Raw genomic sequence first — 144,179 nt, 5'->3', positions numbered from 1 at the left:
ATCCATTCCTTTGGATACTTGTTCCTCTCTCTTTCCCATTCTATTGAGTCTGTGTTCCTGATGTTTCCTTTGCATTTAGGCACATTACAGTTGATGATAATTCTCTCCTATTTGCTTCAATGGAACATTTTGGGCAAAATACATCATCGTCTTTATTTCTAAAGCTGATCAAAGGATTCTTAACAGGAACTTACACAGTGGTATTAGGGAATGTGCAGGCAATAGTTCCACTTATTTCCTTTGGGAAAATCCATTACTTTGGATACTTGTTCCTCTCTCTTTCCCAATCTATTGAGTCTAGTGTTCCTGAAGTTTCCTTTTCAATTGGGAACTATTTAGTTTATGTTAATTCTCTCCTATTTGCTTCAACGGGACTTTCTGTACAAGATGCATTATCTTCTGTATATCTAAAGCTGATCTAAGGATTCTTAACAGCAATCCTATGCAGTGGAATGAATGAATGTGCAGGCAATAGTTCCAGTTATTTCCTTTGGGAAAATCCATTCCTTTGCATACTTGTTCCTTTCTCTTTCCCATTCTATTGAGTCTGTGTTCCTGATGTTTCCTTTGCATTTAGGCACATTACAGTTGATGATAATTCTCTCCTATTTGCTTCAATGGAACATTTTGGGCAAAATCTATCATCTTCTGTATATCTAAAGCTGATCAAAGGATTCTTAACAGGAATCCTATTCAGTGGAATGAGTGAATGTGTAGGCAATAGTTGCAGTTATTTCCTTTGGGAAAATCCATTCCTTTGGATACTTGTTAATGTCTATTTCCCAGTCTATTGAGTCTAGTGTTCCTGATGTTTCCTTTTCAATTGGGAACTTGATAGTTGATGTTAATTCTCTCCTATTTGCTTCAATTGGACTTTCTGTACAAGATGCATTATCTTCTGTATATCTAAAGCTGATCAAAGGATTCTTAACAGCAATCCTATACAGTGGAATGAGTGAATGTGCAGGCAATAGTTCCAGTTATTTCCTTTGGGAAAATCCATTCCTTTGGATACTTGGTCCTCTCTATTTCCCAATCTATTGAGTCTGTGTTCCAGATGTTTCCTTTGCATTTAGGCACATTACAGTTTCTGATAATTCTCTCCTATTTGCATCAATGGAACATTTTGGGCAAAATCCATCATCTTCTTTATATCTAAAGCTGATCAAAGATTCTTAACAGTAATCCTATACAGTGGTATTAGTGAATGTGCAGGCAATAGTTGCAGTTATTTCCTTTGGGAAAATCCATTACTTTGGATACTTGTTAATGTCTATTTCCCAGTCTATTGAGTCTAGTGTTCCTGATGTTTCCTTTTCAATTGGGAACTTGATAGTTGATGTTAATTCTCTCCTATTTGCTTCAATTGGACTTTCTGTACAAGATGCATTATCTTCTGTATATCTAAAGCTGATCAAAGGATTCTTAACAGCAATCCTATACAGTGGAATGAGTGAATGTGCAGGCAATAGTTCCAGTTATTTCCTTTGGGAAAATCCATTCCTTTGGATACTTGTTCCTCTCTATTTCCCAATCTATTGAGTCTGTGTTCCAGATGTTTCCTTTGCATTTAGGCACATTACAGTTTCTGATAATTCTCTCCTATTTGCATCAATGGAACATTTTGGGCAAAATCCATCATCTTCTTTATATCTAAAGCTGATCAAAGATTCTTAACAGGAATCCTATACAGTGGTATTAGTGAATGTGCAGGCAATAGGTGCAGTTATTTCCTTTGGGAAAATCCATTACTTTGGATACTTGTTAATGTCTATTTCCCAGTCTATTGAGTCTAGTGTTCCTGATGTTTCCTTTTCAATTGGGAACTTGATAGTTGATGTTAATTCTCTCCTATTTGCTTCAATTGGACTTTCTGTACAAGATGCATTATCTTCTGTATATCTAAAGCTGATCAAAGGATTCTTAACAGCAATCCTATACAATGGAATGAGTGAATGTGCAGGCAATAGTTCCAGTTATTTCCTTTGTGAAATTCCATTCCTTTGGATACTTGTTCCTCTCTATTTCCCAATCTATTGAGTCTGTGTTCCAGATGTTTCCTTTGCATTTAGGCACATTACAGTTTCTGATAATTCTCTCCTATTTGCATCAATGGAACATTTTGGGCAAAATCCATCATCTTCTTTATATCTAAAGCTGATCAAAGATTCTTAACAGGGTTAGGGTTATGACTGAATGTGCAGCCAATAGGTGCAGTTATTTCCTTTGGGAAAATCCATTACTTTGGATACTTGTTAATGTCTATTTCCCAGTCTATTGAGTCTAGTGTTCCTGATGTTTCCTTTTCAATTGGGAACTTGATAGTTGATGTTAATTCTCTCCTATTTGCTTCAATTGGACTTTCTGTACAAGATGCATTATCTTCTGTATATCTAAAGCTGATCAAAGGATTCTTAACAGCAATCCTATACAGTGGAATGAGTGAATGTGCAGGCAATAGTTGCAGTTCCTTTGAGAAAATCCATTCCTTTGGATATTTATTCCTCTCTATTTCCCAATCTATTGAATCTAGTGTTCCTGATGATTCCTTTTAAAATGGGAACATTATAGTTGATGATAATACTCTCCTATTTGCTTCAAAGGAACATTTTGGGCAAAATCCATCATCTTCTGTATATCTAAAGCTGATCAAAGGATTATTAACAAAAATCCTATTCAGTGGAATGAGTGAATGTGCAGGCAATAATTCCAGTTATTTCCTTTGGGAAAATCCATTCCTTTGGATACTTCTTCCTCTCTATTTCCCAATCTATTGAGCCTGTGTTCCTGATGTTTCCTTTGCATTTGGGCACATTACAGTTGATGATAATTCTCTCCTATTTGCTTCAATGGAACATTTTGGGCAAAATACATCATCGTCTTTATTTCTAAAGCTGATCAAAGGATTCTTAACTGGAACTTACACAGTGATATTAGGGAATGTGCAGGCAATAGTTCCACTTATTTCCTTTGGGAAAATCCATTACTTTGGATACTTGTTCCTCTCGATTTCCCAATCTATTGAGTCTAGTGTTCCTGAAGTTTCCTTTTCAATTGGGAACTATTTAGTTTATGTTAATTCTCTCCTATTTCCTTCAACTGGACTTTCTGTACGAGATGCATTATCTTCTGTATATCTAAAGCTGATCAAAGGATTCTTAACAGGAATCCTATGCAGTTGAATGACTGAATGTGCAGGCAATAGTTCCAGTTATTTCCTTTGGGAAAATCCATTCCTTTGAATACTTGTTAATGTCTATTTCCCAGTCTATTGAGTCGTGTTCCTGAGGTTTCCTTTTCAATTGCGAACTTGATAGTTGATGATAATTCTCTCCTTTTGCTTCAATTGAACATTTGGGGCAAAATACATCATCTTCTGTATATCTAAAGCTGATCAAAGATTCTTGACAGGAATCCTATACAGTGGTATTAGTGAATGTGCAGGCAATAGTTCCAGTTATTTCCTTTGGGAAAATCCATTCCTATGGATATTTATTCCTCTCTATTTCCCAATCTATTGAATCTAGTGTTCCTGATGATTCCTTTTAAAATGGGAACATTATAGTTGATGATAATTCAATCCTATTTGCTTCAATGGAACATTTTGGGCAGAATCCATCATCTTCTGTATATCTAAAGCTGATCAAAGGATTATTAAAAAAATCCTATTCAGTGGAATGAGTGAATGTGCAGGCAATAATTCCAGTTATTTCCTTTGGGAAAATCCATTCCTTTGGATACTTCTTCCTCTCTATTTCCCAATCTATTGAATCTAGTATTCCTGATGATTCCTTTTAAAACGGGAACATTATAGTTGATGATAATTCTCTCCTATTTGCTTCAAAGGAACATTTTGGTCAAAATCCAAGATCTTCTGTATATCTAAAGCTGATCAAAGGATTCTTAACAGGAATCCTATGCAGTGGAATGACTGAATGTGCAGGCAATAGTTCCATTTATTTCCTTTGGGAAAATCCATTCCTTTGGATACTTGTTCCTCTCTCTTTCCCATTCTATTGAGTCTGTGTTCCTGATGTTTCCTTTGCATTTAGGCACATTACAGTTGATGATAATTCTCTCCTATTTGCTTCAATGGAACATTTTGGGCAAAATACATCATCGTCTTTATTTCTAAAGCTGATCAAAGGATTCTTAACAGGAACTTACACAGTGGTATTAGGGAATGTGCAGGCAATAGTTCCACTTATTTCCTTTGGGAAAATCCATTACTTTGGATACTTGTTCCTCTCTCTTTCCCAATCTATTGAGTCTAGTGTTCCTGAAGTTTCCTTTTCAATTGGGAACTATTTAGTTTATGTTAATTCTCTCCTATTTGCTTCAACGGGACTTTCTGTACAAGATGCATTATCTTCTGTATATCTAAAGCTGATCTAAGGATTCTTAACAGCAATCCTATGCAGTGGAATGAATGAATGTGCAGGCAATAGTTCCAGTTATTTCCTTTGGGAAAATCCTTTCCTTTGCATACTTGTTCCTTTCTCTTTCCCATTCTATTGAGTCTGTGTTCCTGGTGTTTCCTTTGCATTTAGGCACATTACAGTTGATGATAATTCTCTCCTATTTGCTTCAATGGAACATTTTGGGCAAAATCTATCATCTTCTGTATATCTAAAGCTGATCAAAGGATTCTTAACAGGAATCCTATTCAGTGGAATGAGTGAATGTGTAGGCAATAGTTGCAGTTATTTCCTTTGGGAAAATCCATTCCTTTGGATACTTGTTAATGTCTATTTCCCAGTCTATTGAGTCTAGTGTTCCTGATGTTTCCTTTTCAATTGGGAACTTGATAGTTGATGTTAATTCTCTCCTATTTGCTTCAATTGGACTTTCTGTACAAGATGCATTATCTTCTGTATATCTAAAGCTGATCAAAGGATTCTTAACAGCAATCCTATACAGTGGAATGAGTGAATGTGCAGGCAATAGTTCCAGTTATTTCCTTTGGGAAAATCCATTCCTTTGGATACTTGGTCCTCTCTATTTCCCAATCTATTGAGTCTGTGTTCCAGATGTTTCCTTTGCATTTAGGCACATTACAGTTTCTGATAATTCTCTCCTATTTGCATCAATGGAACATTTTGGGCAAAATCCATCATCTTCTTTATATCTAAAGCTGATCAAAGATTCTTAACAGTAATCCTATACAGTGGTATTAGTGAATGTGCAGGCAATAGTTGCAGTTATTTCCTTTGGGAAAATCCATTACTTTGGATACTTGTTAATGTCTATTTCCCAGTCTATTGAGTCTAGTGTTCCTGATGTTTCCTTTTCAATTGGGAACTTGATAGTTGATGTTAATTCTCTCCTATTTGCTTCAATTGGACTTTCTGTACAAGATGCATTATCTTCTGTATATCTAAAGCTGATCAAAGGATTCTTAACAGCAATCCTATACAGTGGAATGAGTGAATGTGCAGGCAATAGTTCCAGTTATTTCCTTTGGGAAAATCCATTCCTTTGGATACTTGTTCCTCTCTATTTCCCAATCTATTGAGTCTGTGTTCCAGATGTTTCCTTTGCATTTAGGCACATTACAGTTTCTGATAATTCTCTCCTATTTGCATCAATGGAACATTTTGGGCAAAATCCATCATCTTCTTTATATCTAAAGCTGATCAAAGATTCTTAACAGGAATCCTATACAGTGGTATTAGTGAATGTGCAGGCAATAGGTGCAGTTATTTCCTTTGGGAAAATCCATTACTTTGGATACTTGTTAATGTCTATTTCCCAGTCTATTGAGTCTAGTGTTCCTGATGTTTCCTTTTCAATTGGGAACTTGATAGTTGATGTTAATTCTCTCCTATTTGCTTCAATTGGACTTTCTGTACAAGATGCATTATCTTCTGTATATCTAAAGCTGATCAAAGGATTCTTAACAGCAATCCTATACAGTGGAATGAGTGAATGTGCAGGCAATAGTTCCAGTTATTTCCTTTGTGAAATTCCATTCCTTTGGATACTTGTTCCTCTCTATTTCCCAATCTATTGAGTCTGTGTTCCAGATGTTTCCTTTGCATTTAGGCACATTACAGTTTCTGATAATTCTCTCCTATTTGCATCAATGGAACATTTTGGGCAAAATCCATCATCTTCTTTATATCTAAAGCTGATCAAAGATTCTTAACAGGGTTAGGGTTATGACTGAATGTGCAGCCAATAGGTGCAGTTATTTCCTTTGGGAAAATCCATTACTTTGGATACTTGTTAATGTCTATTTCCCAGTCTATTGAGTCTAGTGTTCCTGATGTTTCCTTTTCAATTGGGAACTTGATAGTTGATGTTAATTCTCTCCTATTTGCTTCAATTGGACTTTCTGTACAAGATGCATTATCTTCTGTATATCTAAAGCTGATCAAAGGATTCTTAACAGCAATCCTATACAGTGGAATGAGTGAATGTGCAGGCAATAGTTGCAGTTCCTTTGAGAAAATCCATTCCTTTGGATATTTATTCCTCTCTATTTCCCAATCTATTGAATCTAGTGTTCCTGATGATTCCTTTTAAAATGGGAACATTATAGTTGATGATAATACTCTCCTATTTGCTTCAAAGGAACATTTTGGGCAAAATCCATCATCTTCTGTATATCTAAAGCTGATCAAAGGATTATTAACAAAAATCCTATTCAGTGGAATGAGTGAATGTGCAGGCAATAATTCCAGTTATTTCCTTTGGGAAAATCCATTCCTTTGGATACTTCTTCCTCTCTATTTCCCAATCTATTGAGCCTGTGTTCCTGATGTTTCCTTTGCATTTGGGCACATTACAGTTGATGATAATTCTCTCCTATTTGCTTCAATGGAACATTTTGGGCAAAATACATCATCGTCTTTATTTCTAAAGCTGATCAAAGGATTCTTAACTGGAACTTACACAGTGATATTAGGGAATGTGCAGGCAATAGTTCCACTTATTTCCTTTGGGAAAATCCATTACTTTGGATACTTGTTCCTCTCGATTTCCCAATCTATTGAGTCTAGTGTTCCTGAAGTTTCCTTTTCAATTGGGAACTATTTAGTTTATGTTAATTCTCTCCTATTTCCTTCAACTGGACTTTCTGTACAAGATGCATTATCTTCTGTATATCTAAAGCTGATCAAAGGATTCTTAACAGGAATCCTATGCAGTTGAATGACTGAATGTGCAGGCAATAGTTCCAGTTATTTCCTTTGGGAAAATCCATTCCTTTGAATACTTGTTAATGTCTATTTCCCAGTCTATTGAGTCGTGTTCCTGAGGTTTCCTTTTCAATTGCGAACTTGATAGTTGATGATAATTCTCTCCTTTTGCTTCAATTGAACATTTGGGGCAAAATACATCATCTTCTGTATATCTAAAGCTGATCAAAGATTCTTGACAGGAATCCTATACAGTGGTATTAGTGAATGTGCAGGCAATAGTTCCAGTTATTTCCTTTGGGAAAATCCATTCCTATGGATATTTATTCCTCTCTATTTCCCAATCTATTGAATCTAGTGTTCCTGATGATTCCTTTTAAAATGGGAACATTATAGTTGATGATAATTCAATCCTATTTGCTTCAATGGAACATTTTGGGCAGAATCCATCATCTTCTGTATATCTAAAGCTGATCAAAGGATTATTAAAAAAATCCTATTCAGTGGAATGAGTGAATGTGCAGGCAATAATTCCAGTTATTTCCTTTGGGAAAATCCATTCCTTTGGATACTTCTTCCTCTCTATTTCCCAATCTATTGAATCTAGTATTCCTGATGATTCCTTTTAAAACGGGAACATTATAGTTGATGATAATTCTCTCCTATTTGCTTCAAAGGAACATTTTGGTCAAAATCCAAGATCTTCTGTATATCTAAAGCTGATCAAAGGATTCTTAACAGGAATCCTATGCAGTGGAATGACTGAATGTGCAGGCAATAGTTCCATTTATTTCCTTTGGGAAAATCCATTCCTTTGGATACTTGTTCCTCTCTCTTTCCCATTCTATTGAGTCTGTGTTCCTGATGTTTCCTTTGCATTTAGGCACATTACAGTTGATGATAATTCTCTCCTATTTGCTTCAATGGAACATTTTGGGCAAAATACATCATCGTCTTTATTTCTAAAGCTGATCAAAGGATTCTTAACAGGAACTTACACAGTGGTATTAGGGAATGTGCAGGCAATAGTTCCACTTATTTCCTTTGGGAAAATCCATTACTTTGGATACTTGTTCCTCTCTCTTTCCCAATCTATTGAGTCTAGTGTTCCTGATGTTTCCTTTTCAATTGGGAACTATTTAGTTTATGTTAATTCTCTCCTATTTGCTTCAACGGGACTTTCTGTACAAGATGCATTATCTTCTGTATATCTAAAGCTGATCTAAGGATTCTTAACAGCAATCCTATGCAGTGGAATGAATGAATGTGCAGGCAATAGTTCCAGTTATTTCCTTTGGGAAAATCCTTTCCTTTGCATACTTGTTCCTTTCTCTTTCCCATTCTATTGAGTCTGTGTTCCTGATGTTTCCTTTGCATTTAGGCACATTACAGTTGATGATAATTCTCTCCTATTTGCTTCAATGGAACATTTTGGGCAAAATCTATCATCTTCTGTATATCTAAAGCTGATCAAAGGATTCTTAACAGGAATCCTATTCAGTGGAATGAGTGAATGTGTAGGCAATAGTTGCAGTTATTTCCTTTGGGAAAATCCATTCCTTTGGATACTTGTTAATGTCTATTTCCCAGTCTATTGAGTCTAGTGTTCCTGATGTTTCCTTTTCAATTGGGAACTTGATAGTTGATGTTAATTCTCTCCTATTTGCTTCAATTGGACTTTCTGTACAAGATGCATTATCTTCTGTATATCTAAAGCTGATCAAAGGATTCTTAACAGGAATCCTATGCAGTGGAATGACTGAATGTGCAGGCAATAGTTCCAGTTATTTCCTTTGGGAAAATCCATTCCTTTGGATACTTGTTCCTCTCTATTTCCCAATCTATTGAGTCTGTGTTCCAGATGTTTCCTTTGCATTTAGGCACATTACAGTTTCTGATAATTCTCTCCTATTTGCATCAATGGAACATTTTGGGCAAAATCCATCATCTTCTTTATATCTAAAGCTGATCAAAGATTCTTAACAGGAATCCTATACAGTGGTATTAGTGAATGTGCAGGCAATAGTTGCACTTATTTCCTTTGGGAAAATCCATTACTTTGGATACTTGTTAATGTCTATTTCCCAGTCTATTGAGTCTAGTGTTCCTGATGTTTCCTTTTCAATTGGGAACTTGATAGTTGATGTTAATTCTCTCCTATTTGCTTCAATTGGACTTTCTGTACAAGATGCATTATCTTCTGTATATCTAAAGCTGATCAAAGGATTCTTAACAGCAATCCTATACAGTGGAATGAGTGAATGTGCAGGCAATAGTTCCAGTTATTTCCTTTGGGAAAATCCATTCCTTTGGATACTTGTTCCTCTCTATTTCCCAATCTATTGAGTCTGTGTTCCAGATGTTTCCTTTGCATTTAGGCACATTACATTTTCTGATAATTCTCTCCTATTTGCATCAATGGAACATTTTGGGCAAAATCCATCATCTTCTTTATATCTAAAGCTGATCAAAGATTCTTAATAGGAATCCTATACAGTGGTATTAGTGAATGTGCAGGCAATAGGTGCAGTTATTTCCTTTGGGAAAATCCATTACTTTGGATACTTGTTAATGTCTATTTCCCAGTCTATTGAGTCTAGTGTTCCTGATGTTTCCTTTTCAATTGGGAACTTGATAGTTGATGTTAATTCTCTCCTATTTGCTTCAATTGGACTTTCTGTACAAGATGCATTATCTTCTGTATATCTAAAGCTGATCAAAGGATTCTTAACAGCAATCATATACAGTGGAATGAGTGAATGTGCAGGCAATAGTTGCAGTTCCTTTGAGAAAATCCATTCCTTTGGATATTTATTCCTCTCTATTTCCCAATCTATTGAATCTAGTGTTCCTGATGATTCCTTTTAAAATGGGAACATTATAGTTGATGATAATACTCTCCTATTTGCTTCAAAGGAACATTTTGGGCAAAATCCATCATCTTCTGTATATCTAAAGCTGATCAAAGGATTATTAACAAAAATCCTATTCAGTGGAATGAGTGAATGTGCAGGCAATAATTCCAGTTATTTCCTTTGGGAAAATCCATTCCTTTGGATACTTGTTCCTCTCTCTTTCCCAATCTATTGAGTCTGTGTTCCTGATGTTTCCTTTGCATTTGGGCACATTACAGTTGATGATAATTCTCTCCTATTTGCTTCAATGGAACATTTTGGGCAAAATACATCATCGTCTTTATTTCTAAAGCTGATCAAAGGATTCTTAACAGGAACTTACACAGTGGTATTAGGGAATGTGCAGGCAATAGTTCCACTTATTTCCTTTGGGAAAATCCATTACTTTGGATACTTGTTCCTCTCTATTTCCCAATCTATTGAGTCTAGTGTTCCTGAAGTTTCCTTTTCAATTGGGAACTATTTAGTTTATGTTAATTCTCTCCTATTTGCTTCAACTGGACTTTCTGTACAAGATGCATTATCTTCTGTATATCTAAAGCTGATCAAAGGATTATTAAAAAAATCCTATTCAGTGGAATGAGTGAATGTGCAGGCAATAATTCCAGTTATTTCCTTTGGGAAAATCCATTCCTTTGGATACTTCTTCCTCTCTATTTCCCAATCTATTGAATCTAGTATTCCTGATGATTCCTTTTAAAACGGGAACATTATAGTTGATGATAATTCTCTCCTATTTGCTTCAAAGGAACATTTTGGTCAAAATCCAAGATCTTCTGTATATCTAAAGCTGATCAAAGGATTCTTAACAGGAATCCTATGCAGTGGAATGACTGAATGTGCAGGCAATAGTTCCATTTATTTCCTTTGGGAAAATCCATTCCTTTGGATACTTGTTCCTCTCTCTTTCCCATTCTATTGAGTCTGTGTTCCTGATGTTTCCTTTGCATTTAGGCACATTACAGTTGATGATAATTCTCTCCTATTTGCTTCAATGGAACATTTTGGGCAAAATACATCATCGTCTTTATTTCTAAAGCTGATCAAAGGATTCTTAACAGGAACTTACACAGTGGTATTAGGGAATGTGCAGGCAATAGTTCCACTTATTTCCTTTGGGAAAATCCATTACTTTGGATACTTGTTCCTCTCTCTTTCCCAATCTATTGAGTCTAGTGTTCCTGAAGTTTCCTTTTCAATTGGGAACTATTTAGTTTATGTTAATTCTCTCCTATTTGCTTCAACGGGACTTTCTGTACAAGATGCATTATCTTCTGTATATCTAAAGCTGATCTAAGGATTCTTAACAGCAATCCTATGCAGTGGAATGAATGAATGTGCAGGCAATAGTTCCAGTTATTTCCTTTGGGAAAATCCATTCCTTTGCATACTTGTTCCTTTCTCTTTCCCATTCTATTGAGTCTGTGTTCCTGATGTTTCCTTTGCATTTAGGCACATTACAGTTGATGATAATTCTCTCCTATTTGCTTCAATGGAACATTTTGGGCAAAATCTATCATCTTCTGTATATCTAAAGCTGATCAAAGGATTCTTAACAGGAATCCTATTCAGTGGAATGAGTGAATGTGTAGGCAATAGTTGCAGTTATTTCCTTTGGGAAAATCCATTCCTTTGGATACTTGTTAATGTCTATTTCCCAGTCTATTGAGTCTAGTGTTCCTGATGTTTCCTTTTCAATTGGGAACTTGATAGTTGATGTTAATTCTCTCCTATTTGCTTCAATTGGACTTTCTGTACAAGATGCATTATCTTCTGTATATCTAAAGCTGATCAAAGGATTCTTAACAGCAATCCTATACAGTGGAATGAGTGAATGTGCAGGCAATAGTTCCAGTTATTTCCTTTGGGAAAATCCATTCCTTTGGATACTTGGTCCTCTCTATTTCCCAATCTATTGAGTCTGTGTTCCAGATGTTTCCTTTGCATTTAGGCACATTACAGTTTCTGATAATTCTCTCCTATTTGCATCAATGGAACATTTTGGGCAAAATCCATCATCTTCTTTATATCTAAAGCTGATCAAAGATTCTTAACAGGAATCCTATACAGTGGTATTAGTGAATGTGCAGGCAATAGTTGCAGTTATTTCCTTTGGGAAAATCCATTACTTTGGATACTTGTTAATGTCTATTTCCCAGTCTATTGAGTCTAGTGTTCCTGATGTTTCCTTTTCAATTGGGAACTTGATAGTTGATGTTAATTCTCTCCTATTTGCTTCAATTGGACTTTCTGTACAAGATGCATTATCTTCTGTATATCTAAAGCTGATCAAAGGATTCTTAACAGCAATCCTATACAGTGGAATGAGTGAATGTGCAGGCAATAGTTCCAGTTATTTCCTTTGGGAAAATCCATTCCTTTGGATACTTGTTCCTCTCTATTTCCCAATCTATTGAGTCTGTGTTCCAGATGTTTCCTTTGCATTTAGGCACATTACAGTTTCTGATAATTCTCTCCTATTTGCATCAATGGAACATTTTGGGCAAAATCCATCATCTTCTTTATATCTAAAGCTGATCAAAGATTCTTAACAGGAATCCTATACAGTGGTATTAGTGAATGTGCAGGCAATAGGTGCAGTTATTTCCTTTGGGAAAATCCATTACTTTGGATACTTGTTAATGTCTATTTCCCAGTCTATTGAGTCTAGTGTTCCTGATGTTTCCTTTTCAATTGGGAACTTGATAGTTGATGTTAATTCTCTCCTATTTGCTTCAATTGGACTTTCTGTACAAGATGCATTATCTTCTGTATATCTAAAGCTGATCAAAGGATTCTTAACAGCAATCCTATACAGTGGAATGAGTGAATGTGCAGGCAATAGTTCCAGTTATTTCCTTTGTGAAATTCCATTCCTTTGGATACTTGTTCCTCTCTATTTCCCAATCTATTGAGTCTGTGTTCCAGATGTTTCCTTTGCATTTAGGCACATTACAGTTTCTGATAATTCTCTCCTATTTGCATCAATGGAACATTTTGGGCAAAATCCATCATCTTCTTTATATCTAAAGCTGATCAAAGATTCTTAACAGGGTTAGGGTTATGACTGAATGTGCAGCCAATAGGTGCAGTTATTTCCTTTGGGAAAATCCATTACTTTGGATACTTGTTAATGTCTATTTCCCAGTCTATTGAGTCTAGTGTTCCTGATGTTTCCTTTTCAATTGGGAACTTGATAGTTGATGTTAATTCTCTCCTATTTGCTTCAATTGGACTTTCTGTACAAGATGCATTATCTTCTGTATATCTAAAGCTGATCAAAGGATTCTTAACAGCAATCCTATACAGTGGAATGAGTGAATGTGCAGGCAATAGTTGCAGTTCCTTTGAGAAAATCCATTCCTTTGGATATTTATTCCTCTCTATTTCCCAATCTATTGAATCTAGTGTTCCTGATGATTCCTTTTAAAATGGGAACATTATAGTTGATGATAATACTCTCCTATTTGCTTCAAAGGAACATTTTGGGCAAAATCCATCATCTTCTGTATATCTAAAGCTGATCAAAGGATTATTAACAAAAATCCTATTCAGTGGAATGAGTGAATGTGCAGGCAATAATTCCAGTTATTTCCTTTGGGAAAATCCATTCCTTTGGATACTTCTTCCTCTCTATTTCCCAATCTATTGAGCCTGTGTTCCTGATGTTTCCTTTGCATTTGGGCACATTACAGTTGATGATAATTCTCTCCTATTTGCTTCAATGGAACATTTTGGGCAAAATACATCATCGTCTTTATTTCTAAAGCTGATCAAAGGATTCTTAACAGGAACTTACACAGTGATATTAGGGAATGTGCAGGCAATAGTTCCACTTATTTCCTTTGGGAAAATCCATTACTTTGGATACTTGTTCCTCTCGATTTCCCAATCTATTGAGTCTAGTGTTCCTGAAGTTTCCTTTTCAATTGGGAACTATTTAGTTTATGTTAATTCTCTCCTATTTCCTTCAACTGGACTTTCTGTACAAGATGCATTATCTTCTGTATATCTAAAGCTGATCAAAGGATTCTTAACAGGAATCCTATGCAGTTGAATGACTGAATGTGCAGGCAATAGTTCCAGTTATTTCCTTTGGGAAAATCCATTCCTTTGAATACTTGTTAATGTCTATTTCCCAGTCTATTGAGTCGTGTTCCTGAGGTTTCCTTTTCAATTGCGAACTTGATAGTTGATGATAATTCTCTCCTTTTGCTTCAATTGAACATTTGGGGCAAAATACATCATCTTCTGTATATCTAAAGCTGATCAAAGATTCTTGACAGGAATCCTATACAGTGGTATTAGTGAATGTGCAGGCAATAGTTCCAGTTATTTCCTTTGGGAAAATCCATTCCTATGGATATTTATTCCTCTCTATTTCCCAATCTATTGAATCTAGTGTTCCTGATGATTCCTTTTAAAATGGGAACATTATAGTTGATGATAATTCAATCCTATTTGCTTCAATGGAACATTTTGGGCAGAATCCATCATCTTCTGTATATCTAAAGCTGATCAAAGGATTATTAAAAAAATCCTATTCAGTGGAATGAGTGAATGTGCAGGCAATAATTCCAGTTATTTCCTTTGGGAAAATCCATTCCTTTGGATACTTCTTCCTCTCTATTTCCCAATCTATTGAATCTAGTATTCCTGATGATTCCTTTTAAAACGGGAACATTATAGTTGATGATAATTCTCTCCTATTTGCTTCAAAGGAACATTTTGGTCAAAATCCAAGATCTTCTGTATATCTAAAGCTGATCAAAGGATTCTTAACAGGAATCCTATGCAGTGGAATGACTGAATGTGCAGGCAATAGTTCCATTTATTTCCTTTGGGAAAATCCATTCCTTTGGATACTTGTTCCTCTCTCTTTCCCATTCTATTGAGTCTGTGTTCCTGATGTTTCCTTTGCATTTAGGCACATTACAGTTGATGATAATTCTCTCCTATTTGCTTCAATGGAACATTTTGGGCAAAATACATCATCGTCTTTATTTCTAAAGCTGATCAAAGGATTCTTAACAGGAACTTACACAGTGGTATTAGGGAATGTGCAGGCAATAGTTCCACATATTTCCTTTGGGAAAATCCATTACTTTGGATACTTGTTCCTCTCTCTTTCCCAATCTATTGAGTCTAGTGTTCCTGATGTTTCCTTTTCAATTGGGAACTATTTAGTTTATGTTAATTCTCTCCTATTTGCTTCAACGGGACTTTCTGTACAAGATGCATTATCTTCTGTATATCTAAAGCTGATCTAAGGATTCTTAACAGCAATCCTATGCAGTGGAATGAATGAATGTGCAGGCAATAGTTCCAGTTATTTCCTTTGGGAAAATCCTTTCCTTTGCATACTTGTTCCTTTCTCTTTCCCATTCTATTGAGTCTGTGTTCCTGATGTTTCCTTTGCATTTAGGCACATTACAGTTGATGATAATTCTCTCCTATTTGCTTCAATGGAACATTTTGGGCAAAATCTATCATCTTCTGTATATCTAAAGCTGATCAAAGGATTCTTAACAGGAATCCTATTCAGTGGAATGAGTGAATGTGTAGGCAATAGTTGCAGTTATTTCCTTTGGGAAAATCCATTCCTTTGGATACTTGTTAATGTCTATTTCCCAGTCTATTGAGTCTAGTGTTCCTGATGTTTCCTTTTCAATTGGGAACTTGATAGTTGATGTTAATTCTCTCCTATTTGCTTCAATTGGACTTTCTGTACAAGATGCATTATCTTCTGTATATCTAAAGCTGATCAAAGGATTCTTAACAGGAATCCTATGCAGTGGAATGACTGAATGTGCAGGCAATAGTTCCAGTTATTTCCTTTGGGAAAATCCATTCCTTTGAATACTTGTTAATGTCTATTTCCCAGTCTATTGAGTCTGTGTTCCAGATGTTTCCTTTGCATTTAGGCACATTACAGTTTCTGATAATTCTCTCCTATTTGCATCAATGGAACATTTTGGGCAAAATCCATCATCTTCTTTATATCTAAAGCTGATCAAAGATTCTTAACAGGAATCCTATACAGTGGTATTAGTGAATGTGCAGGCAATAGTTGCAGTTATTTCCTTTGGGAAAATCCATTACTTTGGATACTTGTTAATGTCTATTTCCCAGTCTATTGAGTCTAGTGTTCCTGATGTTTCCTTTTCAATTGGGAACTTGATAGTTGATGTTAATTCTCTCCTATTTGCTTCAATTGGACTTTCTGTACAAGATGCATTATCTTCTGTATATCTAAAGCTGATCAAAGGATTCTTAACAGCAATCCTATACAGTGGAATGAGTGAATGTGCAGGCAATAGTTCCAGTTATTTCCTTTGGGAAAATCCATTCCTTTGGATACTTGTTCCTCTCTATTTCCCAATCTATTGAGTCTGTGTTCCAGATGTTTCCTTTGCATTTAGGCACATTACAGTTTCTGATAATTCTCTCCTATTTGCATCAATGGAACATTTTGGGCAAAATCCATCATCTTCTTTATATCTAAAGCTGATCAAAGATTCTTAATAGGAATCCTATACAGTGGTATTAGTGAATGTGCAGGCAATAGGTGCAGTTATTTCCTTTGGGAAAATCCATTACTTTGGATACTTGTTAATGTCTATTTCCCAGTCTATTGAGTCTAGTGTTCCTGATGTTTCCTTTTCAATTGGGAACTTGATAGTTGATGTTAATTCTCTCCTATTTGCTTCAATTGGACTTTCTGTACAAGATGCATTATCTTCTGTATATCTAAAGCTGATCAAAGGATTCTTAACAGCAATCCTATACAGTGGAATGAGTGAATGTGCAGGCAATAGTTGCAGTTCCTTTGAGAAAATCCCTTCCTTTGGATATTTATTCCTCTCTATTTCCCAATCTATTGAATCTAGTGTTCCTGATGATTCCTTTTAAAATGGGAACATTATAGTTGATGATAATACTCTCCTATTTGCTTCAAAGGAACATTTTGGGCAAAATCCATCATCTTCTGTATATCTAAAGCTGATCAAAGGATTATTAACAAAAATCCTATTCACTGGAATGAGTGAATGTGCAGGCAATAATTCCAGTTATTTCCTTTGGGAAAATCCATTCCTTTGGATACTTCTTCCTCTCTATTTCCCAATCTATTGAGCCTGTGTTCCTGATGTTTCCTTTGCATTTGGGCACATTACAGTTGATGATAATTCTCTCCTATTTGCTTCAATGGAACATTTTGGGCAAAATACATCATCGTCTTTATTTCTAAAGCTGATCAAAGGATTCTTAACAGGAACTTACACAGTGATATTAGGGAATGTGCAGGCAATAGTTCCACTTATTTCCTTTGGGAAAATCCATTACTTTGGATACTTGTTCCTCTCGATTTCCCAATCTATTGAGTCTAGTGTTCCTGAAGTTTCCTTTTCAATTGGGAACTATTTAGTTTATGTTAATTCTCTCCTATTTCCTTCAACTGGACTTTCTGTACAAGATGCATTATCTTCTGTATATCTAAAGCTGATCAAAGGATTCTTAACAGGAATCCTATGCAGTTGAATGACTGAATGTGCAGGCAATAGTTCCAGTTATTTCCTTTGGGAAAATCCATTACTTTGGATACTTGTTCCTCTCTCTTTCCCAATCTATTGAGTCTAGTGTTCCTGAAGTTTCCTTTTCAATTGGGAACTATTTAGTTTATGTTAATTCTCTCCTATTTGCTTCAACGGGACTTTCTGTACAAGATGCATTATCTTCTGTATATCTAAAGCTGATCTAAGGATTCTTAACAGCAATCCTATGCAGTGGAATGAATGAATGTGCAGGCAATAGTTCCAGTTATTTCCTTTGGGAAAATCCATTCCTTTGCATACTTGTTCCTTTCTCTTTCCCATTCTATTGAGTCTGTGTTCCTGATGTTTCCTTTGCATTTAGGCACATTACAGTTGATGATAATTCTCTCCTATTTGCTTCAATGGAACATTTTGGGCAAAATACATCATCGTCTTTATTTCTAAAGCTGATCAAAGGATTCTTAACAGGAACTTACACAGTGGTATTAGGGAATGTGCAGGCAATAGTTCCACTTATTTCCTTTGGGAAAATCCATTACTTTGGATACTTGTTCCTCTCTCTTTCCCAATCTATTGAGTCTAGTGTTCCTGATGTTTCCTTTTCAATTGGGAACTATTTAGTTTATGTTAATTCTCTCCTATTTGCTTCAACGGGACTTTCTGTACAAGATGCATTATCTTCTGTATATCTAAAGCTGATCTAAGGATTCTTAACAGCAATCCTATGCAGTGGAATGAATGAATGTGCAGGCAATAGTTCCAGTTATTTCCTTTGGGAAAATCCTTTCCTTTGCATACTTGTTCCTTTCTCTTTCCCATTCTATTGAGTCTGTGTTCCTGATGTTTCCTTTGCATTTAGGCACATTACAGTTGATGATAATTCTCTCCTATTTGCTTCAATGGAACATTTTGGGCAAAATCTATCATCTTCTGTATATCTAAAGCTGATCAAAGGATTCTTAACAGGAATCCTATTCAGTGGAATGAGTGAATGTGTAGGCAATAGTTGCAGTTATTTCCTTTGGGAAAATCCATTCCTTTGGATACTTGTTAATGTCTATTTCCCAGTCTATTGAGTCTAGTGTTCCTGATGTTTCCTTTTCAATTGGGAACTTGATAGTTGATGTTAATTCTCTCCTATTTGCTTCAATTGGACTTTCTGTACAAGATGCATTATCTTCTGTATATCTAAAGCTGATCAAAGGATTCTTAACAGGAATCCTATGCAGTGGAATGACTGAATGTGCAGGCAATAGTTCCAGTTATTTCCTTTGGGAAAATCCATTCCTTTGGATACTTGTTCCTCTCTATTTCCCAATCTATTGAGTCTGTGTTCCAGATGTTTCCTTTGCATTTAGGCACATTACAGTTTCTGATAATTCTCTCCTATTTGCATCAATGGAACATTTTGGGCAAAATCCATCATCTTCTTTATATCTAAAGCTGATCAAAGATTCTTAACAGGAATCCTATACAGTGGTATTAGTGAATGTGCAGGCAATAGTTGCACTTATTTCCTTTGGGAAAATCCATTACTTTGGATACTTGTTAATGTCTATTTCCCAGTCTATTGAGTCTAGTGTTCCTGATGTTTCCTTTTCAATTGGGAACTTGATAGTTGATGTTAATTCTCTCCTATTTGCTTCAATTGGACTTTCTGTACAAGATGCATTATCTTCTGTATATCTAAAGCTGATCAAAGGATTCTTAACAGCAATCCTATACAGTGGAATGAGTGAATGTGCAGGCAATAGTTCCAGTTATTTCCTTTGGGAAAATCCATTCCTTTGGATACTTGTTCCTCTCTATTTCCGAATCTATTGAGTCTGTGTTCCAGATGTTTCCTTTGCATTTAGGCACATTACAGTTTCTGATAATTCTCTCCTATTTGCATCAATGGAACATTTTGGGCAAAATCCATCATCTTCTTTATATCTAAAGCTGATCAAAGATTCTTAATAGGAATCCTATACAGTGGTATTAGTGAATGTGCAGGCAATAGGTGCAGTTATTTCCTTTGGGAAAATCCATTACTTTGGATACTTGTTAATGTCTATTTCCCAGTCTATTGAGTCTAGTGTTCCTGATGTTTCCTTTTCAATTGGGAACTTGATAGTTGATGTTAATTCTCTCCTATTTGCTTCAATTGGACTTTCTGTACAAGATGCATTATCTTCTGTATATCTAAAGCTGATCAAAGGATTCTTAACAGCAATCATATACAGTGGAATGAGTGAATGTGCAGGCAATAGTTGCAGTTCCTTTGAGAAAATCCATTCCTTTGGATATTTATTCCTCTCTATTTCCCAATCTATTGAATCTAGTGTTCCTGATGATTCCTTTTAAAATGGGAACATTATATTTGATGATAATACTCTCCTATTTGCTTCAAAGGAACATTTTGGGCAAAATCCATCATCTTCTGTATATCTAAAGCTGATCAAAGGATTATTAACAAAAATCCTATTCAGTGGAATGAGTGAATGTGCAGGCAATAATTCCAGTTATTTCCTTTGGGAAAATCCATTCCTTTGGATACTTGTTCCTCTCTCTTTCCCAATCTATTGAGTCTGTGTTCCTGATGTTTCCTTTGCATTTGGGCACATTACAGTTGATGATAATTCTCTCCTATTTGCTTCAATGGAACATTTTGGGCAAAATACATCATCGTCTTTATTTCTAAAGCTGATCAAAGGATTCTTAACAGGAACTTACACAGTGGTATTAGGGAATGTGCAGGCAATAGTTCCACTTATTTCCTTTGGGAAAATCCATTACTTTGGATACTTGTTCCTCTCTATTTCCCAATCTATTGAGTCTAGTGTTCCTGAAGTTTCCTTTTCAATTGGGAACTATTTAGTTTATGTTAATTCTCTCCTATTTGCTTCAACTGGACTTTCTGTACAAGATGCATTATCTTCTGTATATCTAAAGCTGATCAAAGGATTATTAAAAAAATCCTATTCAGTGGAATGAGTGAATGTGCAGGCAATAATTCCAGTTATTTCCTTTGGGAAAATCCATTCCTTTGGATACTTCTTCCTCTCTATTTCCCAATCTATTGAATCTAGTATTCCTGATGATTCCTTTTAAAACGGGAACATTATAGTTGATGATAATTCTCTCCTATTTGCTTCAAAGGAACATTTTGGTCAAAATCCAAGATCTTCTGTATATCTAAAGCTGATCAAAGGATTCTTAACAGGAATCCTATGCAGTGGAATGACTGAATGTGCAGGCAATAGTTCCATTTATTTCCTTTGGGAAAATCCATTCCTTTGGATACTTGTTCCTCTCTCTTTCCCATTCTATTGAGTCTGTGTTCCTGATGTTTCCTTTGCATTTAGGCACATTACAGTTGATGATAATTCTCTCCTATTTGCTTCAATGGAACATTTTGGGCAAAATACATCATCGTCTTTATTTCTAAAGCTGATCAAAGGATTCTTAACAGGAACTTACACAGTGGTATTAGGGAATGTGCAGGCAATAGTTCCACTTATTTCCTTTGGGAAAATCCATTACTTTGGATACTTGTTCCTCTCTCTTTCCCAATCTATTGAGTCTAGTGTTCCTGAAGTTTCCTTTTCAATTGGGAACTATTTAGTTTATGTTAATTCTCTCCTATTTGCTTCAACGGGACTTTCTGTACAAGATGCATTATCTTCTGTATATCTAAAGCTGATCTAAGGATTCTTAACAGCAATCCTATGCAGTGGAATGAATGAATGTGCAGGCAATAGTTCCAGTTATTTCCTTTGGGAAAATCCATTCCTTTGCATACTTGTTCCTTTCTCTTTCCCATTCTATTGAGTCTGTGTTCCTGATGTTTCCTTTGCATTTAGGCACATTACAGTTGATGATAATTCTCTCCTATTTGCTTCAATGGAACATTTTGGGCAAAATCTATCATCTTCTGTATATCTAAAGCTGATCAAAGGATTCTTAACAGGAATCCTATTCAGTGGAATGAGTGAATGTGTAGGCAATAGTTGCAGTTATTTCCTTTGGGAAAATCCATTCCTTTGGATACTTGTTAATGTCTATTTCCCAGTCTATTGAGTCTAGTGTTCCTGATGTTTCCTTTTCAATTGGGAACTTGATAGTTGATGTTAATTCTCTCCTATTTGCTTCAATTGGACTTTCTGTACAAGATGCATTATCTTCTGTATATCTAAAGCTGATCAAAGGATTCTTAACAGCAATCCTATACAGTGGAATGAGTGAATGTGCAGGCAATAGTTCCAGTTATTTCCTTTGGGAAAATCCATTCCTTTGGATACTTGGTCCTCTCTATTTCCCAATCTATTGAGTCTGTGTTCCAGATGTTTCCTTTGCATTTAGGCACATTACAGTTTCTGATAATTCTCTCCTATTTGCATCAATGGAACATTTTGGGCAAAATCCATCATCTTCTTTATATCTAAAGCTGATCAAAGATTCTTAACAGGAATCCTATACAGTGGTATTAGTGAATGTGCAGGCAATAGTTGCAGTTATTTCCTTTGGGAAAATCCATTACTTTGGATACTTGTTAATGTCTATTTCCCAGTCTATTGAGTCTAGTGTTCCTGATGTTTCCTTTTCAATTGGGAACTTGATAGTTGATGTTAATTCTCTCCTATTTGCTTCAATTGGACTTTCTGTACAAGATGCATTATCTTCTGTATATCTAAAGCTGATCAAAGGATTCTTAACAGCAATCCTATACAGTGGAATGAGTGAATGTGCAGGCAATAGTTCCAGTTATTTCCTTTGGGAAAATCCATTCCTTTGGATACTTGTTCCTCTCTATTTCCCAATCTATTGAGTCTGTGTTCCAGATGTTTCCTTTGCATTTAGGCACATTACAGTTTCTGATAATTCTCTCCTATTTGCATCAATGGAACATTTTGGGCAAAATCCATCATCTTCTTTATATCTAAAGCTGATCAAAGATTCTTAACAGGAATCCTATACAGTGGTATTAGTGAATGTGCAGGCAATAGGTGCAGTTATTTCCTTTGGGAAAATCCATTACTTTGGATACTTGTTAATGTCTATTTCCCAGTCTATTGAGTCTAGTGTTCCTGATGTTTCCTTTTCAATTGGGAACTTGATAGTTGATGTTAATTCTCTCCTATTTGCTTCAATTGGACTTTCTGTACAAGATGCATTATCTTCTGTATATCTAAAGCTGATCAAAGGATTCTTAACAGCAATCCTATACAGTGGAATGAGTGAATGTGCAGGCAATAGTTCCAGTTATTTCCTTTGTGAAATTCCATTCCTTTGGATACTTGTTCCTCTCTATTTCCCAATCTATTGAGTCTGTGTTCCAGATGTTTCCTTTGCATTTAGGCACATTACAGTTTCTGATAATTCTCTCCTATTTGCATCAATGGAACATTTTGGGCAAAATCCATCATCTTCTTTATATCTAAAGCTGATCAAAGATTCTTAACAGGGTTAGGGTTATGACTGAATGTGCAGCCAATAGGTGCAGTTATTTCCTTTGGGAAAATCCATTACTTTGGATACTTGTTAATGTCTATTTCCCAGTCTATTGAGTCTAGTGTTCCTGATGTTTCCTTTTCAATTGGGAACTTGATAGTTGATGTTAATTCTCTCCTATTTGCTTCAATTGGACTTTCTGTACAAGATGCATTATCTTCTGTATATCTAAAGCTGATCAAAGGATTCTTAACAGCAATCCTATACAGTGGAATGAGTGAATGTGCAGGCAATAGTTGCAGTTCCTTTGAGAAAATCCATTCCTTTGGATATTTATTCCTCTCTATTTCCCAATCTATTGAATCTAGTGTTCCTGATGATTCCTTTTAAAATGGGAACATTATAGTTGATGATAATACTCTCCTATTTGCTTCAAAGGAACATTTTGGGCAAAATCCATCATCTTCTGTATATCTAAAGCTGATCAAAGGATTATTAACAAAAATCCTATTCAGTGGAATGAGTGAATGTGCAGGCAATAATTCCAGTTATTTCCTTTGGGAAAATCCATTCCTTTGGATACTTCTTCCTCTCTATTTCCCAATCTATTGAGCCTGTGTTCCTGATGTTTCCTTTGCATTTGGGCACATTACAGTTGATGATAATTCTCTCCTATTTGCTTCAATGGAACATTTTGGGCAAAATACATCATCGTCTTTATTTCTAAAGCTGATCAAAGGATTCTTAACAGGAACTTACACAGTGATATTAGGGAATGTGCAGGCAATAGTTCCACTTATTTCCTTTGGGAAAATCCATTACTTTGGATACTTGTTCCTCTCGATTTCCCAATCTATTGAGTCTAGTGTTCCTGAAGTTTCCTTTTCAATTGGGAACTATTTAGTTTATGTTAATTCTCTCCTATTTCCTTCAACTGGACTTTCTGTACAAGATGCATTATCTTCTGTATATCTAAAGCTGATCAAAGGATTCTTAACAGGAATCCTATGCAGTTGAATGACTGAATGTGCAGGCAATAGTTCCAGTTATTTCCTTTGGGAAAATCCATTCCTTTGAATACTTGTTAATGTCTATTTCCCAGTCTATTGAGTCGTGTTCCTGAGGTTTCCTTTTCAATTGCGAACTTGATAGTTGATGATAATTCTCTCCTTTTGCTTCAATTGAACATTTGGGGCAAAATACATCATCTTCTGTATATCTAAAGCTGATCAAAGATTCTTGACAGGAATCCTATACAGTGGTATTAGTGAATGTGCAGGCAATAGTTCCAGTTATTTCCTTTGGGAAAATCCATTCCTATGGATATTTATTCCTCTCTATTTCCCAATCTATTGAATCTAGTGTTCCTGATGATTCCTTTTAAAATGGGAACATTATAGTTGATGATAATTCAATCCTATTTGCTTCAATGGAACATTTTGGGCAGAATCCATCATCTTCTGTATATCTAAAGCTGATCAAAGGATTATTAAAAAAATCCTATTCAGTGGAATGAGTGAATGTGCAGGCAATAATTCCAGTTATTTCCTTTGGGAAAATCCATTCCTTTGGATACTTCTTCCTCTCTATTTCCCAATCTATTGAATCTAGTATTCCTGATGATTCCTTTTAAAACGGGAACATTATAGTTGATGATAATTCTCTCCTATTTGCTTCAAAGGAACATTTTGGTCAAAATCCAAGATCTTCTGTATATCTAAAGCTGATCAAAGGATTCTTAACAGGAATCCTATGCAGTGGAATGACTGAATGTGCAGGCAATAGTTCCATTTATTTCCTTTGGGAAAATCCATTCCTTTGGATACTTGTTCCTCTCTCTTTCCCATTCTATTGAGTCTGTGTTCCTGATGTTTCCTTTGCATTTAGGCACATTACAGTTGATGATAATTCTCTCCTATTTGCTTCAATGGAACATTTTGGGCAAAATACATCATCGTCTTTATTTCTAAAGCTGATCAAAGGATTCTTAACAGGAACTTACACAGTGGTATTAGGGAATGTGCAGGCAATAGTTCCACATATTTCCTTTGGGAAAATCCATTACTTTGGATACTTGTTCCTCTCTCTTTCCCAATCTATTGAGTCTAGTGTTCCTGATGTTTCCTTTTCAATTGGGAACTATTTAGTTTATGTTAATTCTCTCCTATTTGCTTCAACGGGACTTTCTGTACAAGATGCATTATCTTCTGTATATCTAAAGCTGATCTAAGGATTCTTAACAGCAATCCTATGCAGTGGAATGAATGAATGTGCAGGCAATAGTTCCAGTTATTTCCTTTGGGAAAATCCTTTCCTTTGCATACTTGTTCCTTTCTCTTTCCCATTCTATTGAGTCTGTGTTCCTGATGTTTCCTTTGCATTTAGGCACATTACAGTTGATGATAATTCTCTCCTATTTGCTTCAATGGAACATTTTGGGCAAAATCTATCATCTTCTGTATATCTAAAGCTGATCAAAGGATTCTTAACAGGAATCCTATTCAGTGGAATGAGTGAATGTGTAGGCAATAGTTGCAGTTATTTCCTTTGGGAAAATCCATTCCTTTGGATACTTGTTAATGTCTATTTCCCAGTCTATTGAGTCTAGTGTTCCTGATGTTTCCTTTTCAATTGGGAACTTGATAGTTGATGTTAATTCTCTCCTATTTGCTTCAATTGGACTTTCTGTACAAGATGCATTATCTTCTGTATATCTAAAGCTGATCAAAGGATTCTTAACAGGAATCCTATGCAGTGGAATGACTGAATGTGCAGGCAATAGTTCCAGTTATTTCCTTTGGGAAAATCCATTCCTTTGAATACTTGTTAATGTCTATTTCCCAGTCTATTGAGTCTGTGTTCCAGATGTTTCCTTTGCATTTAGGCACATTACAGTTTCTGATAATTCTCTCCTATTTGCATCAATGGAACATTTTGGGCAAAATCCATCATCTTCTTTATATCTAAAGCTGATCAAAGATTCTTAACAGGAATCCTATACAGTGGTATTAGTGAATGTGCAGGCAATAGTTGCAGTTATTTCCTTTGGGAAAATCCATTCCTTTGGATACTTGTTAATGTCTATTTCCCAGTCTATTGAGTCTAGTGTTCCTGATGTTTCCTTTTCAATTGGGAACTTGATAGTTGATGTTAATTCTCTCCTATTTGCTTCAATTGGACTTTCTGTACAAGATGCATTATCTTCTGTATATCTAAAGCTGATCAAAGGATTCTTAACAGCAATCCTATACAGTGGAATGAGTGAATGTGCAGGCAATAGTTCCAGTTATTTCCTTTGGGAAAATCCATTCCTTTGGATACTTGTTCCTCTCTATTTCCCAATCTATTGAGTCTGTGTTCCAGATGTTTCCTTTGCATTTAGGCACATTACAGTTTCTGATAATTCTCTCCTATTTGCATCAATGGAACATTTTGGGCAAAATCCATCATCTTCTTTATATCTAAAGCTGATCAAAGATTCTTAATAGGAATCCTATACAGTGGTATTAGTGAATGTGCAGGCAATAGGTGCAGTTATTTCCTTTGGGAAAATCCATTACTTTGGATACTTGTTAATGTCTATTTCCCAGTCTATTGAGTCTAGTGTTCCTGATGTTTCCTTTTCAATTGGGAACTTGATAGTTGATGTTAATTCTCTCCTATTTGCTTCAATTGGACTTTCTGTACAAGATGCATTATCTTCTGTATATCTAAAGCTGATCAAAGGATTCTTAACAGCAATCCTATACAGTGGAATGAGTGAATGTGCAGGCAATAGTTGCAGTTCCTTTGAGAAAATCCCTTCCTTTGGATATTTATTCCTCTCTCTTTCCCAATCTATTGAATCTAGTGTTCCTGATGATTCCTTTTAAAATGGGAACATTATAGTTGATGATAATACTCTCCTATTTGCTTCAAAGGAACATTTTGGGCAAAATCCATCATCTTCTGTATATCTAAAGCTGATCAAAGGATTATTAACAAAAATCCTATTCACTGGAATGAGTGAATGTGCAGGCAATAATTCCAGTTATTTCCTTTGGGAAAATCCATTCCTTTGGATACTTCTTCCTCTCTATTTCCCAATCTATTGAGCCTGTGTTCCTGATGTTTCCTTTGCATTTGGGCACATTACAGTTGATGATAATTCTCTCCTATTTGCTTCAATGGAACATTTTGGGCAAAATACATCATCGTCTTTATTTCTAAAGCTGATCAAAGGATTCTTAACAGGAACTTACACAGTGATATTAGGGAATGTGCAGGCAATAGTTCCACTTATTTCCTTTGGGAAAATCCATTACTTTGGATACTTGTTCCTCTCGATTTCCCAATCTATTGAGTCTAGTGTTCCTGAAGTTTCCTTTTCAATTGGGAACTATTTAGTTTATGTTAATTCTCTCCTATTTCCTTCAACTGGACTTTCTGTACAAGATGCATTATCTTCTGTATATCTAAAGCTGATCAAAGGATTCTTAACAGGAATCCTATGCAGTTGAATGACTGAATGTGCAGGCAATAGTTCCAGTTATTTCCTTTGGGAAAATCCATTCCTTTGAATACTTGTTAATGTCTATTTCCCAGTCTATTGAGTCGTGTTCCTGAGGTTTCCTTTTCAATTGCGAACTTGATAGTTGATGATAATTCTCTCCTTTTGCTTCAATTGAACATTTGGGGCAAAATACATCATCTTCTGTATATCTAAAGCTGATCAAAGATTCTTGACAGGAATCCTATACAGTGGTATTAGTGAATGTGCAGGCAATAGTTCCAGTTATTTCCTTTGGGAAAATCCATTCCTATGGATATTTATTCCTCTCTATTTCCCAATCTATTGAATCTAGTGTTCCTGATGATTCCTTTTAAAATGGGAACATTATAGTTGATGATAATTCAATCCTATTTGCTTCAATGGAACATTTTGGGCAGAATCCATCATCTTCTGTATATCTAAAGCTGATCAAAGGATTATTAAAAAAATCCTATTCAGTGGAATGAGTGAATGTGCAGGCAATAATTCCAGTTATTTCCTTTGGGAAAATCCATTCCTTTGGATACTTCTTCCTCTCTATTTCCCAATCTATTGAATCTAGTATTCCTGATGATTCCTTTTAAAACGGGAACATTATAGTTGATGATAATTCTCTCCTATTTGCTTCAAAGGAACATTTTGGTCAAAATCCAAGATCTTCTGTATATCTAAAGCTGATCAAAGGATTCTTAACAGGAATCCTATGCAGTGGAATGACTGAATGTGCAGGCAATAGTTCCATTTATTTCCTTTGGGAAAATCCATTCCTTTGGATACTTGTTCCTCTCTCTTTCCCATTCTATTGAGTCTGTGTTCCTGATGTTTCCTTTGCATTTAGGCACATTACAGTTGATGATAATTCTCTCCTATTTGCTTCAATGGAACATTTTGGGCAAAATACATCATCGTCTTTATTTCTAAAGCTGATCAAAGGATTCTTAACAGGAACTTACACAGTGGTATTAGGGAATGTGCAGGCAATAGTTCCACTTATTTCCTTTGGGAAAATCCATTACTTTGGATACTTGTTCCTCTCTCTTTCCCAATCTATTGAGTCTAGTGTTCCTGATGTTTCCTTTTCAATTGGGAACTATTTAGTTTATGTTAATTCTCTCCTATTTGCTTCAACGGGACTTTCTGTACAAGATGCATTATCTTCTGTATATCTAAAGCTGATCTAAGGATTCTTAACAGCAATCCTATGCAGTGGAATGAATGAATGTGCAGGCAATAGTTCCAGTTATTTCCTTTGGGAAAATCCTTTCCTTTGCATACTTGTTCCTTTCTCTTTCCCATTCTATTGAGTCTGTGTTCCTGATGTTTCCTTTGCATTTAGGCACATTACAGTTGATGATAATTCTCTCCTATTTGCTTCAATGGAACATTTTGGGCAAAATCTATCATCTTCTGTATATCTAAAGCTGATCAAAGGATTCTTAACAGGAATCCTATTCAGTGGAATGAGTGAATGTGTAGGCAATAGTTGCAGTTATTTCCTTTGGGAAAATCCATTCCTTTGGATACTTGTTAATGTCTATTTCCCAGTCTATTGAGTCTAGTGTTCCTGATGTTTCCTTTTCAATTGGGAACTTGATAGTTGATGTTAATTCTCTCCTATTTGCTTCAATTGGACTTTCTGTACAAGATGCATTATCTTCTGTATATCTAAAGCTGATCAAAGGATTCTTAACAGGAATCCTATGCAGTGGAATGACTGAATGTGCAGGCAATAGTTCCAGTTATTTCCTTTGGGAAAATCCATTCCTTTGAATACTTGTTAATGTCTATTTCCCAGTCTATTGAGTCTGTGTTCCAGATGTTTCCTTTGCATTTAGGCACATTACAGTTTCTGATAATTCTCTCCTATTTGCATCAATGGAACATTTTGGGCAAAATCCATCATCTTCTTTATATCTAAAGCTGATCAAAGATTCTTAACAGGAATCCTATACAGTGGTATTAGTGAATGTGCAGGCAATAGTTGCAGTTATTTCCTTTGGGAAAATCCATTACTTTGGATACTTGTTAATGTCTATTTCCCAGTCTATTGAGTCTAGTGTTCCTGATGTTTCCTTTTCAATTGGGAACTTGATAGTTGATGTTAATTCTCTCCTATTTGCTTCAATTGGACTTTCTGTACAAGATGCATTATCTTCTGTATATCTAAAGCTGATCAAAGGATTCTTAACAGCAATCCTATACAGTGGAATGAGTGAATGTGCAGGCAATAGTTCCAGTTATTTCCTTTGGGAAAATCCATTCCTTTGGATACTTGTTCCTCTCTATTTCCCAATCTATTGAGTCTGTGTTCCAGATGTTTCCTTTGCATTTAGGCACATTACAGTTTCTGATAATTCTCTCCTATTTGCATCAATGGAACATTTTGGGCAAAATCCATCATCTTCTTTATATCTAAAGCTGATCAAAGATTCTTAATAGGAATCCTATACAGTGGTATTAGTGAATGTGCAGGCAATAGGTGCAGTTATTTCCTTTGGGAAAATCCATTACTTTGGATACTTGTTAATGTCTATTTCCCAGTCTATTGAGTTCTGATGTTTCCTTTTCAATTGGGAACTTGATAGTTGATGTTAATTCTCTCCTATTTGCTTCAATTGGACTTTCTGTACAAGATGCATTATCTTCTGTATATCTAAAGCTGATCAAAGGATTCTTAACAGCAATCCTATACAGTGGAATGTGTGAATGTGCAGGCAATAGTTCCAGTTATTTCCTTTGGGAAAATCCATTCCTTTGGATACTTGTTCCTCTCTATTTCCCAATCTATTGAGTCTGTGTTCCAGATGTTTCCTTTGCATTTGGGCACATTACAGTTGATGATAATTCTCTCCTATTTGCTTCAATGGAACATTTTGGGCAAAATACATCATCGTCTTTATTTCTAAAGCTGATCAAAGGATTCTTAACAGGAACTTACACAGTGGTATTAGGGAATGTCCAGGCAATAGTTCCACTTATTTCCTTTGGGAAAATCCATTACTTTGGATACTTGTTCCTCTCTATTTCCCAATCTATTGAGTCTAGTGTTCCTGATGTTTCCTTTTCAATTGGGAACTATTTAGTTTATGTTAATTCTCTCCTATTTGCTTCAACTGGACTTTCTGTACAAGATGCATTATCTTCTGTATATCTAAAGCTGATCAAAGGATTCTTAACAGGAATCCTATGCAGTGGAATGAATGAATGTGCAGGCAATAGTTGCAGTTATTTCCTTTGGGAAAATCCATTCCTTTGGATACTTGTTCCTTTCTCTTTCCCATTCTATTGAGTCTGTGTTCCTGATGTTTCCTTTGCATTTAGGCACATTACAGTTGATGATAATTCTCTCCTATTTGCTTCAATGGAACATTTTGGGCAAAATCTATCATCTTCTGTATATCTAAAGCTGATCAAAGGATTCTTAACAGGAATCCTATTCAGTGGAATGAGTGAATGTGCAGGCAATAGTTGCAGTTATTTCCTAGGGGAAAATCCATTACTTTCAATACTTGTTCCTCTCTATTTCCCAGTCTATTGAGTCTAGTGTTCCTGAGGTTTCCTTTTCAATTGCGAACTTGATAGTTGATGATAATTCTCTCCTATTTGCTTCAATGGAACATTTTGGGCAAAATCCATCATCTTCTGTATATCTAAAGCTGATCAAAGGATTATTAACAAAAATCCTATTCAGTGGAATGAGTGAATGTGCAGGCAATAATTCCAGTTATTTCCTTTGGGAAAATCCATTCCTTTGGATACTTGTTCCTCTCTCTTTCCCAATCTATTGAGTCTGTGTTCCTGATGTTTCCTTTGCATTTGGGCACATTACAGTTGATGATAATTCTCTCCTATTTGCTTCAATGGAACATTTTGGGCAAAATACATCATCGTCTTTATTTCTAAAGCTGATCAAAGGATTCTTAACAGGAACTTACACAGTGGTATTAGGGAATGTGCAGGCAATAGTTCCACTTATTTCCTTTGGGAAAATCCATTACTTTGGATACTTGTTCCTCTCTCTTTCCCAATCTATTGAGTCTAGTGTTCCTGAAGTTTCCTTTTCAATTGGGAACTATTTAGTTTATGTTAATTCTCTCCTATTTGCTTCAACTGGACTTTCTGTACAAGATGCATTATCTTCTGTATATCTAAAGCTGATCAAAGGATTCTTAACAGGAATCCTATGCAGTGGAATGACTGAATGTGCAGGCAATAGTTCCAGTTATTTCCTTTGGGAAAATCCATTCCTTTGGATACTTGTTAATGTCTATTTCCCAGTCTATTGAGTCTAGTGTTCCTGATGTTTCCTTTTCAATTGCGAACTTGATAGTTGATGATAATTCTCTCCTATTTGCTTCAATTGAACATTTGGGGCAAAATAAATCATCTTCTGTATATCTAAAGCTGATCAAAGATTCTTGACGGGAATCCTATACAGTGGTATTAGTGAATGTGCAGGCAATAGTTGGAGTTATTTCCTTTGTGAAAATCCATTCCTTTGGATACTTGTTCCTCTCTATTTCCCAATCTATTGAGTCTGTGTTCCAGATGTTTCCTTTGCATTTAGGCACATTACAGTTTCTGATAATTCTCTCCTATTTGCTTCAATGGAACATTTTGGGCAAAATCTATCATCTTCTGTATATCTAAAGCTGATCAAAGGATTCTTAACAGGAATCCTATTCAGTGGAATGAGTGAATGTGCAGGCAATAGTTGCAGTTATTTCCTAGGGGAAAATCCATTACTTTGGATACTTGTTAATGTCTATTTCCCAGTCTATTGAGTCTAGTGTTCCTGATGTTTCCTTTTCAATTGGGAACTTGATAGTTGATGTTAATTCTCTCCTATTTGCTTCAATTGGACTTTCTGTACAAGATGCATTATCTTCTGTATATCTAAAGCTGATCAAAGGATTCTTAACAGCAATCCTATACAGTGGAATGAGTGAATGTGCAGGCAATAGTTCCAGTTATTTCCTTTGGGAAAATCCATTCCTTTGGATATTTATTCCTCTCTATTTCCCAGTCTATTGAATCTAGTGGTCCTGATGATTCCTTTTAAAATGGGAACTATTTAGTTTATGTTAATTCTCTATTTGCTTCAAAGGAACATTTTGGTCAAAATCCAAGATCTTCTGTATATCTAAAGCTGATCAAAGGATTCTTAACAGGAATCCTATGCAGTGGAATGACTGAATGTGCAGGCAATAGTTCCATTTATTTCCTTTGGGAAAATCCATTCCTTTGGATACTTGTTCCTCTCTCTTTCCCATTCTATTGAGTCTGTGTTCCTGATGTTTCCTTTGCATTTAGGCACATTACAGTTGATGATAATTCTCTCCTATTTTCTTCAATGGAACATTTTGGGCAAAATACATCATCGTCTTTATTTCTAAAGCTGATCAAAGGATTCTTAACAGGAACTTACACAGTGGTATTAGGGAATGTGCAGGCAATAGTTCCACTTATTTCCTTTGGGAAAATCCATTACTTTGGATACTTGTTCCTCTCTCTTTCCCAATCTATTGAGTCTAGTGTTCCTGATGTTTCCTTTTCAATTGGGAACTATTTAGTTTATGTTAATTCTCTCCTATTTGCTTCAACTGGACTTTCTGTACAAGATGCATTATCTTCTGTATATCTAAAGCTGATCAAAGGATTCTTAACAGGAATCCTATGCAGTGGAATGACTGAATGTGCAGGCAATAGTTCCAGTTATTTCCTTTGGGAAAATCCATTCCTTTGGATACTTGTTAATGTCTATTTCCCAGTCTATTGAGTCTAGTGTTCCTGATGTTTCCTTTTCAATTGCGAACTTGATAGTTGATGATAATTCTCTCCTATTTGCTTCAATGGAACATTTTGGGCAAAATCTATCATCTTCTGTATATCTAAAGCTGATCAAAGATTCTTGACGGGAATCCTATACAGTGGTATTAGTGAATGTGCAGGCAATAGTTGGAGTTATTTCCTTTGTGAAAATCCATTCCTTTAGATACTTGTTCCTCTCTATTTCCCAATCTATTGAGTCTGTGTTCCAGATGTTTCCTTTGCATTTAGGCACATTACAGTTTCTGATAATTCTCTCCTATTTGCTTCAATGGAACATTTTGGGCAAAATCTATCATCTTCTGTATATCTAAAGCTGATCAAAGGATTCTTAACAGGAATCCTATTCAGTGGAATGAGTGAATGTGCAGGCAATAGTTGCAGTTATTTCCTAGGGGAAAATCCATTACTTTGGATACTTGTTAATGTCTATTTCCCAGTCTATTGAGTCTAGTGTTCCTGATGTTTCCTTTTCAATTGGGAACTTGATAGTTGATGTTAATTCTCTCCTATTTGCTTCAATTGGACTTTCTGTACAAGATGCATTATCTTCTGTATATCTAAAGCTGATCAAAGGATTCTTAACAGCAATCCTATACAGTGGAATGAGTGAATGTGCAGGCAATAGTTCCAGTTATTTCCTTTGGGAAAATCCATTCCTTTGGATATTTATTCCTCTCTATTTCCCAATCTATTGAATCTAGTGTTCCTGATGATTCCTTTTAAAATGGGAACATTATAGTTGATGATAATTCTCTCCTATTTGCTTCAAAGGAACATTTTGGTCAAAATCCAAGATCTTCTGTATATCTAAAGCTGATCAAAGGATTCTTAACAGGAATCCTATGCAGTGGAATGACTGAATGTGCAGGCAATAGTTCCACTTATTTCCTTTGGGAAAATCCATTCCTTTGGATACTTGTTCCTCTCTCTTTCCCATTCTATTGAGTCTGTGTTCCTGATGTTTCCTTTGCATTTAGGCACATTACAGTTGATGATAATTCTCTCCTATTTGCTTCAATGGAACATTTTGGGCAAAATACATCATCGTTTTTATTTCTAAAGCTGATCAAAGGATTCTTAACAGGAACTTACACAGTGGTATTAGGGAATGTGCAGGCAATAGTTCCACTTATTTCCTTTGGGAAAATCCATTACTTTGGATACTTGTTCCTCTCTCTTTCCCAATCTATTGAGTCTAGTGTTCCTGATGTTTCCTTTTCAATTGGGAACTATTTAGTTTATGTTAATTCTCTCCTATTTGCTTCAACAGGACTTTCTGTACAAGATGCATTATCTTCTGTATATCTAAAGCTGATCAAAGGATTCTTAACAGGAATCCTATGCAGTGGAATGAATGAATGTGCAGGCAATAGTTCCAGTTATTTCCTTTGGGAAAATCCATTCCTTTGGATACTTGTTCCTTTCTCTTTCCCATTCTATTGAGTCTGTGTTCCTGATGTTTCCTTTGCATTTAGGCACATTACAGTTGATGATAATTCTCTCCTATTTGCTTCAATGGAACATTTTGGGCAAAATCTATCATCTTCTGTATATCTAAAGCTGATCAAAGGATTCTTAACAGGAATCCTATTCAGTGGAATGAGTGAATGTGCAGGCAATAGTTGCAGTTATTTCCTAGGGGAAAATCCATTACTTTCAATACTTGTTCCTCTCTATTTCCCAGTCTATTAAGTCTAGTGTTCCTGAGGTTCCCTTTTCAATTGCGAACTTGATAGTTGATGATAATTCTCTCCTATTTGCTTCAATGAAACATTTTGGGCAAAATACATCATCTTCTGTATATCTAAAGCTGATCAAAGGATTCTTAACAGGAATCCTATTCAGTGGAATGAGTGAATGTGCAGGCAATAATTCCAGTTATTTCCTTTGGGAAAATCCATTCCTTTGGATACTTGTTCCTCTCTCTTTCCCATTCTATTGAGTCTGTGTTCCAGATGTTTCCTTTGAATTTAGGCACATTACAGTTTCTGATAATTCTCTCCTATTTGCATCAATGGAACATTTTGGGCAAAATCCATCATCTTCTTTATATCTAAAGCTGATCAAAGATTCTTAACAGGAATCCTATACAGTGGTATTAGTGAATGTGCAGGCAATAGTTCCACTTATTTCCTTTGGGAAAATCCATTACTTTGGATACTTGTTCCTGTCTATTTCCCAGTCTATTGAGTCTAGTGTTCCTGAAGTTTCCTTTTCAATTGGGAACTATTTAGTTTATGTTAATTCTCTCCTATTTGCTTCAACTGGACTTTCTGTACAAGATGCATTATCTTCTGTATATCTAAAGCTGATCAAAGGATTCTTAACAGGAATCCTATGCAGTGGAATGACTGAATGTGCAGGCAATAGTTCCAGTTATTTCCTTTGGGAAAATCCATTACTTTGGATACTTGTTAATGTCTATTTCCCAGTCTATTGAGTCTAGTGTTCCTGATGTTTCCTTTTCAATTAGGAACTTGATAGTTGATGTTGATTCTCTCCTATTTGCTTCAATTGGACTTTCTGTACAAGATGCATTATCTTCTGTATATCTAAAGCTGATCAAAGGATTCTTAACAGCAATCCTATACAGTGGAATGAGTGAATGTGCAGGCAATAGTTCCAGTTATTTCCTTTGGGAAAATCCCTTCCTTTGGATATTTATTCCTCTCTATTTCCCAATCTATTGAATCTAGTGTTCCTGATGATTCCTTTTAAAATGGGAACATTATAGTTGATGATAATTCTCTCCTATTTGCTTCAAAGGAACATTTTGGTCAAAATCCAAGATCTTCTGTATATCTAAAGCTGATCAAAGGATTCTTAACAGGAATCCTATGCAGTGGAATGACTGAATGTGCAGGCAATAGTTCCATTTATTTCCTTTGGGAAAATCCATTCCTTTGGATACTTGTTCCTCTCTCTTTCCCATTCTATTGAGTCTGTGTTCCTGATGTTTCCTTTGCATTTAGGCACATTACAGTTGATGATAATTCTCTCCTATTTGCTTCAATGGAACATTTTGGGCAAAATACATCATCGTCTTTATTTCAAAAGCTGATCAAAGGATTCTTAACAGGAACTTACACAGTGGTATTAGGGAATGTGCAGGCAATGGTTCCACTTATTTCCTTTGGGAAAATCCATTACTTTGGATACTTGTTCCTCTCTCTTTCCCAATCTATTGAGTCTAGTGTTCCTGATGTTTCCTTTTCAATTGGGAACTATTTAGTTTATGTTAATTCTCTCCTATTTGCTTCAACTGGACTTTCTGTACAAGATGCATTATCTTCTGTATATCTAAAGCTGATCAAAGGATTCTTAACAGGAATCCTATGCAGTGGAATGACTGAATGTGCAGGCAATAGTTCCAGTTATTTCCTTTGGGAAAATCCATTCCTTTGGATACTTGTTAATGTCTATTTCCCAGTCTATTGAGTCTAGTGTTGCTGAGGTTTCCTTTTCAATTGCGAACTTGATAGTTGATGATAATTCTCTCCTATTTGCTTCAATTGAACATTTGGGGCAAAATACATCATCTTCTGTATATCTAAAGCTGATCAAAGATTCTTGACGGGAATCCTATACAGTGGTATTAGTGAATGTGCAGGCAATAGTTGGAGTTATTTCCTTTGTGAAAATCCATTCCTTTAGATACTTGTTCCTCTCTATTTCCCAATCTATTGAGTCTGTGTTCCAGATGTTTCCTTTGCATTTAGGCACATTACAGTTTCTGATAATTCTCTCCTATTTGCTTCAATGGAACATTTTGGGCAAAATCTATCATCTTCTGTATATCTAAAGCTGATCAAAGGATTCTTAACAGGAATCCTATTCAGTGGAATGAGTGAATGTGCAGGCAATAGTTGCAGTTATTTCCTAGGGGAAAATCCATTACTTTGGATACTTGTTAATGTCTATTTCCCAGTCTATTGAGTCTAGTGTTCCTGATGTTTCCTTTTCAATTGGGAACTTGATAGTTGATGTTAATTCTCTCCTATTTGCTTCAATTGGACTTTCTGTACAAGATGCATTATCTTCTGTATATCTAAAGCTGATCAAAGGATTCTTAACAGCAATCCTATACAGTGGAATGAGTGAATGTGCAGGCAATAGTTCCAGTTATTTCCTTTGGGAAAATCCATTCCTTTGGATATTTATTCCTCTCTATTTCCCAATCTATTGAATCTAGTGTTCCTGATGATTCCTTTTAAAATGGGAACATTATAGTTGATGATAATTCTCTCCTATTTGCTTCAAAGGAACATTTTGGTCAAAATCCAAGATCTTCTGTATATCTAAAGCTGATCAAAGGATTCTTAACAGGAATCCTATGCAGTGGAATGACTGAATGTGCAGGCAATAGTTCCACTTATTTCCTTTGGGAAAATCCATTCCTTTGGATACTTGTTCCTCTCTCTTTCCCATTCTATTGAGTCTGTGTTCCTGATGTTTCCTTTGCATTTAGGCACATTACAGTTGATGATAATTCTCTCCTATTTGCTTCAATGGAACATTTTGGGCAAAATACATCATCGTTTTTATTTCTAAAGCTGATCAAAGGATTCTTAACAGGAACTTACACAGTGGTATTAGGGAATGTGCAGGCAATAGTTCCACTTATTTCCTTTGGGAAAATCCATTACTTTGGATACTTGTTCCTCTCTCTTTCCCAATCTATTGAGTCTAGTGTTCCTGATGTTTCCTTTTCAATTGGGAACTATTTAGTTTATGTTAATTCTCTCCTATTTGCTTCAACAGGACTTTCTGTACAAGATGCATTATCTTCTGTATATCTAAAGCTGATCAAAGGATTCTTAACAGGAATCCTATGCAGTGGAATGAATGAATGTGCAGGCAATAGTTCCAGTTATTTCCTTTGGGAAAATCCATTCCTTTGGATACTTGTTCCTTTCTCTTTCCCATTCTATTGAGTCTGTGTTCCTGATGTTTCCTTTGCATTTAGGCACATTACAGTTGATGATAATTCTCTCCTATTTGCTTCAATGGAACATTTTGGGCAAAATCTATCATCTTCTGTATATCTAAAGCTGATCAAAGGATTCTTAACAGGAATCCTATTCAGTGGAATGAGTGAATGTGCAGGCAATAGTTGCAGTTATTTCCTAGGGGAAAATCCATTACTTTCAATACTTGTTCCTCTCTATTTCCCAGTCTATTAAGTCTAGTGTTCCTGAGGTTCCCTTTTCAATTGCGAACTTGATAGTTGATGATAATTCTCTCCTATTTGCTTCAATGAAACATTTTGGGCAAAATACATCATCTTCTGTATATCTAAAGCTGATCAAAGGATTCTTAACAGGAATCCTATTCAGTGGAATGAGTGAATGTGCAGGCAATAATTCCAGTTATTTCCTTTGGGAAAATCCATTCCTTTGGATACTTGTTCCTCTCTCTTTCCCATTCTATTGAGTCTGTGTTCCAGATGTTTCCTTTGAATTTAGGCACATTACAGTTTCTGATAATTCTCTCCTATTTGCATCAATGGAACATTTTGGGCAAAATCCATCATCTTCTTTATATCTAAAGCTGATCAAAGATTCTTAACAGGAATCCTATACAGTGGTATTAGTGAATGTGCAGGCAATAGTTCCACTTATTTCCTTTGGGAAAATCCATTACTTTGGATACTTGTTCCTGTCTATTTCCCAGTCTATTGAGTCTAGTGTTCCTGAAGTTTCCTTTTCAATTGGGAACTATTTAGTTTATGTTAATTCTCTCCTATTTGCTTCAACTGGACTTTCTGTACAAGATGCATTATCTTCTGTATATCTAAAGCTGATCAAAGGATTCTTAACAGGAATCCTATGCAGTGGAATGACTGAATGTGCAGGCAATAGTTCCAGTTATTTCCTTTGGGAAAATCCATTACTTTGGATACTTGTTAATGTCTATTTCCCAGTCTATTGAGTCTAGTGTTCCTGATGTTTCCTTTTCAATTAGGAACTTGATAGTTGATGTTAATTCTCTCCTATTTGCTTCAATTGGACTTTCTGTACAAGATGCATTATCTTCTGTATATCTAAAGCTGATCAAAGGATTCTTAACAGCAATCCTATACAGTGGAATGAGTGAATGTGCAGGCAATAGTTCCAGTTATTTCCTTTGGGAAAATCCCTTCCTTTGGATATTTATTCCTCTCTATTTCCCAATCTATTGAATCTAGTGTTCCTGATGATTCCTTTTAAAATGGGAACATTATAGTTGATGATAATTCTCTCCTATTTGCTTCAAAGGAACATTTTGGTCAAAATCCAAGATCTTCTGTATATCTAAAGCTGATCAAAGGATTCTTAACAGGAATCCTATGCAGTGGAATGACTGAATGTGCAGGCAATAGTTCCATTTATTTCCTTTGGGAAAATCCATTCCTTTGGATACTTGTTCCTCTCTCTTTCCCATTCTATTGAGTCTGTGTTCCTGATGTTTCCTTTGCATTTAGGCACATTACAGTTGATGATAATTCTCTCCTATTTGCTTCAATGGAACATTTTGGGCAAAATACATCATCGTCTTTATTTCAAAAGCTGATCAAAGGATTCTTAACAGGAACTTACACAGTGGTATTAGGGAATGTGCAGGCAATGGTTCCACTTATTTCCTTTGGGAAAATCCATTACTTTGGATACTTGTTCCTCTCTCTTTCCCAATCTATTGAGTCTAGTGTTCCTGATGTTTCCTTTTCAATTGGGAACTATTTAGTTTATGTTAATTCTCTCCTATTTGCTTCACCTGGACTTTCTGTACAAGATGCATTATCTTCTGTATATCTAAAGCTGATCAAAGGATTCTTAACAGGAATCCTATGCAGTGGAATGACTGAATGTGCAGGCAATAGTTCCAGTTATTTCCTTTGGGAAAATCCATTCCTTTGGATACTTGTTAATGTCTATTTCCCAGTCTATTGAGTCTAGTGTTGCTGAGGTTTCCTTTTCAATTGCGAACTTGATAGTTGATGATAATTCTCTCCTATTTGCTTCAATTGAACATTTGGGGCAAAATACATCATCTTCTGTATATCTAAAGCTGATCAAAGATTCTTGACGGGAATCCTATACAGTGGTATTAGTGAATGTGCAGGCAATAGTTGGAGTTATTTCCTTTGTGAAAATCCATTCCTTTAGATACTTGTTCCTCTCTATTTCCCAATCTATTGAGTCTGTGTTCCAGATGTTTCCTTTGCATTTAGGCACATTACAGTTTCTGATAATTCTCTCCTATTTGCTTCAATGGAACATTTTGGGCAAAATCTATCATCTTCTGTATATCTAAAGCTGATCAAAGGATTCTTAACAGGAATCCTATTCAGTGGAATGAGTGAATGTGCAGGCAATAGTTGCAGTTATTTCCAAGGGGAAAATCCATTACTTTGGATACTTGTTAATGTCTATTTCCCAGTCTATTGAGTCTAGTGTTCCTGATGTTTCCTTTTCAATTGGGAACTTGATAGTTGATGTTAATTCTCTCCTATTTGCTTCAATTGGACTTTCTGTACAAGATGCATTATCTTCTGTATATCTAAAGCTGATCAAAGGATTCTTAAGAGCAATCCTATACAGTGGAATGAGTGAATGTGCAGGCAATAGTTCCAGTTATTTCCTTTGGGAAAATCCATTCCTTTGGATATTTATTCCTCTCTATTTCCCAATCTATTGAATCTAGTGTTCCTGATGATTCCTTTTAAAATGGGAACATTATAGTTGATGATAATTCTCTCCTATTTGCTTCAAAGGAACATTTTGGTCAAAATCCAAGATCTTCTGTATATCTAAAGCTGATCAAAGGATTCTTAACAGGAATCCTATGCAGTGGAATGACTGAATGTGCAGGCAATAGTTCCACTTATTTCCTTTGGGAAAATCCATTCCTTTGGATACTTGTTCCTCTCTCTTTCCCATTCTATTGATTCTGTGTTCCTGATGTTTCCTTTGCATTTAGGCACATTACAGTTGATGATAATTCTCTCCTATTTGCTTCAATGGAACATTTTGGGCAAAATCTATCATCTTCTGTATATCTAAAGTTGATCAAAGGATTCTTAACAGGAATCCTATTCAGTGGAATGAGTGAATGTGCAGGCAATAGTTGCAGTTATTTCCTAGGGGAAAATCCATTACTTTCAATACTTGTTCCTCTCTATTTCCCAGTCTATTAAGTCTAGTGTTCCTGAGGTTTCCTTTTCAATTGCGAACTTGATAGTTGATGATAATTCTCTCCTATTTGCTTCAATGGAACATTTTGGGCAACATACATCATCTTCTGTATATCTAAAGCTGATCAAAGGATTCTTAACAGGAATCCTATGCAGTGGAATGAGTGAATGTGCAGGCAATAGTTCCATTTATTTCCTTTGGGAAAATCCATTCCTTTGGATATTTATTCCTCTCTATTTCCCAATCTATTGAATCTAGTGTTCCTGATGATTCCTTTTAAAATGGGAACATTATAGTTGATGATAATACTCTCCTATTTGCTTCAAAGGAACATTTTGGGCAAAATCCATCATCTTCTGTATATCTAAAGCTGATCAAAGGATTCTTAACAGGAATCCTATGCAGTGGAATGACTGAATGTGCAGGCAATAGTTCCAGTTATTTCCTTTGGGAAAATCCATTCCTTTGGATACTTGTTCCTTTCTCTTTCCCATTCTATTGAGTCTGTGTTCCTGATGTTTCCTTTGCATTTAGGCACATTACAGTTGATGATAATTCTCTCCTATTTGCTTCAATGGAACATTTTGGGCAAAATCTATCATCTTCTGTATATCTAAAGCTGATCAAAGGATTCTTAACAGGAATCCTATTCAGTGGAATGAGTGAATGTGCAGGCAATAGTTGCAGTTATTTCCTAGGGGAAAATCCATTACTTTCAATACTTGTTCCTCTCTATTTCCCAGTCTATTAAGTCTAGTGTTCCTGAGGTTCCCTTTTCAATTGCGAACTTGATAGTTGATGATAATTCTCTCCTATTTGCTTCAATGAAACATTTTGGGCAAAATACATCATCTTCTGTATATCTAAAGCTGATCAAAGGATTCTTAACAGGAATCCTATTCAGTGGAATGAGTGAATGTGCAGGCAATAATTCCAGTTATTTCCTTTGGGAAAATCCATTCCTTTGGATACTTGTTCCTCTCTCTTTCCCATTCTATTGAGTCTGTGTTCCAGATGTTTCCTTTGAATTTAGGCACATTACAGTTTCTGATAATTCTCTCCTATTTGCATCAATGGAACATTTTGGGCAAAATCCATCATCTTCTTTATATCTAAAGCTGATCAAAGATTCTTAACAGGAATCCTATACAGTGGTATTAGTGAATGTGCAGGCAATAGTTCCACTTATTTCCTTTGGGAAAATCCATTACTTTGGATACTTGTTCCTGTCTATTTCCCAGTCTATTGAGTCTAGTGTTCCTGAAGTTTCCTTTTCAATTGGGAACTATTTAGTTTATGTTAATTCTCTCCTATTTGCTTCAACTGGACTTTCTGTACAAGATGCATTATCTTCTGTATATCTAAAGCTGATCAAAGGATTCTTAACAGGAATCCTATGCAGTGGAATGACTGAATGTGCAGGCAATAGTTCCAGTTATTTCCTTTGGGAAAATCCATTACTTTGGATACTTGTTAATGTCTATTTCCCAGTCTATTGAGTCTAGTGTTCCTGATGTTTCCTTTTCAATTAGGAACTTGATAGTTGATGTTAATTCTCTCCTATTTGCTTCAATTGGACTTTCTGTACAAGATGCATTATCTTCTGTATATCTAAAGCTGATCAAAGGATTCTTAACAGCAATCCTATACAGTGGAATGAGTGAATGTGCAGGCAATAGTTCCAGTTATTTCCTTTGGGAAAATCCCTTCCTTTGGATATTTATTCCTCTCTATTTCCCAATCTATTGAATCTAGTGTTCCTGATGATTCCTTTTAAAATGGGAACATTATAGTTGATGATAATTCTCTCCTATTTGCTTCAAAGGAACATTTTGGTCAAAATCCAAGATCTTCTGTATATCTAAAGCTGATCAAAGGATTCTTAACAGGAATCCTATGCAGTGGAATGACTGAATGTGCAGGCAATAGTTCCATTTATTTCCTTTGGGAAAATCCATTCCTTTGGATACTTGTTCCTCTCTCTTTCCCATTCTATTGAGTCTGTGTTCCTGATGTTTCCTTTGCATTTAGGCACATTACAGTTGATGATAATTCTCTCCTATTTGCTTCAATGGAACATTTTGGGCAAAATACATCATCGTCTTTATTTCAAAAGCTGATCAAAGGATTCTTAACAGGAACTTACACAGTGGTATTAGGGAATGTGCAGGCAATGGTTCCACTTATTTCCTTTGGGAAAATCCATTACTTTGGATACTTGTTCCTCTCTCTTTCCCAATCTATTGAGTCTAGTGTTCCTGATGTTTCCTTTTCAATTGGGAACTATTTAGTTTATGTTAATTCTCTCCTATTTGCTTCAACTGGACTTTCTGTACAAGATGCATTATCTTCTGTATATCTAAAGCTGATCAAAGGATTCTTAACAGGAATCCTATGCAGTGGAATGACTGAATGTGCAGGCAATAGTTCCAGTTATTTCCTTTGGGAAAATCCATTCCTTTGGATACTTGTTAATGTCTATTTCCCAGTCTATTGAGTATAGTGTTGCTGAGGTTTCCTTTTCAATTGCGAACTTGATAGTTGATGATAATTCTCTCCTATTTGCTTCAATTGAACATTTGGGGCAAAATACATCATCTTCTGTATATCTAAAGCTGATCAAAGATTCTTGACGGGAATCCTATACAGTGGTATTAGTGAATGTGCAGGCAATAGTTGGAGTTATTTCCTTTGTGAAAATCCATTCCTTTAGATACTTGTTCCTCTCTATTTCCCAATCTATTGAGTCTGTGTTCCAGATGTTTCCTTTGCATTTAGGCACATTACAGTTTCTGATAATTCTCTCCTATTTGCTTCAATGGAACATTTTGGGCAAAATCTATCATCTTCTGTATATCTAAAGCTGATCAAAGGATTCTTAACAGGAATCCTATTCAGTGGAATGAGTGAATGTGCAGGCAATAGTTGCAGTTATTTCCTAGGGGAAAATCCATTACTTTGGATACTTGTTAATGTCTATTTCCCAGTCTATTGAGTCTAGTGTTCCTGATGTTTCCTTTTCAATTGGGAACTTGATAGTTGATGTTAATTCTCTCCTATTTGCTTCAATTGGACTTTCTGTACAAGATGCATTATCTTCTGTATATCTAAAGCTGATCAAAGGATTCTTAACAGCAATCCTATACAGTGGAATGAGTGAATGTGCAGGCAATAGTTCCAGTTATTTCCTTTGGGAAAATCCATTCCTTTGGATATTTATTCCTCTCTATTTCCCAATCTATTGAATCTAGTGTTCCTGATGATTCCTTTTAAAATGGGAACATTATAGTTGATGATAATTCTCTCCTATTTGCTTCAAAGGAACATTTTGGTCAAAATCCAAGATCTTCTGTATATCTAAAGCTGATCAAAGGATTCTTAACAGGAATCCTATGCAGTGGAATGACTGAATGTGCAGGCAATAGTTCCACTTATTTCCTTTGGGAAAATCCATTCCTTTGGATACTTGTTCCTCTCTCTTTCCCATTCTATTGAGTCTGTGTTCCTGATGTTTCCTTTGCATTTAGGCACATTACAGTTGATGATAATTCTCTCCTATTTGCTTCAATGGAACATTTTGGGCAAAATACATCATCGTTTTTATTTCTAAAGCTGATCAAAGGATTCTTAACAGGAACTTACACAGTGGTATTAGGGAATGTGCAGGCAATAGTTCCACTTATTTCCTTTGGGAAAATCCATTACTTTGGATACTTGTTCCTCTCTCTTTCCCAATCTATTGAGTCTAGTGTTCCTGATGTTTCCTTTTCAATTGGGAACTATTTAGTTTATGTTAATTCTCTCCTATTTGCTTCAACAGGACTTTCTGTACAAGATGCATTATCTTCTGTATATCTAAAGCTGATCAAAGGATTCTTAACAGGAATCCTATGCAGTGGAATGACTGAATGTGCAGGCAATAGTTCCAGTTATTTCCTTTGGGAAAATCCATTCCTTTGGATACTTGTTCCTTTCTCTTTCCCATTCTATTGAGTCTGTGTTCCTGATGTTTCCTTTGCATTTAGGCACATTACAGTTGATGATAATTCTCTCCTATTTGCTTCAATGGAACATTTTGGGCAAAATCTATCATCTTCTGTATATCTAAAGCTGATCAAAGGATTCTTAACAGGAATCCTATTCAGTGGAATGAGTGAATGTGCAGGCAATAGTTGCAGTTATTTCCTAGGGGAAAATCCATTACTTTCAATACTTGTTCCTCTCTATTTCCCAGTCTATTAAGTCTAGTGTTCCTGAGGTTCCCTTTTCAATTGCGAACTTGATAGTTGATGATAATTCTCTCCTATTTGCTTCAATGAAACATTTTGGGCAAAATACATCATCTTCTGTATATCTAAAGCTGATCAAAGGATTCTTAACAGGAATCCTATTCAGTGGAATGAGTGAATGTGCAGGCAATAATTCCAGTTATTTCCTTTGGGAAAATCCATTCCTTTGGATACTTGTTCCTCTCTCTTTCCCATTCTATTGAGTCTGTGTTCCAGATGTTTCCTTTGAATTTAGGCACATTACAGTTTCTGATAATTCTCTCCTATTTGCATCAATGGAACATTTTGGGCAAAATCCATCATCTTCTTTATATCTAAAGCTGATCAAAGATTCTTAACAGGAATCCTATACAGTGGTATTAGTGAATGTGCAGGCAATAGTTCCACTTATTTCCTTTGGGAAAATCCATTACTTTGGATACTTGTTCCTGTCTATTTCCCAGTCTATTGAGTCTAGTGTTCCTGAAGTTTCCTTTTCAATTGGGAACTATTTAGTTTATGTTAATTCTCTCCTATTTGCTTCAACTGGACTTTCTGTACAAGATGCATTATCTTCTGTATATCTAAAGCTGATCAAAGGATTCTTAACAGGAATCCTATGCAGTGGAATGACTGAATGTGCAGGCAATAGTTCCAGTTATTTCCTTTGGGAAAATCCATTACTTTGGATACTTGTTAATGTCTATTTCCCAGTCTATTGAGTCTAGTGTTCCTGATGTTTCCTTTTCAATTAGGAACTTGATAGTTGATGTTAATTCTCTCCTATTTGCTTCAATTGGACTTTCTGTACAAGATGCATTATCTTCTGTATATCTAAAGCTGATCAAAGGATTCTTAACAGCAATCCTATACAGTGGAATGAGTGAATGTGCAGGCAATAGTTCCAGTTATTTCCTTTGGGAAAATCCCTTCCTTTGGATATTTATTCCTCTCTATTTCCCAATCTATTGAATCTAGTGTTCCTGATGATTCCTTTTAAAATGGGAACATTATAGTTGATGATAATTCTCTCCTATTTGCTTCAAAGGAACATTTTGGTCAAAATCCAAGATCTTCTGTATATCTAAAGCTGATCAAAGGATTCTTAACAGGAATCCTATGCAGTGGAATGACTGAATGTGCAGGCAATAGTTCCATTTATTTCCTTTGGGAAAATCCATTCCTTTGGATACTTGTTCCTCTCTCTTTCCCATTCTATTGAGTCTGTGTTCCTGATGTTTCCTTTGCATTTAGGCACATTACAGTTGATGATAATTCTCTCCTATTTGCTTCAATGGAACATTTTGGGCAAAATACATCATCGTCTTTATTTCAAAAGCTGATCAAAGGATTCTTAACAGGAACTTACACAGTGGTATTAGGGAATGTGCAGGCAATGGTTCCACTTATTTCCTTTGGGAAAATCCATTACTTTGGATACTTGTTCCTCTCTCTTTCCCAATCTATTGAGTCTAGTGTTCCTGATGTTTCCTTTTCAATTGGGAACTATTTAGTTTATGTTAATTCTCTCCTATTTGCTTCACCTGGACTTTCTGTACAAGATGCATTATCTTCTGTATATCTAAAGCTGATCAAAGGATTCTTAACAGGAATCCTATGCAGTGGAATGACTGAATGTGCAGGCAATAGTTCCAGTTATTTCCTTTGGGAAAATCCATTCCTTTGGATACTTGTTAATGTCTATTTCCCAGTCTATTGAGTCTAGTGTTGCTGAGGTTTCCTTTTCAATTGCGAACTTGATAGTTGATGATAATTCTCTCCTATTTGCTTCAATTGAACATTTGGGGCAAAATACATCATCTTCTGTATATCTAAAGCTGATCAAAGATTCTTGACGGGAATCCTATACAGTGGTATTAGTGAATGTGCAGGCAATAGTTGGAGTTATTTCCTTTGTGAAAATCCATTCCTTTAGATACTTGTTCCTCTCTATTTCCCAATCTATTGAGTCTGTGTTCCAGATGTTTCCTTTGCATTTAGGCACATTACAGTTTCTGATAATTCTCTCCTATTTGCTTCAATGGAACATTTTGGGCAAAATCTATCATCTTCTGTATATCTAAAGCTGATCAAAGGATTCTTAACAGGAATCCTATTCAGTGGAATGAGTGAATGTGCAGGCAATAGTTGCAGTTATTTCCAAGGGGAAAATCCATTACTTTGGATACTTGTTAATGTCTATTTCCCAGTCTATTGAGTCTAGTGTTCCTGATGTTTCCTTTTCAATTGGGAACTTGATAGTTGATGTTAATTCTCTCCTATTTGCTTCAATTGGACTTTCTGTACAAGATGCATTATCTTCTGTATATCTAAAGCTGATCAAAGGATTCTTAAGAGCAATCCTATACAGTGGAATGAGTGAATGTGCAGGCAATAGTTCCAGTTATTTCCTTTGGGAAAATCCATTCCTTTGGATATTTATTCCTCTCTATTTCCCAATCTATTGAATCTAGTGTTCCTGATGATTCCTTTTAAAATGGGAACATTATAGTTGATGATAATTCTCTCCTATTTGCTTCAAAGGAACATTTTGGTCAAAATCCAAGATCTTCTGTATATCTAAAGCTGATCAAAGGATTCTTAACAGGAATCCTATGCAGTGGAATGACTGAATGTGCAGGCAATAGTTCCACTTATTTCCTTTGGGAAAATCCATTCCTTTGGATACTTGTTCCTCTCTCTTTCCCATTCTATTGATTCTGTGTTCCTGATGTTTCCTTTGCATTTAGGCACATTACAGTTGATGATAATTCTCTCCTATTTGCTTCAATGGAACATTTTGGGCAAAATCTATCATCTTCTGTATATCTAAAGTTGATCAAAGGATTCTTAACAGGAATCCTATTCAGTGGAATGAGTGAATGTGCAGGCAATAGTTGCAGTTATTTCCTAGGGGAAAATCCATTACTTTCAATACTTGTTCCTCTCTATTTCCCAGTCTATTAAGTCTAGTGTTCCTGAGGTTTCCTTTTCAATTGCGAACTTGATAGTTGATGATAATTCTCTCCTATTTGCTTCAATGGAACATTTTGGGCAACATACATCATCTTCTGTATATCTAAAGCTGATCAAAGGATTCTTAACAGGAATCCTATGCAGTGGAATGAGTGAATGTGCAGGCAATAGTTCCATTTATTTCCTTTGGGAAAATCCATTCCTTTGGATATTTATTCCTCTCTATTTCCCAATCTATTGAATCTAGTGTTCCTGATGATTCCTTTTAAAATGGGAACATTATAGTTGATGATAATACTCTCCTATTTGCTTCAAAGGAACATTTTGGGCAAAATCCATCATCTTCTGTATATCTAAAGCTGATCAAAGGATTCTTAACAGGAATCCTATGCAGTGGAATGACTGAATGTGCAGGCAATAGTTCCAGTTATTTCCTTTGGGAAAATCCATTCCTTTGGATACTTGTTCCTTTCTCTTTCCCATTCTATTGAGTCTGTGTTCCTGATGTTTCCTTTGCATTTAGGCACATTACAGTTGATGATAATTCTCTCCTATTTGCTTCAATGGAACATTTTGGGCAAAATCTATCATCTTCTGTATATCTAAAGCTGATCAAAGGATTCTTAACAGGAATCCTATTCAGTGGAATGAGTGAATGTGCAGGCAATAGTTGCAGTTATTTCCTAGGGGAAAATCCATTACTTTCAATACTTGTTCCTCTCTATTTCCCAGTCTATTAAGTCTAGTGTTCCTGAGGTTCCCTTTTCAATTGCGAACTTGATAGTTGATGATAATTCTCTCCTATTTGCTTCAATGAAACATTTTGGGCAAAATACATCATCTTCTGTATATCTAAAGCTGATCAAAGGATTCTTAACAGGAATCCTATTCAGTGGAATGAGTGAATGTGCAGGCAATAATTCCAGTTATTTCCTTTGGGAAAATCCATTCCTTTGGATACTTGTTCCTCTCTCTTTCCCATTCTATTGAGTCTGTGTTCCAGATGTTTCCTTTGAATTTAGGCACATTACAGTTTCTGATAATTCTCTCCTATTTGCATCAATGGAACATTTTGGGCAAAATCCATCATCTTCTTTATATCTAAAGCTGATCAAAGATTCTTAACAGGAATCCTATACAGTGGTATTAGTGAATGTGCAGGCAATAGTTCCACTTATTTCCTTTGGGAAAATCCATTACTTTGGATACTTGTTCCTGTCTATTTCCCAGTCTATTGAGTCTAGTGTTCCTGAAGTTTCCTTTTCAATTGGGAACTATTTAGTTTATGTTAATTCTCTCCTATTTGCTTCAACTGGACTTTCTGTACAAGATGCATTATCTTCTGTATATCTAAAGCTGATCAAAGGATTCTTAACAGGAATCCTATGCAGTGGAATGACTGAATGTGCAGGCAATAGTTCCAGTTATTTCCTTTGGGAAAATCCATTACTTTGGATACTTGTTAATGTCTATTTCCCAGTCTATTGAGTCTAGTGTTCCTGATGTTTCCTTTTCAATTAGGAACTTGATAGTTGATGTTAATTCTCTCCTATTTGCTTCAATTGGACTTTCTGTACAAGATGCATTATCTTCTGTATATCTAAAGCTGATCAAAGGATTCTTAACAGCAATCCTATACAGTGGAATGAGTGAATGTGCAGGCAATAGTTCCAGTTATTTCCTTTGGGAAAATCCCTTCCTTTGGATATTTATTCCTCTCTATTTCCCAATCTATTGAATCTAGTGTTCCTGATGATTCCTTTTAAAATGGGAACATTATAGTTGATGATAATTCTCTCCTATTTGCTTCAAAGGAACATTTTGGTCAAAATCCAAGATCTTCTGTATATCTAAAGCTGATCAAAGGATTCTTAACAGGAATCCTATGCAGTGGAATGACTGAATGTGCAGGCAATAGTTCCATTTATTTCCTTTGGGAAAATCCATTCCTTTGGATACTTGTTCCTCTCTCTTTCCCATTCTATTGAGTCTGTGTTCCTGATGTTTCCTTTGCATTTAGGCACATTACAGTTGATGATAATTCTCTCCTATTTGCTTCAATGGAACATTTTGGGCAAAATACATCATCGTCTTTATTTCAAAAGCTGATCAAAGGATTCTTAACAGGAACTTACACAGTGGTATTAGGGAATGTGCAGGCAATGGTTCCACTTATTTCCTTTGGGAAAATCCATTACTTTGGATACTTGTTCCTCTCTCTTTCCCAATCTATTGAGTCTAGTGTTCCTGATGTTTCCTTTTCAATTGGGAACTATTTAGTTTATGTTAATTCTCTCCTATTTGCTTCAACTGGACTTTCTGTACAAGATGCATTATCTTCTGTATATCTAAAGCTGATCAAAGGATTCTTAACAGGAATCCTATGCAGTGGAATGACTGAATGTGCAGGCAATAGTTCCAGTTATTTCCTTTGGGAAAATCCATTCCTTTGGATACTTGTTAATGTCTATTTCCCAGTCTATTGAGTATAGTGTTGCTGAGGTTTCCTTTTCAATTGCGAACTTGATAGTTGATGATAATTCTCTCCTATTTGCTTCAATTGAACATTTGGGGCAAAATACATCATCTTCTGTATATCTAAAGCTGATCAAAGATTCTTGACGGGAATCCTATACAGTGGTATTAGTGAATGTGCAGGCAATAGTTGGAGTTATTTCCTTTGTGAAAATCCATTCCTTTAGATACTTGTTCCTCTCTATTTCCCAATCTATTGAGTCTGTGTTCCAGATGTTTCCTTTGCATTTAGGCACATTACAGTTTCTGATAATTCTCTCCTATTTGCTTCAATGGAACATTTTGGGCAAAATCTATCATCTTCTGTATATCTAAAGCTGATCAAAGGATTCTTAACAGGAATCCTATTCAGTGGAATGAGTGAATGTGCAGGCAATAGTTGCAGTTATTTCCTAGGGGAAAATCCATTACTTTGGATACTTGTTAATGTCTATTTCCCAGTCTATTGAGTCTAGTGTTCCTGATGTTTCCTTTTCAATTGGGAACTTGATAGTTGATGTTAATTCTCTCCTATTTGCTTCAATTGGACTTTCTGTACAAGATGCATTATCTTCTGTATATCTAAAGCTGATCAAAGGATTCTTAACAGCAATCCTATACAGTGGAATGAGTGAATGTGCAGGCAATAGTTCCAGTTATTTCCTTTGGGAAAATCCATTCCTTTGGATATTTATTCCTCTCTATTTCCCAATCTATTGAATCTAGTGTTCCTGATGATTCCTTTTAAAATGGGAACATTATAGTTGATGATAATTCTCTCCTATTTGCTTCAAAGGAACATTTTGGTCAAAATCCAAGATCTTCTGTATATCTAAAGCTGATCAAAGGATTCTTAACAGGAATCCTATGCAGTGGAATGACTGAATGTGCAGGCAATAGTTCCACTTATTTCCTTTGGGAAAATCCATTCCTTTGGATACTTGTTCCTCTCTCTTTCCCATTCTATTGAGTCTGTGTTCCTGATGTTTCCTTTGCATTTAGGCACATTACAGTTGATGATAATTCTCTCCTATTTGCTTCAATGGAACATTTTGGGCAAAATACATCATCGTTTTTATTTCTAAAGCTGATCAAAGGATTCTTAACAGGAACTTACACAGTGGTATTAGGGAATGTGCAGGCAATAGTTCCACTTATTTCCTTTGGGAAAATCCATTACTTTGGATACTTGTTCCTCTCTCTTTCCCAATCTATTGAGTCTAGTGTTCCTGATGTTTCCTTTTCAATTGGGAACTATTTAGTTTATGTTAATTCTCTCCTATTTGCTTCAACAGGACTTTCTGTACAAGATGCATTATCTTCTGTATATCTAAAGCTGATCAAAGGATTCTTAACAGGAATCCTATGCAGTGGAATGACTGAATGTGCAGGCAATAGTTCCAGTTATTTCCTTTGGGAAAATCCATTCCTTTGGATACTTGTTCCTTTCTCTTTCCCATTCTATTGAGTCTGTGTTCCTGATGTTTCCTTTGCATTTAGGCACATTACAGTTGATGATAATTCTCTCCTATTTGCTTCAATGGAACATTTTGGGCAAAATCTATCATCTTCTGTATATCTAAAGCTGATCAAAGGATTCTTAACAGGAATCCTATTCAGTGGAATGAGTGAATGTGCAGGCAATAGTTGCAGTTATTTCCTAGGGGAAAATCCATTACTTTCAATACTTGTTCCTCTCTATTTCCCAGTCTATTAAGTCTAGTGTTCCTGAGGTTCCCTTTTCAATTGCGAACTTGATAGTTGATGATAATTCTCTCCTATTTGCTTCAATGAAACATTTTGGGCAAAATACATCATCTTCTGTATATCTAAAGCTGATCAAAGGATTCTTAACAGGAATCCTATTCAGTGGAATGAGTGAATGTGCAGGCAATAATTCCAGTTATTTCCTTTGGGAAAATCCATTCCTTTGGATACTTGTTCCTCTCTCTTTCCCATTCTATTGAGTCTGTGTTCCAGATGTTTCCTTTGAATTTAGGCACATTACAGTTTCTGATAATTCTCTCCTATTTGCATCAATGGAACATTTTGGGCAAAATCCATCATCTTCTTTATATCTAAAGCTGATCAAAGATTCTTAACAGGAATCCTATACAGTGGTATTAGTGAATGTGCAGGCAATAGTTCCACTTATTTCCTTTGGGAAAATCCATTACTTTGGATACTTGTTCCTGTCTATTTCCCAGTCTATTGAGTCTAGTGTTCCTGAAGTTTCCTTTTCAATTGGGAACTATTTAGTTTATGTTAATTCTCTCCTATTTGCTTCAACTGGACTTTCTGTACAAGATGCATTATCTTCTGTATATCTAAAGCTGATCAAAGGATTCTTAACAGGAATCCTATGCAGTGGAATGACTGAATGTGCAGGCAATAGTTCCAGTTATTTCCTTTGGGAAAATCCATTACTTTGGATACTTGTTAATGTCTATTTCCCAGTCTATTGAGTCTAGTGTTCCTGATGTTTCCTTTTCAATTAGGAACTTGATAGTTGATGTTAATTCTCTCCTATTTGCTTCAATTGGACTTTCTGTACAAGATGCATTATCTTCTGTATATCTAAAGCTGATCAAAGGATTCTTAACAGCAATCCTATACAGTGGAATGAGTGAATGTGCAGGCAATAGTTCCAGTTATTTCCTTTGGGAAAATCCCTTCCTTTGGATATTTATTCCTCTCTATTTCCCAATCTATTGAATCTAGTGTTCCTGATGATTCCTTTTAAAATGGGAACATTATAGTTGATGATAATTCTCTCCTATTTGCTTCAAAGGAACATTTTGGTCAAAATCCAAGATCTTCTGTATATCTAAAGCTGATCAAAGGATTCTTAACAGGAATCCTATGCAGTGGAATGACTGAATGTGCAGGCAATAGTTCCATTTATTTCCTTTGGGAAAATCCATTCCTTTGGATACTTGTTCCTCTCTCTTTCCCATTCTATTGAGTCTGTGTTCCTGATGTTTCCTTTGCATTTAGGCACATTACAGTTGATGATAATTCTCTCCTATTTGCTTCAATGGAACATTTTGGGCAAAATACATCATCGTCTTTATTTCAAAAGCTGATCAAAGGATTCTTAACAGGAACTTACACAGTGGTATTAGGGAATGTGCAGGCAATGGTTCCACTTATTTCCTTTGGGAAAATCCATTACTTTGGATACTTGTTCCTCTCTCTTTCCCAATCTATTGAGTCTAGTGTTCCTGATGTTTCCTTTTCAATTGGGAACTATTTAGTTTATGTTAATTCTCTCCTATTTGCTTCACCTGGACTTTCTGTACAAGATGCATTATCTTCTGTATATCTAAAGCTGATCAAAGGATTCTTAACAGGAATCCTATGCAGTGGAATGACTGAATGTGCAGGCAATAGTTCCAGTTATTTCCTTTGGGAAAATCCATTCCTTTGGATACTTGTTAATGTCTATTTCCCAGTCTATTGAGTCTAGTGTTGCTGAGGTTTCCTTTTCAATTGCGAACTTGATAGTTGATGATAATTCTCTCCTATTTGCTTCAATTGAACATTTGGGGCAAAATACATCATCTTCTGTATATCTAAAGCTGATCAAAGATTCTTGACGGGAATCCTATACAGTGGTATTAGTGAATGTGCAGGCAATAGTTGGAGTTATTTCCTTTGTGAAAATCCATTCCTTTAGATACTTGTTCCTCTCTATTTCCCAATCTATTGAGTCTGTGTTCCAGATGTTTCCTTTGCATTTAGGCACATTACAGTTTCTGATAATTCTCTCCTATTTGCTTCAATGGAACATTTTGGGCAAAATCTATCATCTTCTGTATATCTAAAGCTGATCAAAGGATTCTTAACAGGAATCCTATTCAGTGGAATGAGTGAATGTGCAGGCAATAGTTGCAGTTATTTCCAAGGGGAAAATCCATTACTTTGGATACTTGTTAATGTCTATTTCCCAGTCTATTGAGTCTAGTGTTCCTGATGTTTCCTTTTCAATTGGGAACTTGATAGTTGATGTTAATTCTCTCCTATTTGCTTCAATTGGACTTTCTGTACAAGATGCATTATCTTCTGTATATCTAAAGCTGATCAAAGGATTCTTAAGAGCAATCCTATACAGTGGAATGAGTGAATGTGCAGGCAATAGTTCCAGTTATTTCCTTTGGGAAAATCCATTCCTTTGGATATTTATTCCTCTCTATTTCCCAATCTATTGAATCTAGTGTTCCTGATGATTCCTTTTAAAATGGGAACATTATAGTTGATGATAATTCTCTCCTATTTGCTTCAAAGGAACATTTTGGTCAAAATCCAAGATCTTCTGTATATCTAAAGCTGATCAAAGGATTCTTAACAGGAATCCTATGCAGTGGAATGACTGAATGTGCAGGCAATAGTTCCACTTATTTCCTTTGGGAAAATCCATTCCTTTGGATACTTGTTCCTCTCTCTTTCCCATTCTATTGATTCTGTGTTCCTGATGTTTCCTTTGCATTTAGGCACATTACAGTTGATGATAATTCTCTCCTATTTGCTTCAATGGAACATTTTGGGCAAAATCTATCATCTTCTGTATATCTAAAGTTGATCAAAGGATTCTTAACAGGAATCCTATTCAGTGGAATGAGTGAATGTGCAGGCAATAGTTGCAGTTATTTCCTAGGGGAAAATCCATTACTTTCAATACTTGTTCCTCTCTATTTCCCAGTCTATTAAGTCTAGTGTTCCTGAGGTTTCCTTTTCAATTGCGAACTTGATAGTTGATGATAATTCTCTCCTATTTGCTTCAATGGAACATTTTGGGCAACATACATCATCTTCTGTATATCTAAAGCTGATCAAAGGATTCTTAACAGGAATCCTATGCAGTGGAATGAGTGAATGTGCAGGCAATAGTTCCATTTATTTCCTTTGGGAAAATCCATTCCTTTGGATATTTATTCCTCTCTATTTCCCAATCTATTGAATCTAGTGTTCCTGATGATTCCTTTTAAAATGGGAACATTATAGTTGATGATAATACTCTCCTATTTGCTTCAAAGGAACATTTTGGGCAAAATCCATCATCTTCTGTATATCTAAAGCTGATCAAAGGATTATTAACAAAAATCCTATTCAGTGGAATGAGTGAATGTGCAGGCAATAATTCCAGTTATTTCCTTTGGGAAAATCCATTCCTTTGGATACTTGTTCCTCTCTCTTTCCCAATCTATTGAGTCTGTGTTCCTGATGTTTCCTTTGCATTTGGGCACATTACAGTTGATGATAATTCTCTCCTTTTTGCTTCAATGGAACATTTTGGGCAAAATACATCATCGTCTTTATTTCTAAAGCTGATCAAAGGATTCTTAACAGGAACTTACACAGTGGTATTAGGGAATGTGCAGGCAATAGTTCCACTTATATCCTTTGGGAAAATCCATTACTTTGGATACTTGTTCCTCTCTATTTCCCAATCTATTGAGTCTAGTGTTCCTGAAGTTTCCTTTTCAATTGGGAACTATTTAGTTTATGTTAATTCTCTCCTATTTGCTTCAACTGGACTTTCTGTACAAGATGCATTATCTTCTGTATATCTAAAGCTGATCAAAGGATTCTTAACAGGAATCCTATGCAGTGGAATGACTGAATGTGCAGGCAATAGTTCCAGTTATTTCCTTTGGGAAAATCCATTCCTTTGGATACTTGTTAATGTCTATTTCCCAGTCTATTGAGTCTAGTGTTCCTGATGTTTCCTTTTCAATTGCGAACTTGATAGTTGATGATAATTCTCTCCTATTTGCTTCAATTGAACATTTGGGGCAAAATACATCATCTTCTGTATATCTAAAGCTGATCAAAGATTCTTGACGGGAATCCTATACAGTGGTATTAGTGAATGTGCAGGCAATAGTTGGAGTTATTTCCTTTGTGAAAATCCATTCCTTTAGATACTTGTTCCTCTCTATTTCCCAATCTATTGAGTCTGTGTTCCAGATGTTTCCTTTGCATTTAGGCACATTACAGTTTCTGATAATTCTCTCCTATTTGCTTCAATGGAACATTTTGGGCAAAATCTATCATCTTCTGTATATCTAAAGCTGATCAAAGGATTCTTAACAGGAATCCTATTCAGTGGAATGAGTGAATGTGCAGGCAATAGTTGCAGTTATTTCCTAGGGGAAAATCCATTACTTTGGATACTTGTTAATGTCTATTTCCCAGTCTATTGAGTCTAGTGTTCCTGATGTTTCCTTTTCAATTGGGAACTTGATAGTTGATGTTAATTCTCTCCTATTTGCTTCAATTGGACTTTCTGTACAAGATGCATTATCTTCTGTATATCTAAAGCTGATCAAAGGATTCTTAAGAGCAATCCTATACAGTGGAATGAGTGAATGTGCAGGCAATAGTTCCAGTTATTTCCTTTGGGAAAATCCATTCCTTTGGATATTTATTCCTCTCTATTTCCCAATCTATTGAATCTAGTGTTCCTGATGATTCCTTTTAAAATGGGAACATTATAGTTGATGATAATTCTCTCCTATTTGCTTCAAAGGAACATTTTGGGCAAAATACATCATCTTCTGTATATCTAAAGCTGATCAAAGGATTCTTAACAGGAATCCTATTCAGTGGAATGAGTGAATGTGCAGGCAATAATTCCAGTTATTTCCTTTGGGAAAATCCATTCCTTTGGATACTTGTTCCTCTCTCTTTCCCATTCTATTGAGTCTGTGTTCCAGATGTTTCCTTTGAATTTAGGCACATTACAGTTTCTGATAATTCTCTCCTATTTGCATCAATGGAACATTTTGGGCAAAATCCATCATCTTCTTTATATCTAAAGCTGATCAAAGATTCTTAACAGGAATCCTATACAGTGGTATTAGTGAATGTGCAAGCAATAGTTCCACTTATTTCCTTTGGGAAAATGCATTACTTTGGATACTTGTTCCTGTCTATTTCCCAGTCTATTGAGTCTAGTGTTCCTGAAGTTTCCTTTTCAATTGGGAACTATTTAGTTTATGTTAATTCTCTCCTATTTGCTTCAACTGGACTTTCTGTACAAGATGCATTATCTTCTGTATATCTAAAGCTGATCAAAGGATTCTTAACAGGAATCCTATGCAGTGGAATGACTGAATGTGCAGGCAATAGTTCCAGTTATTTCCTTTGGGAAAATCCATTACTTTGGATACTTGTTAATGTCTATTTCCCAGTCTATTGAGTCTAGTGTTCCTGATGTTTCCTTTTCAATTAGGAACTTGATAGTTGATGTTAATTCTCTCCTATTTGCTTCAATTGGACTTTCTGTACAAGATGCATTATCTTCTGTATATCTAAAGCTGATCAAAGGATTCTTAACAGCAATCCTATACAGTGGAATGAGTGAATGTGCAGGCAATAGTTCCAGTTATTTCCTTTGGGAAAATCCCTTCCTTTGGATATTTATTCCTCTCTATTTCCCAATCTATTGAATCTAGTGTTCCTGATGATTCCTTTTAAAATGGGAACATTATAGTTGATGATAATTCTCTCCTATTTGCTTCAAAGGAACATTTTGGTCAAAATCCAAGATCTTCTGTATATCTAAAGCTGATCAAAGGATTCTTAACAGGAATCCTATGCAGTGGAATGACTGAATGTGCAGGCAATAGTTCCATTTATTTCCTTTGGGAAAATCCATTCCTTTGGATACTTGTTCCTCTCTCTTTCCCATTCTATTGAGTCTGTGTTCCTGATGTTTCCTTTGCATTTAGGCACATTACAGTTGATGATAATTCTCTCCTATTTGCTTCAATGGAACATTTTGGGCAAAATACATCATCGTCTTTATTTCAAAAGCTGATCAAAGGATTCTTAACAGGAACTTACACAGTGGTATTAGGGAATGTGCAGGCAATGGTTCCACTTATTTCCTTTGGGAAAATCCATTACTTTGGATACTTGTTCCTCTCTCTTTCCCAATCTATTGAGTCTAGTGTTCCTGATGTTTCCTTTTCAATTGGGAACTATTTAGTTTATGTTAATTCTCTCCTATTTGCTTCAACTGGACTTTCTGTACAAGATGCATTATCTTCTGTATATCTAAAGCTGATCAAAGGATTCTTAACAGGAATCCTATGCAGTGGAATGACTGAATGTGCAGGCAATAGTTCCAGTTATTTCCTTTGGGAAAATCCATTCCTTTGGATACTTGTTAATGTCTATTTCCCAGTCTATTGAGTATAGTGTTGCTGAGGTTTCCTTTTCAATTGCGAACTTGATAGTTGATGATAATTCTCTCCTATTTGCTTCAATTGAACATTTGGGGCAAAATACATCATCTTCTGTATATCTAAAGCTGATCAAAGATTCTTGACGGGAATCCTATACAGTGGTATTAGTGAATGTGCAGGCAATAGTTGGAGTTATTTCCTTTGTGAAAATCCATTCCTTTAGATACTTGTTCCTCTCTATTTCCCAATCTATTGAGTCTGTGTTCCAGATGTTTCCTTTGCATTTAGGCACATTACAGTTTCTGATAATTCTCTCCTATTTGCTTCAATGGAACATTTTGGGCAAAATCTATCATCTTCTGTATATCTAAAGCTGATCAAAGGATTCTTAACAGGAATCCTATTCAGTGGAATGAGTGAATGTGCAGGCAATAGTTGCAGTTATTTCCTAGGGGAAAATCCATTACTTTGGATACTTGTTAATGTCTATTTCCCAGTCTATTGAGTCTAGTGTTCCTGATGTTTCCTTTTCAATTGGGAACTTGATAGTTGATGTTAATTCTCTCCTATTTGCTTCAATTGGACTTTCTGTACAAGATGCATTATCTTCTGTATATCTAAAGCTGATCAAAGGATTCTTAACAGCAATCCTATACAGTGGAATGAGTGAATGTGCAGGCAATAGTTCCAGTTATTTCCTTTGGGAAAATCCATTCCTTTGGATATTTATTCCTCTCTATTTCCCAATCTATTGAATCTAGTGTTCCTGATGATTCCTTTTAAAATGGGAACATTATAGTTGATGATAATTCTCTCCTATTTGCTTCAAAGGAACATTTTGGTCAAAATCCAAGATCTTCTGTATATCTAAAGCTGATCAAAGGATTCTTAACAGGAATCCTATGCAGTGGAATGACTGAATGTGCAGGCAATAGTTCCACTTATTTCCTTTGGGAAAATCCATTCCTTTGGATACTTGTTCCTCTCTCTTTCCCATTCTATTGAGTCTGTGTTCCTGATGTTTCCTTTGCATTTAGGCACATTACAGTTGATGATAATTCTCTCCTATTTGCTTCAATGGAACATTTTGGGCAAAATACATCATCGTTTTTATTTCTAAAGCTGATCAAAGGATTCTTAACAGGAACTTACACAGTGGTATTAGGGAATGTGCAGGCAATAGTTCCACTTATTTCCTTTGGGAAAATCCATTACTTTGGATACTTGTTCCTCTCTCTTTCCCAATCTATTGAGTCTAGTGTTCCTGATGTTTCCTTTTCAATTGGGAACTATTTAGTTTATGTTAATTCTCTCCTATTTGCTTCAACAGGACTTTCTGTACAAGATGCATTATCTTCTGTATATCTAAAGCTGATCAAAGGATTCTTAACAGGAATCCTATGCAGTGGAATGACTGAATGTGCAGGCAATAGTTCCAGTTATTTCCTTTGGGAAAATCCATTCCTTTGGATACTTGTTCCTTTCTCTTTCCCATTCTATTGAGTCTGTGTTCCTGATGTTTCCTTTGCATTTAGGCACATTACAGTTGATGATAATTCTCTCCTATTTGCTTCAATGGAACATTTTGGGCAAAATCTATCATCTTCTGTATATCTAAAGCTGATCAAAGGATTCTTAACAGGAATCCTATTCAGTGGAATGAGTGAATGTGCAGGCAATAGTTGCAGTTATTTCCTAGGGGAAAATCCATTACTTTCAATACTTGTTCCTCTCTATTTCCCAGTCTATTAAGTCTAGTGTTCCTGAGGTTCCCTTTTCAATTGCGAACTTGATAGTTGATGATAATTCTCTCCTATTTGCTTCAATGAAACATTTTGGGCAAAATACATCATCTTCTGTATATCTAAAGCTGATCAAAGGATTCTTAACAGGAATCCTATTCAGTGGAATGAGTGAATGTGCAGGCAATAATTCCAGTTATTTCCTTTGGGAAAATCCATTCCTTTGGATACTTGTTCCTCTCTCTTTCCCATTCTATTGAGTCTGTGTTCCAGATGTTTCCTTTGAATTTAGGCACATTACAGTTTCTGATAATTCTCTCCTATTTGCATCAATGGAACATTTTGGGCAAAATCCATCATCTTCTTTATATCTAAAGCTGATCAAAGATTCTTAACAGGAATCCTATACAGTGGTATTAGTGAATGTGCAGGCAATAGTTCCACTTATTTCCTTTGGGAAAATCCATTACTTTGGATACTTGTTCCTGTCTATTTCCCAGTCTATTGAGTCTAGTGTTCCTGAAGTTTCCTTTTCAATTGGGAACTATTTAGTTTATGTTAATTCTCTCCTATTTGCTTCAACTGGACTTTCTGTACAAGATGCATTATCTTCTGTATATCTAAAGCTGATCAAAGGATTCTTAACAGGAATCCTATGCAGTGGAATGACTGAATGTGCAGGCAATAGTTCCAGTTATTTCCTTTGGGAAAATCCATTACTTTGGATACTTGTTAATGTCTATTTCCCAGTCTATTGAGTCTAGTGTTCCTGATGTTTCCTTTTCAATTAGGAACTTGATAGTTGATGTTAATTCTCTCCTATTTGCTTCAATTGGACTTTCTGTACAAGATGCATTATCTTCTGTATATCTAAAGCTGATCAAAGGATTCTTAACAGCAATCCTATACAGTGGAATGAGTGAATGTGCAGGCAATAGTTCCAGTTATTTCCTTTGGGAAAATCCCTTCCTTTGGATATTTATTCCTCTCTATTTCCCAATCTATTGAATCTAGTGTTCCTGATGATTCCTTTTAAAATGGGAACATTATAGTTGATGATAATTCTCTCCTATTTGCTTCAAAGGAACATTTTGGTCAAAATCCAAGATCTTCTGTATATCTAAAGCTGATCAAAGGATTCTTAACAGGAATCCTATGCAGTGGAATGACTGAATGTGCAGGCAATAGTTCCATTTATTTCCTTTGGGAAAATCCATTCCTTTGGATACTTGTTCCTCTCTCTTTCCCATTCTATTGAGTCTGTGTTCCTGATGTTTCCTTTGCATTTAGGCACATTACAGTTGATGATAATTCTCTCCTATTTGCTTCAATGGAACATTTTGGGCAAAATACATCATCGTCTTTATTTCAAAAGCTGATCAAAGGATTCTTAACAGGAACTTACACAGTGGTATTAGGGAATGTGCAGGCAATGGTTCCACTTATTTCCTTTGGGAAAATCCATTACTTTGGATACTTGTTCCTCTCTCTTTCCCAATCTATTGAGTCTAGTGTTCCTGATGTTTCCTTTTCAATTGGGAACTATTTAGTTTATGTTAATTCTCTCCTATTTGCTTCACCTGGACTTTCTGTACAAGATGCATTATCTTCTGTATATCTAAAGCTGATCAAAGGATTCTTAACAGGAATCCTATGCAGTGGAATGACTGAATGTGCAGGCAATAGTTCCAGTTATTTCCTTTGGGAAAATCCATTCCTTTGGATACTTGTTAATGTCTATTTCCCAGTCTATTGAGTCTAGTGTTGCTGAGGTTTCCTTTTCAATTGCGAACTTGATAGTTGATGATAATTCTCTCCTATTTGCTTCAATTGAACATTTGGGCAAAATACATCATCTTCTGTATATCTAAAGCTGATCAAAGATTCTTGACGGGAATCCTATACAGTGGTATTAGTGAATGTGCAGGCAATAGTTGGAGTTATTTCCTTTGTGAAAATCCATTCCTTTAGATACTTGTTCCTCTCTATTTCCCAATCTATTGAGTCTGTGTTCCAGATGTTTCCTTTGCATTTAGGCACATTACAGTTTCTGATAATTCTCTCCTATTTGCTTCAATGGAACATTTTGGGCAAAATCTATCATCTTCTGTATATCTAAAGCTGATCAAAGGATTCTTAACAGGAATCCTATTCAGTGGAATGAGTGAATGTGCAGGCAATAGTTGCAGTTATTTCCAAGGGGAAAATCCATTACTTTGGATACTTGTTAATGTCTATTTCCCAGTCTATTGAGTCTAGTGTTCCTGATGTTTCCTTTTCAATTGGGAACTTGATAGTTGATGTTAATTCTCTCCTATTTGCTTCAATTGGACTTTCTGTACAAGATGCATTATCTTCTGTATATCTAAAGCTGATCAAAGGATTCTTAAGAGCAATCCTATACAGTGGAATGAGTGAATGTGCAGGCAATAGTTCCAGTTATTTCCTTTGGGAAAATCCATTCCTTTGGATATTTATTCCTCTCTATTTCCCAATCTATTGAATCTAGTGTTCCTGATGATTCCTTTTAAAATGGGAACATTATAGTTGATGATAATTCTCTCCTATTTGCTTCAAAGGAACATTTTGGTCAAAATCCAAGATCTTCTGTATATCTAAAGCTGATCAAAGGATTCTTAACAGGAATCCTATGCAGTGGAATGACTGAATGTGCAGGCAATAGTTCCACTTATTTCCTTTGGGAAAATCCATTCCTTTGGATACTTGTTCCTCTCTCTTTCCCATTCTATTGATTCTGTGTTCCTGATGTTTCCTTTGCATTTAGGCACATTACAGTTGATGATAATTCTCTCCTATTTGCTTCAATGGAACATTTTGGGCAAAATCTATCATCTTCTGTATATCTAAAGTTGATCAAAGGATTCTTAACAGGAATCCTATTCAGTGGAATGAGTGAATGTGCAGGCAATAGTTGCAGTTATTTCCTAGGGGAAAATCCATTACTTTCAATACTTGTTCCTCTCTATTTCCCAGTCTATTAAGTCTAGTGTTCCTGAGGTTTCCTTTTCAATTGCGAACTTGATAGTTGATGATAATTCTCTCCTATTTGCTTCAATGGAACATTTTGGGCAACATACATCATCTTCTGTATATCTAAAGCTGATCAAAGGATTCTTAACAGGAATCCTATGCAGTGGAATGAGTGAATGTGCAGGCAATAGTTCCATTTATTTCCTTTGGGAAAATCCATTCCTTTGGATATTTATTCCTCTCTATTTCCCAATCTATTGAATCTAGTGTTCCTGATGATTCCTTTTAAAATGGGAACATTATAGTTGATGATAATACTCTCCTATTTGCTTCAAAGGAACATTTTGGGCAAAATCCATCATCTTCTGTATATCTAAAGCTGATCAAAGGATTATTAACAAAAATCCTATTCAGTGGAATGAGTGAATGTGCAGGCAATAATTCCAGTTATTTCCTTTGGGAAAATCCATTCCTTTGGATACTTGTTCCTCTCTCTTTCCCAATCTATTGAGTCTGTGTTCCTGATGTTTCCTTTGCATTTGGGCACATTACAGTTGATGATAATTCTCTCCTTTTTGCTTCAATGGAACATTTTGGGCAAAATACATCATCGTCTTTATTTCTAAAGCTGATCAAAGGATTCTTAACAGGAACTTACACAGTGGTATTAGGGAATGTGCAGGCAATAGTTCCACTTATATCCTTTGGGAAAATCCATTACTTTGGATACTTGTTCCTCTCTATTTCCCAATCTATTGAGTCTAGTGTTCCTGAAGTTTCCTTTTCAATTGGGAACTATTTAGTTTATGTTAATTCTCTCCTATTTGCTTCAACTGGACTTTCTGTACAAGATGCATTATCTTCTGTATATCTAAAGCTGATCAAAGGATTCTTAACAGGAATCCTATGCAGTGGAATGACTGAATGTGCAGGCAATAGTTCCAGTTATTTCCTTTGGGAAAATCCATTCCTTTGGATACTTGTTAATGTCTATTTCCCAGTCTATTGAGTCTAGTGTTCCTGATGTTTCCTTTTCAATTGCGAACTTGATAGTTGATGATAATTCTCTCCTATTTGCTTCAATTGAACATTTGGGGCAAAATACATCATCTTCTGTATATCTAAAGCTGATCAAAGATTCTTGACGGGAATCCTATACAGTGGTATTAGTGAATGTGCAGGCAATAGTTGGAGTTATTTCCTTTGTGAAAATCCATTCCTTTAGATACTTGTTCCTCTCTATTTCCCAATCTATTGAGTCTGTGTTCCAGATGTTTCCTTTGCATTTAGGCACATTACAGTTTCTGATAATTCTCTCCTATTTGCTTCAATGGAACATTTTGGGCAAAATCTATCATCTTCTGTATATCTAAAGCTGATCAAAGGATTCTTAACAGGAATCCTATTCAGTGGAATGAGTGAATGTGCAGGCAATAGTTGCAGTTATTTCCTAGGGGAAAATCCATTACTTTGGATACTTGTTAATGTCTATTTCCCAGTCTATTGAGTCTAGTGTTCCTGATGTTTCCTTTTCAATTGGGAACTTGATAGTTGATGTTAATTCTCTCCTATTTGCTTCAATTGGACTTTCTGTACAAGATGCATTATCTTCTGTATATCTAAAGCTGATCAAAGGATTCTTAAGAGCAATCCTATACAGTGGAATGAGTGAATGTGCAGGCAATAGTTCCAGTTATTTCCTTTGGGAAAATCCATTCCTTTGGATATTTATTCCTCTCTATTTCCCAATCTATTGAATCTAGTGTTCCTGATGATTCCTTTTAAAATGGGAACATTATAGTTGATGATAATTCTCTCCTATTTGCTTCAAAGGAACATTTTGGTCAAAATCCAAGATCTTCTGTATATCTAAAGCTGATCAAAGGATTCTTAACAGGAATCCTATGCAGTGGAATGACTGAATGTGCAGTCAATAGTTCCACTTATTTCCTTTGGGAAAATCCATTCCTTTGGATACTTGTTCCTCTCTCTTTCCCATTCTATTGAGTCTGTGTTCCTGATGTTTCCTTTGCATTTAGGCACATTACAGTTGATGATAATTCTCTCCTATTTGCTTCAATGGAACATTTTGGGCAAAATCTATCATCTTCTGTATATCTAAAGTTGATCAAAGGATTCTTAACAGGAATCCTATTCAGTGGAATGAGTGAATGTGCAGGCAATAGTTGCAGTTATTTCCTAGGGGAAAATCCATTACTTTCAATACTTGTTCCTCTCTATTTCCCAGTCTATTAAGTCTAGTGTTCCTGAGGTTTCCTTTTCAATTGCGAACTTGATAGTTGATGATAATTCTCTCCTATTTGCTTCAATGGAACATTTTGGGCAACATACATCATCTTCTGTATATCTAAAGCTGATCAAAGGATTCTTAACAGGAATCCTATGCAGTGGAATGAGTGAATGTGCAGGCAATAGTTCCATTTATTTCCTTTGGGAAAATCCATTCCTTTGGATATTTATTCCTCTCTATTTCCCAATCTATTGAATTTAGTGTTCCTGATGATTCCTTTTAAAATGGGAACATTATAGTTGATGATAATACTCTCCTATTTGCTTCAAAGGAACATTTTGGGCAAAATCCATCATCTTCTGTATATCTAAAGCTGATCAAAGGATTATTAACAAAAATCCTATTCAGTGGAATGAGTGAATGTGCAGGCAATAATTCCAGTTATTTCCTTTGGGAAAATCCATTCCTTTGGATACTTGTTCCTCTCTCTTTCCCAATCTATTGAGTCTGTGTTCCTGATGTTTCCTTTGCATTTGGGCACATTACAGTTGATGATAATTCTCTCCTATTTGCTTCAATGGAACATTTTGGGCAAAATACATCATCGTCTTTATTTCTAAAGCTGATCAAAGGATTCTTAACAGGAACTTACACAGTGGTATTAGGGAATGTGCAGGCAATAGTTCCACTTATATCCTTTGGGAAAATCCATTACTTTGGATACTTGTTCCTCTCTATTTCCCAATCTATTGAGTCTAGTGTTCCTGAAGTTTCCTTTTCAATTGGGAACTATTTAGTTTATGTTAATTCTCTCCTATTTGCTTCAACTGGACTTTCTGTACAAGATGCATTATCTTCTGTATATCTAAAGCTGATCAAAGGATTCTTAACAGGAATCCTATGCAGTGGAATGACTGAATGTGCAGGCAATAGTTCCAGTTATTTCCTTTGGGAAAATCCATTCCTTTGGATACTTGTTAATGTCTATTTCCCAGTCTATTGAGTCTAGTGTTCCTGATGTTTCCTTTTCAATTGCGAACTTGATAGTTGATGATAATTCTCTCCTATTTGCTTCAATTGAACATTTGGGGCAAAATACATCATCTTCTGTATATCTAAAGCTGATCAAAGATTCTTGACGGGAATCCTATACAGTGGTATTAGTGAATGTGCAGGCAATAGTTGGAGTTATTTCCTTTGTGAAAATCCATTCCTTTGGATACTTGTTCCTCTCTATTTCCCAATCTATTGAGTCTGTGTTCCAGATGTTTCCTTTGCCTTTAGGCACATTACAGTTTCTGATAATTCTCTCCTATTTGCTTCAATGGAACATTTTGGGCAAAATCTATCATCTTCTGTATATCTAAAGCTGATCAAAGGATTCTTAACAGGAATCCTATTCAGTGGAATGAGTGAATGTGCAGGCAATAGTTGCAGTTATTTCCTAGGGGAAAATCCATTACTTTGGATACTTGTTAATGTCTATTTCCCAGTCTATTGAGTCTAGTGTTCCTGATGTTTCCTTTTCAATTGGGAACTTGATAGTTGATGTTAATTCTCTCCTATTTGCTTCAATTGGACTTTCTGTACAAGATGCATTATCTTCTGTATATCTAAAGCTGATCAAAGGATTCTTAACAGCAATCCTATACAGTGGAATGAGTGAATGTGCAGGCAATAGTTCCAGTTATTTCCTTTGGGAAAATCCATTCCTTTGGATATTTATTCCTCTCTATTTCCCAGTCTATTGAATCTAGTGGTCCTGATGATTCCTTTTAAAATGGGAACTATTTAGTTTATGTTAATTCTCTATTTGCTTCAAAGGAACATTTTGGTCAAAATCCAAGATCTTCTGTATATCTAAAGCTGATCAAAGGATTCTTAACAGGAATCCTATGCAGTGGAATGACTGAATGTGCAGGCAATAGTTCCAGTTATTTCCTTTGAGAAAATCCATTCCTTTGGATATTTATTCCTCTCTATTTCCCAATCTATTGAATCTAGTGTTCCTGATGATTCCTTTTAAAATGGGAACATTATAGTTGATGATAATACTCTCCTATTTGCTTCAAAGGAACATTTTGGGCAAAATCCATCATCTTCTGTATATCTAAAGCTGATCAAAGGATTATTAACAAAAATCCTATTCAGTGGAATGAGTGAATGTGCAGGCAATAATTCCAGTTATTTCCTTTGGGAAAATCCATTCCTTTGGATACTTGTTCCTCTCTCTTTCCCAATCTATTGAGTCTGTGTTCCTTATGTTTCCTTTGCATTTGGGCACATTACAGTTGATGATAATTCTCTCCTATTTGCTTCAATGGAACATTTTGGGCAAAATACATCATCGTCTTTATTTCTAAAGCTGATCAAAGGATTCTTAACAGGAACTTACACAGTGGTATTAGGGAATGTGCAGGCAATAGTTCCACTTATTTCCATTGGGAAAATCCATTACTTTGGATACTTGTTCCTCTCTATTTCCCAATCTATTGAGTCTAGTGTTCCTGAAGTTTCCTTTTCAATTGGGAACTATTTAGTTTTGTTAATTCTCTCCTATTTGCTTCAACTGGACTTTCTGTACAAGATGCATTATCTTCTGTATATCTAAAGCTGATCAAAGGATTCTTAACAGCAATCCTATACAGTGGAATGACTGAATGTGCAGGCAATAGTTCCAGTTATTTCCTTTGGGAAAATCCATTCCTTTGGATACTTGTTAATGTCTATTTCCCAGTCTATTGAGTCTAGTGTTCCTGATGTTTCCTTTTCAATTGCGAACTTGATAGTTGATGATAATTCTCTCCTATTTGCTTCAATTGAACATTTGGGGCAAAATACATCATCTTCTGTATATCTAAAGCTGATCAAAGATTCTTGACGGGAATCCTATACAGTGGTATTAGTGAATGTGCAGGCAATAGTTGGAGTTATTTCCTTTGTGAAAATCCATTCCTTTGGATACTTGTTCCTCTCTATTTCCCAATCTATTGAGTCTGTGTTCCAGATGTTTCCTTTGCCTTTAGGCACATTACAGTTTCTGATAATTCTCTCCTATTTGCTTCAATGGAACATTTTGGGCAAAATCTATCATCTTCTGTATATCTAAAGCTGATCAAAGGATTCTTAACAGGAATCCTATTCAGTGGAATGAGTGAATGTGCAGGCAATAGTTGCAGTTATTTCCTAGGGGAAAATCCATTACTTTGGATACTTGTTAATGTCTATTTCCCAGTCTATTGAGTCTAGTGTTCCTGATGTTTCCTTTTCAATTGGGAACTTGATAGTTGATGTTAATTCTCTCCTATTTGCTTCAATTGGACTTTCTGTACAAGATGCATTATCTTCTGTATATCTAAAGCTGATCAAAGGATTCTTAACAGCAATCCTATACAGTGGAATGAGTGAATGTGCAGGCAATAGTTCCAGTTATTTCCTTTGGGAAAATCCATTCCTTTGGATATTTATTCCTCTCTATTTCCCAGTCTATTGAATCTAGTGGTCCTGATGATTCCTTTTAAAATGGGAACTATTTAGTTTATGTTAATTCTCTATTTGCTTCAAAGGAACATTTTGGTCAAAATCCAAGATCTTCTGTATATCTAAAGCTGATCAAAGGATTCTTAACAGGAATCCTATGCAGTGGAATGACTGAATGTGCAGGCAATAGTTCCAGTTATTTCCTTTGAGAAAATCCATTCCTTTGGATATTTATTCCTCTCTATTTCCCAATCTATTGAATCTAGTGTTCCTGATGATTCCTTTTAAAATGGGAACATTATAGTTGATGATAATACTCTCCTATTTGCTTCAAAGGAACATTTTGGGCAAAATCCATCATCTTCTGTATATCTAAAGCTGATCAAAGGATTATTAACAAAAATCCTATTCAGTGGAATGAGTGAATGTGCAGGCAATAATTCCAGTTATTTCCTTTGGGAAAATCCATTCCTTTGGATACTTGTTCCTCTCTCTTTCCCAATCTATTGAGTCTGTGTTCCTTATGTTTCCTTTGCATTTGGGCACATTACAGTTGATGATAATTCTCTCCTATTTGCTTCAATGGAACATTTTGGGCAAAATACATCATCGTCTTTATTTCTAAAGCTGATCAAAGGATTCTTAACAGGAACTTACACAGTGGTATTAGGGAATGTGCAGGCAATAGTTCCACTTATTTCCATTGGGAAAATCCATTACTTTGGATACTTGTTCCTCTCTATTTCCCAATCTATTGAGTCTAGTGTTCCTGAAGTTTCCTTTTCAATTGGGAACTATTTAGTTTTGTTAATTCTCTCCTATTTGCTTCAACTGGACTTTCTGTACAAGATGCATTATCTTCTGTATATCTAAAGCTGATCAAAGGATTCTTAACAGCAATCCTATACAGTGGAATGACTGAATGTGCAGGCAATAGTTCCAGTTATTTCCTTTGGGAAAATCCATTCCTTTGGATACTTGTTAATGTCTATTTCCCAGTCTATTGAGTCTAGTGTTCCTGATGTTTCCTTTTCAATTGCGAACTTGATAGTTGATGATAATTCTCTCCTATTTGCTTCAATTGAACATTTGGGGCAAAATACATCATCTTCTGTATATCTAAAGCTGATCAAAGATTCTTGATGGGAATCCTATACAGTGGTATTAGTGAATGTGCAGGCAATAGGTGCAGTTATTTCCTTTGGGAAAATCCATTACTTTGGATACTTGTTAATGTCTATTTCCCTGTCTATTGAGTCTAGTGTTCCTGATGTTTCCTTTTCAATTGGGAACTATTTAGTTTATGTTAATTCTCCCCTATTTGCTTCAATTGAACATTTGGGGCAAAATACATCATCTTCTGTATATCTAAAGCTGATCAAAGATTCTTGACGGGAATCCTATACAGTGGTATTAGTGAATGTGCAGGCAATAGTTGCAGTTATTTCCTAGGGGAAAATCCATTACTTTCAATACTTGTTCCTCTCTATTTCCCAGTCTATTAAGTCTAGTGTCCTGAGGTTTCCTTTTCAATTGCGAACTTGATAGTTGATGATAATTCTCTCCTATTTGCTTCAATGGAACATTTTGGGCAACATACATCATCTTCTGTATATCTAAAGCTGATCAAAGGATTCTTAACAGGAATCCTATTCAGTGGAATGAGTGAATGTGCAGGCAATAGTTCCATTTATTTCCTTTGGGAAAATCCATTCCTTTGGATACTTGTTCCTCTCTCTTTCCCATTCTATTGAGTCTGTGTTCCAGATGTTTCCTTTGCATTTAGGCACATTACAGTTTCTGATAATTCTCTCCTATTTGCATCAATGGAACATTTTGTGCAAAATCCATCATCTTCTTTATATCTAAAGCTGATCAAAGATTCTTAACAGGAATCCTATACAGTGGTATTAGTGAATGTGCAGGCAATAGGTGCAGTTATTTCCTTTGGGAAAATCCATTACTTTGGATACTTGTTAATGTCTATTTCCCTGTCTATTGAGTCTAGTGTTCCTGATGTTTCCTTTTCAATTGGGAACTTGATAGTTGATGTTAATTCTCTCCTATTTGCTTCAATTGGACTTTCTGTACAAGATGCATTATCTTCTGTATATCTAAAGCTGATCAAAGGATTCTTAACAGCAATCCTATACAGTGGAATGAGTGAATGTGCAGGCAATAGTTCCAGTTATTTCCTTTGAGAAAATCCATTCCTTTGGATATTTATTCCTCTCTATTTCCCAATCTATTGAATCTAGTGTTCCTGATGATTCCTTTTAAAATGGGAACATTATAGTTGATGATAATACTCTCCTATTTGCTTCAAAGGAACATTTTGGGCAAAATCCATCATCTTCTGTATATCTAAAGCTGATCAAAGGATTATTAACAAAAATCCTATTCAGTGGAATGAGTGAATGTGCAGGCAATAATTCCAGTTATTTCCTTTGGGAAAATCCATTCCTTTGGATACTTGTTCCTCTCTCTTTCCCAATCTATTGAGTCTGTGTTCCTGATGTTTCCTTTGCATTTGGGCACATTACAGTTGATGATAATTCTCTCCTATTTGCTTCAATGGAACATTTTGGGCAAAATACATCATCGTCTTTATTTCTAAAGCTGATCAAAGGATTCTTAACAGGAACTTACACAGTGGTATTAGGGAATGTGCAGGCAATAGTTCCACTTATTTCCTTTGGGAAAATCCATTACTTTGGATACTTGTTCCTCTCTGTTTCCCAATCTATTGAGTCTAGTGTTCCTGAAGTTTCCTTTTCAATTGGGAACTATTTAGTTTATGTTAATTCTCTCCTATTTGCTTCAACTGGACTTTCTGTACAAGATGCATTATCTTCTGTATATCTAAAGCTTATCAAAGGATTCTTAACAGGAATCCTATGCAGTGGAATGACTGAATGTGCAGGCAATAGTTCCAGTTATTTCCTTTGGGAAAATCCATTCCTTTGGATACTTGTTAATGTCTATTTCCCAGTCTATTGAGTCTAGTGTTCCTGATGTTTCCTTTTCAATTGCGAACTTGATAGTTGATGATAATTCTCTCCTATTTGCTTCAATTGAACATTTGGGGCAAAATACATCATCTTCTGTATATCTAAAGCTGATCAAAGATTCTTGACGGGAATCCTATACAGTGGTATTAGTGAATGTGCAGGCAATAGTTGGAGTTATTTCCTTTGTGAAAATCCATTCCTTTGGATACTTGTTCCTCTCTATTTCCCAATCTATTGAGTCTGTGTTCCAGATGTTTCCTTTGCATTTAGGCACATTACAGTTTCTGATAATTCTCTCCTATTTGCTTCAATGGAACATTTTGGGCAAAATCTATCATCTTCTGTATATCTAAAGCTGATCAAAGGATTCTTAACAGGAATCCTATTCAGTGGAATGAGTGAATGTGCAGGCAATAGTTGCAGTTATTTCCTAGGGGAAAATCCATTACTTTGGATACTTGTTAATGTCTATTTCCCAGTCTATTGAGTCTAGTGTTCCTGATGTTTCCTTTTCAATTAGGAACTTGATAGTTGATGTTAATTCTCTCCTATTTGCTTCAATTGGACTTTCTGTACAAGATGCATTATCTTCTGTATATCTAAAGCTGATCAAAGGATTCTTAACAGCAATCCTATACAGTGGAATGAGTGAATGTGCAGGCAATAGTTCCAGTTATTTCCTTTGGGAAAATCCCTTCCTTTGGATATTTATTCCTCTCTATTTCCCAATCTATTGAATCTAGTGTTCCTGATGATTCCTTTTAAAATGGGAACATTATAGTTGATGATAATTCTCTCCTATTTGCTTCAAAGGAACATTTTGGTCAAAATCCAAGATCTTCTGTATATCTAAAGCTGATCAAAGGATTCTTAACAGGAATCCTATGCAGTGGAATGACTGAATGTGCAGGCAATAGTTCCATTTATTTCCTTTGGGAAAATCCATTCCTTTGGATACTTGTTCCTCTCTCTTTCCCATTCTATTGAGTCTGTGTTCCTGATGTTTCCTTTGCATTTAGGCACATTACAGTTGATGATAATTCTCTCCTATTTGCTTCAATGGAACATTTTGGGCAAAATACATCATCGTTTTTATTTCTAAAGCTGATCAAAGGATTCTTAACAGGAACTTACACAGTGGTATTAGGGAATGTGCAGGCAATAGTTCCACTTATTTCCTTTGGGAAAATCCATTACTTTGGATACTTGTTACTCTCTCTTTCCCAATCTATTGAGTCTAGTGTTCCTGATGTTTCCTTTTCAATTGGGAACTATTTAGTTTATGTTAATTCTCTCCTATTTGCTTCAACTGGACTTTCTGTACAAGATGCATTATCTTCTGTATATCTAAAGCTGATCAAAGGATTCTTAACAGGAATCCTATGCAGTGGAATGAATGAATGTGCAGGCAATAGTTCCAGTTATTTCCTTTGGGAAAATCCATTCCTTTGGATACTTGTTCCTTTCTCTTTCCCATTCTATTGAGTCTGTGTTCCTGATGTTTCCTTTGCATTTAGGCACATTACAGTTGATGATAATTCTCTCCTATTTGCTTCAATGGAACATTTTGGGCAAAATCTATCATCTTCTGTATATCTAAAGCTGATCAAAGGATTCTTAACAGGAATCCTATTCAGTGGAATGAGTGAATGTGCAGGCAATAGTTGCAGTTATTTCCTAGGGGAAAATCCATTACTTTCAATACTTGTTCCTCTCTATTTCCCAATCTATTGAATCTAGTGTTCCTGATGATTCCTTTTAAAATGGGAACATTATAGTTGATGATAATTCTCTCCTATTTGCTTCAAAGGAACATTTTGGTCAAAATCCAAGATCTTCTGTATATCTAAAGCTGATCAAAGGATTCTTAACAGGAATCCTATGCAGTGGAATGAATGAATGTGCAGGCAATAGTTCCATTTATTTCCTTTGGGAAAATCCATTCCTTTGGATACTTGTTCCTCTCTCTTTCCCATTCTATTGAGTCTGTGTTCCTGATGTTTCCTTTGCATTTAGGCACATTACAGTTGATGATAATTCTCTCCTATTTGCTTCAATGGAACATTTTGGGCAAAATACATCATCGTTTTTATTTCTAAAGCTGATCAAAGGATTCTTAACAGGAACTTACACAGTGGTATTAGGGAATGTGCAGGCAATAGTTCCACTTATTTCCTTTGGGAAAATCCATTACTTTGGATACTTGTTCCTCTCTCTTTCCCAATCTATTGAGTCTAGTGTTCCTGATGTTTCCTTTTCAATTGGGAACTATTTAGTTTATGTTAATTCTCTCCTATTTGCTTCAACTGGACTTTCTGTACAAGATGCATTATCTTCTGTATATCTAAAGCTGATCAAAGGATTCTTAACAGGAATCCTATGCAGTGGAATGACTGAATGTGCAGGCAATAGTTCCAGTTATTTCCTTTGGGAAAATCCATTCCTTTGGATACTTGTTAATGTCTATTTCCCAGTCTATTGAGTCTAGTGTTGCTGAGGTTTCCTTTTCAATTGCGAACTTGATAGTTGATGATAATTCTCTCCTATTTGCTTCAATTGAACATTTGGGGCAAAATACATCATCTTCTGTATATCTAAAGCGGATCAAAGATTCTTGACGGGAATCCTATACAGTGGTATTAGTGAATGTGCAGGCAATAGTTGGAGTTATTTCCTTTGTGAAAATCCATTCCTTTAGATACTTGTTCCTCTCTATTTCCCAATCTATTGAGTCTGTGTTCCAGATGTTTCCTTTGCATTTAGGCACATTACAGTTTCTGATAATTCTCTCCTATTTGCTTCAATGGAACATTTTGGGCAAAATCTATCATCTTCTGTATATCTAAAGCTGATCAAAGGATTCTTAACAGGAATCCTATTCAGTGGAATGAGTGAATGTGCAGGCAATAGTTGCAGTTATTTCCTAGGGGAAAATCCATTACTTTGGATACTTGTTAATGTCTATTTCCCAGTCTATTGAGTCTAGTGTTCCTGATGTTTCCTTTTCAATTGGGAACTTGATAGTTGATGTTAATTCTCTCCTATTTGCTTCAATTGGACTTTCTGTACAAGATGCATTATCTTCTGTATATCTAAAGCTGATCAAAGGATTCTTAAGAGCAATCCTATACAGTGGAATGAGTGAATGTGCAGGCAATAGTTCCAGTTATTTCCTTTGGGAAAATCCATTCCTTTGGATATTTATTCCTCTCTATTTCCCAATCTATTGAATCTAGTGTTCCTGATGATTCCTTTTAAAATGGGAACATTATAGTTGATGATAATTCTCTCCTATTTGCTTCAAAGGAACATTTTGGTCAAAATCCAAGATCTTCTGTATATCTAAAGCTGATCAAAGGATTCTTAACAGGAATCCTATGCAGTGGAATGACTGAATGTGCAGGCAATAGTTCCACTTATTTCCTTTGGGAAAATCCATTCCTTTGGATACTTGTTCCTCTCTCTTTCCCATTCTATTGATTCTGTGTTCCTGATGTTTCCTTTGCATTTAGGCACATTACAGTTGATGATAATTCTCTCCTATTTGCTTCAATGGAACATTTTGGGCAAAATCTATCATCTTCTGTATATCTAAAGTTGATCAAAGGATTCTTAACAGGAATCCTATTCAGTGGAATGAGTGAATGTGCAGGCAATAGTTGCAGTTATTTCCTAGGGGAAAATCCATTACTTTCAATACTTGTTCCTCTCTATTTCCCAGTCTATTAAGTCTAGTGTTCCTGAGGTTTCCTTTTCAATTGCGAACTTGATAGTTGATGATAATTCTCTCCTATTTGCTTCAATGGAACATTTTGGGCAACATACATCATCTTCTGTATATCTAAAGCTGATCAAAGGATTCTTAACAGGAATCCTATGCAGTGGAATGAGTGAATGTGCAGGCAATAGTTCCATTTATTTCCTTTGGGAAAATCCATTCCTTTGGATATTTATTCCTCTCTATTTCCCAATCTATTGAATCTAGTGTTCCTGATGATTCCTTTTAAAATGGGAACATTATAGTTGATGATAATACTCTCCTATTTGCTTCAAAGGAACATTTTGGGCAAAATCCATCATCTTCTGTATATCTAAAGCTGATCAAAGGATTATTAACAAAAATCCTATTCAGTGGAATGAGTGAATGTGCAGGCAATAATTCCAGTTATTTCCTTTGGGAAAATCCATTCCTTTGGATACTTGTTCCTCCCTCTTTCCCAATCTATTGAGTCTGTGTTCCTGATGTTTCCTTTGCATTTGGGCACATTACAGTTGATGATAATTCTCTCCTATTTGCTTCAATGGAACATTTTGGGCAAAATACATCATCGTCTTTATTTCTAAAGCTGATCAAAGGATTCTTAACAGGAATCCTATTCAGTGGAATGAGTGAATGTGCAGGCAATAGTTGCAGTTATTTCCTAGGGGAAAATCCATTACTTTGGATACTTGTTAATGTCCATTTCCCAGTCTATTGAGTCTAGTGTTCCTGATGTTTCCTTTTCAATTGGGAACTTGATAGTTGATGTTAATTCTCTCCTATTTGCTTCAATTGGACTTTCTGTACAAGATGCATTATCTTCTGTATATCTAAAGCTGATCAAAGGATTCTTAACAGCAATCCTATACAGTGGAATGAGTGAATGTGCAGGCAATAGTTCCAGTTATTTCCTTTGGGAAAATCCATTCCTTTGGATATTTATTCCTCTCTATTTCCCAGTCTATTGAATCTAGTGGTCCTGATGATTCCTTTTAAAATGGGAACTATTTAGTTTATGTTAATTCTCTATTTGCTTCAAAGGAACATTTTGGTCAAAATCCAAGATCTTCTGTATATCTAAAGCTGATCAAAGGATTCTTAACAGGAATCCTATGCAGTGGAATGACTGAATGTGCAGGCAATAGTTCCAGTTATTTCCTTTGAGAAAATCCATTCCTTTGGATATTTATTCCTCTCTATTTCCCAATCTATTGAATCTAGTGTTCCTGATGATTCCTTTTAAAATGGGAACATTATAGTTGATGATAATACTCTCCTATTTGCTTCAAAGGAACATTTTGGGCAAAATCCATCATCTTCTGTATATCTAAAGCTGATCAAAGGATTATTAACAAAAATCCTATTCAGTGGAATGAGTGAATGTGCAGGCAATAATTCCAGTTATTTCCTTTGGGAAAATCCATTCCTTTGGATACTTGTTCCTCTCTCTTTCCCAATCTATTGAGTCTGTGTTCCTGATGTTTCCTTTGCATTTGGGCACATTACAGTTGATGATAATTCTCTCCTATTTGCTTCAATGGAACATTTTGGGCAAAATACATCATCGTCTTTATTTCTAAAGCTGATCAAAGGATTCTTAACAGGAACTTACACAGTGGTATTAGGGAATGTGCAGGCAATAGTTCCACTTATTTCCTTTGGGAAAATCCATTACTTTGGATACTTGTTCCTCTCTGTTTCCCAATCTATTGAGTCTAGTGTTCCTGAAGTTTCCTTTTCAATTGGGAACTATTTAGTTTATGTTAATTCTCTCCTATTTGCTTCAACTGGACTTTCTGTACAAGATGCATTATCTTCTGTATATCTAAAGCTTATCAAAGGATTCTTAACAGGAATCCTATGCAGTGGAATGACTGAATGTGCAGGCAATAGTTCCAGTTATTTCCTTTGGGAAAATCCATTCCTTTGGATACTTGTTAATGTCTATTTCCCAGTCTATTGAGTCTAGTGTTCCTGATGTTTCCTTTTCAATTGCGAACTTGATAGTTGATGATAATTCTCTCCTATTTGCTTCAATTGAACATTTGGGGCAAAATACATCATCTTCTGTATATCTAAAGCTGATCAAAGATTCTTGACGGGAATCCTATACAGTGGTATTAGTGAATGTGCAGGCAATAGTTGGAGTTATTTCCTTTGTGAAAATCCATTCTTTTGGATACTTGTTCCTCTCTATTTCCCAATCTATTGAGTCTGTGTTCCAGATGTTTCCTTTGCATTTAGGCACATTACAGTTGATGATAATTCTCTCCTATTTGCTTCAATGGAACATTTTGGGCAAAATACATCATCGTTTTTATTTCTAAAGCTGATCAAAGGATTCTTAACAGGAACTTACACAGTGGTATTAGGGAATGTGCAGGCAATAGTTCCACTTATTTCCTTTGGGAAAATCCATTACTTTGGATACTTGTTCCTCTCTCTTTCCCAATCTATTGAGTCTAGTGTTCCTGATGTTTCCTTTTCAATTGGGAACTATTTAGTTTATGTTAATTCTCTCCTATTTGCTTCAACTGGACTTTCTGTACAAGATGCATTATCTTCTGTATATCTAAAGCTGATCAAAGGATTCTTAACAGGAATCCTATGCAGTGGAATGACTGAATGTGCAGGCAATAGTTCCAGTTATTTCCTTTGGGAAAATCCATTCCTTTGGATACTTGTTAATGTCTATTTCCCAGTCTATTGAGTCTAGTGTTGCTGAGGTTTCCTTTTCAATTGCGAACTTGATAGTTGATGATAATTCTCTCCTATTTGCTTCAATTGAACATTTGGGGCAAAATACATCATCTTCTGTATATCTAAAGCGGATCAAAGATTCTTGACGGGAATCCTATACAGTGGTATTAGTGAATGTGCAGGCAATAGTTGGAGTTATTTCCTTTGTGAAAATCCATTCCTTTAGATACTTGTTCCTCTCTATTTCCCAATCTATTGAGTCTGTGTTCCAGATGTTTCCTTTGCATTTAGGCACATTACAGTTTCTGATAATTCTCTCCTATTTGCTTCAATGGAACATTTTGGGCAAAATCTATCATCTTCTGTATATCTAAAGCTGATCAAAGGATTCTTAACAGGAATCCTATTCAGTGGAATGAGTGAATGTGCAGGCAATAGTTGCAGTTATTTCCTAGGGGAAAATCCATTACTTTGGATACTTGTTAATGTCTATTTCCCAGTCTATTGAGTCTAGTGTTCCTGATGTTTCCTTTTCAATTGGGAACTTGATAGTTGATGTTAATTCTCTCCTATTTGCTTCAATTGGACTTTCTGTACAAGATGCATTATCTTCTGTATATCTAAAGCTGATCAAAGGATTCTTAAGAGCAATCCTATACAGTGGAATGAGTGAATGTGCAGGCAATAGTTCCAGTTATTTCCTTTGGGAAAATCCATTCCTTTGGATATTTATTCCTCTCTATTTCCCAATCTATTGAATCTAGTGTTCCTGATGATTCCTTTTAAAATGGGAACATTATAGTTGATGATAATTCTCTCCTATTTGCTTCAAAGGAACATTTTGGTCAAAATCCAAGATCTTCTGTATATCTAAAGCTGATCAAAGGATTCTTAACAGGAATCCTATGCAGTGGAATGACTGAATGTGCAGGCAATAGTTCCACTTATTTCCTTTGGGAAAATCCATTCCTTTGGATACTTGTTCCTCTCTCTTTCCCATTCTATTGATTCTGTGTTCCTGATGTTTCCTTTGCATTTAGGCACATTACAGTTGATGATAATTCTCTCCTATTTGCTTCAATGGAACATTTTGGGCAAAATCTATCATCTTCTGTATATCTAAAGTTGATCAAAGGATTCTTAACAGGAATCCTATTCAGTGGAATGAGTGAATGTGCAGGCAATAGTTGCAGTTATTTCCTAGGGGAAAATCCATTACTTTCAATACTTGTTCCTCTCTATTTCCCAGTCTATTAAGTCTAGTGTTCCTGAGGTTTCCTTTTCAATTGCGAACTTGATAGTTGATGATAATTCTCTCCTATTTGCTTCAATGGAACATTTTGGGCAACATACATCATCTTCTGTATATCTAAAGCTGATCAAAGGATTCTTAACAGGAATCCTATGCAGTGGAATGAGTGAATGTGCAGGCAATAGTTCCATTTATTTCCTTTGGGAAAATCCATTCCTTTGGATATTTATTCCTCTCTATTTCCCAATCTATTGAATCTAGTGTTCCTGATGATTCCTTTTAAAATGGGAACATTATAGTTGATGATAATACTCTCCTATTTGCTTCAAAGGAACATTTTGGGCAAAATCCATCATCTTCTGTATATCTAAAGCTGATCAAAGGATTATTAACAAAAATCCTATTCAGTGGAATGAGTGAATGTGCAGGCAATAATTCCAGTTATTTCCTTTGGGAAAATCCATTCCTTTGGATACTTGTTCCTCCCTCTTTCCCAATCTATTGAGTCTGTGTTCCTGATGTTTCCTTTGCATTTGGGCACATTACAGTTGATGATAATTCTCTCCTATTTGCTTCAATGGAACATTTTGGGCAAAATACATCATCGTCTTTATTTCTAAAGCTGATCAAAGGATTCTTAACAGGAATCCTATTCAGTGGAATGAGTGAATGTGCAGGCAATAGTTGCAGTTATTTCCTAGGGGAAAATCCATTACTTTGGATACTTGTTAATGTCCATTTCCCAGTCTATTGAGTCTAGTGTTCCTGATGTTTCCTTTTCAATTGGGAACTTGATAGTTGATGTTAATTCTCTCCTATTTGCTTCAATTGGACTTTCTGTACAAGATGCATTATCTTCTGTATATCTAAAGCTGATCAAAGGATTCTTAACAGCAATCCTATACAGTGGAATGAGTGAATGTGCAGGCAATAGTTCCAGTTATTTCCTTTGGGAAAATCCATTCCTTTGGATATTTATTCCTCTCTATTTCCCAGTCTATTGAATCTAGTGGTCCTGATGATTCCTTTTAAAATGGGAACTATTTAGTTTATGTTAATTCTCTATTTGCTTCAAAGGAACATTTTGGTCAAAATCCAAGATCTTCTGTATATCTAAAGCTGATCAAAGGATTCTTAACAGGAATCCTATGCAGTGGAATGACTGAATGTGCAGGCAATAGTTCCAGTTATTTCCTTTGAGAAAATCCATTCCTTTGGATATTTATTCCTCTCTATTTCCCAATCTATTGAATCTAGTGTTCCTGATGATTCCTTTTAAAATGGGAACATTATAGTTGATGATAATACTCTCCTATTTGCTTCAAAGGAACATTTTGGGCAAAATCCATCATCTTCTGTATATCTAAAGCTGATCAAAGGATTATTAACAAAAATCCTATTCAGTGGAATGAGTGAATGTGCAGGCAATAATTCCAGTTATTTCCTTTGGGAAAATCCATTCCTTTGGATACTTGTTCCTCTCTCTTTCCCAATCTATTGAGTCTGTGTTCCTGATGTTTCCTTTGCATTTGGGCACATTACAGTTGATGATAATTCTCTCCTATTTGCTTCAATGGAACATTTTGGGCAAAATACATCATCGTCTTTATTTCTAAAGCTGATCAAAGGATTCTTAACAGGAACTTACACAGTGGTATTAGGGAATGTGCAGGCAATAGTTCCACTTATTTCCTTTGGGAAAATCCATTACTTTGGATACTTGTTCCTCTCTGTTTCCCAATCTATTGAGTCTAGTGTTCCTGAAGTTTCCTTTTCAATTGGGAACTATTTAGTTTATGTTAATTCTCTCCTATTTGCTTCAACTGGACTTTCTGTACAAGATGCATTATCTTCTGTATATCTAAAGCTTATCAAAGGATTCTTAACAGGAATCCTATGCAGTGGAATGACTGAATGTGCAGGCAATAGTTCCAGTTATTTCCTTTGGGAAAATCCATTCCTTTGGATACTTGTTAATGTCTATTTCCCAGTCTATTGAGTCTAGTGTTCCTGATGTTTCCTTTTCAATTGCGAACTTGATAGTTGATGATAATTCTCTCCTATTTGCTTCAATTGAACATTTGGGGCAAAATACATCATCTTCTGTATATCTAAAGCTGATCAAAGATTCTTGACGGGAATCCTATACAGTGGTATTAGTGAATGTGCAGGCAATAGTTGGAGTTATTTCCTTTGTGAAAATCCATTCTTTTGGATACTTGTTCCTCTCTATTTCCCAATCTATTGAGTCTGTGTTCCAGATGTTTCCTTTGCATTTAGGCACATTACAGTTTCTGATAATTCTCTCCTATTTGCTTCAATGGAACATTTTGGGCAAAATCTATCATCTTCTGTATATCTAAAGCTGATCAAAGGATTCTTAACAGGAATCCTATTCAGTGGAATGAGTGAATGTGCAGGCAATAGGTGCAGTTATTTCCTAGGGGAAAATCCATTACTTTGGATACTTGTTAATGTCTATTTCCCAGTCTATTGAGTCTAGTGTTCCTGATGTTTCCTTTTCAATTAGGAACTTGATAGTTGATGTTAATTCTCTCCTATTTGCTTCAATTGGACTTTCTGTACAAGATGCATTATCTTCTGTATATCTAAAGCTGATCAAAGGATTCTTAACAGCAATCCTATACAGTGGAATGAGTGAATGTGCAGGCAATAGTTCCAGTTATTTCCTTTGGGAAAATCCCTTCCTTTGGATATTTATTCCTCTCTATTTCCCAATCTATTGAATCTAGTGTTCCTGATGATTCCTTTTAAAATGGGAACATTATAGTTGATGATAATTCTCTCCTATTTGCTTCAAAGGAACATTTTGGTCAAAATCCAAGATCTTCTGTATATCTAAAGCTGATCAAAGGATTCTTAACAGGAATCCTATGCAGTGGAATGACTGAATGTGCAGGCAATAGTTCCATTTATTTCCTTTGGGAAAATCCATTCCTTTGGATACTTGTTCCTCTCTCTTTCCCATTCTATTGAGTCTGTGTTCCTGATGTTTCCTTTGCATTTAGGCACATTACAGTTGATGATAATTCTCTCCTATTTGCTTCAATGGAACATTTTGGGCAAAATACATCATCGTTTTTATTTCTAAAGCTGATCAAAGGATTCTTAACAGGAACTTACACAGTGGTATTAGGGAATGTGCAGGCAATAGTTCCACTTATTTCCTTTGGGAAAATCCATTACTTTGGATACTTGTTCCTCTCTCTTTCCCAATCTATTGAGTCTAGTGTTCCTGATGTTTCCTTTTCAATTGGGAACTATTTAGTTGATGTTAATTCTCTCCTATTTGCTTCAACTGGACTTTCTGTACAAGATGCATTATCTTCTGTATATCTAAAGCTGATCAAAGGATTCTTAACAGGAATCCTATGCAGTGGAATGAATGAATGTGCAGGCAATAGTTCCAGTTATTTCCTTTGGGAAAATCCATTCCTTTGGATACTTGTTCCTTTCTCTTTCCCATTCTATTGAGTCTGTGTTCCTGATGTTTCCTTTGCATTTAGGCACATTACAGTTGATGATAATTCTCTCCTATTTGCTTCAATGGAACATTTTGGGCAAAATCTATCATCTTCTGTATATCTAAAGCTGATCAAAGGATTCTTAACAGGAATCCTATTCAGTGGAATGAGTGAATGTGCAGGCAATAGTTGCAGTTATTTCCTAGGGGAAAATCCATTACTTTCAATACTTGTTCCTCTCTATTTCCCAGTCTATTAAGTCTAGTGTTCCTGAGGTTCCCTTTTCAATTGCGAACTTGATAGTTGATGATAATTCTCTCCTATTTGCTTCAATGAAACATTTTGGGCAAAATACATCATCTTCTGTATATCTAAAGCTGATCAAAGGATTCTTAACAGGAATCCTATTCAGTGGAATGAGTGAATGTGCAGGCAATAATTCCAGTTATTTCCTTTGGGAAAATCCATTCCTTTGGATACTTGTTCCTCTCTCTTTCCCATTCTATTGAGTCTGTGTTCCAGATGTTTCCTTTGCATTTAGGCACATTACAGTTTCTGATAATTCTCTCCTATTTGCATCAATGGAACATTTTGGGCAAAATCCATCATCTTCTTTATATCTAAAGCTGATCAAAGATTCTTAACAGGAATCCTATACAGTGGTATTAGTGAATGTGCAGGCAATAGGTGCAGTTATTTCCTTTGGGAAAATCCATTACTTTGGATACTTATTCCTGTCTATTTCCCAGTCTATTGAGTCTAGTGTTCCTGAAGTTTCCTTTTCAATTGGGAACTATTTAGTTTATGTTAATTCTCTCCTATTTGCTTCAACTGGACTTTCTGTACAAGATGCATTATCTTCTGTATATCTAAAGCTGATCAAAGGATTCTTAACAGGAATCCTATGCAGTGGAATGACTGAATGTGCAGGCAATAGTTCCAGTTATTTCCTTTGGGAAAATCCATTCCTTTGGATACTTGTTAATGTCTATTTCCCAGTCTATTGAGTCTAGTGTTCCTGATGTTTCCTTTTCAATTGCGAACTTGATAGTTGATGATAATTCTCTCCTATTTGCTTCAATTGAACATTTGGGGCAAAATACATCATCTTCTGTATATCTAAAGCTGATCAAAGATTCTTGACGGGAATCCTATACAGTGGTATTAGTGAATGTGCAGGCAATAGTTGGAGTTATTTCCTTTGTGAAAATCCATTCCTTTGGATACTTGTTCCTCTCTATTTCCCAATCTATTGAGTCTGTGTTCCAGATGTTTCCTTTGCATTTAGGCACATTACAGTTTCTGATAATTCTCTCCAATTTGCTTCAATGGAACATTTTGGGCAAAATCTATCATCTTCTGTATATCTAAAGCTGATCAAAGGATTCTTAACAGGAATCCTATTCAGTGGAATGAGTGAATGTGCAGGCAATAATTGCAGTTATTTCCTAGGGGAAAATCCATTACTTTGGATACTTGTTAATGTCTATTTCCCAGTCTATTGAGTCTAGTGTTCCTGATGTTTCCTTTTCAATTAGGAACTTGATAGTTGATGTTAATTCTCTCCTATTTGCTTCAATTGGACTTTCTGTACAAGATGCATTATCTTCTGTATATCTAAAGCTGATCAAAGGATTCTTAACAGCAATCCTATACAGTGGAATGAGTGAATGTTTAGGCAATAGTTCCAGTTATTTCCTTTGGGAAAATCCCTTCCTTTGGATATTTATTCCTCTCTATTTCCCAATCTATTGAATCTAGTGTTCCTGATGATTCCTTTTAAAATGGGAACATTATAGTTGATGATAATTCTCTCCTATTTGCTTCAAAGGAACATTTTGGTCAAAATCCAAGATCTTCTGTATATCTAAAGCTGATCAAAGGATTCTTAACAGGAATCCTATGCAGTGGAATGACTGAATGTGCAGGCAATAGTTCCATTTATTTCCTTTGGGAAAATCCATTCCTTTGGATACTTGTTCCTCTCTCTTTCCCATTCTATTGAGTCTGTGTTCCTGATGTTTCCTTTGCATTTAGGCACATTACAGTTGATGATAATTCTCTCCTATTTGCTTCAATGGAACATTTTGGGCAAAATACATCATCGTCTTTATTTCTAAAGCTGATCAAAGGATTCTTAACAGGAACTTACACAGTGGTATTAGGGAATGTGCAGGCAATGGTTCCACTTATTTCCTTTGGGAAAATCCATTACTTTGGATACTTGTTCCTCTCTCTTTCCCAATCTATTGAGTCTAGTGTTCCTGATGTTTCCTTTTCAATTGGGAACTATTTAGTTTATGTTAATTCTCTCCTATTTGCTTCAACTGGACTTTCTGTACAAGATGCATTATCTTCTGTATATCTAAAGCTGATCAAAGGATTCTTAACAGGAATCCTATGCAGTGGAATGACTGAATGTGCAGGCAATAGTTCCAGTTATTTCCTTTGGGAAAATCCATTCCTTTGGATACTTGTTAATGTCTATTTCCCAGTCTATTGAGTCTAGTGTTGCTGAGGTTTCCTTTTCAATTGCGAACTTGATAGTTGATGATAATTCTCTCCTATTTGCTTCAATTGAACATTTGGGGCAAAATACATCATCTTCTGTATATCTAAAGCTGATCAAAGATTCTTGACGGGAATCCTATACAGTGGTATTAGTGAATGTGCAGGCAATAGTTGGAGTTATTTCCTTTGTGAAAATCCATTCCTTTAGATACTTGTTCCTCTCTATTTCCCAATCTATTGAGTCTGTGTTCCAGATGTTTCCTTTGCATTTAGGCACATTACAGTTTCTGATAATTCTCTCCTATTTGCTTCAATGGAACATTTTGGGCAAAATCTATCATCTTCTGTATATCTAAAGCTGATCAAAGGATTCTTAACAGGAATCCTATTCAGTGGAATGAGTGAATGTGCAGGCAATAGTTGCAGTTATTTCCTAGGGGAAAATCCATTACTTTGGATACTTGTTAATGTCTATTTCCCAGTCTATTGAGTCTAGTGTTCCTGATGTTTCCTTTTCAATTGGGAACTTGATAGTTGATGTTAATTCTCTCCTATTTGCTTCAATTGGACTTTCTGTACAAGATGCATTATCTTCTGTATATCTAAAGCTGATCAAAGGATTCTTAAGAGCAATCCTATACAGTGGAATGAGTGAATGTGCAGGCAATAGTTCCAGTTATTTCCTTTGGGAAAATCCATTCCTTTGGATATTTATTCCTCTCTATTTCCCAATCTATTGAATCTAGTGTTCCTGATGATTCCTTTTAAAATGGGAACATTATAGTTGATGATAATTCTCTCCTATTTGCTTCAAAGGAACATTTTGGTCAAAATCCAAGATCTTCTGTATATCTAAAGCTGATCAAAGGATTCTTAACAGGAATCCTATGCAGTGGAATGACTGAATGTGCAGGCAATAGTTCCACTTATTTCCTTTGGGAAAATCCATTCCTTTGGATACTTGTTCCTCTCTCTTTCCCATTCTATTGATTCTGTGTTCCTGATGTTTCCTTTGCATTTAGGCACATTACAGTTGATGATAATTCTCTCCTATTTGCTTCAATGGAACATTTTGGGCAAAATCTATCATCTTCTGTATATCTAAAGTTGATCAAAGGATTCTTAACAGGAATCCTATTCAGTGGAATGAGTGAATGTGCAGGCAATAGTTGCAGTTATTTCCTAGGGGAAAATCCATTACTTTCAATACTTGTTCCTCTCTATTTCCCAGTCTATTAAGTCTAGTGTTCCTGAGGTTTCCTTTTCAATTGCGAACTTGATAGTTGATGATAATTCTCTCCTATTTGCTTCAATGGAACATTTTGGGCAACATACATCATCTTCTGTATATCTAAAGCTGATCAAAGGATTCTTAACAGGAATCCTATGCAGTGGAATGAGTGAATGTGCAGGCAATAGTTCCATTTATTTCCTTTGGGAAAATCCATTCCTTTGGATATTTATTCCTCTCTATTTCCCAATCTATTGAATCTAGTGTTCCTGATGATTCCTTTTAAAATGGGAACATTATAGTTGATGATAATACTCTCCTATTTGCTTCAAAGGAACATTTTGGGCAAAATCCATCATCTTCTGTATATCTAAAGCTGATCAAAGGATTATTAACAAAAATCCTATTCAGTGGAATGAGTGAATGTGCAGGCAATAATTCCAGTTATTTCCTTTGGGAAAATCCATTCCTTTGGATACTTGTTCCTCTCTCTTTCCCAATCTATTGAGTCTGTGTTCCTGATGTTTCCTTTGCATTTGGGCACATTACAGTTGATGATAATTCTCTCCTATTTGCTTCAATGGAACATTTTGGGCAAAATACATCATCGTCTTTATTTCTAAAGCTGATCAAAGGATTCTTAACAGGAACTTACACAGTGGTATTAGGGAATGTGCAGGCAATAGTTCCACTTATTTCCTTTGGGAAAATCCATTACTTTGGATACTTGTTCCTCTCTCTTTCCCAATCTATTGAGTCTAGTGTTCCTGAAGTTTCCTTTTCAATTGGGAACTATTTAGTTTATGTTAATTCTCTCCTATTTGCTTCAACTGGACTTTCTGTACAAGATGCATTATCTTCTGTATATCTAAAGCTGATCAAAGGATTCTTAACAGGAATCCTATGCAGTGGAATGACTGAATGTGCAGGCAATAGTTCCAGTTATTTCCTTTGGGAAAATCCATTCCTTTGGATACTTGTTAATGTCTATTTCCCAGTCTATTGAGTCTAGTGTTCCTGATGTTTCCTTTTCAATTGCGAACTTGATAGTTGATGATAATTCTCTCCTATTTGCTTCAATTGAACATTTGGGGCAAAATACATCATCTTCTGTATATCTAAAGCTGATCAAAGATTCTTGACGGGAATCCTATACAGTGGTATTAGTGAATGTGCAGGCAATAGTTGGAGTTATTTCCTTTGTGAAAATCCATTCCTTTGGATACTTGTTCCTCTCTATTTCCCAATCTATTGAGTCTGTGTTCCAGATGTTTCCTTTGCATTTAGGCACATTACAGTTTCTGATAATTCTCTCCTATTTGCTTCAATGGAACATTTTGGGCAAAATCTATCATCTTCTGTATATCTAAAGCTGATCAAAGGATTCTTAACAGGAATCCTATTCAGTGGAATGAGTGAATGTGCAGGCAATAGTTGCAGTTATTTCCTAGGGGAAAATCCATTACTTTGGATACTTGTTAATGTCTATTTCCCAGTCTATTGAGTCTAGTGTTCCTGATGTTTCCTTTTCAATTGGGAACTTGATAGTTGATGTTAATTCTCTCCTATTTGCTTCAATTGGACTTTCTGTACAAGATGCATTATCTTCTGTATATCTAAAGCTGATCAAAGGATTCTTAACAGCAATCCTATACAGTGGAATGAGTGAATGTGCAGGCAATAGTTCCAGTTATTTCCTTTGGGAAAATCCCTTCCTTTGGATATTTATTCCTCTCTATTTCCCAATCTATTGAATCTAGTGTTCCTGATGATTCCTTTTAAAATGGGAACATTATAGTTGATGATAATTCTCTCCTATTTGCTTCAAAGGAACATTTTGGTCAAAATCCAAGATCTTCTGTATATCTAAAGCTGATCAAAGGATTCTTAACAGGAATCCTATGCAGTGGAATGACTGAATGTGCAGGCAATAGTTCCATTTATTTCCTTTAGGAAAATCCATTCCTTTGGATACTTGTTCCTCTCTCTTTCCCATTCTATTGAGTCTGTGTTCCTGATGTTTCCTTTGCATTTAGGCACATTACAGTTGATGATAATTCTCTCCTATTTGCTTCAATGGAACATTTTGGGCAAAATACATCATCGTCTTTATTTCTAAAGCTGATCAAAGGATTCTTAACAGGAACTTACACAGTGGTATTAGGGAATGTGCAGGCAATGGTTCCACTTATTTCCTTTGGGAAAATCCATTACTTTGGATACTTGTTCCTCTCTCTTTCCCAATCTATTGAGTCTAGTGTTCCTGATGTTTCCTTTTCAATTGGGAACTATTTAGTTTATGTTAATTCTCTCCTATTTGCTTCAACTGGACTTTCTGTACAAGATGCATTATCTTCTGTATATCTAAAGCTGATCAAAGGATTCTTAACAGGAATCCTATGCAGTGGAATGACTGAATGTGCAGGCAATAGTTCCAGTTATTTCCTTTGGGAAAATCCATTCCTTTGGATACTTGTTAATGTCTATTTCCCAGTCTATTGAGTCTAGTGTTGCTGAGGTTTCCTTTTCAATTGCGAACTTGATAGTTGATGATAATTCTCTCCTATTTGCTTCAATGGAACATTTTGGGCAAAATCTATCATCTTCTGTATATCTAAAGCTGATCAAAGATTCTTGACGGGAATCCTATACAGTGGTATTAGTGAATGTGCAGGCAATAGTTGGAGTTATTTCCTTTGTGAAAATCCATTCCTTTAGATACTTGTTCCTCTCTATTTCCCAATCTATTGAGTCTGTGTTCCAGATGTTTCCTTTGCATTTAGGCACATTACAGTTTCTGATAATTCTCTCCTATTTGCTTCAATGGAACATTTTGGGCAAAATCTATCATCTTCTGTATATCTAAAGCTGATCAAAGGATTCTTAACAGGAATCCTATTCAGTGGAATGAGTGAATGTGCAGGCAATAGTTGCAGTTATTTCCTAGGGGAAAATCCATTACTTTGGATACTTGTTAATGTCTATTTCCCAGTCTATTGAGTCTAGTGTTCCTGATGTTTCCTTTTCAATTGGGAACTTGATAGTTGATGTTAATTCTCTCCTATTTGCTTCAATTGGACTTTCTGTACAAGATGCATTATCTTCTGTATATCTAAAGCTGATCAAAGGATTCTTAACAGCAATCCTATACAGTGGAATGAGTGAATGTGCAGGCAATAGTTCCAGTTATTTCCTTTGGGAAAATCCATTCCTTTGGATATTTATTCCTCTCTATTTCCCAATCTATTGAATCTAGTGTTCCTGATGATTCCTTTTAAAATGGGAACATTATAGTTGATGATAATTCTCTCCTATTTGCTTCAAAGGAACATTTTGGTCAAAATCCAAGATCTTCTGTATATCTAAAGCTGATCAAAGGATTCTTAACAGGAATCCTATGCAGTGGAATGACTGAATGTGCAGGCAATAGTTCCACTTATTTCCTTTGGGAAAATCCATTCCTTTGGATACTTGTTCCTCTCTCTTTCCCATTCTATTGATTCTGTGTTCCTGATGTTTCCTTTGCATTTAGGCACATTACAGTTGATGATAATTCTCTCCTATTTGCTTCAATGGAACATTTTGGGCAAAATCTATCATCTTCTGTATATCTAAAGTTGATCAAAGGATTCTTAACAGGAATCCTATTCAGTGGAATGAGTGAATGTGCAGGCAATAGTTGCAGTTATTTCCTAGGGGAAAATCCATTACTTTCAATACTTGTTCCTCTCTATTTCCCAGTCTATTAAGTCTAGTGTTCCTGAGGTTTCCTTTTCAATTGCGAACTTGATAGTTGATGATAATTCTCTCCTATTTTCTTCAATGGAACATTTTGGGCAACATACATCATCTTCTGTATATCTAAAGCTGATCAAAGGATTCTTAACAGGAATCCTATGCAGTGGAATGAGTGAATGTGCAGGCAATAGTTCCATTTATTTCCTTTGGGAAAATCCATTCCTTTGGATATTTATTCCTCTCTATTTCCCAATCTATTGAATCTAGTGTTCCTGATGATTCCTTTTAAAATGGGAACATTATAGTTGATGATAATACTCTCCTATTTGCTTCAAAGGAACATTTTGGGCAAAATCCATCATCTTCTGTATATCTAAAGCTGATCAAAGGATTATTAACAAAAATCCTATTCAGTGGAATGAGTGAATGTGCAGGCAATAATTCCAGTTATTTCCTTTGGGAAAATCCATTCCTTTGGATACTTGTTCCTCTCTCTTTCCCAATCTATTGAGTCTGTGTTCCTGATGTTTCCTTTGCATTTGGGCACATTACAGTTGATGATAATTCTCTCCTATTTGCTTCAATGGAACATTTTGGGCAAAATACATCATCGTCTTTATTTCTAAAGCTGATCAAAGGATTCTTAACAGGAACTTACACAGTGGTATTAGGGAATGTGCAGGCAATAGTTCCACTTATTTCCTTTGGGAAAATCCATTACTTTGGATACTTGTTCCTCTCTCTTTCCCAATCTATTGAGTCTAGTGTTCCTGAAGTTTCCTTTTCAATTGGGAACTATTTAGTTTATGTTAATTCTCTCCTATTTGCTTCAACTGGACTTTCTGTACAAGATGCATTATCTTCTGTATATCTAAAGCTGATCAAAGGATTCTTAACAGGAATCCTATGCAGTGGAATGACTGAATGTGCAGGCAATAGTTCCAGTTATTTCCTTTGGGAAAATCCATTCCTTTGGATACTTGTTAATGTCTATTTCCCAGTCTATTGAGTCTAGTGTTCCTGATGTTTCCTTTTCAATTGCGAACTTGATAGTTGATGATAATTCTCTCCTATTTGCTTCAATTGAACATTTGGGGCAAAATACATCATCTTCTGTATATCTAAAGCTGATCAAAGATTCTTGACGGGAATCCTATACAGTGGTATTAGTGAATGTGCAGGCAATAGTTGGAGTTATTTCCTTTGTGAAAATCCATTCCTTTGGATACTTGTTCCTCTCTATTTCCCAATCTATTGAGTCTGTGTTCCAGATGTTTCCTTTGCATTTAGGCACATTACAGTTTCTGATAATTCTCTCCTATTTGCTTCAATGGAACATTTTGGGCAAAATCTATCATCTTCTGTATATCTAAAGCTGATCAAAGGATTCTTAACAGGAATCCTATTCAGTGGAATGAGTGAATGTGCAGGCAATAGTTGCAGTTATTTCCTAGGGGAAAATCCATTACTTTGGATACTTGTTAATGTCTATTTCCCAGTCTATTGAGTCTAGTGTTCCTGATGTTTCCTTTTCAATTGGGAACTTGATAGTTGATGTTAATTCTCTCCTATTTGCTTCAATTGGACTTTCTGTACAAGATGCATTATCTTCTGTATATCTAAAGCTGATCAAAGGATTCTTAACAGCAATCCTATACAGTGGAATGAGTGAATGTGCAGGCAATAGTTCCAGTTATTTCCTTTGGGAAAATCCATTCCTTTGGATATTTATTCCTCTCTATTTCCCAGTCTATTGAATCTAGTGGTCCTGTTGATTCCTTTTAAAATGGGAACTATTTAGTTTATGTTAATTCTCTATTTGCTTCAAAGGAACATTTTGGTCAAAATCCAAGATCTTCTGTATATCTAAAGCTGATCAAAGGATTCTTAACAGGAATCCTATGCAGTGGAATGACTGAATGTGCAGGCAATAGTTCCATTTATTTCCTTTGGGAAAATCCATTCCTTTGGATACTTGTTCCTCTCTCTTTCCCATTCTATTGAGTCTGTGTTCCTGATGTTTCCTTTGCATTTAGGCACATTACAGTTGATGATAATTCTCTCCTATTTGCTTCAATGGAACATTTTGGGCAAAATACATCATCGTTTTTATTTCTAAAGCTGATCAAATGATTCTTAACAGGAACTTACACAGTGGTATTAGGGAATGTGCAGGCAATAGTTCCACTTATTTCCTTTGGGAAAATCCATTACTTTGGATACTTGTTCCTCTCTCTTTCCCAATCTATTGAGTCTAGTGTTCCTGATGTTTCCTTTTCAATTGGGAACTATTTAGTTTATGTTAATTCTCTCCTATTTGCTTCAACTGGACTTTCTGTACAAGATGCATTATCTTCTGTATATCTAAAGCTGATCAAAGGATTCTTAACAGGAATCCTATGCAGTGGAATGAATGAATGTGCAGGCAATAGTTCCAGTTATTTCCTTTGGGAAAATCCATTCCTTTGGATACTTGTTCCTTTCTCTTTCCCATTCTATTGAGTCTGTGTTCCTGATGTTTCCTTTGCATTTAGGCACATTACAGTTGATGATAATTCTCTCCTATTTGCTTCAATGGAACATTTTGGGCAAAATCTATCATCTTCTGTATATCTAAAGCTGATCAAAGGATTCTTAACAGGAATCCTATTCAGTGGAATGAGTGAATGTGCAGGCAATAGTTGCAGTTATTTCCTAGGGGAAAATCCATTACTTTCAATACTTGTTCCTCTCTATTTCCCAGTCTATTAAGTCTAGTGTTCCTGAGGTTCCCTTTTCAATTGCGAACTTGATAGTTGATGATAATTCTCTCCTATTTGCTTCAATGAAACATTTTGGGCAAAATACATCATCTTCTGTATATCTAAAGCTGATCAAAGGATTCTTAACAGGAATCCTATTCAGTGGAATGAGTGAATGTGCAGGCAATAATTCCAGTTATTTCCTTTGGGAAAATCCATTCCTTTGGATACTTGTTCCTCTCTCTTTCCCATTCTATTGAGTCTGTGTTCCAGATGTTTCCTTTGCATTTAGGCACATTACAGTTTCTGATAATTCTCTCCTATTTGCATCAATGGAACATTTTGGGCAAAATCCATCATCTTCTTTATATCTAAAGCTGATCAAAGATTCTTAACAGGAATCCTATACAGTGGTATTAGTGAATGTGCAGGCAATAGGTGCAGTTATTTCCTTTGGGAAAATCCATTACTTTGGATACTTGTTCCTGTCTATTTCCCAGTCTATTGAGTCTAGTGTTCCTGAAGTTTCCTTTTCAATTGGGAACTATTTAGTTTATGTTAATTCTCTCCTATTTGCTTCAACTGGACTTTCTGTACAAGATGCATTATCTTCTGTATATCTAAAGCTGATCAAAGGATTCTTAACAGGAATCCTATGCAGTGGAATGACTGAATGTGCAGGCAATAGTTCCAGTTATTTCCTTTGGGAAAATCCATTCCTTTGGATACTTGTTAATGTCTATTTCCCAGTCTATTGAGTCTAGTGTTCCTGATGTTTCCTTTTCAATTGCGAACTTGATAGTTGATGATAATTCTCTCCTATTTGCTTCAATTGAACATTTGGGGCAAAATACATCATCTTCTGTATATCTAAAGCTGATCAAAGATTCTTGACGGGAATCCTATACAGTGGTATTAGTGAATGTGCAGGCAATAGTTGGAGTTATTTCCTTTGTGAAAATCCATTCCTTTGGATACTTGTTCCTCTCTATTTCCCAATCTATTGAGTCTGTGTTCCAGATGTTTCCTTTGCATTTAGGCACATTACAGTTTCTGATAATTCTCTCCTATTTGCTTCAATGGAACATTTTGGGCAAAATCTATCATCTTCTGTATATCTAAAGCTGATCAAAGGATTCTTAACAGGAATCCTATTCAGTGGAATGAGTGAATGTGCAGGCAATAGTTGCAGTTATTTCCTAGGGGAAAATCCATTACTTTGGATACTTGTTAATGTCTATTTCCCAGTCTATTGAGTCTAGTGTTCCTGATGTTTCCTTTTCAATTAGGAACTTGATAGTTGATGTTAATTCTCTCCTATTTGCTTCAATTGGACTTTCTGTACAAGATGCATTATCTTCTGTATATCTAAAGCTGATGAAAGGATTCTTAACAGCAATCCTATACAGTGGAATGAGTGAATGTGCAGGCAATAGTTCCAGTTATTTCCTTTGGGAAAATCCCTTCCTTTGGATATTTATTCCTCTCTATTTCCCAATCTATTGAATCTAGTGTTCCTGATGATTCCTTTTAAAATGGGAACATTATAGTTGATGATAATTCTCTCCTATTTGCTTCAAAGGAACATTTTGGTCAAAATCCAAGATCTTCTGTATATCTAAAGCTGATCAAAGGATTCTTAACAGGAATCCTATGCAGTGGAATGACTGAATGTGCAGGCAATAGTTCCATTTATTTCCTTTGGGAAAATCCATTCCTTTGGATACTTGTTCCTCTCTCTTTCCCATTCTATTGAGTCTGTGTTCCTGATGTTTCCTTTGCATTTAGGCACATTACAGTTGATGATAATTCTCTCCTATTTGCTTCAATGGAACATTTTGGGCAAAATACATCATCGTCTTTATTTCTAAAGCTGATCAAAGGATTCTTAACAGGAACTTACACAGTGGTATTAGGGAATGTGCAGGCAATGGTTCCACTTATTTCCTTTGGGAAAATCCATTACTTTGGATACTTGTTCCTCTCTCTTTCCCAATCTATTGAGTCTAGTGTTCCTGATGTTTCCTTTTCAATTGGGAACTATTTAGTTTATGTTAATTCTCTCCTATTTGCTTCAACTGGACTTTCTGTACAAGATGCATTATCTTCTGTATATCTAAAGCTGATCAAAGGATTCTTAACAGGAATCCTATGCAGTGGAATGACTGAATGTGCAGGCAATAGTTCCAGTTATTTCCTTTGGGAAAATCCATTCCTTTGGATACTTGTTAATGTCTATTTCCCAGTCTATTGAGTCTAGTGTTGCTGAGGTTTCCTTTTCAATTGCGAACTTGATAGTTGATGATAATTCTCTCCTATTTGCTTCAATTGAACATTTGGGGCAAAATACATCATCTTCTGTATATCTAAAGCTGATCAAAGATTCTTGACGGGAATCCTATACAGTGGTATTAGTGAATGTGCAGGCAATAGTTGGAGTTATTTCCTTTGTGAAAATCCATTCCTTTAGATACTTGTTCCTCTCTATTTCCCAATCTATTGAGTCTGTGTTCCAGATGTTTCCTTTGCATTTAGGCACATTACAGTTTCTGATAATTCTCTCCTATTTGCTTCAATGGAACATTTTGGGCAAAATCTATCATCTTCTGTATATCTAAAGCTGATCAAAGGATTCTTAACAGGAATCCTATTCAGTGGAATGAGTGAATGTGCAGGCAATAGTTGCAGTTATTTCCTAGGGGAAAATCCATTACTTTGGATACTTGTTAATGTCTATTTCCCAGTCTATTGAGTCTAGTGTTCCTGATGTTTCCTTTTCAATTGGGAACTTGATAGTTGATGTTAATTCTCTCCTATTTGCTTCAATTGGACTTTCTGTACAAGATGCATTATCTTCTGTATATCTAAAGCTGATCAAAGGATTCTTAAGAGCAATCCTATACAGTGGAATGAGTGAATGTGCAGGCAATAGTTCCAGTTATTTCCTTTGGGAAAATCCATTCCTTTGGATATTTATTCCTCTCTATTTCCCAATCTATTGAATCTAGTGTTCCTGATGATTCCTTTTAAAATGGGAACATTATAGTTGATGATAATTCTCTCCTATTTGCTTCAAAGGAACATTTTGGTCAAAATCCAAGATCTTCTGTATATCTAAAGCTGATCAAAGGATTCTTAACAGGAATCCTATGCAGTGGAATGACTGAATGTGCAGGCAATAGTTCCACTTATTTCCTTTGGGAAAATCCATTCCTTTGGATACTTGTTCCTCTCTCTTTCCCATTCTATTGATTCTGTGTTCCTGATGTTTCCTTTGCATTTAGGCACATTACAGTTGATGATAATTCTCTCCTATTTGCTTCAATGGAACATTTTGGGCAAAATCTATCATCTTCTGTATATCTAAAGTTGATCAAAGGATCTTAACAGGAATCCTATTCAGTGGAATGAGTGAATGTGCAGGCAATAGTTGCAGTTATTTCCTAGGGGAAAATCCATTACTTTCAATACTTGTTCCTCTCTATTTCCCAGTCTATTAAGTCTAGTGTTCCTGAGGCTTCCTTTTCAATTGCGAACTTGATAGTTGATGATAATTCTCTCCTATTTGCTTCAATGGAACATTTTGGGCAACATACATCATCTTCTGTATATCTAAAGCTGATCAAAGGATTCTTAACAGGAATCCTATGCAGTGGAATGAGTGAATGTGCAGGCAATAGTTCCATTTATTTCCTTTGGGAAAATCCATTCCTTTGGATATTTATTCCTCTCTATTTCCCAATCTATTGAATCTAGTGTTCCTGATGATTCCTTTTAAAATGGGAACATTATAGTTGATGATAATACTCTCCTATTTGCTTCAAAGGAACATTTTGGGCAAAATCCATCATCTTCTGTATATCTAAAGCTGATCAAAGGATTATTAACAAAAATCCTATTCAGTGGAATGAGTGAATGTGCAGGCAATAATTCCAGTTATTTCCTTTGGGAAAATCCATTCCTTTGGATACTTGTTCCTCTCTCTTTCCCAATCTATTGAGTCTGTGTTCCTGATGTTTCCTTTGCATTTGGGCACATTACAGTTGATGATAATTCTCTCCTATTTGCTTCAATGGAACATTTTGGGCAAAATACATCATCGTCTTTATTTCTAAAGCTGATCAAAGGATTCTTAACAGGAACTTACACAGTGGTATTAGGGAATGTGCAGGCAATAGTTCCACTTATTTCCTTGGGAAAATCCATTACTTTGGATACTTGTTCCTCTCTCTTTCCCAATCTATTGAGTCTAGTGTTCCTGAAGTTTCCTTTTCAATTGGGAACTATTTAGTTTATGTTAATTCTCTCCTATTTGCTTCAACTGGACTTTCTGTACAAGATGCATTATCTTCTGTATATCTAAAGCTGATCAAAGGATTCTTAACAGGAATCCTATGCAGTGGAATGACTGAATGTGCAGGCAATAGTTCCAGTTATTTCCTTTGGGAAAATCCATTCCTTTGGATACTTGTTAATGTCTATTTCCCAGTCTATTGAGTCTAGTGTTCCTGATGTTTCCTTTTCAATTGCGAACTTGATAGTTGATGATAATTCTCTCCTATTTGCTTCAATTGAACATTTGGGGCAAAATACATCATCTTCTGTATATCTAAAGCTGATCAAAGATTCTTGACGGGAATCCTATACAGTGGTATTAGTGAATGTGCAGGCAATAGTTGGAGTTATTTCCTTTGTGAAAATCCATTCCTTTGGATACTTGTTCCTCTCTATTTCCCAATCTATTGAGTCTGTGTTCCAGATGTTTCCTTTGCATTTAGGCACATTACAGTTTCTGATAATTCTCTCCTATTTGCTTCAATGGAACATTTTGGGCAAAATCTATCATCTTCTGTATATCTAAAGCTGATCAAAGGATTCTTAACAGGAATCCTATTCAGTGGAATGAGTGAATGTGCAGGCAATAGTTGCAGTTATTTCCTAGGGGAAAATCCATTACTTTGGATACTTGTTAATGTCTATTTCCCAGTCTATTGAGTCTAGTGTTCCTGATGTTTCCTTTTCAATTAGGAACTTGATAGTTGATGTTAATTCTCTCCTATTTGCTTCAATTGGACTTTCTGTACAAGATGCATTATCTTCTGTATATCTAAAGCTGATCAAAGGATTCTTAACAGCAATCCTATACAGTGGAATGAGTGAATGTGCAGGCAATAGTTCCAGTTATTTCCTTTGGGAAAATCCCTTCCTTTGGATATTTATTCCTCTCTATTTCCCAATCTATTGAATCTAGTGTTCCTGATGATTCCTTTTAAAATGGGAACATTATAGTTGATGATAATTCTCTCCTATTTGCTTCAAAGGAACATTTTGGTCAAAATCCAAGATCTTCTGTATATCTAAAGCTGATCAAAGGATTCTTAACAGGAATCCTATGCAGTGGAATGACTGAATGTGCAGGCAATAGTTCCATTTATTTCCTTTGGGAAAATCCATTCCTTTGGATACTTGTTCCTCTCTCTTTCCCATTCTATTGAGTCTGTGTTCCTGATGTTTCCTTTGCATTTAGGCACATTACAGTTGATGATAATTCTCTCCTATTTGCTTCAATGGAACATTTTGGGCAAAATACATCATCGTCTTTATTTCTAAAGCTGATCAAAGGATTCTTAACAAGAACTTACACAGTGGTATTAGGGAATGTGCAGGCAATGGTTCCACTTATTTCCTTTGGGAAAATCCATTACTTTGGATACTTGTTCCTCTCTCTTTCCCAATCTATTGAGTCTAGTGTTCCTGATGTTTCCTTTTCAATTGGGAACTATTTAGTTTATGTTAATTCTCTCCTATTTGCTTCAACTGGACTTTCTGTACAAGATGCATTATCTTCTGTATATCTAAAGCTGATCAAAGGATTCTTAACAGGAATCCTATGCAGTGGAATGACTGAATGTGCAGGCAATAGTTCCAGTTATTTTCTTTGGGAAAATCCATTCCTTTGGATACTTGTTAATGTCTATTTCCCAGTCTATTGAGTCTAGTGTTGCTGAGGTTTCCTTTTCAATTGCGAACTTGATAGTTGATGATAATTCTCTCCTATTTGCTTCAATTGAACATTTGGGGCAAAATACATCATCTTCTGTATATCTAAAGCTGATCAAAGATTCTTGACGGGAATCCTATACAGTGGTATTAGTGAATGTGCAGGCAATAGTTGGAGTTATTTCCTTTGTGAAAATCCATTCCTTTAGATACTTGTTCCTCTCTATTTCCCAATCTATTGAGTCTGTGTTCCAGATGTTTCCTTTGCATTTAGGCACATTACAGTTTCTGATAATTCTCTCCTATTTGCTTCAATGGAACATTTTGGGCAAAATCTATCATCTTCTGTATATCTAAAGCTGATCAAAGGATTCTTAACAGGAATCCTATTCAGTGGAATGAGTGAATGTGCAGGCAATAGTTGCAGTTATTTCCTAGGGGAAAATCCATTACTTTGGATACTTGTTAATGTCTATTTCCCAGTCTATTGAGTCTAGTGTTCCTGATGTTTCCTTTTCAATTGGGAACTTGATAGTTGATGTTAATTCTCTCCTATTTGCTTCAATTGGACTTTCTGTACAAGATGCATTATCTTCTGTATATCTAAAGCTGATCAAAGGATTCTTAAGAGCAATCCTATACAGTGGAATGAGTGAATGTGCAGGCAATAGTTCCAGTTATTTCCTTTGGGAAAATCCATTCCTTTGGATATTTATTCCTCTCTATTTCCCAATCTATTGAATCTAGTGTTCCTGATGATTCCTTTTAAAATGGGAACATTATAGTTGATGATAATTCTCTCCTATTTGCTTCAAAGGAACATTTTGGTCAAAATCCAAGATCTTCTGTATATCTAAAGCTGATCAAAGGATTCTTAACAGGAATCCTATGCAGTGGAATGACTGAATGTGCAGGCAATAGTTCCACTTATTTCCTTTGGGAAAATCCATTCCTTTGGATACTTGTTCCTCTCTCTTTCCCATTCTATTGATTCTGTGTTCCTGATGTTTCCTTTGCATTTAGGCACATTACAGTTGATGATAATTCTCTCCTATTTGCTTCAATGGAACATTTTGGGCAAAATCTATCATCTTCTGTATATCTAAAGTTGATCAAAGGATTCTTAACAGGAATCCTATTCAGTGGAATGAGTGAATGTGCAGGCAATAGTTGCAGTTATTTCCTAGGGGAAAATCCATTACTTTCAATACTTGTTCCTCTCTATTTCCCAGTCTATTAAGTCTAGTGTTCCTGAGGCTTCCTTTTCAATTGCGAACTTGATAGTTGATGATAATTCTCTCCTATTTGCTTCAATGGAACATTTTGGGCAACATACATCATCTTCTGTATATCTAAAGCTGATCAAAGGATTCTTAACAGGAATCCTATGCAGTGGAATGAGTGAATGTGCAGGCAATAGTTCCATTTATTTCCTTTGGGAAAATCCATTCCTTTGGATATTTATTCCTCTCTATTTCCCAATCTATTGAATCTAGTGTTCCTGATGATTCCTTTTAAAATGGGAACATTATACTTGATGATAATACTCTCCTATTTGCTTCAAAGGAACATTTTGGGCAAAATCCATCATCTTCTGTATATCTAAAGCTGATCAAAGGATTATTAACAAAAATCCTATTCAGTGGAATGAGTGAATGTGCAGGCAATAATTCCAGTTATTTCCTTTGGGAAAATCCATTCCTTTGGATACTTGTTCCTCTCTCTTTCCCAATCTATTGAGTCTGTGTTCCTGATGTTTCCTTTGCATTTGGGCACATTACAGTTGATGATAATTCTCTCCTATTTGCTTCAATGGAACATTTTGGGCAAAATACATCATCGTCTTTATTTCTAAAGCTGATCAAAGGATTCTTAACAGGAACTTACACAGTGGTATTAGGGAATGTGCAGGCAATAGTTCCACTTATTTCCTTTGGGAAAATCCATTACTTTGGATACTTGTTCCTCTCTCTTTCCCAATCTATTGAGTCTAGTGTTCCTGAAGTTTCCTTTTCAATTGGGAACTATTTAGTTTATGTTAATTCTCTCCTATTTGCTTCAACTGGACTTTCTGTACAAGATGCATTATCTTCTGTATATCTAAAGCTGATCAAAGGATTCTTAACAGGAATCCTATGCAGTGGAATGACTGAATGTGCAGGCAATAGTTCCAGTTATTTCCTTTGGGAAAATCCATTCCTTTGGATACTTGTTAATGTCTATTTCCCAGTCTATTGAGTCTAGTGTTCCTGATGTTTCCTTTTCAATTGCGAACTTGATAGTTGATGATAATTCTCTCCTATTTGCTTCAATTGAACATTTGGGGCAAAATACATCATCTTCTGTATATCTAAAGCTGATCAAAGATTCTTGACGGGAATCCTATACAGTGGTATTAGTGAATGTGCAGGCAATAGTTGGAGTTATTTCCTTTGTGAAAATCCATTCCTTTGGATACTTGTTCCTCTCTATTTCCCAATCTATTGAGTCTGTGTTCCAGATGTTTCCTTTGCATTTAGGCACATTACAGTTTCTGATAATTCTCTCCTATTTGCTTCAATGGAACATTTTGGGCAAAATCTATCATCTTCTGTATATCTAAAGTTGATCAAAGGATTCTTAACAGGAATCCTATTCAGTGGAATGAGTGAATGTGCAGGCAATAGTTGCAGTTATTTCCTAGGGGAAAATCCATTACTTTCAATACTTGTTCCTCTCTATTTCCCAGTCTATTAAGTCTAGTGTTCCTGAGGCTTCCTTTTCAATTGCGAACTTGATAGTTGATGATAATTCTCTCCTATTTGCTTCAATGGAACATTTTGGGCAACATACATCATCTTCTGTATATCTAAAGCTGATCAAAGGATTCTTAACAGGAATCCTATGCAGTGGAATGAGTGAATGTGCAGGCAATAGTTCCATTTATTTCCTTTGGGAAAATCCATTCCTTTGGATATTTATTCCTCTCTATTTCCCAATCTATTGAATCTAGTGTTCCTGATGATTCCTTTTAAAATGGGAACATTATAGTTGATGATAATACTCTCCTATTTGCTTCAAAGGAACATTTTGGGCAAAATCCATCATCTTCTGTATATCTAAAGCTGATCAAAGGATTATTAACAAAAATCCTATTCAGTGGAATGAGTGAATGTGCAGGCAATAATTCCAGTTATTTCCTTTGGGAAAATCCATTCCTTTGGATACTTGTTCCTCTCTCTTTCCCAATCTATTGAGTCTGTGTTCCTGATGTTTCCTTTGCATTTGGGCACATTACAGTTGATGATAATTCTCTCCTATTTGCTTCAATGGAACATTTTGGGCAAAATACATCATCGTCTTTATTTCTAAAGCTGATCAAAGGATTCTTAACAGGAACTTACACAGTGGTATTAGGGAATGTGCAGGCAATAGTTCCACTTATTTCCTTGGGAAAATCCATTACTTTGGATACTTGTTCCTCTCTCTTTCCCAATCTATTGAGTCTAGTGTTCCTGAAGTTTCCTTTTCAATTGGGAACTATTTAGTTTATGTTAATTCTCTCCTATTTGCTTCAACTGGACTTTCTGTACAAGATGCATTATCTTCTGTATATCTAAAGCTGATCAAAGGATTCTTAACAGGAATCCTATGCAGTGGAATGACTGAATGTGCAGGCAATAGTTCCAGTTATTTCCTTTGGGAAAATCCATTCCTTTGGATACTTGTTAATGTCTATTTCCCAGTCTATTGAGTCTAGTGTTCCTGATGTTTCCTTTTCAATTGCGAACTTGATAGTTGATGATAATTCTCTCCTATTTGCTTCAATTGAACATTTGGGGCAAAATACATCATCTTCTGTATATCTAAAGCTGATCAAAGATTCTTGACGGGAATCCTATACAGTGGTATTAGTGAATGTGCAGGCAATAGTTGGAGTTATTTCCTTTGTGAAAATCCATTCCTTTGGATACTTGTTCCTCTCTATTTCCCAATCTATTGAGTCTGTGTTCCAGATGTTTCCTTTGCATTTAGGCACATTACAGTTTCTGATAATTCTCTCCTATTTGCTTCAATGGAACATTTTGGGCAAAATCTATCATCTTCTGTATATCTAAAGCTGATCAAAGGATTCTTAACAGGAATCCTATTCAGTGGAATGAGTGAATGTGCAGGCAATAGTTGCAGTTATTTCCTAGGGGAAAATCCATTACTTTGGATACTTGTTAATGTCTATTTCCCAGTCTATTGAGTCTAGTGTTCCTGATGTTTCCTTTTCAATTAGGAACTTGATAGTTGATGTTAATTCTCTCCTATTTGCTTCAATTGGACTTTCTGTACAAGATGCATTATCTTCTGTATATCTAAAGCTGATCAAAGGATTCTTAACAGCAATCCTATACAGTGGAATGAGTGAATGTGCAGGCAATAGTTCCAGTTATTTCCTTTGGGAAAATCCCTTCCTTTGGATATTTATTCCTCTCTATTTCCCAATCTATTGAATCTAGTGTTCCTGATGATTCCTTTTAAAATGGGAACATTATAGTTGATGATAATTCTCTCCTATTTGCTTCAAAGGAACATTTTGGTCAAAATCCAAGATCTTCTGTATATCTAAAGCTGATCAAAGGATTCTTAACAGGAATCCTATGCAGTGGAATGACTGAATGTGCAGGCAATAGTTCCATTTATTTCCTTTGGGAAAATCCATTCCTTTGGATACTTGTTCCTCTCTCTTTCCCATTCTATTGAGTCTGTGTTCCTGATGTTTCCTTTGCATTTAGGCACATTACAGTTGATGATAATTCTCTCCTATTTGCTTCAATGGAACATTTTGGGCAAAATACATCATCGTCTTTATTTCTAAAGCTGATCAAAGGATTCTTAACAAGAACTTACACAGTGGTATTAGGGAATGTGCAGGCAATGGTTCCACTTATTTCCTTTGGGAAAATCCATTACTTTGGATACTTGTTCCTCTCTCTTTCCCAATCTATTGAGTCTAGTGTTCCTGATGTTTCCTTTTCAATTGGTAACTATTTAGTTTATGTTAATTCTCTCCTATTTGCTTCAACTGGACTTTCTGTACAAGATGCATTATCTTCTGTATATCTAAAGCTGATCAAAGGATTCTTAACAGGAATCCTATGCAGTGGAATGACTGAATGTGCAGGCAATAGTTCCAGTTATTTTCTTTGGGAAAATCCATTCCTTTGGATACTTGTTAATGTCTATTTCCCAGTCTATTGAGTCTAGTGTTGCTGAGGTTTCCTTTTCAATTGCGAACTTGATAGTTGATGATAATTCTGTCCTATTTGCTTCAATTGAACATTTGGGGCAAAATACATCATCTTCTGTATATCTAAAGCTGATCAAAGATTCTTGACGGGAATCCTATACAGTGGTATTAGTGAATGTGCAGGCAATAGTTGGAGTTATTTCCTTTGTGAAAATCCATTCCTTTAGATACTTGTTCCTCTCTATTTCCCAATCTATTGAGTCTGTGTTCCAGATGTTTCCTTTGCATTTAGGCACATTACAGTTTCTGATAATTCTCTCCTATTTGCTTCAATGGAACATTTTGGGCAAAATCTATCATCTTCTGTATATCTAAAGCTGATCAAAGGATTCTTAACAGGAATCCTATTCAGTGGAATGAGTGAATGTGCAGGCAATAGTTGCAGTTATTTCCTAGGGGAAAATCCATTACTTTGGATACTTGTTAATGTCTATTTCCCAGTCTATTGAGTCTAGTGTTCCTGATGTTTCCTTTTCAATTGGGAACTTGATAGTTGATGTTAATTCTCTCCTATTTGCTTCAATTGGACTTTCTGTACAAGATGCATTATCTTCTGTATATCTAAAGCTGATCAAAGGATTCTTAAGAGCAATCCTATACAGTGGAATGAGTGAATGTGCAGGCAATAGTTCCAGTTATTTCCTTTGGGAAAATCCATTCCTTTGGATATTTATTCCTCTCTATTTCCCAATCTATTGAATCTAGTGTTCCTGATGATTCCTTTTAAAATGGGAACATTATAGTTGATGATAATTCTCTCCTATTTGCTTCAAAGGAACATTTTGGTCAAAATCCAAGATCTTCTGTATATCTAAAGCTGATCAAAGGATTCTTAACAGGAATCCTATGCAGTGGAATGACTGAATGTGCAGGCAATAGTTCCACTTATTTCCTTTGGGAAAATCCATTCCTTTGGATACTTGTTCCTCTCTCTTTCCCATTCTATTGATTCTGTGTTCCTGATGTTTCCTTTGCATTTAGGCACATTACAGTTGATGATAATTCTCTCCTATTTGCTTCAATGGAACATTTTGGGCAAAATCTATCATCTTCTGTATATCTAAAGTTGATCAAAGGATTCTTAACAGGAATCCTATTCAGTGGAATGAGTGAATGTGCAGGCAATAGTTGCAGTTATTTCCTAGGGGAAAATCCATTACTTTCAATACTTGTTCCTCTCTATTTCCCAGTCTATTAAGTCTAGTGTTCCTGAGGCTTCCTTTTCAATTGCGAACTTGATAGTTGATGATAATTCTCTCCTATTTGCTTCAATGGAACATTTTGGGCAACATACATCATCTTCTGTATATCTAAAGCTGATCAAAGGATTCTTAACAGGAATCCTATGCAGTGGAATGAGTGAATGTGCAGGCAATAGTTCCATTTATTTCCTTTGGGAAAATCCATTCCTTTGGATATTTATTCCTCTCTATTTCCCAATCTATTGAATCTAGTGTTCCTGATGATTCCTTTTAAAATGGGAACATTATAGTTGATGATAATACTCTCCTATTTGCTTCAAAGGAACATTTTGGGCAAAATCCATCATCTTCTGTATATCTAAAGCTGATCAAAGGATTATTAACAAAAATCCTATTCAGTGGAATGAGTGAATGTGCAGGCAATAATTCCAGTTATTTCCTTTGGGAAAATCCATTCCTTTGGATACTTGTTCCTCTCTCTTTCCCAATCTATTGAGTCTGTGTTCCTGATGTTTCCTTTGCATTTGGGCACATTACAGTTGATGATAATTCTCTCCTATTTGCTTCAATGGAACATTTTGGGCAAAATACATCATCGTCTTTATTTCTAAAGCTGATCAAAGGATTCTTAACAGGAACTTACACAGTGGTATTAGGGAATGTGCAGGCAATAGTTCCACTTATTTCCTTTGGGAAAATCCATTACTTTGGATACTTGTTCCTCTCTCTTTCCCAATCTATTGAGTCTAGTGTTCCTGAAGTTTCCTTTTCAATTGGGAACTATTTAGTTTATGTTAATTCTCTCCTATTTGCTTCAACTGGACTTTCTGTACAAGATGCATTATCTTCTGTATATCTAAAGCTGATCAAAGGATTCTTAACAGGAATCCTATGCAGTGGAATGACTGAATGTGCAGGCAATAGTTCCAGTTATTTCCTTTGGGAAAATCCATTCCTTTGGATACTTGTTAATGTCTATTTCCCAGTCTATTGAGTCTAGTGTTCCTGATGTTTCCTTTTCAATTGCGAACTTGATAGTTGATGATAATTCTCTCCTATTTGCTTCAATTGAACATTTGGGGCAAAATACATCATCTTCTGTATATCTAAAGCTGATCAAACATTCTTGACGGGAATCCTATACAGTGGTATTAGTGAATGTGCAGGCAATAGTTGGAGTTATTTCCTTTGTGAAAATCCATTCCTTTGGATACTTGTTCCTCTCTATTTCCCAATCTATTGAGTCTGTGTTCCAGATGTTTCCTTTGCATTTAGGCACATTACAGTTTCTGATAATTCTCTCCTATTTGCTTCAATGGAACATTTTGGGCAAAATCTATCATCTTCTGTATATCTAAAGCTGATCAAAGGATTCTTAACAGGAATCCTATTCAGTGGAATGAGTGAATGTGCAGGCAATAGTTGCAGTTATTTCCTAGGGGAAAATCCATTACTTTGGATACTTGTTAATGTCTATTTCCCAGTCTATTGAGTCTAGTGTTCCTGATGTTTCCTTTTCAATTGGGAACTTGATAGTTGATGTTAATTCTCTCCTATTTGCTTCAATTGGACTTTCTGTACAAGATGCATTATCTTCTGTATATCTAAAGCTGATCAAAGGATTCTTAACAGCAATCCTATACAGTGGAATGAGTGAATGTGCAGGCAATAGTTCCAGTTATTTCCTTTGGGAAAATCCATTCCTTTGGATATTTATTCCTCTCTATTTCCCAGTCTATTGAATCTAGTGGTCCTGATGATTCCTTTTAAAATGGGAACTATTTAGTTTATGTTAATTCTCTATTTGCTTCAAAGGAACATTTTGGTCAAAATCCAAGATCTTCTGTATATCTAAAGCTGATCAAAGGATTCTTAACAGGAATCCTATGCAGTGGAATGACTGAATGTGCAGGCAATAGTTCCAGTTATTTCCTTTGAGAAAATCCATTCCTTTGGATATTTATTCCTCTCTATTTCCCAATCTATTGAATCTAGTGTTCCTGATGATTCCTTTTAAAATGGGAACATTATAGTTGATGATAATACTCTCCTATTTGCTTCAAAGGAACATTTTGGGCAAAATCCATCATCTTCTGTATATCTAAAGCTGATCAAAGGATTATTAACAAAAATCCTATTCAGTGGAATGAGTGAATGTGCAGGCAATAATTCCAGTTATTTCCTTTGGGAAAATCCATTCCTTTGGATACTTGTTCCTCTCTCTTTCCCAATCTATTGAGTCTGTGTTCCTGATGTTTCCTTTGCATTTGGGCACATTACAGTTGATGATAATTCTCTCCTATTTGCTTCAATGGAACATTTTGGGCAAAATACATCATCGTCTTTATTTCTAAAGCTGATCAAAGGATTCTTAACAGGAACTTACACAGTGGTATTAGGGAATGTGCAGGCAATAGTTCCACTTATTTCCTTTGGGAAAATCCATTACTTTGGATACTTGTTCCTCTCTATTTCCCAATCTATTGAGTCTAGTGTTCCTGAAGTTTCCTTTTCAATTGGGAACTATTTAGTTTATGTTAATTCTCTCCTATTTGCTTCAACTGGACTTTCTGTACAAGATGCATTATCTTCTGTATATCTAAAGCTGATCAAAGGATTCTTAACAGCAATCCTATACAGTGGAATGACTGAATGTGCAGGCAATAGTTCCAGTTATTTCCTTTGGGAAAATCCATTCCTTTGGATACTTGTTAATGTCTATTTCCCAGTCTATTGAGTCTAGTGTTCCTGATGTTTCCTTTTCAATTGCGAACTTGATAGTTGATGATAATTCTCTCCTATTTGCTTCAATTGAACATTTGGGGCAAAATACATCATCTTCTGTATATCTAAAGCTGATCAAAGATTCTTGACGGGAATCCTATACAGTGGTATTAGTGAATGTGCAGGCAATAGTTGGAGTTATTTCCTTTGTGAAAATCCATTCCTTTGGATACTTGTTCCTCTCTATTTCCCAATCTATTGAGTCTGTGTTCCAGATGTTTCCTTTGCATTTAGGCACATTACAGTTTCTGATAATTCTCTCCTATTTGCTTCAATGGAACATTTTGGGCAAAATCTATCATCTTCTGTATATCTAAAGCTGATCAAAGGATTCTTAACAGGAATCCTATTCAGTGGAATGAGTGAATGTGCAGGCAATAGGTGCAGTTATTTCCTTTGGGAAAATCCATTACTTTGGATACTTGTTAATGTCTATTTCCCAGTCTATTGAGTCTAGTGTTCCTGATGTTTCCTTTTCAATTGGGAACTTGATAGTTGATGTTAATTCTCTCCTATTTGCTTCAATTGGACTTTCTGTACAAGATGCATTATCTTCTGTATATCTAAAGCTGATCAAAGGATTCTTAACAGCAATCCTATACAGTGGAATGAGTGAATGTGCAGGCAATAGTTCCAGTTATTTCCTTTGGGAAAATCCATTCCTTTGGATATTTATTCCTCTCTATTTCCCAGTCTATTGAATCTAGTGGTCCTGATGATTCCTTTTAAAATGGGAACTATTTAGTTTATGTTAATTCTCTATTTGCTTCAAAGGAACATTTTGGTCAAAATCCAAGATCTTCTGTATATCTAAAGCTGATCAAAGGATTCTTAACAGGAATCCTATGCAGTGGAATGACTGAATGTGCAGGCAATAGTTCCATTTATTTCCTTTGGGAAAATCCATTCCTTTGGATACTTGTTCCTCTCTCTTTCCCATTCTATTGAATCTGTGTTCCTGATGTTTCCTTTGCATTTAGGCACATTACAGTTGATGATAATTCTCTCCTACTTTCTTCAATGGAACATTTTGGGCAAAATACATCATCGTCTTTATTTCTAAAGCTGATCAAAGGATTCTTAACAGGAACTTACACAGTGGTATTAGGGAATGTGCAGGCAATAGTTCCACTTATTTCCTTTGGGAAAATCCATTACTTTGGATACTTGTTCCTCTCTATTTCCCAATCTATTGAGTCTAGTGTTCCTGATGTTTCCTTTTCAATTGGGAACTATTTAGTTTATGTTAATTCTCTCCTATTTGCTTCAACTGGACTTTCTGTACAAGATGCATTATCTTCTGTATATCTAAAGCTGATCAAAGGATTCTTAACAGGAATCCTATGCAGTGGAATGAATGAATGTGCAGGCAATAGTTCCAGTTATTTCCTTTGGGAAAATCCATTCCTTTGGATACTTGTTAATGTCTATTTCCCAGTCTATTGAGTCTAGTGTTCCTGATGTTTCCTTTTCAATTGCGAACTTGATAGTTGATGATAATTCTCTCCTATTTGCTTCAATGGAACATTTTGGGCAAAATCTATCATCTTCTGTATATCTAAAGCTGATCAAAGGATTCTTAACAGGAATCCTATTCAGTGGAATGAGTGAATGTGCAGGCAATAGTTGCAGTTATTTCCTAGGGGAAAATCCATTACTTTGGATACTTGTTAATGTCTATTTCCCAGTCTATTGAGTCTAGTGTTCCTGATGTTTCCTTTTCAATTGGGAACTTGATAGTTGATGTTAATTCTCTCCTATTTGCTTCAATTGGACTTTCTGTACAAGATGCATTATCTTCTGTATATCTAAAGCTGATCAAAGGATTCTTAACAGCAATCCTATACAGTGGAATGAGTGAATGTGCAGGCAATAGTTCCAGTTATTTCCTTTGAGAAAATCCATTCCTTTGGATATTTATTCCTCTCTATTTCCCAATCTATTGAATCTAGTGTTCCTGATGATTCCTTTTAAAATGGGAACATTATAGTTGATGATAATTCTCTCCTATTTGCTTCAAAGGAACATTTTGGTCAAAATCCAAGATCTTCTGTATATCTAAAGCTGATCAAAGGATTCTTAACAGGAAACCTATGCAGTGGAATGATTGAATGTGCAGGCAATAGTTCCATTTATTTCCTTTGGGAAAAACCATTCCTTTGGATACTTGTTCCTCTCTCTTTCCCATTCTATTGAGTCTGTGTTCCTGATGTTTCCTTTGCATTTAGGCACATTACAGTTGATGATAATTCTCTCCTATTTGCTTCAATGGAACATTTTGGGCAAAATACATCATCGTTTTTATTTCTAAAGCTGATCAAAGGATTCTTAACAGGAACTTACACAGTGGTATTAGGGAATGTGCAGGCAATAGTTCCACTTATTTCCTTTGGGAAAATCCATTACTTTGGATACTTGTTCCTCTCTCTTTCCCAATCTATTGAGTCTAGTGTTCCTGATGTTTCCTTTTCAATTGGGAACTATTTAGTTTATGTTAATTCTCTCCTATTTGCTTCAACTGGACTTTCTGTACAAGATGCATTATCTTCTGTATATCTAAAGCTGATCAAAGGATTCTTAACAGGAATCCTATGCAGTGGAATGAATGAATGTGCAGGCAATAGTTCCAGTTATTTCCTTTGGGAAAATCCATTCCTTTGGATATTTATTCCTCTCTATTTCCCAATCTATTGAATCTAGTGTTCCTGATGATTCCTTTTAAAATGGGAACATTACAGTTGATGATAATTCTCTCCTATTTGCTTCAATGGAACATTTTGGGCAAAATCTATCATCTTCTGTATATCTAAAGTTGATCAAAGGATTCTTAACAGGAATCCTATTCAGTGGAATGAGTGAATGTGCAGGCAATAGTTGCAGTTATTTCCTAGGGGAAAATCCATTACTTTCAATACTTGTTCCTCTCTATTTCCCAGTCTATTAAGTCTAGTGTTCCTGAGGTTTCCTTTTCAATTGCGAACTTGATAGTTGATGATAATTCTCTCCTATTTGCTTCAATGGAACATTTTGGGCAACATACATCATCTTCTGTATATCTAAAGCTGATCAAAGGATTCTTAACAGGAATCCTATGCAGTGGAATGAGTGAATGTGCAGGCAATAGTTCCATTTATTTCCTTTGGGAAAATCCATTCCTTTGGATATTTATTCCTCTCTATTTCCCAATCTATTGAATTTAGTGTTCCTGATGATTCCTTTTAAAATGGGAACATTATAGTTGATGATAATACTCTCCTATTTGCTTCAAAGGAACATTTTGGGCAAAATCCATCATCTTCTGTATATCTAAAGCTGATCAAAGGATTATTAACAAAAATCCTATTCAGTGGAATGAGTGAATGTGCAGGCAATAATTCCAGTTATTTCCTTTGGGAAAATCCATTCCTTTGGATACTTGTTCCTCTCTCTTTCCCAATCTATTGAGTCTGTGTTCCTGATGTTTCCTTTGCATTTGGGCACATTACAGTTGATGATAATTCTCTCCTATTTGCTTCAATGGAACATTTTGGGCAAAATACATCATCGTCTTTATTTCTAAAGCTGATCAAAGGATTCTTAACAGGAACTTACACAGTGGTATTAGGGAATGTGCAGGCAATAGTTCCACTTATTTCCTTTGGGAAAATCCATTACTTTGGATACTTGTTCCTCTCTCTTTCCCAATCTATTGAGTCTAGTGTTCCTGATGTTTCCTTTTCAATTGGGAACTATTTAGTTTATGTTAATTCTCTCCTATTTGCTTCAACTGGACTTTCTGTACAAGATGCATTATCTTCTGTATATCTAAAGCTGATCAAAGGATTCTTAACAGGAATCCTATGCAGTGGAATGACTGAATGTGCAGGCAATAGTTCCAGTTATTTCCTTTGGGAAAATCCATTACTTTGGATACTTGTTAATGTCTATTTCCCAGTCTATTGAGTCTAGTGTTCCTGATGTTTCCTTTTCAATTAGGAACTTGATAGTTGATGTTAATTCTCTCCTATTTGCTTCAATTGGACTTTCTGTACAAGATGCATTATCTTCTGTATATCTAAAGCTGATCAAAGGATTCTTAACAGCAATCCTATACAGTGGAATGAGTGAATGTGCAGGCAATAGTTCCAGTTATTTCCTTTGGGAAAATCCCTTCCTTTGGATATTTATTCCTCTCTATTTCCCAATCTATTGAATCTAGTGTTCCTGATGATTCCTTTTAAAATGGGAACATTATAGTTGATGATAATTCTCTCCTATTTGCTTCAAAGGAACATTTTGGTCAAAATCCAAGATCTTCTGTATATCTAAAGCTGATCAAAGGATTCTTAACAGGAATCCTATGCAGTGGAATGACTGAATGTGCAGGCAATAGTTCCATTTATTTCCTTTGGGAAAATCCATTCCTTTGGATACTTGTTCCTCTCTCTTTCCCATTCTATTGAGTCTGTGTTCCTGATGTTTCCTTTGCATTTAGGCACATTACAGTTGATGATAATTCTCTCCTATTTGCTTCAATGGAACATTTTGGGCAAAATACATCATCGTCTTTATTTCAAAAGCTGATCAAAGGATTCTTAACAGGAACTTACACAGTGGTATTAGGGAATGTGCAGGCAATGGTTCCACTTATTTCCTTTGGGAAAATCCATTACTTTGGATACTTGTTCCTCTCTCTTTCCCAATCTATTGAGTCTAGTGTTCCTGATGTTTCCTTTTCAATTGGGAACTATTTAGTTTATGTTAATTCTCTCCTATTTGCTTCACCTGGACTTTCTGTACAAGATGCATTATCTTCTGTATATCTAAAGCTGATCAAAGGATTCTTAACAGGAATCCTATGCAGTGGAATGACTGAATGTGCAGGCAATAGTTCCAGTTATTTCCTTTGGGAAAATCCATTCCTTTGGATACTTGTTAATGTCTATTTCCCAGTCTATTGAGTCTAGTGTTGCTGAGGTTTCCTTTTCAATTGCGAACTTGATAGTTGATGATAATTCTCTCCTATTTGCTTCAATTGAACATTTGGGGCAAAATACATCATCTTCTGTATATCTAAAGCTGATCAAAGATTCTTGACGGGAATCCTATACAGTGGTATTAGTGAATGTGCAGGCAATAGTTGGAGTTATTTCCTTTGTGAAAATCCATTCCTTTAGATACTTGTTCCTCTCTATTTCCCAATCTATTGAGTCTGTGTTCCAGATGTTTCCTTTGCATTTAGGCACATTACAGTTTCTGATAATTCTCTCCTATTTGCTTCAATGGAACATTTTGGGCAAAATCTATCATCTTCTGTATATCTAAAGCTGATCAAAGGATTCTTAACAGGAATCCTATTCAGTGGAATGAGTGAATGTGCAGGCAATAGTTGCAGTTATTTCCAAGGGGAAAATCCATTACTTTGGATACTTGTTAATGTCTATTTCCCAGTCTATTGAGTCTAGTGTTCCTGATGTTTCCTTTTCAATTGGGAACTTGATAGTTGATGTTAATTCTCTCCTATTTGCTTCAATTGGACTTTCTGTACAAGATGCATTATCTTCTGTATATCTAAAGCTGATCAAAGGATTCTTAAGAGCAATCCTATACAGTGGAATGAGTGAATGTGCAGGCAATAGTTCCAGTTATTTCCTTTGGGAAAATCCATTCCTTTGGATATTTATTCCTCTCTATTTCCCAATCTATTGAATCTAGTGTTCCTGATGATTCCTTTTAAAATGGGAACATTATAGTTGATGATAATTCTCTCCTATTTGCTTCAAAGGAACATTTTGGTCAAAATCCAAGATCTTCTGTATATCTAAAGCTGATCAAAGGATTCTTAACAGGAATCCTATGCAGTGGAATGACTGAATGTGCAGGCAATAGTTCCACTTATTTCCTTTGGGAAAATCCATTCCTTTGGATACTTGTTCCTCTCTCTTTCCCATTCTATTGATTCTGTGTTCCTGATGTTTCCTTTGCATTTAGGCACATTACAGTTGATGATAATTCTCTCCTATTTGCTTCAATGGAACATTTTGGGCAAAATCTATCATCTTCTGTATATCTAAAGTTGATCAAAGGATTCTTAACAGGAATCCTATTCAGTGGAATGAGTGAATGTGCAGGCAATAGTTGCAGTTATTTCCTAGGGGAAAATCCATTACTTTCAATACTTGTTCCTCTCTATTTCCCAGTCTATTAAGTCTAGTGTTCCTGAGGTTTCCTTTTCAATTGCGAACTTGATAGTTGATGATAATTCTCTCCTATTTGCTTCAATGGAACATTTTGGGCAACATACATCATCTTCTGTATATCTAAAGCTGATCAAAGGATTCTTAACAGGAATCCTATGCAGTGGAATGAGTGAATGTGCAGGCAATAGTTCCATTTATTTCCTTTGGGAAAATCCATTCCTTTGGATATTTATTCCTCTCTATTTCCCAATCTATTGAATCTAGTGTTCCTGATGATTCCTTTTAAAATGGGAACATTATAGTTGATGATAATACTCTCCTATTTGCTTCAAAGGAACATTTTGGGCAAAATCCATCATCTTCTGTATATCTAAAGCTGATCAAAGGATTATTAACAAAAATCCTATTCAGTGGAATGAGTGAATGTGCAGGCAATAATTCCAGTTATTTCCTTTGGGAAAATCCATTCCTTTGGATACTTGTTCCTCTCTCTTTCCCAATCTATTGAGTCTGTGTTCCTGATGTTTCCTTTGCATTTGGGCACATTACAGTTGATGATAATTCTCTCCTTTTTGCTTCAATGGAACATTTTGGGCAAAATACATCATCGTCTTTATTTCTAAAGCTGATCAAAGGATTCTTAACAGGAACTTACACAGTGGTATTAGGGAATGTGCAGGCAATAGTTCCACTTATATCCTTTGGGAAAATCCATTACTTTGGATACTTGTTCCTCTCTATTTCCCAATCTATTGAGTCTAGTGTTCCTGAAGTTTCCTTTTCAATTGGGAACTATTTAGTTTATGTTAATTCTCTCCTATTTGCTTCAACTGGACTTTCTGTACAAGATGCATTATCTTCTGTATATCTAAAGCTGATCAAAGGATTCTTAACAGGAATCCTATGCAGTGGAATGACTGAATGTGCAGGCAATAGTTCCAGTTATTTCCTTTGGGAAAATCCATTCCTTTGGATACTTGTTAATGTCTATTTCCCAGTCTATTGAGTCTAGTGTTCCTGATGTTTCCTTTTCAATTGCGAACTTGATAGTTGATGATAATTCTCTCCTATTTGCTTCAATTGAACATTTGGGGCAAAATACATCATCTTCTGTATATCTAAAGCTGATCAAAGATTCTTGACGGGAATCCTATACAGTGGTATTAGTGAATGTGCAGGCAATAGTTGGAGTTATTTCCTTTGTGAAAATCCATTCCTTTAGATACTTGTTCCTCTCTATTTCCCAATCTATTGAGTCTGTGTTCCAGATGTTTCCTTTGCATTTAGGCACATTACAGTTTCTGATAATTCTCTCCTATTTGCTTCAATGGAACATTTTGGGCAAAATCTATCATCTTCTGTATATCTAAAGCTGATCAAAGGATTCTTAACAGGAATCCTATTCAGTGGAATGAGTGAATGTGCAGGCAATAGTTGCAGTTATTTCCTAGGGGAAAATCCATTACTTTGGATACTTGTTAATGTCTATTTCCCAGTCTATTGAGTCTAGTGTTCCTGATGTTTCCTTTTCAATTGGGAACTTGATAGTTGATGTTAATTCTCTCCTATTTGCTTCAATTGGACTTTCTGTACAAGATGCATTATCTTCTGTATATCTAAAGCTGATCAAAGGATTCTTAAGAGCAATCCTATACAGTGGAATGAGTGAATGTGCAGGCAATAGTTCCAGTTATTTCCTTTGGGAAAATCCATTCCTTTGGATATTTATTCCTCTCTATTTCCCAATCTATTGAATCTAGTGTTCCTGATGATTCCTTTTAAAATGGGAACATTATAGTTGATGATAATTCTCTCCTATTTGCTTCAAAGGAACATTTTGGGCAAAATACATCATCTTCTGTATATCTAAAGCTGATCAAAGGATTCTTAACAGGAATCCTATTCAGTGGAATGAGTGAATGTGCAGGCAATAATTCCAGTTATTTCCTTTGGGAAAATCCATTCCTTTGGATACTTGTTCCTCTCTCTTTCCCATTCTATTGAGTCTGTGTTCCAGATGTTTCCTTTGAATTTAGGCACATTACAGTTTCTGATAATTCTCTCCTATTTGCATCAATGGAACATTTTGGGCAAAATCCATCATCTTCTTTATATCTAAAGCTGATCAAAGATTCTTAACAGGAATCCTATACAGTGGTATTAGTGAATGTGCAAGCAATAGTTCCACTTATTTCCTTTGGGAAAATGCATTACTTTGGATACTTGTTCCTGTCTATTTCCCAGTCTATTGAGTCTAGTGTTCCTGAAGTTTCCTTTTCAATTGGGAACTATTTAGTTTATGTTAATTCTCTCCTATTTGCTTCAACTGGACTTTCTGTACAAGATGCATTATCTTCTGTATATCTAAAGCTGATCAAAGGATTCTTAACAGGAATCCTATGCAGTGGAATGACTGAATGTGCAGGCAATAGTTCCAGTTATTTCCTTTGGGAAAATCCATTACTTTGGATACTTGTTAATGTCTATTTCCCAGTCTATTGAGTCTAGTGTTCCTGATGTTTCCTTTTCAATTAGGAACTTGATAGTTGATGTTAATTCTCTCCTATTTGCTTCAATTGGACTTTCTGTACAAGATGCATTATCTTCTGTATATCTAAAGCTGATCAAAGGATTCTTAACAGCAATCCTATACAGTGGAATGAGTGAATGTGCAGGCAATAGTTCCAGTTATTTCCTTTGGGAAAATCCCTTCCTTTGGATATTTATTCCTCTCTATTTCCCAATCTATTGAATCTAGTGTTCCTGATGATTCCTTTTAAAATGGGAACATTATAGTTGATGATAATTCTCTCCTATTTGCTTCAAAGGAACATTTTGGTCAAAATCCAAGATCTTCTGTATATCTAAAGCTGATCAAAGGATTCTTAACAGGAATCCTATGCAGTGGAATGACTGAATGTGCAGGCAATAGTTCCATTTATTTCCTTTGGGAAAATCCATTCCTTTGGATACTTGTTCCTCTCTCTTTCCCATTCTATTGAGTCTGTGTTCCTGATGTTTCCTTTGCATTTAGGCACATTACAGTTGATGATAATTCTCTCCTATTTGCTTCAATGGAACATTTTGGGCAAAATACATCATCGTCTTTATTTCAAAAGCTGATCAAAGGATTCTTAACAGGAACTTACACAGTGGTATTAGGGAATGTGCAGGCAATGGTTCCACTTATTTCCTTTGGGAAAATCCATTACTTTGGATACTTGTTCCTCTCTCTTTCCCAATCTATTGAGTCTAGTGTTCCTGATGTTTCCTTTTCAATTGGGAACTATTTAGTTTATGTTAATTCTCTCCTATTTGCTTCAACTGGACTTTCTGTACAAGATGCATTATCTTCTGTATATCTAAAGCTGATCAAAGGATTCTTAACAGGAATCCTATGCAGTGGAATGACTGAATGTGCAGGCAATAGTTCCAGTTATTTCCTTTGGGAAAATCCATTCCTTTGGATACTTGTTAATGTCTATTTCCCAGTCTATTGAGTATAGTGTTGCTGAGGTTTCCTTTTCAATTGCGAACTTGATAGTTGATGATAATTCTCTCCTATTTGCTTCAATTGAACATTTGGGGCAAAATACATCATCTTCTGTATATCTAAAGCTGATCAAAGATTCTTGACGGGAATCCTATACAGTGGTATTAGTGAATGTGCAGGCAATAGTTGGAGTTATTTCCTTTGTGAAAATCCATTCCTTTAGATACTTGTTCCTCTCTATTTCCCAATCTATTGAGTCTGTGTTCCAGATGTTTCCTTTGCATTTAGGCACATTACAGTTTCTGATAATTCTCTCCTATTTGCTTCAATGGAACATTTTGGGCAAAATCTATCATCTTCTGTATATCTAAAGCTGATCAAAGGATTCTTAACAGGAATCCTATTCAGTGGAATGAGTGAATGTGCAGGCAATAGTTGCAGTTATTTCCTAGGGGAAAATCCATTACTTTGGATACTTGTTAATGTCTATTTCCCAGTCTATTGAGTCTAGTGTTCCTGATGTTTCCTTTTCAATTGGGAACTTGATAGTTGATGTTAATTCTCTCCTATTTGCTTCAATTGGACTTTCTGTACAAGATGCATTATCTTCTGTATATCTAAAGCTGATCAAAGGATTCTTAACAGCAATCCTATACAGTGGAATGAGTGAATGTGCAGGCAATAGTTCCAGTTATTTCCTTTGGGAAAATCCATTCCTTTGGATATTTATTCCTCTCTATTTCCCAATCTATTGAATCTAGTGTTCCTGATGATTCCTTTTAAAATGGGAACATTATAGTTGATGATAATTCTCTCCTATTTGCTTCAAAGGAACATTTTGGTCAAAATCCAAGATCTTCTGTATATCTAAAGCTGATCAAAGGATTCTTAACAGGAATCCTATGCAGTGGAATGACTGAATGTGCAGGCAATAGTTCCACTTATTTCCTTTGGGAAAATCCATTCCTTTGGATACTTGTTCCTCTCTCTTTCCCATTCTATTGAGTCTGTGTTCCTGATGTTTCCTTTGCATTTAGGCACATTACAGTTGATGATAATTCTCTCCTATTTGCTTCAATGGAACATTTTGGGCAAAATACATCATCGTTTTTATTTCTAAAGCTGATCAAAGGATTCTTAACAGGAACTTACACAGTGGTATTAGGGAATGTGCAGGCAATAGTTCCACTTATTTCCTTTGGGAAAATCCATTACTTTGGATACTTGTTCCTCTCTCTTTCCCAATCTATTGAGTCTAGTGTTCCTGATGTTTCCTTTTCAATTGGGAACTATTTAGTTTATGTTAATTCTCTCCTATTTGCTTCAACAGGACTTTCTGTACAAGATGCATTATCTTCTGTATATCTAAAGCTGATCAAAGGATTCTTAACAGGAATCCTATGCAGTGGAATGACTGAATGTGCAGGCAATAGTTCCAGTTATTTCCTTTGGGAAAATCCATTCCTTTGGATACTTGTTCCTTTCTCTTTCCCATTCTATTGAGTCTGTGTTCCTGATGTTTCCTTTGCATTTAGGCACATTACAGTTGATGATAATTCTCTCCTATTTGCTTCAATGGAACATTTTGGGCAAAATCTATCATCTTCTGTATATCTAAAGCTGATCAAAGGATTCTTAACAGGAATCCTATTCAGTGGAATGAGTGAATGTGCAGGCAATAGTTGCAGTTATTTCCTAGGGGAAAATCCATTACTTTCAATACTTGTTCCTCTCTATTTCCCAGTCTATTAAGTCTAGTGTTCCTGAGGTTCCCTTTTCAATTGCGAACTTGATAGTTGATGATAATTCTCTCCTATTTGCTTCAATGAAACATTTTGGGCAAAATACATCATCTTCTGTATATCTAAAGCTGATCAAAGGATTCTTAACAGGAATCCTATTCAGTGGAATGAGTGAATGTGCAGGCAATAATTCCAGTTATTTCCTTTGGGAAAATCCATTCCTTTGGATACTTGTTCCTCTCTCTTTCCCATTCTATTGAGTCTGTGTTCCAGATGTTTCCTTTGAATTTAGGCACATTACAGTTTCTGATAATTCTCTCCTATTTGCATCAATGGAACATTTTGGGCAAAATCCATCATCTTCTTTATATCTAAAGCTGATCAAAGATTCTTAACAGGAATCCTATACAGTGGTATTAGTGAATGTGCAGGCAATAGTTCCACTTATTTCCTTTGGGAAAATCCATTACTTTGGATACTTGTTCCTGTCTATTTCCCAGTCTATTGAGTCTAGTGTTCCTGAAGTTTCCTTTTCAATTGGGAACTATTTAGTTTATGTTAATTCTCTCCTATTTGCTTCAACTGGACTTTCTGTACAAGATGCATTATCTTCTGTATATCTAAAGCTGATCAAAGGATTCTTAACAGGAATCCTATGCAGTGGAATGACTGAATGTGCAGGCAATAGTTCCAGTTATTTCCTTTGGGAAAATCCATTACTTTGGATACTTGTTAATGTCTATTTCCCAGTCTATTGAGTCTAGTGTTCCTGATGTTTCCTTTTCAATTAGGAACTTGATAGTTGATGTTAATTCTCTCCTATTTGCTTCAATTGGACTTTCTGTACAAGATGCATTATCTTCTGTATATCTAAAGCTGATCAAAGGATTCTTAACAGCAATCCTATACAGTGGAATGAGTGAATGTGCAGGCAATAGTTCCAGTTATTTCCTTTGGGAAAATCCCTTCCTTTGGATATTTATTCCTCTCTATTTCCCAATCTATTGAATCTAGTGTTCCTGATGATTCCTTTTAAAATGGGAACATTATAGTTGATGATAATTCTCTCCTATTTGCTTCAAAGGAACATTTTGGTCAAAATCCAAGATCTTCTGTATATCTAAAGCTGATCAAAGGATTCTTAACAGGAATCCTATGCAGTGGAATGACTGAATGTGCAGGCAATAGTTCCATTTATTTCCTTTGGGAAAATCCATTCCTTTGGATACTTGTTCCTCTCTCTTTCCCATTCTATTGAGTCTGTGTTCCTGATGTTTCCTTTGCATTTAGGCACATTACAGTTGATGATAATTCTCTCCTATTTGCTTCAATGGAACATTTTGGGCAAAATACATCATCGTCTTTATTTCAAAAGCTGATCAAAGGATTCTTAACAGGAACTTACACAGTGGTATTAGGGAATGTGCAGGCAATGGTTCCACTTATTTCCTTTGGGAAAATCCATTACTTTGGATACTTGTTCCTCTCTCTTTCCCAATCTATTGAGTCTAGTGTTCCTGATGTTTCCTTTTCAATTGGGAACTATTTAGTTTATGTTAATTCTCTCCTATTTGCTTCACCTGGACTTTCTGTACAAGATGCATTATCTTCTGTATATCTAAAGCTGATCAAAGGATTCTTAACAGGAATCCTATGCAGTGGAATGACTGAATGTGCAGGCAATAGTTCCAGTTATTTCCTTTGGGAAAATCCATTCCTTTGGATACTTGTTAATGTCTATTTCCCAGTCTATTGAGTCTAGTGTTGCTGAGGTTTCCTTTTCAATTGCGAACTTGATAGTTGATGATAATTCTCTCCTATTTGCTTCAATTGAACATTTGGGCAAAATACATCATCTTCTGTATATCTAAAGCTGATCAAAGATTCTTGACGGGAATCCTATACAGTGGTATTAGTGAATGTGCAGGCAATAGTTGGAGTTATTTCCTTTGTGAAAATCCATTCCTTTAGATACTTGTTCCTCTCTATTTCCCAATCTATTGAGTCTGTGTTCCAGATGTTTCCTTTGCATTTAGGCACATTACAGTTTCTGATAATTCTCTCCTATTTGCTTCAATGGAACATTTTGGGCAAAATCTATCATCTTCTGTATATCTAAAGCTGATCAAAGGATTCTTAACAGGAATCCTATTCAGTGGAATGAGTGAATGTGCAGGCAATAGTTGCAGTTATTTCCAAGGGGAAAATCCATTACTTTGGATACTTGTTAATGTCTATTTCCCAGTCTATTGAGTCTAGTGTTCCTGATGTTTCCTTTTCAATTGGGAACTTGATAGTTGATGTTAATTCTCTCCTATTTGCTTCAATTGGACTTTCTGTACAAGATGCATTATCTTCTGTATATCTAAAGCTGATCAAAGGATTCTTAAGAGCAATCCTATACAGTGGAATGAGTGAATGTGCAGGCAATAGTTCCAGTTATTTCCTTTGGGAAAATCCATTCCTTTGGATATTTATTCCTCTCTATTTCCCAATCTATTGAATCTAGTGTTCCTGATGATTCCTTTTAAAATGGGAACATTATAGTTGATGATAATTCTCTCCTATTTGCTTCAAAGGAACATTTTGGTCAAAATCCAAGATCTTCTGTATATCTAAAGCTGATCAAAGGATTCTTAACAGGAATCCTATGCAGTGGAATGACTGAATGTGCAGGCAATAGTTCCACTTATTTCCTTTGGGAAAATCCATTCCTTTGGATACTTGTTCCTCTCTCTTTCCCATTCTATTGATTCTGTGTTCCTGATGTTTCCTTTGCATTTAGGCACATTACAGTTGATGATAATTCTCTCCTATTTGCTTCAATGGAACATTTTGGGCAAAATCTATCATCTTCTGTATATCTAAAGTTGATCAAAGGATTCTTAACAGGAATCCTATTCAGTGGAATGAGTGAATGTGCAGGCAATAGTTGCAGTTATTTCCTAGGGGAAAATCCATTACTTTCAATACTTGTTCCTCTCTATTTCCCAGTCTATTAAGTCTAGTGTTCCTGAGGTTTCCTTTTCAATTGCGAACTTGATAGTTGATGATAATTCTCTCCTATTTGCTTCAATGGAACATTTTGGGCAACATACATCATCTTCTGTATATCTAAAGCTGATCAAAGGATTCTTAACAGGAATCCTATGCAGTGGAATGAGTGAATGTGCAGGCAATAGTTCCATTTATTTCCTTTGGGAAAATCCATTCCTTTGGATATTTATTCCTCTCTATTTCCCAATCTATTGAATCTAGTGTTCCTGATGATTCCTTTTAAAATGGGAACATTATAGTTGATGATAATACTCTCCTATTTGCTTCAAAGGAACATTTTGGGCAAAATCCATCATCTTCTGTATATCTAAAGCTGATCAAAGGATTATTAACAAAAATCCTATTCAGTGGAATGAGTGAATGTGCAGGCAATAATTCCAGTTATTTCCTTTGGGAAAATCCATTCCTTTGGATACTTGTTCCTCTCTCTTTCCCAATCTATTGAGTCTGTGTTCCTGATGTTTCCTTTGCATTTGGGCACATTACAGTTGATGATAATTCTCTCCTTTTTGCTTCAATGGAACATTTTGGGCAAAATACATCATCGTCTTTATTTCTAAAGCTGATCAAAGGATTCTTAACAGGAACTTACACAGTGGTATTAGGGAATGTGCAGGCAATAGTTCCACTTATATCCTTTGGGAAAATCCATTACTTTGGATACTTGTTCCTCTCTATTTCCCAATCTATTGAGTCTAGTGTTCCTGAAGTTTCCTTTTCAATTGGGAACTATTTAGTTTATGTTAATTCTCTCCTATTTGCTTCAACTGGACTTTCTGTACAAGATGCATTATCTTCTGTATATCTAAAGCTGATCAAAGGATTCTTAACAGGAATCCTATGCAGTGGAATGACTGAATGTGCAGGCAATAGTTCCAGTTATTTCCTTTGGGAAAATCCATTCCTTTGGATACTTGTTAATGTCTATTTCCCAGTCTATTGAGTCTAGTGTTCCTGATGTTTCCTTTTCAATTGCGAACTTGATAGTTGATGATAATTCTCTCCTATTTGCTTCAATTGAACATTTGGGGCAAAATACATCATCTTCTGTATATCTAAAGCTGATCAAAGATTCTTGACGGGAATCCTATACAGTGGTATTAGTGAATGTGCAGGCAATAGTTGGAGTTATTTCCTTTGTGAAAATCCATTCCTTTAGATACTTGTTCCTCTCTATTTCCCAATCTATTGAGTCTGTGTTCCAGATGTTTCCTTTGCATTTAGGCACATTACAGTTTCTGATAATTCTCTCCTATTTGCTTCAATGGAACATTTTGGGCAAAATCTATCATCTTCTGTATATCTAAAGCTGATCAAAGGATTCTTAACAGGAATCCTATTCAGTGGAATGAGTGAATGTGCAGGCAATAGTTGCAGTTATTTCCTAGGGGAAAATCCATTACTTTGGATACTTGTTAATGTCTATTTCCCAGTCTATTGAGTCTAGTGTTCCTGATGTTTCCTTTTCAATTGGGAACTTGATAGTTGATGTTAATTCTCTCCTATTTGCTTCAATTGGACTTTCTGTACAAGATGCATTATCTTCTGTATATCTAAAGCTGATCAAAGGATTCTTAAGAGCAATCCTATACAGTGGAATGAGTGAATGTGCAGGCAATAGTTCCAGTTATTTCCTTTGGGAAAATCCATTCCTTTGGATATTTATTCCTCTCTATTTCCCAATCTATTGAATCTAGTGTTCCTGATGATTCCTTTTAAAATGGGAACATTATAGTTGATGATAATTCTCTCCTATTTGCTTCAAAGGAACATTTTGGTCAAAATCCAAGATCTTCTGTATATCTAAAGCTGATCAAAGGATTCTTAACAGGAATCCTATGCAGTGGAATGACTGAATGTGCAGTCAATAGTTCCACTTATTTCCTTTGGGAAAATCCATTCCTTTGGATACTTGTTCCTCTCTCTTTCCCATTCTATTGAGTCTGTGTTCCTGATGTTTCCTTTGCATTTAGGCACATTACAGTTGATGATAATTCTCTCCTATTTGCTTCAATGGAACATTTTGGGCAAAATCTATCATCTTCTGTATATCTAAAGTTGATCAAAGGATTCTTAACAGGAATCCTATTCAGTGGAATGAGTGAATGTGCAGGCAATAGTTGCAGTTATTTCCTAGGGGAAAATCCATTACTTTCAATACTTGTTCCTCTCTATTTCCCAGTCTATTAAGTCTAGTGTTCCTGAGGTTTCCTTTTCAATTGCGAACTTGATAGTTGATGATAATTCTCTCCTATTTGCTTCAATGGAACATTTTGGGCAACATACATCATCTTCTGTATATCTAAAGCTGATCAAAGGATTCTTAACAGGAATCCTATGCAGTGGAATGAGTGAATGTGCAGGCAATAGTTCCATTTATTTCCTTTGGGAAAATCCATTCCTTTGGATATTTATTCCTCTCTATTTCCCAATCTATTGAATTTAGTGTTCCTGATGATTCCTTTTAAAATGGGAACATTATAGTTGATGATAATACTCTCCTATTTGCTTCAAAGGAACATTTTGGGCAAAATCCATCATCTTCTGTATATCTAAAGCTGATCAAAGGATTATTAACAAAAATCCTATTCAGTGGAATGAGTGAATGTGCAGGCAATAATTCCAGTTATTTCCTTTGGGAAAATCCATTCCTTTGGATACTTGTTCCTCTCTCTTTCCCAATCTATTGAGTCTGTGTTCCTGATGTTTCCTTTGCATTTGGGCACATTACAGTTGATGATAATTCTCTCCTATTTGCTTCAATGGAACATTTTGGGCAAAATACATCATCGTCTTTATTTCTAAAGCTGATCAAAGGATTCTTAACAGGAACTTACACAGTGGTATTAGGGAATGTGCAGGCAATAGTTCCACTTATATCCTTTGGGAAAATCCATTACTTTGGATACTTGTTCCTCTCTATTTCCCAATCTATTGAGTCTAGTGTTCCTGAAGTTTCCTTTTCAATTGGGAACTATTTAGTTTATGTTAATTCTCTCCTATTTGCTTCAACTGGACTTTCTGTACAAGATGCATTATCTTCTGTATATCTAAAGCTGATCAAAGGATTCTTAACAGGAATCCTATGCAGTGGAATGACTGAATGTGCAGGCAATAGTTCCAGTTATTTCCTTTGGGAAAATCCATTCCTTTGGATACTTGTTAATGTCTATTTCCCAGTCTATTGAGTCTAGTGTTCCTGATGTTTCCTTTTCAATTGCGAACTTGATAGTTGATGATAATTCTCTCCTATTTGCTTCAATTGAACATTTGGGGCAAAATACATCATCTTCTGTATATCTAAAGCTGATCAAAGATTCTTGACGGGAATCCTATACAGTGGTATTAGTGAATGTGCAGGCAATAGTTGGAGTTATTTCCTTTGTGAAAATCCATTCCTTTGGATACTTGTTCCTCTCTATTTCCCAATCTATTGAGTCTGTGTTCCAGATGTTTCCTTTGCCTTTAGGCACATTACAGTTTCTGATAATTCTCTCCTATTTGCTTCAATGGAACATTTTGGGCAAAATCTATCATCTTCTGTATATCTAAAGCTGATCAAAGGATTCTTAACAGGAATCCTATTCAGTGGAATGAGTGAATGTGCAGGCAATAGTTGCAGTTATTTCCTAGGGGAAAATCCATTACTTTGGATACTTGTTAATGTCTATTTCCCAGTCTATTGAGTCTAGTGTTCCTGATGTTTCCTTTTCAATTGGGAACTTGATAGTTGATGTTAATTCTCTCCTATTTGCTTCAATTGGACTTTCTGTACAAGATGCATTATCTTCTGTATATCTAAAGCTGATCAAAGGATTCTTAACAGCAATCCTATACAGTGGAATGAGTGAATGTGCAGGCAATAGTTCCAGTTATTTCCTTTGGGAAAATCCATTCCTTTGGATATTTATTCCTCTCTATTTCCCAGTCTATTGAATCTAGTGGTCCTGATGATTCCTTTTAAAATGGGAACTATTTAGTTTATGTTAATTCTCTATTTGCTTCAAAGGAACATTTTGGTCAAAATCCAAGATCTTCTGTATATCTAAAGCTGATCAAAGGATTCTTAACAGGAATCCTATGCAGTGGAATGACTGAATGTGCAGGCAATAGTTCCAGTTATTTCCTTTGAGAAAATCCATTCCTTTGGATATTTATTCCTCTCTATTTCCCAATCTATTGAATCTAGTGTTCCTGATGATTCCTTTTAAAATGGGAACATTATAGTTGATGATAATACTCTCCTATTTGCTTCAAAGGAACATTTTGGGCAAAATCCATCATCTTCTGTATATCTAAAGCTGATCAAAGGATTATTAACAAAAATCCTATTCAGTGGAATGAGTGAATGTGCAGGCAATAATTCCAGTTATTTCCTTTGGGAAAATCCATTCCTTTGGATACTTGTTCCTCTCTCTTTCCCAATCTATTGAGTCTGTGTTCCTTATGTTTCCTTTGCATTTGGGCACATTACAGTTGATGATAATTCTCTCCTATTTGCTTCAATGGAACATTTTGGGCAAAATACATCATCGTCTTTATTTCTAAAGCTGATCAAAGGATTCTTAACAGGAACTTACACAGTGGTATTAGGGAATGTGCAGGCAATAGTTCCACTTATTTCCATTGGGAAAATCCATTACTTTGGATACTTGTTCCTCTCTATTTCCCAATCTATTGAGTCTAGTGTTCCTGAAGTTTCCTTTTCAATTGGGAACTATTTAGTTTTGTTAATTCTCTCCTATTTGCTTCAACTGGACTTTCTGTACAAGATGCATTATCTTCTGTATATCTAAAGCTGATCAAAGGATTCTTAACAGCAATCCTATACAGTGGAATGACTGAATGTGCAGGCAATAGTTCCAGTTATTTCCTTTGGGAAAATCCATTCCTTTGGATACTTGTTAATGTCTATTTCCCAGTCTATTGAGTCTAGTGTTCCTGATGTTTCCTTTTCAATTGCGAACTTGATAGTTGATGATAATTCTCTCCTATTTGCTTCAATTGAACATTTGGGGCAAAATACATCATCTTCTGTATATCTAAAGCTGATCAAAGATTCTTGACGGGAATCCTATACAGTGGTATTAGTGAATGTGCAGGCAATAGTTGGAGTTATTTCCTTTGTGAAAATCCATTCCTTTGGATACTTGTTCCTCTCTATTTCCCAATCTATTGAGTCTGTGTTCCAGATGTTTCCTTTGCCTTTAGGCACATTACAGTTTCTGATAATTCTCTCCTATTTGCTTCAATGGAACATTTTGGGCAAAATCTATCATCTTCTGTATATCTAAAGCTGATCAAAGGATTCTTAACAGGAATCCTATTCAGTGGAATGAGTGAATGTGCAGGCAATAGTTGCAGTTATTTCCTAGGGGAAAATCCATTACTTTGGATACTTGTTAATGTCTATTTCCCAGTCTATTGAGTCTAGTGTTCCTGATGTTTCCTTTTCAATTGGGAACTTGATAGTTGATGTTAATTCTCTCCTATTTGCTTCAATTGGACTTTCTGTACAAGATGCATTATCTTCTGTATATCTAAAGCTGATCAAAGGATTCTTAACAGCAATCCTATACAGTGGAATGAGTGAATGTGCAGGCAATAGTTCCAGTTATTTCCTTTGGGAAAATCCATTCCTTTGGATATTTATTCCTCTCTATTTCCCAGTCTATTGAATCTAGTGGTCCTGATGATTCCTTTTAAAATGGGAACTATTTAGTTTATGTTAATTCTCTATTTGCTTCAAAGGAACATTTTGGTCAAAATCCAAGATCTTCTGTATATCTAAAGCTGATCAAAGGATTCTTAACAGGAATCCTATGCAGTGGAATGACTGAATGTGCAGGCAATAGTTCCAGTTATTTCCTTTGAGAAAATCCATTCCTTTGGATATTTATTCCTCTCTATTTCCCAATCTATTGAATCTAGTGTTCCTGATGATTCCTTTTAAAATGGGAACATTATAGTTGATGATAATACTCTCCTATTTGCTTCAAAGGAACATTTTGGGCAAAATCCATCATCTTCTGTATATCTAAAGCTGATCAAAGGATTATTAACAAAAATCCTATTCAGTGGAATGAGTGAATGTGCAGGCAATAATTCCAGTTATTTCCTTTGGGAAAATCCATTCCTTTGGATACTTGTTCCTCTCTCTTTCCCAATCTATTGAGTCTGTGTTCCTTATGTTTCCTTTGCATTTGGGCACATTACAGTTGATGATAATTCTCTCCTATTTGCTTCAATGGAACATTTTGGGCAAAATACATCATCGTCTTTATTTCTAAAGCTGATCAAAGGATTCTTAACAGGAACTTACACAGTGGTATTAGGGAATGTGCAGGCAATAGTTCCACTTATTTCCATTGGGAAAATCCATTACTTTGGATACTTGTTCCTCTCTATTTCCCAATCTATTGAGTCTAGTGTTCCTGAAGTTTCCTTTTCAATTGGGAACTATTTAGTTTTGTTAATTCTCTCCTATTTGCTTCAACTGGACTTTCTGTACAAGATGCATTATCTTCTGTATATCTAAAGCTGATCAAAGGATTCTTAACAGCAATCCTATACAGTGGAATGACTGAATGTGCAGGCAATAGTTCCAGTTATTTCCTTTGGGAAAATCCATTCCTTTGGATACTTGTTAATGTCTATTTCCCAGTCTATTGAGTCTAGTGTTCCTGATGTTTCCTTTTCAATTGCGAACTTGATAGTTGATGATAATTCTCTCCTATTTGCTTCAATTGAACATTTGGGGCAAAATACATCATCTTCTGTATATCTAAAGCTGATCAAAGATTCTTGATGGGAATCCTATACAGTGGTATTAGTGAATGTGCAGGCAATAGGTGCAGTTATTTCCTTTGGGAAAATCCATTACTTTGGATACTTGTTAATGTCTATTTCCCTGTCTATTGAGTCTAGTGTTCCTGATGTTTCCTTTTCAATTGGGAACTATTTAGTTTATGTTAATTCTCCCCTATTTGCTTCAATTGAACATTTGGGGCAAAATACATCATCTTCTGTATATCTAAAGCTGATCAAAGATTCTTGACGGGAATCCTATACAGTGGTATTAGTGAATGTGCAGGCAATAGTTGCAGTTATTTCCTAGGGGAAAATCCATTACTTTCAATACTTGTTCCTCTCTATTTCCCAGTCTATTAAGTCTAGTGTCCTGAGGTTTCCTTTTCAATTGCGAACTTGATAGTTGATGATAATTCTCTCCTATTTGCTTCAATGGAACATTTTGGGCAACATACATCATCTTCTGTATATCTAAAGCTGATCAAAGGATTCTTAACAGGAATCCTATTCAGTGGAATGAGTGAATGTGCAGGCAATAGTTCCATTTATTTCCTTTGGGAAAATCCATTCCTTTGGATACTTGTTCCTCTCTCTTTCCCATTCTATTGAGTCTGTGTTCCAGATGTTTCCTTTGCATTTAGGCACATTACAGTTTCTGATAATTCTCTCCTATTTGCATCAATGGAACATTTTGTGCAAAATCCATCATCTTCTTTATATCTAAAGCTGATCAAAGATTCTTAACAGGAATCCTATACAGTGGTATTAGTGAATGTGCAGGCAATAGGTGCAGTTATTTCCTTTGGGAAAATCCATTACTTTGGATACTTGTTAATGTCTATTTCCCTGTCTATTGAGTCTAGTGTTCCTGATGTTTCCTTTTCAATTGGGAACTTGATAGTTGATGTTAATTCTCTCCTATTTGCTTCAATTGGACTTTCTGTACAAGATGCATTATCTTCTGTATATCTAAAGCTGATCAAAGGATTCTTAACAGCAATCCTATACAGTGGAATGAGTGAATGTGCAGGCAATAGTTCCAGTTATTTCCTTTGAGAAAATCCATTCCTTTGGATATTTATTCCTCTCTATTTCCCAATCTATTGAATCTAGTGTTCCTGATGATTCCTTTTAAAATGGGAACATTATAGTTGATGATAATACTCTCCTATTTGCTTCAAAGGAACATTTTGGGCAAAATCCATCATCTTCTGTATATCTAAAGCTGATCAAAGGATTATTAACAAAAATCCTATTCAGTGGAATGAGTGAATGTGCAGGCAATAATTCCAGTTATTTCCTTTGGGAAAATCCATTCCTTTGGATACTTGTTCCTCTCTCTTTCCCAATCTATTGAGTCTGTGTTCCTGATGTTTCCTTTGCATTTGGGCACATTACAGTTGATGATAATTCTCTCCTATTTGCTTCAATGGAACATTTTGGGCAAAATACATCATCGTCTTTATTTCTAAAGCTGATCAAAGGATTCTTAACAGGAACTTACACAGTGGTATTAGGGAATGTGCAGGCAATAGTTCCACTTATTTCCTTTGGGAAAATCCATTACTTTGGATACTTGTTCCTCTCTGTTTCCCAATCTATTGAGTCTAGTGTTCCTGAAGTTTCCTTTTCAATTGGGAACTATTTAGTTTATGTTAATTCTCTCCTATTTGCTTCAACTGGACTTTCTGTACAAGATGCATTATCTTCTGTATATCTAAAGCTTATCAAAGGATTCTTAACAGGAATCCTATGCAGTGGAATGACTGAATGTGCAGGCAATAGTTCCAGTTATTTCCTTTGGGAAAATCCATTCCTTTGGATACTTGTTAATGTCTATTTCCCAGTCTATTGAGTCTAGTGTTCCTGATGTTTCCTTTTCAATTGCGAACTTGATAGTTGATGATAATTCTCTCCTATTTGCTTCAATTGAACATTTGGGGCAAAATACATCATCTTCTGTATATCTAAAGCTGATCAAAGATTCTTGACGGGAATCCTATACAGTGGTATTAGTGAATGTGCAGGCAATAGTTGGAGTTATTTCCTTTGTGAAAATCCATTCCTTTGGATACTTGTTCCTCTCTATTTCCCAATCTATTGAGTCTGTGTTCCAGATGTTTCCTTTGCATTTAGGCACATTACAGTTTCTGATAATTCTCTCCTATTTGCTTCAATGGAACATTTTGGGCAAAATCTATCATCTTCTGTATATCTAAAGCTGATCAAAGGATTCTTAACAGGAATCCTATTCAGTGGAATGAGTGAATGTGCAGGCAATAGTTGCAGTTATTTCCTAGGGGAAAATCCATTACTTTGGATACTTGTTAATGTCTATTTCCCAGTCTATTGAGTCTAGTGTTCCTGATGTTTCCTTTTCAATTAGGAACTTGATAGTTGATGTTAATTCTCTCCTATTTGCTTCAATTGGACTTTCTGTACAAGATGCATTATCTTCTGTATATCTAAAGCTGATCAAAGGATTCTTAACAGCAATCCTATACAGTGGAATGAGTGAATGTGCAGGCAATAGTTCCAGTTATTTCCTTTGGGAAAATCCCTTCCTTTGGATATTTATTCCTCTCTATTTCCCAATCTATTGAATCTAGTGTTCCTGATGATTCCTTTTAAAATGGGAACATTATAGTTGATGATAATTCTCTCCTATTTGCTTCAAAGGAACATTTTGGTCAAAATCCAAGATCTTCTGTATATCTAAAGCTGATCAAAGGATTCTTAACAGGAATCCTATGCAGTGGAATGACTGAATGTGCAGGCAATAGTTCCATTTATTTCCTTTGGGAAAATCCATTCCTTTGGATACTTGTTCCTCTCTCTTTCCCATTCTATTGAGTCTGTGTTCCTGATGTTTCCTTTGCATTTAGGCACATTACAGTTGATGATAATTCTCTCCTATTTGCTTCAATGGAACATTTTGGGCAAAATACATCATCGTTTTTATTTCTAAAGCTGATCAAAGGATTCTTAACAGGAACTTACACAGTGGTATTAGGGAATGTGCAGGCAATAGTTCCACTTATTTCCTTTGGGAAAATCCATTACTTTGGATACTTGTTACTCTCTCTTTCCCAATCTATTGAGTCTAGTGTTCCTGATGTTTCCTTTTCAATTGGGAACTATTTAGTTTATGTTAATTCTCTCCTATTTGCTTCAACTGGACTTTCTGTACAAGATGCATTATCTTCTGTATATCTAAAGCTGATCAAAGGATTCTTAACAGGAATCCTATGCAGTGGAATGAATGAATGTGCAGGCAATAGTTCCAGTTATTTCCTTTGGGAAAATCCATTCCTTTGGATACTTGTTCCTTTCTCTTTCCCATTCTATTGAGTCTGTGTTCCTGATGTTTCCTTTGCATTTAGGCACATTACAGTTGATGATAATTCTCTCCTATTTGCTTCAATGGAACATTTTGGGCAAAATCTATCATCTTCTGTATATCTAAAGCTGATCAAAGGATTCTTAACAGGAATCCTATTCAGTGGAATGAGTGAATGTGCAGGCAATAGTTGCAGTTATTTCCTAGGGGAAAATCCATTACTTTCAATACTTGTTCCTCTCTATTTCCCAATCTATTGAATCTAGTGTTCCTGATGATTCCTTTTAAAATGGGAACATTATAGTTGATGATAATTCTCTCCTATTTGCTTCAAAGGAACATTTTGGTCAAAATCCAAGATCTTCTGTATATCTAAAGCTGATCAAAGGATTCTTAACAGGAATCCTATGCAGTGGAATGAATGAATGTGCAGGCAATAGTTCCATTTATTTCCTTTGGGAAAATCCATTCCTTTGGATACTTGTTCCTCTCTCTTTCCCATTCTATTGAGTCTGTGTTCCTGATGTTTCCTTTGCATTTAGGCACATTACAGTTGATGATAATTCTCTCCTATTTGCTTCAATGGAACATTTTGGGCAAAATACATCATCGTTTTTATTTCTAAAGCTGATCAAAGGATTCTTAACAGGAACTTACACAGTGGTATTAGGGAATGTGCAGGCAATAGTTCCACTTATTTCCTTTGGGAAAATCCATTACTTTGGATACTTGTTCCTCTCTCTTTCCCAATCTATTGAGTCTAGTGTTCCTGATGTTTCCTTTTCAATTGGGAACTATTTAGTTTATGTTAATTCTCTCCTATTTGCTTCAACTGGACTTTCTGTACAAGATGCATTATCTTCTGTATATCTAAAGCTGATCAAAGGATTCTTAACAGGAATCCTATGCAGTGGAATGACTGAATGTGCAGGCAATAGTTCCAGTTATTTCCTTTGGGAAAATCCATTCCTTTGGATACTTGTTAATGTCTATTTCCCAGTCTATTGAGTCTAGTGTTGCTGAGGTTTCCTTTTCAATTGCGAACTTGATAGTTGATGATAATTCTCTCCTATTTGCTTCAATTGAACATTTGGGGCAAAATACATCATCTTCTGTATATCTAAAGCGGATCAAAGATTCTTGACGGGAATCCTATACAGTGGTATTAGTGAATGTGCAGGCAATAGTTGGAGTTATTTCCTTTGTGAAAATCCATTCCTTTAGATACTTGTTCCTCTCTATTTCCCAATCTATTGAGTCTGTGTTCCAGATGTTTCCTTTGCATTTAGGCACATTACAGTTTCTGATAATTCTCTCCTATTTGCTTCAATGGAACATTTTGGGCAAAATCTATCATCTTCTGTATATCTAAAGCTGATCAAAGGATTCTTAACAGGAATCCTATTCAGTGGAATGAGTGAATGTGCAGGCAATAGTTGCAGTTATTTCCTAGGGGAAAATCCATTACTTTGGATACTTGTTAATGTCTATTTCCCAGTCTATTGAGTCTAGTGTTCCTGATGTTTCCTTTTCAATTGGGAACTTGATAGTTGATGTTAATTCTCTCCTATTTGCTTCAATTGGACTTTCTGTACAAGATGCATTATCTTCTGTATATCTAAAGCTGATCAAAGGATTCTTAAGAGCAATCCTATACAGTGGAATGAGTGAATGTGCAGGCAATAGTTCCAGTTATTTCCTTTGGGAAAATCCATTCCTTTGGATATTTATTCCTCTCTATTTCCCAATCTATTGAATCTAGTGTTCCTGATGATTCCTTTTAAAATGGGAACATTATAGTTGATGATAATTCTCTCCTATTTGCTTCAAAGGAACATTTTGGTCAAAATCCAAGATCTTCTGTATATCTAAAGCTGATCAAAGGATTCTTAACAGGAATCCTATGCAGTGGAATGACTGAATGTGCAGGCAATAGTTCCACTTATTTCCTTTGGGAAAATCCATTCCTTTGGATACTTGTTCCTCTCTCTTTCCCATTCTATTGATTCTGTGTTCCTGATGTTTCCTTTGCATTTAGGCACATTACAGTTGATGATAATTCTCTCCTATTTGCTTCAATGGAACATTTTGGGCAAAATCTATCATCTTCTGTATATCTAAAGTTGATCAAAGGATTCTTAACAGGAATCCTATTCAGTGGAATGAGTGAATGTGCAGGCAATAGTTGCAGTTATTTCCTAGGGGAAAATCCATTACTTTCAATACTTGTTCCTCTCTATTTCCCAGTCTATTAAGTCTAGTGTTCCTGAGGTTTCCTTTTCAATTGCGAACTTGATAGTTGATGATAATTCTCTCCTATTTGCTTCAATGGAACATTTTGGGCAACATACATCATCTTCTGTATATCTAAAGCTGATCAAAGGATTCTTAACAGGAATCCTATGCAGTGGAATGAGTGAATGTGCAGGCAATAGTTCCATTTATTTCCTTTGGGAAAATCCATTCCTTTGGATATTTATTCCTCTCTATTTCCCAATCTATTGAATCTAGTGTTCCTGATGATTCCTTTTAAAATGGGAACATTATAGTTGATGATAATACTCTCCTATTTGCTTCAAAGGAACATTTTGGGCAAAATCCATCATCTTCTGTATATCTAAAGCTGATCAAAGGATTATTAACAAAAATCCTATTCAGTGGAATGAGTGAATGTGCAGGCAATAATTCCAGTTATTTCCTTTGGGAAAATCCATTCCTTTGGATACTTGTTCCTCCCTCTTTCCCAATCTATTGAGTCTGTGTTCCTGATGTTTCCTTTGCATTTGGGCACATTACAGTTGATGATAATTCTCTCCTATTTGCTTCAATGGAACATTTTGGGCAAAATACATCATCGTCTTTATTTCTAAAGCTGATCAAAGGATTCTTAACAGGAATCCTATTCAGTGGAATGAGTGAATGTGCAGGCAATAGTTGCAGTTATTTCCTAGGGGAAAATCCATTACTTTGGATACTTGTTAATGTCCATTTCCCAGTCTATTGAGTCTAGTGTTCCTGATGTTTCCTTTTCAATTGGGAACTTGATAGTTGATGTTAATTCTCTCCTATTTGCTTCAATTGGACTTTCTGTACAAGATGCATTATCTTCTGTATATCTAAAGCTGATCAAAGGATTCTTAACAGCAATCCTATACAGTGGAATGAGTGAATGTGCAGGCAATAGTTCCAGTTATTTCCTTTGGGAAAATCCATTCCTTTGGATATTTATTCCTCTCTATTTCCCAGTCTATTGAATCTAGTGGTCCTGATGATTCCTTTTAAAATGGGAACTATTTAGTTTATGTTAATTCTCTATTTGCTTCAAAGGAACATTTTGGTCAAAATCCAAGATCTTCTGTATATCTAAAGCTGATCAAAGGATTCTTAACAGGAATCCTATGCAGTGGAATGACTGAATGTGCAGGCAATAGTTCCAGTTATTTCCTTTGAGAAAATCCATTCCTTTGGATATTTATTCCTCTCTATTTCCCAATCTATTGAATCTAGTGTTCCTGATGATTCCTTTTAAAATGGGAACATTATAGTTGATGATAATACTCTCCTATTTGCTTCAAAGGAACATTTTGGGCAAAATCCATCATCTTCTGTATATCTAAAGCTGATCAAAGGATTATTAACAAAAATCCTATTCAGTGGAATGAGTGAATGTGCAGGCAATAATTCCAGTTATTTCCTTTGGGAAAATCCATTCCTTTGGATACTTGTTCCTCTCTCTTTCCCAATCTATTGAGTCTGTGTTCCTGATGTTTCCTTTGCATTTGGGCACATTACAGTTGATGATAATTCTCTCCTATTTGCTTCAATGGAACATTTTGGGCAAAATACATCATCGTCTTTATTTCTAAAGCTGATCAAAGGATTCTTAACAGGAACTTACACAGTGGTATTAGGGAATGTGCAGGCAATAGTTCCACTTATTTCCTTTGGGAAAATCCATTACTTTGGATACTTGTTCCTCTCTGTTTCCCAATCTATTGAGTCTAGTGTTCCTGAAGTTTCCTTTTCAATTGGGAACTATTTAGTTTATGTTAATTCTCTCCTATTTGCTTCAACTGGACTTTCTGTACAAGATGCATTATCTTCTGTATATCTAAAGCTTATCAAAGGATTCTTAACAGGAATCCTATGCAGTGGAATGACTGAATGTGCAGGCAATAGTTCCAGTTATTTCCTTTGGGAAAATCCATTCCTTTGGATACTTGTTAATGTCTATTTCCCAGTCTATTGAGTCTAGTGTTCCTGATGTTTCCTTTTCAATTGCGAACTTGATAGTTGATGATAATTCTCTCCTATTTGCTTCAATTGAACATTTGGGGCAAAATACATCATCTTCTGTATATCTAAAGCTGATCAAAGATTCTTGACGGGAATCCTATACAGTGGTATTAGTGAATGTGCAGGCAATAGTTGGAGTTATTTCCTTTGTGAAAATCCATTCTTTTGGATACTTGTTCCTCTCTATTTCCCAATCTATTGAGTCTGTGTTCCAGATGTTTCCTTTGCATTTAGGCACATTACAGTTTCTGATAATTCTCTCCTATTTGCTTCAATGGAACATTTTGGGCAAAATCTATCATCTTCTGTATATCTAAAGCTGATCAAAGGATTCTTAACAGGAATCCTATTCAGTGGAATGAGTGAATGTGCAGGCAATAGGTGCAGTTATTTCCTAGGGGAAAATCCATTACTTTGGATAATTGTTAATGTCTATTTCCCAGTCTATTGAGTCTAGTGTTCCTGATGTTTCCTTTTCAATTAGGAACTTGATAGTTGATGTTAATTCTCTCCTATTTGCTTCAATTGGACTTTCTGTACAAGATGCATTATCTTCTGTATATCTAAAGCTGATCAAAGGATTCTTAACAGCAATCCTATACAGTGGAATGAGTGAATGTGCAGGCAATAGTTCCAGTTATTTCCTTTGGGAAAATCCCTTCCTTTGGATATTTATTCCTCTCTATTTCCCAATCTATTGAATCTAGTGTTCCTGATGATTCCTTTTAAAATGGGAACATTATAGTTGATGATAATTCTCTCCTATTTGCTTCAAAGGAACATTTTGGTCAAAATCCAAGATCTTCTGTATATCTAAAGCTGATCAAAGGATTCTTAACAGGAATCCTATGCAGTGGAATGACTGAATGTGCAGGCAATAGTTCCATTTATTTCCTTTGGGAAAATCCATTCCTTTGGATACTTGTTCCTCTCTCTTTCCCATTCTATTGAGTCTGTGTTCCTGATGTTTCCTTTGCATTTAGGCACATTACAGTTGATGATAATTCTCTCCTATTTGCTTCAATGGAACATTTTGGGCAAAATACATCATCGTTTTTATTTCTAAAGCTGATCAAAGGATTCTTAACAGGAACTTACACAGTGGTATTAGGGAATGTGCAGGCAATAGTTCCACTTATTTCCTTTGGGAAAATCCATTACTTTGGATACTTGTTCCTCTCTCTTTCCCAATCTATTGAGTCTAGTGTTCCTGATGTTTCCTTTTCAATTGGGAACTATTTAGTTGATGTTAATTCTCTCCTATTTGCTTCAACTGGACTTTCTGTACAAGATGCATTATCTTCTGTATATCTAAAGCTGATCAAAGGATTCTTAACAGGAATCCTATGCAGTGGAATGAATGAATGTGCAGGCAATAGTTCCAGTTATTTCCTTTGGGAAAATCCATTCCTTTGGATACTTGTTCCTTTCTCTTTCCCATTCTATTGAGTCTGTGTTCCTGATGTTTCCTTTGCATTTAGGCACATTACAGTTGATGATAATTCTCTCCTATTTGCTTCAATGGAACATTTTGGGCAAAATCTATCATCTTCTGTATATCTAAAGCTGATCAAAGGATTCTTAACAGGAATCCTATTCAGTGGAATGAGTGAATGTGCAGGCAATAGTTGCAGTTATTTCCTAGGGGAAAATCCATTACTTTCAATACTTGTTCCTCTCTATTTCCCAGTCTATTAAGTCTAGTGTTCCTGAGGTTCCCTTTTCAATTGCGAACTTGATAGTTGATGATAATTCTCTCCTATTTGCTTCAATGAAACATTTTGGGCAAAATACATCATCTTCTGTATATCTAAAGCTGATCAAAGGATTCTTAACAGGAATCCTATTCAGTGGAATGAGTGAATGTGCAGGCAATAATTCCAGTTATTTCCTTTGGGAAAATCCATTCCTTTGGATACTTGTTCCTCTCTCTTTCCCATTCTATTGAGTCTGTGTTCCAGATGTTTCCTTTGCATTTAGGCACATTACAGTTTCTGATAATTCTCTCCTATTTGCATCAATGGAACATTTTGGGCAAAATCCATCATCTTCTTTATATCTAAAGCTGATCAAAGATTCTTAACAGGAATCCTATACAGTGGTATTAGTGAATGTGCAGGCAATAGGTGCAGTTATTTCCTTTGGGAAAATCCATTACTTTGGATACTTATTCCTGTCTATTTCCCAGTCTATTGAGTCTAGTGTTCCTGAAGTTTCCTTTTCAATTGGGAACTATTTAGTTTATGTTAATTCTCTCCTATTTGCTTCAACTGGACTTTCTGTACAAGATGCATTATCTTCTGTATATCTAAAGCTGATCAAAGGATTCTTAACAGGAATCCTATGCAGTGGAATGACTGAATGTGCAGGCAATAGTTCCAGTTATTTCCTTTGGGAAAATCCATTCCTTTGGATACTTGTTAATGTCTATTTCCCAGTCTATTGAGTCTAGTGTTCCTGATGTTTCCTTTTCAATTGCGAACTTGATAGTTGATGATAATTCTCTCCTATTTGCTTCAATTGAACATTTGGGGCAAAATACATCATCTTCTGTATATCTAAAGCTGATCAAAGATTCTTGACGGGAATCCTATACAGTGGTATTAGTGAATGTGCAGGCAATAGTTGGAGTTATTTCCTTTGTGAAAATCCATTCCTTTGGATACTTGTTCCTCTCTATTTCCCAATCTATTGAGTCTGTGTTCCAGATGTTTCCTTTGCATTTAGGCACATTACAGTTTCTGATAATTCTCTCCTATTTGCTTCAATGGAACATTTTGGGCAAAATCTATCATCTTCTGTATATCTAAAGCTGATCAAAGGATTCTTAACAGGAATCCTATTCAGTGGAATGAGTGAATGTGCAGGCAATAATTGCAGTTATTTCCTAGGGGAAAATCCATTACTTTGGATACTTGTTAATGTCTATTTCCCAGTCTATTGAGTCTAGTGTTCCTGATGTTTCCTTTTCAATTAGGAACTTGATAGTTGATGTTAATTCTCTCCTATTTGCTTCAATTGGACTTTCTGTACAAGATGCATTATCTTCTGTATATCTAAAGCTGATCAAAGGATTCTTAACAGCAATCCTATACAGTGGAATGAGTGAATGTTTAGGCAATAGTTCCAGTTATTTCCTTTGGGAAAATCCCTTCCTTTGGATATTTATTCCTCTCTATTTCCCAATCTATTGAATCTAGTGTTCCTGATGATTCCTTTTAAAATGGGAACATTATAGTTGATGATAATTCTCTCCTATTTGCTTCAAAGGAACATTTTGGTCAAAATCCAAGATCTTCTGTATATCTAAAGCTGATCAAAGGATTCTTAACAGGAATCCTATGCAGTGGAATGACTGAATGTGCAGGCAATAGTTCCATTTATTTCCTTTGGGAAAATCCATTCCTTTGGATACTTGTTCCTCTCTCTTTCCCATTCTATTGAGTCTGTGTTCCTGATGTTTCCTTTGCATTTAGGCACATTACAGTTGATGATAATTCTCTCCTATTTGCTTCAATGGAACATTTTGGGCAAAATACATCATCGTCTTTATTTCTAAAGCTGATCAAAGGATTCTTAACAGGAACTTACACAGTGGTATTAGGGAATGTGCAGGCAATGGTTCCACTTATTTCCTTTGGGAAAATCCATTACTTTGGATACTTGTTCCTCTCTCTTTCCCAATCTATTGAGTCTAGTGTTCCTGATGTTTCCTTTTCAATTGGGAACTATTTAGTTTATGTTAATTCTCTCCTATTTGCTTCAACTGGACTTTCTGTACAAGATGCATTATCTTCTGTATATCTAAAGCTGATCAAAGGATTCTTAACAGGAATCCTATGCAGTGGAATGACTGAATGTGCAGGCAATAGTTCCAGTTATTTCCTTTGGGAAAATCCATTCCTTTGGATACTTGTTAATGTCTATTTCCCAGTCTATTGAGTCTAGTGTTGCTGAGGTTTCCTTTTCAATTGCGAACTTGATAGTTGATGATAATTCTCTCCTATTTGCTTCAATTGAACATTTGGGGCAAAATACATCATCTTCTGTATATCTAAAGCTGATCAAAGATTCTTGACGGGAATCCTATACAGTGGTATTAGTGAATGTGCAGGCAATAGTTGGAGTTATTTCCTTTGTGAAAATCCATTCCTTTAGATACTTGTTCCTCTCTATTTCCCAATCTATTGAGTCTGTGTTCCAGATGTTTCCTTTGCATTTAGGCACATTACAGTTTCTGATAATTCTCTCCTATTTGCTTCAATGGAACATTTTGGGCAAAATCTATCATCTTCTGTATATCTAAAGCTGATCAAAGGATTCTTAACAGGAATCCTATTCAGTGGAATGAGTGAATGTGCAGGCAATAGTTGCAGTTATTTCCTAGGGGAAAATCCATTACTTTGGATACTTGTTAATGTCTATTTCCCAGTCTATTGAGTCTAGTGTTCCTGATGTTTCCTTTTCAATTGGGAACTTGATAGTTGATGTTAATTCTCTCCTATTTGCTTCAATTGGACTTTCTGTACAAGATGCATTATCTTCTGTATATCTAAAGCTGATCAAAGGATTCTTAAGAGCAATCCTATACAGTGGAATGAGTGAATGTGCAGGCAATAGTTCCAGTTATTTCCTTTGGGAAAATCCATTCCTTTGGATATTTATTCCTCTCTATTTCCCAATCTATTGAATCTAGTGTTCCTGATGATTCCTTTTAAAATGGGAACATTATAGTTGATGATAATTCTCTCCTATTTGCTTCAAAGGAACATTTTGGTCAAAATCCAAGATCTTCTGTATATCTAAAGCTGATCAAAGGATTCTTAACAGGAATCCTATGCAGTGGAATGACTGAATGTGCAGGCAATAGTTCCACTTATTTCCTTTGGGAAAATCCATTCCTTTGGATACTTGTTCCTCTCTCTTTCCCATTCTATTGATTCTGTGTTCCTGATGTTTCCTTTGCATTTAGGCACATTACAGTTGATGATAATTCTCTCCTATTTGCTTCAATGGAACATTTTGGGCAAAATCTATCATCTTCTGTATATCTAAAGTTGATCAAAGGATTCTTAACAGGAATCCTATTCAGTGGAATGAGTGAATGTGCAGGCAATAGTTGCAGTTATTTCCTAGGGGAAAATCCATTACTTTCAATACTTGTTCCTCTCTATTTCCCAGTCTATTAAGTCTAGTGTTCCTGAGGTTTCCTTTTCAATTGCGAACTTGATAGTTGATGATAATTCTCTCCTATTTGCTTCAATGGAACATTTTGGGCAACATACATCATCTTCTGTATATCTAAAGCTGATCAAAGGATTCTTAACAGGAATCCTATGCAGTGGAATGAGTGAATGTGCAGGCAATAGTTCCATTTATTTCCTTTGGGAAAATCCATTCCTTTGGATATTTATTCCTCTCTATTTCCCAATCTATTGAATCTAGTGTTCCTGATGATTCCTTTTAAAATGGGAACATTATAGTTGATGATAATACTCTCCTATTTGCTTCAAAGGAACATTTTGGGCAAAATCCATCATCTTCTGTATATCTAAAGCTGATCAAAGGATTA

The sequence above is a fragment of the Sminthopsis crassicaudata genome, chromosome 6 (genome assembly GCF_048593235.1).
Source record: "Sminthopsis crassicaudata isolate SCR6 chromosome 6, ASM4859323v1, whole genome shotgun sequence".
NCBI classification, from domain to species: domain Eukaryota; kingdom Metazoa; phylum Chordata; class Mammalia; order Dasyuromorphia; family Dasyuridae; genus Sminthopsis; species Sminthopsis crassicaudata.
The sequence above is the reverse complement of the archived record's forward strand: the minus strand, read 5'-3'. Positions refer to the sequence as shown.